At 39.7% G+C, this 144,179-nt stretch overlaps 2 protein-coding genes across 2 annotated transcripts; both read left to right on the top strand.

The window, feature by feature from the left end:
• Window positions 1–21,086: 21,086 nt before the first annotated feature.
• On the top strand, window positions 21,087–26,303 carry LOC100498287 (protein kinase C theta type). Its single transcript, XM_018097334.2, has 8 exons — window positions 21,087–21,266; window positions 21,538–21,705; window positions 21,810–21,901; window positions 22,353–22,415; window positions 22,631–22,769; window positions 24,230–24,421; window positions 24,946–25,074; window positions 25,851–26,303. The coding sequence occupies exons 1-8, from the start codon at window positions 21,141–21,143 to the stop codon at window positions 25,962–25,964; spliced, it is 1,023 nt and encodes a 340-aa protein (XP_017952823.2). The 5' UTR covers window positions 21,087–21,140; the 3' UTR covers window positions 25,965–26,303.
• Window positions 26,304–50,993: 24,690 nt separating this feature from the next.
• On the top strand, window positions 50,994–58,315 carry wi2-2373i1.2 (forkhead box L1-like). Its single transcript, XM_002931971.4, has 3 exons — window positions 50,994–51,146; window positions 53,632–53,800; window positions 56,572–58,315. Exons 1-3 carry the CDS (start codon window positions 51,040–51,042, stop codon window positions 57,034–57,036), a joined length of 741 nt encoding a protein of 246 aa, XP_002932017.1. The 5' UTR covers window positions 50,994–51,039; the 3' UTR covers window positions 57,037–58,315.
• Window positions 58,316–144,179: the final 85,864 nt, after the last annotated feature.

Below are 144,179 nucleotides of genomic sequence, written 5' to 3' on the forward strand. Positions count from 1 at the left end.
TTTTTTTTTTTTTTTTTTTTTTTTTAAAGCTGTGAATGCTGCATGACCGTTGGCTGAAATAAATAACCTTTTATACAGGCATTTCACAGACTTGACAGGAAGTGACACTGAATATGGAAAGCTGCAGACAGATTGGGCACAATTTATAGGAAACTTTCATTTAAAATGAAATGTATTAAGGGTGATTTAAATTTAGGGGGTTTGGTGTCATTCATGCTCACTATGCGATGTTGCTTCATATTATCATCAAGAATTTGGAAGTATTTACCAATGATGATGTTATAAAGTCCATATTTATTGTGTGGATATTGATAATTAGGCATGAGAGAATTTTTTTCTACCCGATACAAATTCATTATGAAATTTATGTTTTCATGAGTGGTAAAAATTTTTGAAAATCTGCACGACAACTTCACTGTGTATTTTGTTTTGATGAGGAAAAAAAAAAGTGAAAAAATGCCTATTGACTGCAATATATTTGGTGCAAAAAAATACATGAGAAAAAATTCCCATTGACTTCAATGTATTAGACGCCAGAAAAAAACACCATTTGATGAAATTTAGGCAAACATTTTTTGTCAAAGCAAAACAGGGCGGTTTTGCTTATCTCTACTCATATGACAAGATAAGACAGTACAGTATTTGTTACACATATAGGATCTTTTATTTAGAAACCCCTAAGCCACCAGCCAAATGGACTGTGTGTGTGGGGCCATGACCAAGCCTGGATTTGTGGGAAGGCCACAAAGGCATGGGCCTAGGGTGGCAAAGTTTTAGGGGTGGCATGTCACAGGATGGGGAGCAAATGAACACAGTTGTGAGGGGTGGAGATAGGGAGCGCTATCATGGTGGAGCGTGATAGGGAGCGCTACCTTTACTGACTGGCCAAGGCTGTTTGACCAGGAGTTTGCTAGGATAATAGTCAGTGTCAGACTGAGATGGGAGGGGCCCACCAGAGAACCCTGGACTACGGGCCCACTCTTAAACTTTTAACTCCTCCTCTCCTCCTTCAAACTCTTTATTATACTAGTCTCTTTACTCTACATACTATACTCTATTCTTCCATCTATAAAGCTTCCTTGTACCCCTACAGAAATAGGGAATAACCATAATATATGCTAAATAGATAGAAGCAAGAGGGCCCACTGACACCTGGGCCCACCGGGAGGTTTCCTGGTATCCTGGTGGGCCAGTACAAAACTGATAATAGTAGTATGGACCATGTTGACTGTCTGCATTTTTAATAATTTACCTATTGGTCCTTTCCCACCAGCATGTTATCCAAACCTCAACTTTAAAACATTACTCACCAAGGTGAAGGCTGCAGTTGAAATTAATGATGCTGAAATACTCCAGCCTGAGCCAATAAAACACCAAGAGCACTTGCCTGTGCCTACAGTCAATTGCAGCTTTATACTGGTGAGGGTATGGGGCACTTATGCATAGTTTTCAAATGGTGTTGATAAGTTTTTATACTAACTTCCATAAGAACTCAATGTTATCCATGTTAATCAACTGTGCAACTCAGTTCCATTAGCCCTGCAACTGGACAAGGGTATAAATAAGAATCCTAATTGGTCAATACATTTGTATATTTGTATTAATCCTAAGCCTAAACGTTCCAGAAAAATGGTTAACTGTAGGGGTTTATAGAACATTTAGTGGGTCCTATTGGTTGTACTACAATGGGCTATATAATCAGTACCTAGCAGTGAGACTTCTATGCTTTGGCTATGCTATGATTGTCATTTAGCACTTTGAAGATGCTCAAAACAGTGGGCATTATGAATATTAAAATAATACAAATCATTCTATTTTTTTCTTAAATATTTAAACATTAAAAACACAAAAACATCCACGAAAACTGCTGAAACTGTAAAAAGATGTTTTCTGTAAATGATACAACACTTTACAAATTCATATAGAAATCTGAGGTTGAAAAACTATACTTTATATAACCAAGCTGTGGCCATTTTGACAGTTCCGTTTGTTACAAGTCTCCCTAGACAATGGCTCAAGCCCAAAGCCACCGATTTCTCTTTCAGCTCCGACATATTTATTTCCAAATTGTTACAAACCTCACAACGCGTGACACTTTGGAAAATTATATCCTACTGCTCCGTTATTTTTAAGGCCCCTTGGAAACTATATATTAATGCACGCTGTGGCTGAAAGCTTGGTTAAATATGTAACTGGATACCATTCTTAAAAATACATTTTAGCTTTCCCTACTTAAAGTATTTATTGACAATGTGCATTGGTTTCTTTATACTATATAACTCAAGTTTGTCAAGATTGATATCTGTCATTGGAAATACAATGTAAGTAATAAAAACCAGACAAAGTCAACGGAACAAAAAATATATAAATACATGTTTGCATTGTCTCTCTGATTTCTGATGTTACAAGCAAATATGCACTCAAACTATATCTCTTATTATAATATATTTTCAGATCATCAGCAACCCAGCCCACTAATCTACTTCTCTTGGAACAGAATATAGATGGGTATTAGCATAATCTCTTTCTCTACATGCAAACACTGATGTAGGTTTGCACCCATCAGAATAGACTCCAACTGCAGAGGAACCTGAATAAGAAGGAGCCTTGACTGGGTAAGGAAGGAACAGGTTGGGAATAGGTTTCTGGTAGGTCAATGGGGCTGGTGTGACTTAGAGGTGAAAGGGGTGCAGCAAGGTATGAGGAGTTGGGGCAGAAGAAGGGTGGGGTCAGGGGAAGTGAAAACGTTAAGTAGGGTTCCCGCACAGCAGTAGCACCCTCATATCCACTGGGTAGGACAACAGGGAGTAAAATTCCCACTCACACTTTCTAATTTTCTAGGATCCCAGATCCAGAGCTTGGAAGTAAGAATGCTTGCCAGGGGGTTGGGGATACATCCACTAGTTTAAAAAAGCTCAAGAGTGCTGATGGTTCAGTGGTCTCCCCAGATATGGGGATGCCAGGAGATGGGCACTTTATGGTGTCCTGCTTTTACTTGCCCACCTAAAGTGGTTGCAGAAGGTGTCTGGCATGGAAGGTTATCCCAACTTGGTTGGTTGGCAAGCATTTCAGTATTTTGGTACTGTTTTATAACATTAGTAATATATTTAGTAACAATAAAGTTGTGGCCCTTAACATACCATTCTGGTGGGCTGTCTTGTTAATGTTTTATGGGGAAAAGAGTTGGTCTTGGAGAAGTTCTGCTGACGTTTTATCAAACCTACACATTGATGATGACATCCATAACACCCTTGTGTCTACATGCACTCATTTATTGTAATTCCATGCTACAGTTCCACATGTCCTTGAGTGCATGCTTCTCTGGGGACCCCACAATTACCAATGGCCCTGACCGATACAGGGGTCCCTGTGAGTGCTGCATCAACAGACATTTAATGGGGCATCACTTGCCCTGCAACTAAAATACTATGTAAGTGTAGGTCTGTGTGCTGCCAGCACAATGCTTCATCCCTATCAGGGGTAAAATGTGCAAATTTAGCCAGTTTGTATAATGTTAAAGATCTTTGAGTATCAGGTGCAGTTAGGCTGGAATTCTGGGCAGAATGCAGTATGGGTGAAAAAAAACCATGGCAATTTCTGAGCTTTGCACTCTTTTAGTAATTCATATAAACTACTACTACTGTCTTTTCTTAAGTCACATTATAAACTTTTGCATTATTATAATTGTGTATACTTTATGTTAAAAAGTACAATGGTTGATTCATTTAGTTCAATGTTGTTTACCGTTTTCATAAATAAACATATCAAGGCTTTATATCTTGAAAGTTATGATGATACTTGAAACTGCTGCCATTTTCTCCGGTATTGGTAAGCAGCTCCCATTTATAAGTCTCGCTGTATAAGTCCTTATTATAAATGGGTCCACAGGCGAGTGTGGAGGAAAATGAGGCTTCTCATAAAAGCAAAAGAATAAAAGATGCAAATGAAAGTGTCTTTAGCTCGGCAAAGACCTGCCAGCCTTGTATTGTGCATTTGCGTGCGTATGTGTCCATCAATAATGCAAGAAGGAAATAGTTACTTTACTGTGAAATATTCCCCATAAATAATGCATGTTCATGTCTTTAAATGTTGTAGTCTAATGTTTGATGGTTTATAAGTAGGTAATCTAACACATACACGCAGGAAAAGAAAAAGAAAATTGTATTCATAGTGCTAATCCTTAGACACCAAACCACAAATATTCATTTGTATCAGTAGACATCTAATAAATTATAAAGAACATAAATTAAAAAAAAAAAATGTAATGGATTGGTTGTGACTTTGCTCTGTGCTTTTGTTGGGATTTATGAAGACCTGTGGAGGATTGCTGGATGAAAGGCCACACTGGTGTTAGTGAAGGGTGGGCAGGGGGATGAACATAGGTAAGGAGCATCAGAGAATTGTCTATATGGCCTTCCCTAAGGTAAGGACAGGGCTAGTAGCACCTTCTGATGCTCAATGCAGAGTGCAGTGCTAAGGGGGGGGCAAATATTCCTTGAATGAGCACTAAGGACCACACTCCTGGCCCCACAGTTCTCTTGCTTCTCCTTCCTACGTCGACATAACCTTCATGAAGAGCAACTACACTTTCTCTAAAGGTTCCGTTGCACAAAGAAAACAAGAAGTTGTTTCAAAACAAAATTAAACAAAATCCATTCCATGGATATAAAATATACTGTAAGCAACAAAACCTGTAACAAATACAAACAAGGATTTACCTGAAGTTCCTCCTGTTTGGCTTTTGTTTCTGAGCAACACTAATCCTCCACCAATCAATAAAGGCGAGAGCTGAAAAGGGTCCTTCAGACCTATCCATCTATGTCCCCGGCCAAATAATTTGTAATGATATGAGGAAGGCAGGATCGAAGGCCGGGTAATGCTATCCAAACTTCTTTCTGGAAATCCACAAAATAGTAATTTGATTCACTCTGATTTATTAGCTACCCACCATCCTTCAGGACGTGCATTCATCTAATCTTTTATTGGTAAGACATTATGCAAAGCTGTTATTTCGTAATCCAGTGGAGACCTTCCAGCAGACAGGATTTTGTCAATGCTAATATGACATTTAGCGAGCGTCTTTTTTTTCTACACTATATTTATGTTACTCGTGAAAGAACTCTATAGGTTAAATGCATATTGTTTTTATGGCTCTGATTTACGAGCAGCGTACATAGCACCGTGACATTTCTAAATGATCCAAATGGAGTCTTGTAAGAATAATCTCCAGAAGAGAGGAGGCTTTATTTAAAGTGCATAAGCTTGTGTGCAGGAGATTTCCCTTTCTTCTTTCCCCGTACCTTCTTCCCAGCAGTCTAAAGGAGAACTTAGAGAATAAATTTATTGCTTGCAAATATCATTTCTCATAGTGCATAGTTCCACATATTGAAACAAATTAAAAGAAAGTGGTTTTCCGTTAAAGGCAACCACTATTTTGTTCAGGTTGTTTTACAGTAAAATTGTTTTGGAATATAATAAAAGGGGGTGGAATGTTTATACTTGTTACAACTGAGAATATTTGATTGCTACAGGTTTGCTCAAAGGGCCAATGTAATCAGAGTTTCAAAATCTACACCAGGTCTAGTATCCCTTAGCAACCAATCTGCAAGCAGCCTGCACTGGTCACAAAACAAAGAAAGAAATTGTCAGTGCTCAGTCTAAAGCTGGACATACAAGCTAAGATCCGCTCGCTTGGCAAGGTCGCCAAATGAGCGGATCCTCTCCCGATATCCTCTAATTCGGTCTTTTGGCCATGGGGCTAAACGATCGAATTAGAACGACAGGTATAGGCAGAGTCAGTTCGGGGGCCACATCAACGAACCAATGTAGTCCCCTGTCCGATTAAATTTTTAAATCTGGCCGATCAAAATCTGCCTGATTTCAGGCCAAATGTCGTCTGGGCAAGCCCACCATTAGTGCACATACATGGGCCAATAAGCTGCCGAATCGGTCTAAGGGACCAATATCGGCAGCTAGAATCGGCCCGTGTATAGCCACCTTAAGCCACGCTGTAGTGTTGACCAGCTGCTAGAAGCACCCATATGCCAGCGCTCAACTAACCCACATTATGATGGTGACCAGCTGGTAGAAGCACCCATTTGCCAGCACACAGTCTAGCCCACACTGTGACACTGAACAGCCCTGGAAGCCCCATTATGTCAGTGCCCAGTATAACCCACACTGTGGTGCTGACATATACCAGCTCTCAGTCCAACTCATGCTACGGCAAGTCACTATACACACCAACATGCCAGCACTTAATAAAGCCTTTAGAAATGTCACAAAAACAAATAGGTTTAAGTACCACATTTACTGACCACCTGTTAAAAAGCAGAGACCTTATTGGCTCCTGAAGGATACTATACCTGGTTCAAAGTTTGTAACTTTTATAATGTTACCTCCATGGTACAATTCTTTACACAAAAGAATAAAGGCACCAGCAATAAGTGCTTGTAGCTCATAGGGGAAAGTGCTGAAAATCCACTCAAAAAGAAAAGAACACTGGGCGCCAGAGACCATACTACTACTGAAAAATATATTATAAGATAAGCCAAGAATGCTTTTACCAATGGCATCAAAGTCCTAATGCAAAGCTCAAGATGGCAGTAGTCAGGAATAAAGTAAAGTAAAAACATATCTGCATTGGAAAATAGAAATAAGAAAGATCTGTATTTCCCGTATCACACACATTATTGCTCTGTTTATAAGAAGGCTGACCTAGTTTGTCAGGGGCTGCAGTATTTTAATCCCCCCTTGCTTGGGTTAGAACATGCAGCCGAGTGTATTTATTTCTTTTTATGAGTTACCTCTAGCGTGACCAAGTGCTGATGCCTTTGGCTTTATTATTCATTAAAGTTTAGTTAAAGGGGAACTCCACCCAAACACAAGCCTTTTGAAAAGTAAATTTTAAGCAACTTCGCAATATAAATCAATCAAAAAATATGCAGCCTTTTCATGATTTTAATGTAATAATATGGTTTGGAACAGTTACCTAAGCCCCGCCCCCTATTCTCCTGCTGACTACTTTAAAGGGACAGTAACACCAAAAAATGAAAGTGTATAAAAGTAATTACTATATAATGTAATGCTGCCCTGTACTGGTACAACTGGTGTGTTTTCCTTAGAAAGACTACTATAGTTTATATAAATAAAGCTTCTGTGTAGCCATGGGGGCAGCCATTTACAGGAGAAAAGGCACAGGTTACTTAGCAGATAACAGATAAAACCCCATTATATTCTACAAAGCTTATCTGTTATCTGCTATGTAACCTGTGCCTTTTCTCCTTTTTCCCACCTTCAATGGCTGCCCCCGTGTTGACATAGCAGCTCATTTATATAAACTATAGTAGCGTTTCTGTTGCAAACTTACCTGTTTTACCAGCACAGGGCAATTGTACATTACATTTTAATTACTTTAAAACACTTTCATTTTTTGGTGTTACTGTTCCTTTAAGACTTAAATAAAAAGTAACAGTACTTGACTGAGATTTAAATAAAAAGTAAAAGTAGTGGACTGCCCTCAGCTTGCCTTTAGCCTACCTCCTCCAAATCCCACAATCCCCTGCACACGCAATGTCAATAAGGAAAGTAACGTCATGGTGCAATGCATTGTGGGTTATGTAGTCCCTACATGCTGTCTGTAAGCTGTGGAAAAGTTGTTACAATTTGTAACATCAGTGTTTTAGTCCCACCTCCCCAGCATTTTAAATGATGCAGAAAGAGAACTGTTTCACAGTTGGATTTCAGCCTATAAAAATGGTATTTATTTATATTTTTGAAGGAACAGATTACAGTGATAGGTATATTAGGGGTTTCTGTGTTGTGTGGGGCTTTTTAAAAAGTTTTGGTTTGGACGCCAGAGTTCCCCGATCCCCAGCAAGTAATGCAAAAAAAAGCTTTTAATTGGGGTTCTGCTTCATATATAATAATTGTCTTGACTGGGATGCACAGGATTTGTATAACACATATCTGGCAAATCAATAGGCCTGCTGTCACTTGAGACCCAGAAAAACAGTAGCATTCTGCTAGCTCAGTTGTATATGGGTGCACTTTAATAAAATGTCTACAAAAAACACCCCCATATATCTTTAAATCTTTTTTTGAACTGTTTGGAAGTATTTTAGGGGTGAACGTTTGTTTCTCCCTTTGACAATAATTCCTTGTACTGGCAAAAGAAAGTGCTGTATAAAGATAGGACTAATAGAAACTCAAAACCAGTAATTAGTGCTTGTGTATAGCAATGTATTATTATACAAATCAGCTCGCCCGGAGAGTTCCTCTCACACCAGCAGAATATCTCAGACTGTGGAGACTTATTCCCTCCCTATCAAACTTGTCCCCTCGATGTAACGTTTGGCCAATAAAGACACAATGACACCATAATTTCTTTTTTGGTGGGTGGAGTTCGGCCACAGCTTTATTAAAGAAATCCCAAACATCAGAAAAAATTAGTCCTTGCCATGTATTTAAAACTTTACCAAACATCGCAACAACATTTTTTTTATAACTGTTATATATAACGAATGCCGGCCACTGCAAACGCAATGGGCATGTAAAAACCATCAAACACCACCAGAGATTAAATGGCCAAGGACTATCCCCCGCCATTTGCTGTGACGAACCAAATCTGTAAAGTATATATGTCTTTTGGAAAAATTATTTTTTTTTTGCATAAAGAGAACCTGCAAAGGAAACAAACATGCAAATTAGGCAAACTTACTGTCTATAGTAAATTTCTAATTGCTCTTAAACAGGGAGGGGGGGAGGGAGATGCTGCTGCCGTGCCTGCTAGTGAGACGCTGCTGAGAGAGCTGACAGGCAAGGGGAGGGGGTGAGTGCAATTACTTTTCTTCCCGCCCAGAGGCTAAGATAAATTAACTCCTTGTGTGCCGGAGGGAATTGGGCACCTATTGGCTCCCCACTCCCTCGGCGCTTTCTTTAGGTATTTCAGCGCCCTTTAGAATGGCCTGCACCAAGAAAATCTGTGAGCCTGCACCATGAATAGACAAACACAATAAACCAGACAAATGAATTACAGTGATATTATACACTACAGGTATGGGACCTGTTGTCCAGAATGTTTGAGACCTGGAGTTTTCTGGATAAGAGGTATTTTTGAAATTGAAATCTCCATACCTTAAGTCTGCCGAAAAATCAAGTACAAAGTAATAATTTATTAGTAATAGTAATAATAATTAATATTGTTTTACTATTACAAAGAAAAAGGAAATTATTTTTAAAATTAGAATAATTTTTTAATTGAGTCTATGGGAGATGGGTTTCCCGTAATTCAAAACTTTCTGGATAATAGGTTTCCGGATAATGCATCCCATACCTATATTAGCTTTAGTAATGGAATAACAGTATACTATAGAATAAAATACTGTTTGGGTTCTGTAGGTTCTCCATTGCATACAGTGTTGGACTGGGGTAGCCAGGGCCCATTCAAGCTGCCACCTTGGGGGCCCCACACCCCAGGCGCTAACCCCCCAACCTACACGCGCACCTCTTCCACCCTCTATGCGCATGTTGCGTTGTGTTCTTTTACTTACATCACGTTGTTAGGGGGTGAGGGTGTTGGGCCCTCTGGGTTTATTACCTGGTGTCCCACCATCCCAGTTTAATCCAATGTGGGGTTGCTGTGGGTGCTCCCATTACCTCCCAAGCTCCAACAACACAGAGGCAAGTTAAGTGGTTCCAGATAAAATTGACCATAGTGGGAAATGTGATAGGGACCTTAGATTGTAAGCTTCGCTGGGGCAGGGACTGATGTGTAATCCATAATGCGTACATTTGATAAAGGGCACAAAAGAGGACCGAAACATGTTGTGTATAGCATAAAAATCAAAGCACTTTTTTTGCAGCAATTTCGCATTTTGTCTCGTGTTCCCCCCATATATATTTTTCGATTAATCCATAATGTGTAACAAATGTTAAAGGATATGATAATCAAAGTGGGTCCCCCCCCTTGTTAAAGACACAAAAAATGGCTTGATCAGTGGATACTTCCTATCCTATTTCACTAGTAATTCATCCTTTGCAAGAAAATGTATGTTCAAAAATAATGATAATAAAGTTGTTAAGCCACCACAACCACTTTATAGCAAATAACATCCCCTATGTAAAGATTTGTCACTCTGCATTTAATGAAGCATTGCTACATAGACCCCAATATGACTTTACTATGGGTTTTCTGCAGGTAACCACTCCTTGGAATATGGTAACATCCTGCTTCAACTATTACTCTAACCCAGTAATCCCCAACCACTGGCTCGGGGGCAACATGTTGCTCACTAGCCCTTTTGATGTTGCTCCCAGAGGCCTCAAAGTAGGTGCCCATTTTTACATCTCTGGCTTGGAGGCAAATTTTGGAAACACAGAGACATAGTTTTACTCCAAGCAGAGACTCCTGCAGGCCAGCAGTCACATGGGGCTACCAAATAGCCAATCACAGCCCTTATTTGGCATCTTCAAGGAACCCTTTTCATGCTTGTGTGGCTCACCAACACTTTTTACATTTGAGTGTGACTCACAAGTAAACAAGGTTGGGGGTTCCTGCTCTACCCTTACAAAGCCTAAACTCTATTTTACTTTCCCGGCTTTGTTTGCCTTTCCCAGGTAGGTCTACTTAGATAAACTGAAAGGTTGTGGTTTACTTGGCAGGGACAGAACCCTATACATGGCATAACAGTAGGAGGACTTAAAGCTGAGAGCAAACAGTGCAGCCACAGCAGCTCCGTCTCATCACACAACTTATGTGAAGAAATGGTGATGCAAATTTAAAGTCAGTCAACAGAGTGGAAGTGCTGTATATAGATAGGGCTGATAGGTGCTCTATGAAAATCAAAACCAGTTAATGGTGCTCATGCATAGCAATGAATATTATGCATCTCACTTTGCAGATTAACACCATCCCCATATGAAGAAGAAGTGTGTAGCGTGACTTTCATTACTCGGCTCTTTTAATTAAGTTTTCAGAGACCAATCACACGACCTGAGCAGCTTGCACGATCACACTTAGCTTGTATTATCTTATTAACAAGAAAATATATATTTAATTAAAACCTGCATTATATATCTGCTGTCTCACTTTCATTTCTGGCAGATATTATGCTCTGTTCCTGCTCACTTCTTTCTCTCTAGATAACTCTTTGCACAAATCTCCTTATTGGTTCTTTTGTTATATCAAGGATCAAATTATAAGGGCCCTCCTTTTTAAATCTCTACAAATTTACATTCATCTTATATTCCTGCCTCACCCTTTTCCCTAACAATCAGTTGCTCTTTACTGCTGAATGGGTTATCTACTTCCTTAGCTAGATTATACAGTTTAATTAAAGTACATTGTTCATCTTATTTTTATTTATGCAGTTGACCTATGGTTATGCCAAATATATTCATGAAATTATAGAGCTTTCTTCCTTCCCTTTCAGTCCTCCCTTCCTCCCCTTCCCCTTCAGCCCTCTCTTCCTTCCCTTCCCCTCCAGTCCTCCCTCCCTTCCAGTCTTCCCTTCCTTCCCATCCCCTCTAGTCCTCTCTGCCTACCCTTCCCCTCCAGTCCTTCCTTCACTTCCCTTGCAGTCCTCCCTGCCTTCCATTCCAGTCCTCCCTTCCTTCCCTTCTTGTCCTCCCTTCCTTCCCCTTCCCTCCAGTCCTCCCTACCTTCCCTTCCCCTTCAGCCCTCCCTTCCTTCCTTCCTTCCTTCCTTCCCTTCCCCTTCAGCCCTCCCTTCCTTCCTTCCTTCCTTCCCTTCCCCTTTCAGCACTCCCTTCCTTCCCTTCCCTTCTAGTCCTCCCTGCCTTCCCTTCCCCTCCAGCCCTCCCTTCCTTCCCTTCCCCTCTAGTCCTCCCTGCCTTCCCTTCCCCTTCAGCCCTCCCTTCCTTCCCTTCCCCTCCAGTCCTCCCTTCCTTCCCTTCCCCTTCAGCCCTCCCTTCCTTCCCTTCCCCTCCAGTCCTCCCTTCCTTCCCTTCCCCTTCAGCCCTCCCTTCCTTCCCTTCCCCTCTAGTCCTCCCTGCCTTCCCTTCCCCTTCAGCCCTCCCTTCCTTGCCTTCCCCTCCAGTCCTCCCTTCCTTCCCTTGCAGTCCTCCCTGCCATCCTTCCTCTCCCTCTTTCCTTCCCTCCCTCTTTCCCTCACAGTCATTCCTTCCCACAAGGCATTTTGACTGCCGCTGCCTTCCAGCAGAAATATGCATAATTAAAGAAAATCTAATTCTAAGCAACTTTCCAATATACATTCATTAAAAGAATGTCAATGGTTTTAGAGTTATTTGGAAATGTAATTGAAATTGAATGCTGCCTGTCATTTTCTCTTTCTCATCTGCTGCTGCTAAATCTTCAGACAATGTAACAGGAGGCAGCTGGTTAACAGACCTGTGGAGAAGAATTCAAGGCATTGTGCTATGTTGTTTCAACAGTCAGTACCAGCAGTGCAGACAAGGGACAAACAAACACTGTTTGAATCAGAAAAGGCAGAAGTGGAATATGCCACAAGCAGGTGTCATTTGCCCACAATGATAAAAGAGGCTGTGTAAGTTTTATTGGCAGTGACATAGATCCAGCACTGCTGGCAGTCAGAGGGTTAATAGGTAAAGTTGCACAATTACACTTTTTACTGTTCCTACATCAATTTAATCCTGAAAAATATTTGCAAAAAGCAATGAAAGACTAAGTGGCCCATAACCATGCAAGAGGCATACTCTCTTTATAGCTTTTGCATTAAAAATGATTTCATTAATTTATATTGGGTATTTAACAAATTAAAATGAACAAATTTGAAAATCAAGTTAATTGCTGGGAAGCTTAAAGCACCGCGAATGTCTGTGCTGTGTGTTCATGTATCTGTGTATATGGCCGGCATATTCTTTCACTCCAAAAGGAAAAGTTTAAAGACACTGCCACATGTGTTTCCTGTTTGGTGATACAATCACAAGGGAACTGTATTATGTTAAAGGTCAGTAACAGCCAGGGGGCAATTTTGAGCATTTAGCCTCCCTGCCCACAAAGCTATAAAAAGTTAGGGTGAAAATACACTTGGGATTAATCCTGTGCCATTGTCCCGAAGGCTGAAATGTAAATAAAGCCTTTTCGCTCACTCACTATAGTGTTTTTATTCGTCAGATAGTTGAATCAAACATCTGGTTGCTATGGGTTACTAGACCTAGGCCTAGCTGAAGTGCATTCAAGGAATGCCCCCACATTCTGTATACCCCCCTTACCATCGGGTTGCTATGGGTTACTAGACCTCGAACAAGAGTACCTGTTGTTACAATATCTCATTAGAGCAGAGGTATTCATACTTTTTAGGTTTAGACACTTTTCCTGCTCAAATATTTTTTTTGACCTTCAATATTACAGATGGGATGGGATCTGTTACAAGAAACCAGTTCCAGAAAGCTCCAAATTACAGGATTGTCATATCTCATTTTAATTAAATAGTTCACATTTTTTATAAACAATTTCCTTTTCCTCTGTAAAGATAAAACAGTACCTTGTACTTGATTCCAACTTATATATAATTAATCCTTATTGGAGGCAAAACAGTCCAATTGGGTTTAATGATTAAATGCTTTTTAGTAGATTTTAGGTATGGAGATCCAAATGATAGAAAGACTCTTTATTCGGAAATCCTCAGGTCCCAAACATACTGGATAACATGTCCCATACCTCTACATCATATGTGTCAAGCTGGCGGCCCACGGGCAAAATCCGGACCGGCATTTAATTGTATTCGGCCCGCGGGGTTGGCGCACGCATTCGCCGTTGCCATCACGGACAGAGAGAGCTGGCGGGAGAAACCGGCGCGGCACGGAGTTCTGGCGCTTGCTTGATATTTTGGCTGACACAGGTACATGGGGGAAATATGGTGGCTCCTGGCACAGGTACATGGGGGCAATATGATGGCTGCTGGAACAGGTACATGGGGCCATATGATGGCTGCTGGCACAGGTACATGGGGGTAATATGATGGCACTTGGCACAGGTACATGGGGCCATATGATGGCTGCTGGCACAGGTACATTGGGGTAATATGGTGGCTGCTGGCACAGGTACATGGGGCCATATGGTGGCTGCTGACACAGGTACATGGGGCCATATGATGGCTGCTGGCACAGGTACATTGGGGTAATATGGTGGCTGCTGGCACAGGTACATGGGGCCATATGGTGGCTGCTGACACAGGTACATGGGGCCATATGGTGGCTGCTGACACAGGTACATGGGGGCAATATGATGGCACTTGGCACAGGTACATGGGGACATATGATGGCTGCTGGCACAGGTACATGGGGGCAATATGATGGCACTTGGCACAGGTACATGGGGCCATATGATGGCTGCTGGCACAGGTACATGGGGGCAATATGATGGCTGCTGGCACAGGCACATGGGGCAATAATATGGCTGCTGGCACAGGTACATGGGGCAATATGATGGCACTTGGCACAGGTACATGGGGCCATATGATGGCTGCTGGCACAGGTACATGGGGGCAATATGATGGCTGCTGGCACAGGCACATGGGGCAATAATATGGCTGCTGACACAGGTACATGGGGGCAATATGATGGCACTTGGCACAGGTACATGGGGACATATGATGGCTGCTGGCACAGGTACATGGGGGCAATATGATGGCACTTGGCACAGGTACATGGGGCCATATGATGGCTGCTGGCACAGGTACATGGGGGCAATATGATGGCACTTGGCACAGGTACATGGGGCCATATGATGGCTGCTGGCACAGGCACATGGGACAATAATATGGCTGCTGGCACAGGTACATGGGGCAATAATATGGCTGCTGGCACAGGTACATGGGGCAATAACATGGCTGCTGGCACAGGTACATGGGGCAATAACATGGCTGCTGGCACAGGTACATGGGGAAATATTATGGCTGCTGGCACAGGTAAATGTTTGGCCCGCAACCTAAAGTGTGTTTTGAATTTTGGCCTCCTGTGCAATTGAGTTTGACACCCCTGATGTAGAGGAACATACAGACAAAAGTGTATGATACTCATTTATCAACAGTGGGTAAATATGCACATGGCCTGTAACCCATTGCAACCTATCAGTGATTGGCTTCTTTTTGGCCAGCTGAATGTAGAACATTAAATGCAACAATATGATTGGTTGCCACAGGTTACTGTCCACGGGCAAATTTGCTTAGTGTTGACCCCAACTGAGCTGTAAGTGTCCAGGTCGTGCCAATGCACCCCCAGGGCTGAGCAATAAGCAGAGGGGCTTGGGAGTAGGAGAGCAGACTTTTTGTGCAAAACTACATATGTCAAATTAAGATTTCAGTAAGCACGAAATTACAAATATATGAATTTAGAAGTGAATTCATTAGAAAATGAAAATGTCCTTCATGTAAATTCACGGGTTGTTGTGTATCGCTGTGTTCTTGGGCCTTTGTCACAAAAGGAGAGATATGTGCACAGCAGCAGAACCAGGGCACCACTGATCTTTCTACATCTTACTCTTTATTCCTCTGGGAAATACTGGTTAGATAGCAGCACGGCACTTAGTTAGAAAGGGCTGGTGAATCCCTCCCAAAAGAAGCGACAGCCTGGGGAAATTTATAAGGGATTATCTAACATATAGGCACCCACCTATGAATTAGACTCTCCTTGTTCTTTAAACATGTATACAGGTAGTTCACCTTTATGCTAACTTTTTAATGGCCAATTCAATTTATGACCATTCATAAATTGTTACTTTTTATTAACTTTCTATTCAGACTTCTCTGATTCATTTTCCAGACTCTCTTTCACACCACTGCCTAGTTGCTAGGGTAATTTGGACCCTAGCAACCAGATAGCAGCCTAATTTCCAAACTGGAGAGCTGCTGAACAAAAAGCTAAACAATTTAAAATCCACAAATACTAAAAAAATAAAGACCAATTGCAGCCTCTCTTGGAATATCACTTTCTACATCATACTAAAGGGTAATTTTAATGTAAAGAAAAACTTAAATATTTAGATTAAATGTGTATGATACAGAGATTGTTTTTTGCAGGTTCTACACTGCAGAGATGGTGGTTGCCCTACAGTTTCTGCACTCCAATGGCATCATCCATCGGTCAGTACAATCTCAGTTCTCTCCTCTAGAATCTTATACCAAAAATATCTATTTTAGTTGTCTTTTAGGGCTCTGGCACACCGGAGATTAGTCGCCCGTGAGCTTTCACCTCTTTCCTGCCAGCTGAAAAAAACAAAAGTTAGCTCATAATATACCAGGTGTGCCATGAGCGTGAATACCTTTATAGCACTACATACACTCCTCTGAGAAGTTTGTGTCAGTGTAATATAGGGAGCAGAAATTGCACAGTGTGTAAGATAACAGTAAGGTGAGGTAAGGTGCAGATCTAGAGGGTGCAAAAGAGTCACTTTTTAATAAAGTTTTGTCTTTGATGAAGAACTTAGAGCTCCAAAATCCATAGGGTTCTGAAATATTGGTCCATTATTTGAGTATTTTTTTTGCCAACAAAGTCAGTAAATGTTTGGGTGGGTTGCACAGTTGGCAGAGGCTCCTGAGGGTTGTGGGGGCCACAGCTGGGGCCCATGGTGTGGTGTCAGGGCCTCTAGGCAGCAGCCTGCACCTCCCAGTCCAACCCTGTGAGTGGGTGAGTTTATACTTGCCGAAGGAACAATTCCACATGCACAAGCCAGAAAAAAAAATATTTAACCCTTTAGTTGCAATAGAATACAGTCTGTCTGGGCCAGTGGCTCAAATTAATTTATAATATCCCCCAATACAAATTCTACCTGTTTTGGATAAGTACAGTACAGGATAAGGACATAATGTTTACAAGTACATTAGAGGGGATTATAGAGAGCTGGGGGTTCATATAGAAAAAAAACAAAGAACAAGGTCACCCCTTAGAGAACTGAATTTTCATTTGAAGCAGCATAGGTGGTTGGGGAATGCCCTGTCGGGTGATGCTGTAATGGCAGATTCTGTTAATGCCTATAAGAGGGGCCTGGATGATTTCTTGAACAAGCATAGTATCCAAGGCTATTGTATTCGCAGGAACTACAGTTAATTTTATACATGTATGTTTATATATACAGTATATTAGTGCATGTGTATTGGTAGCTATATCTGTATGTGTGTGTGTGTATATATATATATATATACTGGGGATAATTTGCAGGGGTTAAATGTGATGCAATTGACCTATCATGTTTTTTTAATCTAAATGTAATATTAAAGGAAAGTAATTGGATTAATCCAGTTCTGAAAACACTTTTGCAGATCCTTTGTCTGTGTTGTGGGTTTGTGAGTAATGAAGACAGAGTTGGTGGTATAGGTATGGGACCTGTTATCCAGAATGTTCAAGACCTGGGGTTTTCTGGATAAGGGGTCTTTCTGTAATTTGGATCTCCATTCCTTAATTCTTAAGTCTGCTAAAAAATAATTTAAACAGTAAATAAACCCAATAGGATTGTTTTGCCTCCAATAAGGATTACCTTAATTGGGATCAAGTACAAGGTACTGTTTTATTACTACAGAGAAAAGGCAATTATATCCTTAAAATGGAGTCTATGGGAGATGGTCTTTCCATAATTTGGAACTTTCTGAATAATGGGTTTCTTGAAAGCGTTTGCCATCTCATACAGTTGCTTTGGGCAGAGTAATGGAATAATGTTTTCTAGCGCTCTGTTCTGTACTTGCGCATTCTCAGGCTGAGCCAGTGCAAATCTAATGCTGGGGCTTCAAGACTTTTACTTTGCAAGTGGCATATGGGTGGGGAAATTGCTTCTTGCCACATTAGATATTAATGCAAAAGGCCCTTTACCACCACTGCAACACTATAAGGGCCTCTCCTTTTCCTACCCGGCCAAAGACTATTAAATATAAAAAGATTAAGTGAAAACTGGCAGCCAGTACTGCTGTGCAATTAAAAATCTTCGGCATCAGTCAATAATTTCAAAAGGGGGAAGGTGCAAAGATTTAACATTCCATGTTTTTTAGCACAATTCCTGTGCTTGTAATTAGCAGCACCTTATTAAATAATTTTATTTATGTTGTTATAACTGATGCTACAATTATCTTTTTGGATGCTCTCTATAGGTAAGTGGGTTAGATCCGAGGCCCCCATACACCAAAGGTCTCCAAACTGCAGGACAGGCCCTCTTAGAGGCAAAACTTAGGGTCAGTTAGGGTGAGAATTTGAGCTGAATGATTATTTAACATCATAAATACTGTTATGTCTATAGCAGGGTGACTTTTACATATTTTAAGGTATTTGTCAACTTCGTTTGAGCTTGGGCAGGTCTCACTGGGAGCTTAAACCAAATGATTTCTGGACAAGCAGAGACATACAAAAAGAGTGCAAAAATGCCCCTCATACAGAGGGAATGTGGGCACCTCCTGGGTAACACAGTTCTACGCTTTACAGATTGCACTGGCCAAAGCCCCAGTGGGCCCTGCACCCTCGGTCTGACCCTGGTCCTAATGGCTGATATTCATGTATGTCTCTTGTTGCTAGAAGGAGGACAATTTGGCGCCTTAAATTTAATTAACTGCACAAAATTTTTAGGGCCCCAAGGTAAAGGTTAAGTCAATGGCACTGGTAGTCTGTAAATTATGAGCAAATACTGCCGATTTTATGATCTATTCTACACAGTTTAGGCCTGGGGAACCCTGGGCCTCCTGAAGAACATGATCTGAAGGGCCCTTGCTGACCGCCAATATCACCCCCCACACACACACACACACACATGGGGCAACCTATTTGAATGAAGCTGATCATCTATGTGTGTCAAGTGTATCTCTTTGTCAGCTGGTTATCAACATACATACACACATTTTCCTATAAATAGTTGATAAAATATACATATTTATTATTATATAGGGTACATCTTGTAATTCTGAAGGTCAAGTTCACCTTGAAATGTATTATTGGCAAGTATTTAAAAAAGCGCCAACACATTCCACAGCACTGGACAATAATTGGGTGTATATATTAAACATACAAGAATACATGCGGCAAAATTGGAAAACTGGGCAGCAAACTGGGAAATGAGGTTCAATGTTCAAGTGCAAGGTTATGCATTTTGGTAGAAATAATATAAACACAAACTATTTACTGAATGGTAGTGTGTTGGGGGTATCCTTAATGGAGAAGGATCTAGGGGTTTTTGTAGATAACAAGTTGTCTAATTCCAGGCAGTGTCATTCTGTGGCTACTAAAGCAAATAAAGTGCTGTCTTGTATAAAAAAGGGCATTGACTCAAGGTATGAGAACGTAATTTTGCCCCTTTATAGGTCCCTGGTAAGGCCTCACCTTGAGTATGCAGTGCAGTTTTGGGCTCCAGTCCTTAAGAAGGATATTAATGAGCTGGAGAGAGTGCAGAGACGTGCAACTAAACTGGTTAAGGGGATGGAAGATTTAAACTATGAGGTGAGACTGTCAGGGCTGGGGTTGTTTTCTCTGGAAAAGAGGCGCTTGTGAGGGGACATGATTACTCTGTACAAGTACATTAGAGGGGATTATAGGCAGTTGGGGGATGTTCTTTTTTCCCATAAAAACAATCAACGCACCAGAGGTCACCCCTTTAGATTAAGGGAACGGAGCTTCCATTTGAAGCAGCGTAGGTGGTTTTTCATGGTGAGGGCAGTGAGGTTGGGGAATGTCCTTCCTAGAGATGTGGTAATGGCAGATTCTGTTAATGCCTTTAAGAGGGGCCTGTATGAGTTCTTGAACAATCAGAATATCCAAGGCTATTGTGATACTAAAATCTATAGTTAGTATTAGTGGTTGTATTTATAGTTTATGTATGTGAGTGTATAGATTGGTAGGTGTGCTGGGTTTACTTGGATGGGTTGAACTTGATGGACACTGGTCTTTTTTCAACCCTATGTAACTATGTAAAGGAACAACCAATACAAGAGGTAAAGAGGACCCTGCCCAAAAGAGCTTAGTTATGCTTTATTATCTATGAATGTTATAGAAAGCAATCTGTCAGTTTCTTACAATTATGTGCCTCTATCTGCCCTGAGATTTAACTATTCCTCTGATTTCTGCTGTCAGTGATTATAAGCCTAGATTGTTGCTAATGGTACATGCTTCTGCTGCTGGTTGCATGTCTCACTGCTGGTAGTCACATGCTCCTCCGTGGGTATCTGTTGGTCGTAACCCGACACCCCTGCCTTAACTGTTGCCTACATGCTCAGCCCAACTGCCATTTGGTGATAGTGAAGAGGAGATAGAGAGTGCCAGAGTGTTCAACGCTTGATACGAAAAAAGAAGACAAAAGAAGACATTTGGATACAATAAAAGGAGAAGAAGGAAGGTGAAGATGGAGGTGAGAAGAAAGAAGAGGAAAAAAAGGAGCCAGACTCCAGAAGAAAAGGAACCTCTACAGGATAAAGGCTGCATGGAGAAGAAGGCTAGGAATCAAGATGGGGAAGTCTTTCCAACTGACAAGCCCAACATAAAAGAGAAGACCAGCCTTGATGAAAATGTGAAGATGAGTCCGTGTGGGGAGAAGCCCCCTGAAGATGGGACCAATAAAAGGAAAAGGTCTAAAAAACCAACAGAGAAGAAAAAAGACAGCCAAGAAGAACGAAAAAGCCTCTCAGGTGAGACCAGCAAACCTGAGAGCAAGAAGAGGAAGAAGGATAAAGAAGAAAAAAATGAAAAGAAAACCAGCTCAGAAGATCTTCAAAGCAGCAGTTATGGAAGGAGTAAGGAGCAGGAAGACAACAAGGAGAAGAAAAGACCAAGGAGCCCAGATCTGTTAGAAGGCAAGGGGAATATGTTATTCATTTTCTCTTATACATTTAACTGCCAAAAATGGTCAGATGCTTGTTCTGTTGGAGGGGGAGACAAAAAATCCATCCCTCTGCTTTGTGAAATTCTTCTATAGATTTATAAGTTTCAAAGTTTGCCCAAGAGCAGTTACCCATAGAAATCAATCAGCATGTATATTTTGTATAACCCTAAATACCTTGTAGGAAGGTCCCAGTTCTGTGTTGTCACTCACTCAATATTCTGCTTGGATAAAGATTCTTACTCTGAATGTGGGTGCTTGCCTTAGCTAAGACTAAAGGTCATTGGGGTACATAAATGGAAATATTTATGGAAATGTGCTATGTATAACATATTTTGATATGAGCTTTTGACTGAATGTGTTTGATCCCACAAGATGAAAGTGCAAAGAAGAAATCCCGTGTGGAAGGGAGAAGGCCACCCCCCCTGGACATACGGAGTTACAAATTCCATCGAAAGCTGGGAGAAGGCAGCGGTGGAAAGGTGAGTGAGGGGCCTCCCAATATGGAAATCTCTTCTGTAATCTGGTATTAAACTGTGCAGAAATACGAGGGAAATCAAGCACTTGGCAATGTCATTAAATATTCCTATTGGGCAAGTCTAAGAATATTAACTTAAAGTTGATATAATTAATTATTTCAGGTCATTGTCTCCAAATGACCTTTCCTTAAGCAACTAACATGGCTCCTTCTGGGCACTATTCTTAAAGCCATTCAAGACACTGTGATATTTAACCTCTTTTGTCTGTTCCTAGGTGATGTTGGCATCATTTGCACCAAAGAAACAACTTGTGGCAATTAAGATAGTGCCGAAGAAACCAAACAGGTGCAACTATCCGTGGATCAGTATGGAGGCCTGGCTCTCGAAGATCGCCAGAGAATGCCCCTTTCTGTGCCACTCACATGCCACATTCCAGTCCAAGGTAGGGAACACTGTTTGTATTGCCACATAATCTGTTTTATTAATTCTCTTTGCTTTGTTGGTCAGTTCTGGCTTATGCCTTTGCCATTTGCTCATTTGTTTTAGGCCCAAGCCTTCTTTGTGCTGGAGTATGCCGGTGGGGGGACGCTGTACAGGATGATTTCCCGTAAAAAAAATTTACCAACGAAGAGCATCCAGTAAGTGATAAGATTCTTCTTGTAGAGGAACATACAGACAAAAGTGTATGATACTCATTTATCAACAGTGGGTAAATATGCACATGGCCTGTGTGCATGCTAACTTTTGAATGGCCAATTCAATTTATGAATAGCCATTCATAAATTGTTACTTTTTATTAATTAACTTTCTATTCAGACTTCTCTGATTCATTTTCCAGACTCTTTCACACCACTGCCTAGTTGCTAGGGTAATTTGGATCCTAGCAACCAGATAGCGGCCTAATTTCCAAACTGGAGAGCTGCTGAACAAAAAGCTAAACAATTTAAAATCTACAAATACTAAAAAAATAAAGACCAATTGCAGACTCTCTTGGAATATCACTTTCTACATCATACTAAAGGTTAATTTTAATGTGAAGACTTAAATATTTAGATTAAATGTGTATGATACAGAGATTGTTTTTTGCAGGTTCTACACTGCAGAGATGGTGGTTGCCCTACAGTTTCTGCACTCCAATGGCATCATCCATCGGTCAGTACAATCTCAGTTCTCTCCTCTAGAATATTATGTATTTGTTCTTTTCTTTTTAATACTTAGCTTCATTGTTTCTAGGTTATCTTATACCAAAAATATCTATTTTAGTTGTCTTTTAATTCACTTCTTCCAACACCCCTGACCATCATTCTCAGAACTTTACTCAGTTACAGTATATTGTACATTCATTGTCCCCCATGCGTATGTTGCAGTGATCTCAAGCCTGACAACATCTTGGTGGATAACGACGGACACATAAAGATCTGCGACTTCGGCATCGCTGCTGCAGGAATGTTCGCCGGATGGAAGATCAGGGGATTGGCAGGAACACCTGGATACCGTGCCCCAGAGGTCAGAAACTTTTTTTTATAACAAAATGTATACACAGTGGCATTAATATCTCTTTCCACCATATATAATTAAAGGCACTAAGTGCTTTAATACAGGTGACCAGTAAATTATACCTTTAGACTGGTTGCTATGGGTTACTGCTCCTGGGCAAAATTAGTACCTTTTACAACATAATCCCCTTGACAACTTTGCTCTGTCCTTTAGGCCATTTTACTATAAATTTTAACCCTACAATAGAACATTTTGATAATATAAACAAGAAAGGGAAAAAATGCCCCAATCAGTCAGAATATACAAAGGGGTCCAAACATTCGCCTTTTATATATTCCCTAGGTCAGTGCTGTCCAACTGGCGGCCCGCGACCCCCCTCTGTGTGGCCCCCCACCTGTCTGGCTGCTTTGATGGCTTACTCTTGTGTAAGCTTTAAATGGTATCAGTACTGTGATTAACTGCCCCCTCTGCATGGTTCTCACCTCAGATTCAGGCTGTAATCAGGCTGTATTGTTTAAATATGTAATCCCCTGTGTTGTTCACACCTTTTAATCTCTGTATTGTTCAACCCCTGCAGTGTTCACACCTCAGGCTCAGGCTGTAATCACCCACATTGTTCCCCTGTTCACACCTCAGGAGCAGTAGAAACCCACAAATAATCCCTGCACACTACAAAAAGAACAATATACTGAGGTGGTACTTCAATTAAAGTTTTTTAATATATAGTTATTGTGCAGACTGTTGGAGCAGTGCCAGCATTGTGTCACAGTAGGCTGCCTGTGTGTGCCATACACACAGGCATCATAGGGCAAGCAGAGTATGGCACACACAGGCAGGGTAGGGAAGGCAGAGTATGGCACACACAGGCAGAGTATGGCACACACAGGCCAAGTATGGCACAAACCAGTCAAAAATGGCAAACACAGTGAAAGTATGGCACACGCAGGCAGGGTAGGGAAGGCAGAGTATGGCACACACAGGCAGGGTAGGGCAGGCAGAGTATGGCACACACAGGCCAAGTATGGCACAAACCAGCCAAGTATGGCACACAGGCAGGGTAGGGAAGGCAGAGTATGGCACACACAGGCAGGGTAGGACAGGCAGAGTATGGCACACACAGGCAGGGTAGGGCAGGCAGAGTATGGCAGGTTTTTGCTGTACTACAACCATTAATATGGGTATGGTCATGTGATAACATGGGTGTGGTTTCAAGTGGGTGCAGTTTCAAAAAGGGGAGTGGTCAAAACTGGCTTCCATTATCGGCCCTCCACCACGTAGGTCGGAAAAATTCCGGCCCTCGGTACAACAGAAGTTGGACAGCACTGCCCTAGGTTATTGGCCCTCATTTAGAAAAGTGTGTTTTTCCCCTTTTACGTTAGATTTAAGACCCAATTACAAATGCAATTTCACTGTATTTAATGTAACTGTGTTTCTATTACCCTGAAATAATTAGTTCTTTTTTTCTAAAGATGTTGTCATTGGAGGCGTACGACGCTGGAGCGGACTGGTGGTCCCTTGGTGTCATCATGTACGAAATGGCCACTGGAAGGAAGCCATTTGCCCCGTCACTTGATCCTGCTAAGGAGTTTTTGGATATGAAACTGACAAAGGTTGATTATCCAAGTCACATGAGCCAGGAAATGCTGGACCTTCTGCCAAAGGTCAGTAGGAACAACTACACACTGGGAAGTGAATTCATTGACCAGTTGCACTGCTTGCTATTTTTGCACATTTAATATCTGGGGTCAGGTACATTGGGGCAGTATTTCTTTCAAGCAGAATGAATATATTCCATGGCCTCCCCTCCTCTACTGAGTTATATTTGGTTTCACTCCATACCACATGGCACTTATTCCATGTGCATTTATATATATTTATTGCATTTATTCATTATAACACTTGTCCTCCCTGTGTGTAATTCTGTATATTGTAAGATTGTACAGCGCTGCGTACCCTTGTGGCGCTTTATAAATGAAGTTATACATACATACATACATACATAACGATGTACACAGTGCTCTTATTTCAATTTAGAGGGATAAATGTAGATACATTTTGTGGCCACTAAAATTTCTGGAAGAGCTGGAGTTCAACCACAGCCCTTGCATTGAACAGCCCTCTATGGTTGAATGGTGCCTGACTAAACATCTATTTTATTCAGATAAATGTTCATGTTTTTTTTAAGCTTCTGGAGATGGACAATAACAACCGTTTAGGAGTAAATGGGAACATCAGGGAACACCAATTCTTTGCCGGAATCAACTGGAGTGAGCTTGAAAAGAGAACAACTCAGACACCTTTCAAGCCCAAAATTGTAAGTATATGGCTACCGCAAGTTACCAATCCTTTGATGTTGCTCACAGTGTCCTCACAGTAGGTGCCCATTTTTAAATCTTTGGCTTGGAGACAGGTTTTACTCCAAGTGGAGCCTCCTTGAGGCCAGCAGTCCACATGGGGCTACCAAATAGCCAATCACATCCCTTATTTTGCATCCTCAATTAACTTTTCATTAATGTATGGTTCACTAACACTTTTTAGATCTGAGTGTGACTCACAAGTAAAAATGGTGGGGGATCCCTGGCTTAACTTTTGCCATATCTCTACAACATCTACATGTAAGCGTATTGCACCACTGACAGCAGGGAAGGCTAAGTTTCTATTTGGGGAGGCCAATAGGCTGTTTGCTTTATTGGAGCTTTTTGTAGAATTTCATAGGCGGCAGTTGTTTTTTTGCAGAGTCTGAGCCTCCATATACCTTTTAATGTCATTTTTTTCTTCTGTGCATTCAACTCATGCTATTTGAAGGACATAAATATTTTAACCTTCTAAACATTTTCAGGGATATTCCCTTAATTGACAATAAGCAGGTTGGCAATTGATAGCTGAATAGAGAAATTTATTATGTCCCTATTCCATGAATTTTACCATGAAATAAGGAACCTTCTTAAACATACTGTGCAGAATTTTAAAGTCATACATACAAAACATACACATCACACAAAAATATGTGCCCATATTGTAGCATATGTCATGTTCATGCTTAAAAATTAAATACTATAATGCAACTAAGTGTTTGCATTCTTTGTATAGCAACCAGCAGATAAATTAAAAGAAATTAAACCAGGATTCTGTGCTGAGACCTCCGAGGAAAATAAGCTAGAAGACTTTACCTATGTGGATTACAACTGGAATTGGCAGGAGTAAAGCATTTTCTGTGCTCATGGGGACTAACATCAAACTCCCTGTGCAACAAGTGATCGGGGCAACATACCAACAAACCAAATTCCATCTATGGCATCAGATCTGCCATCAACTGCAAGTGTTTGCCTGTATAGCCAACTACATCAGCCCCACATGGGATCCTAGACAGAAAGAAGAGGCAACTTGAAGAAGAAGACGTCGTGGGAGGCCAGAAGAGCTGCGAGCTGGATTTTTAATGAATTTTCCCACAGACCCTTGGATAAGGGTAAACATCTCTACCGAACATACAGTGCACTTATGGTAAGGCAGTGCACTGTTAATTAACATCGTTCAGTATATTTCAATTTCTATTTATATAACGTAAGGTAAATAAGCTTTCTTTCTTTTCTATCTTCTCTCCTTTCCTATTCTGCTACCATTTTCTTCTTCCATGTATTTCTTCGTATTGTAAGTCAATAGATAGCATAAGTTTAATGTTAGGATTATTTCTTATCTTCTCTTCTTCTCTTTTTTTCTCTAACCCTTTTCACTTTTAATATAAGTTAAGCAAAAAAAAAAAAAAAAAAAAAAAACATAGATAGGATAAGTTATATAGGAATAGGAATGTTGGACTTTTTTTCTTTCTCATATTTTATGCTCTCCTGTCTTTTCCATCTGTAGTTTGGGTGAATTTGGGATAGGGGTACTATAAAGTTTATAGGAATAGAATGTATGAATGGAAGTGAATGTGCGTGAATGCAGATAGGGATCCCCACTGCACCAATTTAGAAGGTGAACATAGTTGACCTTTTGATTGGCTGCAAGTTAAATTTAGATTACTATTAAAATGTAGAAACATCTATATGAGGCAGTCTGTACCTTGTGCCTCTTTAACCCAGTAGGAGGGAGAAATAATGCAGCAGATGTAGCTGCAGCTGTAGGCCCCTTTTTTTCAAAAAATAAAAATAAGCCCATCAGAGGTATGAATGTGATTGGTGTAGAGTTTAGGGATACTTAGGGTTTAGGATCAAAGGAATCTGAACAGACTAGGCAGAGCTGTATGTCCCTAAATGCTGCCTAGCCTCCGCTCCCTCCTTCCCCTCCCGGCCATGATCCATATATTAGGCAAGATAAATAGGCCACACTGTTGATCCAGGGATTTGTCCGATTGCCATTTTGGAGTCAGGAAGGAATTTTTGCCCCATCTGAAGCCAACTGGAGATGGCTTCCGATGGGGTTTTTTGCCTTCCTCTGGATTATCTAGATGTTAGGTAAATTTAAACTGATGGACACGCTCACCCTCAATTACTATGTTACAGTGTCCTTAATCCAATCATAGGGCCCCATCCACGTGTCTCATTTTAACTCCTTACTAGGTAAGGAACTAGGGAGGGGGGTGGTAATTATATAGATAGTAAGTGGGGAGTGGAATCCCAGTCCCAACTACAATGACCATGGGATTTGCCACAGAAATGAGTAGAGAAGATAAGTGAATGAATCAGTGAGAGAATGTGGATGTAAAGAGTGTGTGTATTATTGTAGGGATCCAAATGGGGAACGTCTGTTCCTGACACCTCCCAGTCTGAACTGAGGAGGAAGGGTTTCATGATGGCTTATATTAGCCAGAGCCTGGGTAGATAGGGAACTATTGCAGCAAATGATAGGGTGAGCCATTTGCTGCAATAGGTGTGTGAATGGACATGACTAGGGGCATGACCCATTGTTCCCTCCTTCTTCCCACTGTACCAAATAACCACGCGTGACATCACCTTCCATTGGATGATATGGCCACAGCTTTTATTTGTACATCGGTCATGTAGCTAAACTTTATTGTTTACATAGCAGAGAAAATTGTGGTTAGTAACATTGTACAACTTTGTAACGATTGACAATAACAATTGACAACAATTTGTAACAATCTGTATCCCTTGGTAAGGCCCTCTGCCAGTCTGCCCTTCCAGATGCCAGCAATGCTCACTAGCCGCTTGCCCCTAGCTCAGTGAGCATGCATAGCGTTGTAATATCTACACCATAGTTGCTAAACCAAAAAACAATCCACAAGGGACCAAGCCCTGGGGAAATTAAGTGAACGTAATTCAACCTCACCGTGGGTACCCACCTTAGGGGTTGCCCCAACGGTCCAGTATTGTCCAAACCAACATGCCCGGCAGACTGGCAAGGGACCCGCCAGAGCTGTGACTAGTATGCTGCCCTGAGTAGCCCATCTGGTCTACCTACTCGGCTCCATTCAAGTGTTCTCCTCGACCCTATTCCCGCCTTTTCGCTTACCTAATTCCCTTTCCCTCTAGCTTTTGCCATGGGGAGGGTGGGTGGGGATTATTGCCGCTACTGCCTCCTTCGCCTGCTGTCTTCCCGCGCGACTGCCTGCGCCTGCGTCTGCACCCCCCCTTTTAACCCTTTGCTGACCCAGTCTAGCTGACCAATCGCCGCTCACGTAGCCTGCCCCGTCATGTGGGCCCTCCCCCCTACGCTGCGCCCGGTGTCCGTGCCCTTCTGTAACATGGCTGAAGCCTTGACGTGGCGTTACTGCTCACATGTATACCATGTGCCAATTCAACCAACTAGGAAAGCTGGAATAGAATATATCACAAGGAGAAAACAAAAATTCAAAATTGATACGTTATGGAAATATAAAAAAACAGATTTATTGCTTGTACACCGGAGCCATTATCTAAAAAGGCCCCTAGTTCAGTGTAAAAATAAACCTAGATAGAAATATAGGCTGCATAGGCGGCAGCCTGCACCTCCCAGTCCAACCCTGTGAGTGGGTGAGTTTAAACTTGCCGAAGGACCAATTCCACATGCCAAGCCAGAGAAAAGTACTACACAATGTTTTACTAGCTTTAACCTCTTTCGTGCCAGCTGAAAAAAACAAAAGTTAGCTCATAATATACCAGGTGTGCCATGAGCGTGAATACCTTTATAGCACTACATCCATCCATCCAGAAGTTTGTGTCAGTGTAATATAGGAAGCAGAAATTGCACAGTGTGTAAGACATATGTATCAAGCTGGCGGCGGTTGGCGCACGCAATCGCCATCACGGACAGAGAGAGCTGGCAGGAGAAACCGGCGTGGCGCGGAGTTCTGGCGCTTGCTTGATATTTTGGCTGACACAGGTACATGTAGGAAATACGGTGGCTGCTGGCATAGGTACATGGAGGAAATATGGTGGCTGCTGGCACAGGTACATGGAGGAAATATGGTGGCTGCTGGCACAGGTACATGGAGGAAATATGGTGGCTGCTGGCACAGGTACATGGAGGAAATATGGTGGCTGCTGGCACAGTTACATGGGGGTAATATGGTGGCTGCTGGCACAGGTACATGAGGGAAATATGATGGCTGCTGGCACAGGTGCATGGGGGTAATATGATGGCTGCTGGCACAGGTGCATGGGGGTAATATGATGGCTGCTGGCACAGGTGCATGGGGGTAATATGGTGGCTGCTGGCACAGGTGCATGGGGGTAATATGATGGCTGCTGGCACAGGTGCATGGGGGTAATATGATGGCTGCTGGCACAGTTACATGGGGGTAATATGGTGGCTGCTGGCACAGGTACATGGGGCAATTATATGGCTGCTGGCACAGGTAAATGTTCGGCCCGAGACCTAAAGTGTGTTTTGAATTTTGGTTCCCTGTGCAATTGAGTTTGACACCCCTGCCATAAATGAAAGACTTGCTGGGGTGGGGGAAAAGGCATTAGTGGGGCTCCCGTCTGCTGGCATGATCATCCATAATTGACTAGTACATCTCTCCAAAAAAAGAGATGAATATTTGAAGCTGCGATTATGTTCTGCCACTCGATTTTAAAACAATTGTTAGCTCACAATGAATGATTTATTGGCGCATTTAAAGAAAGAAGATTCATTTCGGATGGCAGACAGGGAAAAAAAATCATCAGGATAATCTGACTCTATTACATAACTGGAAAACAGAAGGCCGGGAAACCGCAGTCTGCAAGACAATCCAGCCACAATATAATAAAGCCTTCTGCCCACATCCATGGGAGAAAATAGCATAAGGAGGGCGATGCGCTTCTTTCATCTGCTGTAAATCTTTCCGGCTACATGGTATATGTGCATGGACATAAGGTGGATTTATTCACACGCGGCGATTATTTCATGTTTATTGATGCATTACTGCTAATTATGAGCCAGAAACCTTAATTCCCCTCGCTGTTCAAAAACCATATTTCTCAGCCAGGCAGCAATATACGAATATTACATCTGAGAAGGGAACCATGATCCAATTGCTCCATCTAGCGGAAGCAATGAGAATTACAAGTTCAAGCCCATTAAGTTGAGCTATTTTAGTGCCTATGGGATAGAAGCAAGTGCTAGTCACCAACGGTGCACAATTTCACCCTTTGTTTGCCATACAGTCCCTACAGTGTGCCTGTGCTGGGAAACATGATATATAATACTCTCCCCATAAATAGCAAGATGCAATCGAATTGAAACTTATAGCAAAGTGGAAATTGTGCTAGAAGCTCCCTCTCTAGTCTCACTAATTACCATATGTAATAAGGCACTAAGTTTGCCCAGGAGCAGTAACCCTTAGCAACCAATAAGATGTTTGCTTTTAAACATGTGACCAATAAATGCTACCTGCTGATTGGTTGCTATGGGCTGCTGCTCCTGGGCAAACTAGTGCATAACCTATTACAGCCCATGGTTTGACTTGTGATTGAGTAAAAAGGGGTAATTTACAAAGAACCTGGACAGAAATGGAAGAGAAAAAATGTTTGCCTCTTAGTGCTTATTCAGAGATTACTTCAGCTCAGGGTCTGGATAAACTCTTCACTTCACACCGGATAAAAAAATCCAACATTTTGTTAACTTGCATGTCTGAATGACGGGTAGGAGGCGCGAAGTGCAAAAAATGTCGGATTGTGCTTTTTAGAGTAGAAAGCAAACAGTGACCCATGTTGGGTTGCCACCTGTCAAAACCTCCTTCTCAGTTTTGCAAATTAGGAAAACCGGGCAGGACTCGCTAAGATTGACACGGCCCACGGCATAGCCCCGCCAGTAACGTGAATTCCCCACCTCTTCCCTGCCCTGTGACATCACTGCCGCCCCCAGCTGGGCAAAAAAAACAAGCAGAGGAGGCAACTCTAGACCCATGGTCTGTGTGCAACACTACCTGTGTTTGACAGCACTGCTTAAAGAGGGGATGGTAGGTGGGTAGCTTTGGGTGTCGCCATGATTGTTTCCTGTATGCCCTTTAAGTATTTTTAGTATGTACTGTAATAGAGTGGCCTACAACTTTTCAATTGGTCTTCATTTTACATGTTTTACAGTTTTTTTTAATTATTTGATTTTCTCTTCTGACTCCCTTCAGCTTTCAAATGGAAGTCACTGACCCCGGCAGCCAAAAATCTATTGCTTTGTGCAGCTGCAATTTTATTGTTATTGTTACTTTTAATTACTTACCTTTCTATTCCGGTCCTCTCCTATTCGTATTCCTGTCTTTCATCTAAACCTCTTCTGACACTCCAAACTGCAGAGCTATTGAACAAAAAGCTAAATAAGTAAACCACAAATAATGACAAATAATAAATAACCACAAATCAATCACTCTATCTGTCCAACTATTTATCTATTGTCTATCTATTTATCCATCTATGTATCTACTATCTATCTATAATCTATCCATCTATTTATCTATTTATCTACTATCTATCTATCTATGATATTTACGAGATAAGAACATTATACTGCATTTTTGTTATTGATTTTCAGGAACACAGGAAGATTTCAATGTGAGTTTAGAGCTTAATACATAAAAACACACCCACGTTTTATTCATTCCTATGGGATTTTTAGAAGGGTAGTTATCAAATGGTGAGTTCTAACTTTCACTCATAAATACGCTTCTAAAAATCCCATAACAATGAATAGAACGTGGGTTAGTTTTTGTGCATTAAGCTCTAAACTCACATTGCTGCTCCCATGTAGTTTGTTTTTTGGTGCTGAACACTGAGACTATGACGAGGTCTCTTTCCCAAAGCTGTTAAGGATCTGACAGGCAATGATATTATTTTCTAAGAAGGAAAACTTTTCATGTGTCAGAAAATGTCAAAATGTTTTCTTTTCAATTGTGTTAGAGAAACTTATCTCTAGTTCAGCATTAGGGCTCCATGGAATGATGGGTAGGCCAAGTTGAGAGTTCTATTAGAATAACAGACCCTACCATTTTGCAACTATGAGCTTTATACACTTGTCATATGTTTCTCCCCCATCTCAAGCACTGCCCAAGACACCACAACAACAGACACACAACAGTATTGAACTGGCTGAATCTGCATGTTGAAGGCTTGCTCTCCCAGGGGTCACCATCGTGGCCTGAATCACAGGGAGACATGATGTACTAAACAGTCGGTTCATGTATAAAGATATATTTATGCAATTTGCTGTTAAACATGTCTGCTAGATAAAAGTTTCACTTATTTCTCTTCATCACAAACTTACTAACCTGTAATATAAGGAAAAAGCACATAGATATCAAGCAGTTGTTAGGTTACCATGACTATTGCATGGCCAGGTTTAAAGTTTTTAAAATAAACTTAAAATCAGGCAAATTTTCCTTAAACTTATTTAAATGGCCAGGTTTCATTTTGACACCTTTACGTCAAGTCTGCGCCCAGTAGGAGGTAGAACAGCCTGTGTTTGGTGGGTTAGAGGGGAGTTCTGTATTTATAAATGAATAATGTATTTACAAATCAATAAACCCCCGCAATGAATACTTACCCAACACATAGGGGCCCATTCACTAAAGTCCAAATTTTTTGGGCTTAAAATCACGATATGGAAAAAATTCGGAGTAACCGCAATAATTTCTGATGTTCTAAAATGTCATGAAAATGCTTTTATTGGTCGTACAAAAATATCGTACAGGTATGGGATCCCTTATCCAGAATTTTCGGATCTGAACGTTCGTAGACAGCACAAAATCCTTTCTGGCTTTGAAACTTTCAATGAATAATTTTGGAAGCCTTCCATAGGACTCAATGGCACTCGACAGATCCAACCTGGCGAAAATATAATCACGATACCGAAGCCTGAATGAATTCCGAAATGTTCGTAGTCTTTGCGAAAAGTACGACTTTTTCGTGGAAGTTAACGAAAACAACGAAAAAGTCATGGAATTTTAACAAAATTATTGTGGACATTATGAAATGTTCTAGAAGTTAGAAAAAATACGAATTTATCTAAAAAAAACTTAAGTAAATGGGCCCCATAGTTTATGTCATATTAAGTGGCCTATTAATGAATCTTACTAAACTAATATATATATATATGTATATCTCAATCAGTAAATATTGCCCTTTTACATCTTCTACCTTTAGCCACCATTTAGTGATGGGCTGTGTGCAGATTTATTTTCCAAACCAGCCAAAGTCAGTTCAAAAACCAGCCCAAAACTAGCCAAAAGCCACTTTGAAAGTAGCCGAAAAATAACCCAATATGCGCAATGAAACAAATGTCTAAAAAATAAAAGTATATATGGTAAAACATGCCTTTGTAAAGCGTATAATCACTACCCGTGCCCTGTGCCCCCTCTCCAGTTAATGGGATGGCTGATGTTTCCCTGCCCTCTGTGCCCACTCCATGCAGGTTGTAGTAGTTTTGCAGCTTCAGGTTCAGCAAAGAGGTATAGAAAAGGGAGCTTCTGCCTATTGTTGCATGCTGGGTATTGTAGTTTTAGATTAATCTTAGCTGTAGGCTAATTGTAAGATGCAAACTACATTACCCAGCATGCACTAGGATAGGCATGTCAGAGGAATAAAACTTTAAATAAAGCTCCAAAATCTAGCCCAAATTTGTACCTTGGTGGTTTGTACTTAGTAGACCAATTTGGCGGAAAACCCACCAACCTGGCAACCCTGGCCGTGTGCTCCCTCAGAGATCACCTGACAGGAAATAATGCAGCTCTAGCTGTAACAGGAAGAAGTGTGGAAGCAAAAGACAGAACTCAATTGGCTGATCGGGCCTAGCATGTATGTGTGCCTTAGTTTGTTTGGGTGCACTGTGAATCCTATGATGCCAGGGGGCAGCTCTTATTAATTAATTTTTTTTAATTAGGACTACTTAATAGCAGTATATTGTTATATATACTGCCACATATGAGCTGTTTTATGCAATATATTTTTATAGACACCTACATTGTTCAGGGGGAATAGTTTAAATATTACTGTCCCCCCTTTCACCCTGTTTACAGCACTTGCCCAAAATTATGGACCTCGCAGCCAGGACTCAAGTGGACACCTCCCACCCATTTGCTTTAAGGCAAATCTATGTGCTTAGGATTAATCCCATTGTGTTAGAATGTATTTGATAGAATCGACTGATCAAACCTTTTCTAGGTTTTTCTTTAGGTAATTCTTTAACTCTTTCAACTGAGGCTTGGAAAGTTAAAAATCTAACCATATGGACACATGCTAACAAATAGGGGTAATCATAAGGACGATGTGGCAGGAATTTATCAGTGTCTTTTTAATCAAATACGGCCACAAAATTGAAATAAGGAGTGGGTAGTAAGGAACAGAAATAGGAAAGAGAGGAAGGGTCGGTTTACTTTAATCAGTCATTTAGGGCAAGGTTGGGGACCAGGGTCAGACTGGGGGGTGCAGGGCTCATCAGGGCTTCTGCTTTAGGGGCTCCTACACCCCCCAATGATGGCCCCCTGCCATCTTCACCCTCCCCCCCCCCCCCAGTGGCCCCCAACACCCATCCAGAGACTGGCGGATCAGTGAAGCGCCTTGCGGGCATTGGGCCCACTGGGTTTTTTTCCCTGTGCCCTGGCGGCCCAGTCCAACACTGGTAGGGACGTTTCATTAACCAAAGGAACCCAGAAATTAAGTTTAAAAAAGCAAAGGAAGAAAAAACATCAAATACATCCTGTATATGTAAACACCCAGGACTAGAATGTAGGGGGGGGGACTGTCAGGTATTTCAACTGATACAGCAGAAGGTTGTGCAAGTTTTACCATCTTGACTGAATTGACCCCCACCCCCAGCTTGAATCAATTACATTTGTTGCTTTATCCTTGTGATATCTCTGCTGTAAAGAAACAGCTAATGTTAGATATTAAACACCGGAGAGGGTAGAAAATGAACTACAACACTTTAATTACTGGGACTGACCCAGTACAGAACCTGAAAGATTTATTCTTATGGTGTTATTTATGGGGGTTTTTTTAAGCAAGTTGATGCAAAGTGGCCATGGTAAAGGCAAAGTCTGACAGAGTATTTCCACAGCAGAGATAAAACCTTTACTGACACTCAGCTTCATAGGTTTTTGCAAGGCAAGGAAGGATAGGAAACACTTATATGCAGCTACTGGCCGCTGTTCCTCCTTTTCTTCCCTCTACATTTCTGCTAAATGCAAATCAGTCTATATACAGAGTTAATGAACTTGGGGGGTGAAGGAGGGTGTATCAAGTTTATTTCTTATACTAATAGTCGTCTTATTCCATGTGGTATCGGCCACCCACCTGCTGAAAATTGCTGCTACAGTAAATTAATCCCGGGACAAACACAAAAAGGCAGATCTAGCAGTGACCTAGCAGCAATAAGTATTGTAGATTTAGTAGGTAGACATGACTGCCAAAAACTATTCCGATATTCTAATAAATAGCTTTGTTGTTCAGTTAAAGGGGCCACACTGGCCAATATGTCACCATGAAGTAAGTTTAGGATAAATCCCACTCTTGTAATATCAGGGTAACGATGCTTGTAATTTAAAAATAAAAGGGGAACTCCGAGCTAAAATTTTGAAAGAGCCCTACTCAACACAGAAACCCCTAATATTCCCATCACTGTAATCTGTTCCTTTAAAAAGTATGAATAGTGAGCACCATTTTTATATGCCAAAATCCAGCTGTAAAACAGATCTTCTCTTTCTGCATCATTTGAAATCCTGGCAGGAGATAAGGGTCTAAAACACTGATGTTACAAATTTTAACAACTTCTCCACAGCTTACAGACAGCATGCAGGAACTTCATAATCCACAATGCATTGCACTGTGATGTTTTTTTCCTTATTGACACCACATGTGTAGGGAATTGTGGGATTGGGAGGATGCAGGCTGAAGGCAGTCGACTACTGTTATTTTATTTGAGACTCAAAAATCATGAAAAGGCTGCTTATTTTTTAATTGATATATATTGTACAGTTGAAATTATGTTTAGTTTTCAAGAAACTTTTGTTTGAGTGGACTTCTTTTAGCAACAAACCTATGAAATTTAACCCTGCTTCCCCTAAATGTATCTGGGAGGCATTTTATGCCCCCTAGGGGAAGCCTGTGAAACTAATGGATCCTGAGAAATTAACTGAGTTAGTCCTGCTGCAGTCTCATCACTCCTATAGGGATCCATTGAGCAAAATAGAATTCCTGTAATTGGATATTTAGGGTATATTTTATACAACCTCTGTGGTTAGATGCCAGTAATTAACTATAGTGAGAACCTTCTGAGAGCTAATTATTAAACTAAGCAGAGGGCAGGGTTGAATGATATTAAGAGGGATTCCAGGCATGCTGCCCAGACTTACACGGTGTATCAAGCTTAGCAGCTAGCGGCAGCTAGAAAGACCACTGCATCTGGGTAAGCTGCCCAAACTAGAACACAATGTATTGAGTGGCTGCAGAAGGGAAACACAAAGCCACTACAAAATACTGCCTGTTAGAATATTAGCAGTCAATGGGCCAGGTCAAACACAGGAGATACAAGCACAGTATCATGTTTGAGATAGATAAGGCTTGGTACAACTGAGTCAGAATATGGGCCATGTATATCATACCTCTCAACTGTCCCAATTTTCGCGGGACAGACCCTCTTTTAACAGGTCAACCTGCAGTCCCGTATTCTTACTGAAATGTCCCTCATTTCCCTTTGATCCCATGCACTGAATGCTAAAAAAGATGCTAAAAAGTAGCTTTTGGCAGAGAGCCCAGAAAGTTAAACAAGTTTCACCTGCATTTAGATACAGATGTTTCTCAAACTTAAATAAGTGGGTTTTTGGCAGATAGCCCAGAAAGTTAACAAGCCACACCTAGTTACAATTGTAACAAATAAGCTAAACAGGTCTCTTGGGGGAACTGAGACTCACAGCTTAAAGCGCCATTTCACCTTTTTAGCAAAACTATAATAACACATACAACAACCCCAAAACCCATGGAAAAGTGTTCAAACATTACATAACCTGCCAAATCTAGTAAAATGGGAGTGGTATTTAAGGGGCCCACTAACGCAGTACCAAGGATTTAACAAGCGCAAAGTCAGACGCAGATTCAGAAACTAACTGGACTTCAGAACACCATGTCTCACTCTAAAGGAGCACCCTAACACTACAAGAGAACCCATTTGCTCAGGCAATATGCCTATGGGGGGGAAGGAAATTTAAAAAGCCTTCTGTAGCAGCTGATTGGATGAGGCAAAAATACCATTAACCCTTATCCTGGCTGGGCAGATTCCCTTACATGTTGCTAACACTGACTGACAATGCACTGGGCCAAGCCAGCTAGGCACCCTAGGCAATGTGGCCAGCACACGTGCGCCCATAATGAAAATGGGGGAAGGAGGCTCGTACTGAAGATGGGGGAGGGAGGTAATAGGAGGAGGTGATGGAGTAAAATGCACACAGTGGGGAGACATGTGGGAAGTGGGGGGACATGCATGCATGCGCCTAGACTAGGGGGCACATTTACTAATGCACGAACTCGCCGAATGCGTTTTTTCCCTAATGATCGGTATTTTGCGATTTTTCGGAAAATTGTCGCGACTTTTTCGTAGCCGTTACAAATGTTTCGCAAAATGTCGCAACTTTTTGTAGCGCTACGACTTGCGCGAAAAGTCGCTACTTTTTCGCAGCTTTCGCGCCGAGTACGAAAGTTTCGGATTCATTCAAGCTTCAGTATGGTGACTTTTCTTGGGCCAGGTTGGAGCTGCAGAGTGCCATTGAGTCCTATGGGAGGCTTCCAAAATCATGCTAAGTCTGAAAGTTGCGCCCGCCGCTTACAAGCGCTCAATACGAAAAAGTCGCGACAAGATTCGAGCAAATCGTAACGGCTATGAAAAAGTCGCGACTTTTCGCGCAAGTCGTAATGGTTACGAAAAAGTTGCGACAATTTACGAAAAGTCGTGACGGCGATGAAAAAATCTCAAAAAATATGAAAAAGTCGCAAAATGTTTGTTTTCCAATCGGAATTTTTCCAATTCGGATTCGTGGGTTAGTAAATCAGCCCCTAGAGGTAGGAGAAAAATGTACATGACTGGCTCCCACCCCCCAACCGAAAATATGCTGCATTGTAGGGGAAACAACATGGTGACTGCGCTTTGCACAATGCATCAAAGTAAGTGAATGTGGCCTTATGTCTCTACTCAATGCTGGTACCTTGGTTAGTTAGATCTCACTGGCCTATAGCAATGCCTATATCAATTGTGATGGCTTTCTGTCCCAACCCTGGGCAAGCTTGGTGTTAGTATGAGCTGTTTGTTGGTCAGTAGTTTGCTCAATCCATTAATCCAACCTGTCATGTTTTTTATTTTGCCCATGTTGAAATTTTGTCTTTTTAATATTTAATGCAGCCAACCTTTGAAGGTAAACCTTTAAGCATTGTTGTAGGAGAAATGATATCAACAGGCTAAAAACACAAGACGGACTTTCTACAAAAAGGTAAAAGGCATATTAGCCATAAAATGTAATTTATTGTGTCTTCTGCATTTCCAGCAATCCATTTTACACTCACGAGCCAATATCCGCAGTGAGGTTTTGTAGCGCCTGCCTATTTGCTTTTCTATCTATCCTGAGAAAGGCGCTGGGAACTTTCTAAACATCTGCCTCTATTAAAGTGAATGATTAACTATCCAGTCCTCTGGTTTCTATATCAAATGCATAGAACGTCTAATGCCCATTTCCTCGGCAGGCTTGGCTGATGGCAGTTGGCAGGTAATACTTGGCAGTTTGCTCAACGCATAAAACAAAGAGGAGATGGCAGCCAACTGTGAAACATTTACTCACACAAGGACATAAGAACCAGTTTTACCCACCGTGAAGCAGTCACAGAATAACAACTTAGAACTCTTCCAAACATAAAACTCTCTCATTGTGCTACCTACTGTACTTCTCCAAAGCTGCCGACTCCATGAGAAAACCTGTCTACCGGCGCTGTCAGCCATCTTGCTCTTATCTCTGACATCTTACATCTGCCATCTTATCTCTTATCTCTTGTCTCTTATCTTGTTCTTATCTCTGACAGCAGTTATGGAGTGTTTGCCAAGCTAATATACACACCTAATAGATATAAAACACATGTGGGAGGGTGCAAAGTGCAAAAAACAGGAGCAAAAAAAGAAAAAAAAATATACAGTGTATATATATATATATATATATATATATATATATATATATATATATATATATATATATTAAAGGGGTGGTTTACCTTCAGGTTAATGTTTAGCATGTTATTGAATGGTCTATTTTTTGCAACTTTTCAATTCTCCTAATTTTATTTGTTATAGTTTTTTAATTATTTGTCTTTTTCTTCTGACACTTTAAAGCTTTCAAATGGGGGTCAAAAAACTGTGTCTATGGGGCTATTATTTTATTGTTATTGTTACTTTTTATTACTCATCTTAGCCCTTCCTCTATACATATTCCACTCTCTCTTTAAAACCTCTGCCTGGTTGCTAGGTTAAATTGGACCCTAGCAACCAGATAGCTCCCAAAATACCAAATTAGCTCCCAAAATACCAAGATGTTTAGAGCTACTAAACAAAAAGCTAAATAACTCAGCTGCAAATAATAAAAATGAAGACCAATTACAAACTCAGAATAGCACTCTCTACACCCTCTTATACTAAAAGTTATTTCAAAGGTGAATTGCCCCTTTAATAACTAGAGTTTGTTTATCATTCACACATTTAGATTATTTAGAGGCTTTCTAACTTCAAAGATGTAATATTTTGAATACAGGGAAATGTATGTGCTTAACAAAGAGGCAGATTTCCCAATGGATTTTGGGATTTATTGAAGTATATTAAAAAATTTGAATTGATCAAATTCAAAGGGAAAACAAAAATAATTGTTCCTAGCCTTCTATGGGATACAACATCTTCCCATCTTAATGGGAATACATATTTAAGAAGTTTGTGGCCAGCCTGTCAGTTAACAGTGGCTACAAGGCTAAACTGCACATTGTGTCAGCAATATATTCATAAAGCTTTGGGAAATATATACTAAATATACATGTGCAGCATCTATCTGGAAGGCCTCCTTACTAAATCCCTCCCACATTTTCAAACATCCCCCTTAATAGAGACAATAATGAAGTTCAAGATAGGATATAAAAAGGCCACAGCTTTTATATAAGATATGAGATAAATACAAATAAACAGTAAGGTAAAATGTAACATTTTAAAACCAGTAGCATGCACCAATATTACATGTTATAATGCTTGCATCAGGTGGGAAAGTGAGAGTAGGCAAACCGTTTTATGTCTCCCTCCTGGGACGCTTGTTCCAGGAGATTTCCATCCACCTTTGACACCCATGCGCCAAACACTGGGGCCTAGCCCCCAGCCCTTAGAAAGCGTTCCTCCACAAGCTGTGACAACATAACCATTTGCTCAACTCACCCTCCTGCACCCATTTTACTCAAGGGGAAAGTGGGCATTACAATGTTCATTGGCTTCCAGCAGGTAAAGAAGCTTCCTTTTCCTTTTTCCCTACTAATATCTTTCCAAATCCTGACCTCTATTCTTATGCGATTCAATCATCTCCTACCAACCCCAGACCTGTTTCTATGGACACCCACCTTCTGCCTGCCTTTCTTAGAACCGACAAGGCAGGAGCCTTAAAGGTACAGAGCCCTCTTGAAATCTTAATATATCCATAAGGCACTTTAATTCAAGGCAATCTATTTAGGGAGTGATACTTTGCAGTTTCAAACAGAACTCAAAAAATTAAAGACCTAATTTGTCCCTACAGGCAATTGCACTGATGTTAGTAATGTGCCCTTATATATTTACCTAAGGGCACAAACTGCAATTCTGTCTAAAGCACAGGCAGGTTCAAAGGGATTCCATGTGGAAGGAAAGGAAAGGAAGGAAGGGAAAGAAGGAATGGAAAGGAAAGAAGAAGATAAAGGAAGAGGAAAGATTGAGAACTCCAAGGTTCATGCAAACATTTCACATGCCCATAGGTTATCTAGGTCAACTGCATGAATAAAAGAGAAATACTGTTCTTCATGCTTCATCCACACAAAGTTGCCAGCATTAATGTTTTACTCAAAAGATACAAATAGCTGCACAAGAATTCTCATTCTAACTGAGCTGACAGTTAACAAGGCCATTACTGCTTTTCTCCTGTGGAGCTCCCAGTATGGAGGTTGACGTATACCATTGTTTGAGTTTTTGGGCTTTTTTTTATTATCTTCTTTATTTAATCCTAATGTTTTTTCTTTGCTGTTGTGAAAAGCTGATTTTTAAGCAAAGGATGAAAAGATTCGGAAGACAAAGTTACAAAATCTTATTTATGTTGTTTTCAAACAAAAGGTACAAAAGGACACATTGAAAAGGAAGAAACCTACAATTTGTTTATATAAGTAGAATTTCACCAGTATAAACATTGGGTTTGGGTGCCCCAAACCATCAGCCAAGGGGAATAGCACACCATAGTAGTATATGGGCTTGCAGTCAATAAAAAAACCCTCCAACACACAATTAGGTTTATTTAAGTAACATGTTAAAAGGACAGTGTAAGGTTGTAGCCTGGAGATATAAAATCTAAGGGCCTGGCATTCAAAATTCACGATTGTGCAAAACAAATCATGGATAAATGTGACTTTTCCAGTGATATGTTCTTGTCATTTGTGATTCTGAGCATATTTCAAATCTCAAATGGGCAAATCAGAATCATGTTGAGTTGCAGTGAAGTCACAAATCACATGTTTTTTATGATATATCATGAGAAATCAGCACTGGGATAACAATGCGGGGGGAATTCTTATTTTAAATTTGCACTGACTTCTATGGAATCTTGGAAGGTTTAAGGTGGAATTTACGTGGTGGGTTTTTGTTTATATGCATCTCAACAAATTTGTAGTACCCAACACTACATAATCAGGGCAGCTTGGCCAGTGGCCTACATTGTCCCATTTGAGAATTCAAATTTTGGGGGACATGGATAAATAGTGTAGGTAGAATAAGACTAATTCTCTGTACTAATGATACAGAAGGATATTAGGTCACTACAGTAAGTTTTATAGTACTTTTTTACTTTTGTTAAATGCTGCTGTTAAGCTAGGTAAAGATAACAAAGGTAACAAACTGCCTAACTGTAAGGAGATGTAGAAAACTGCCTAAACCACAATGGGCCAGTAGGGAGCAAATGGCCATGGAAAAACTGCCTAACCCACAATGGGGCAAGTAGGGAGCAAATAGCCATAGATAAACAGCCTTACCCACAATGGGGCAAGTAGGGAGCAAATAGTCATAGAAAAATTGCCTAACCCACAATGGGGCAAGTGGGGAACAAATGGGCATGGAAAAGCTGCCTAACCCACAATGGGGCAAGTAGGGAGCAAATAGTCATAGAAAAATTGCCTAACCCACAATGGGGCAAGTGGGGAACAAATGGGCATGGAAAAGCTGCCTAACCCACAATGGGGCAAGTGGGGAACAAATGGGCACGGAAAAGCTGCCTAACCCACAATGGGGCAAGTAGGGAGCAAATAGTCATAGAAAAATTGCCTAACCCACAATGGGGCAAGTGGGGAACAAATGGGCATGGAAAAGCTGCCTAACCCACAATGGGGCAAGTGGGGAACAAATGGGCATGGAAAAGCTGCCTAACCCACAATGGGGCAAGTGGGGAACAAATGGGCATGGAAAAGTTGCCTAACCCACAATGGGGCAAGTGGGGAACAAATGGGCATGGAAAAGCTGCCTAACCCACAATGGGGCAAGTGGGGAACAAATGGGCATGGAAAAGCTGCCTAACCCAAAATGGGGCAAGTGGGGAACAAATGGGCAAGGAAAAGCTGCCTAACCCACAATGGGGCAAGTGGGGAACAAATGGGCATGGAAAAGCTGCCTAACCCACAATGGGGCAAGTAGGGAACAAATTGCCATAGATAGCTATACAGTAGCTTTATATTTTTGTCCTTTAAGGATTCCTTAGGAAAAAAAGTTTGGTAAATTCTGTTTTGGAACATCAGTAATCTCGGTGTATCAGCGCTGAATAGGAAACAGCTGCAGATATTTTCCACATTGCAAGTGTCTCTGATGACAAGTTCAGATGAACCTGTGCTGAAATAAAAGAGCCCTTCCACATCGGAGCTTTCCCTGTTTGAACCGTTTAATCAGTTTCCCCTGGTGATCAAGCTGGGAACTAACGTTAAACACATGTCATTTATAAACAAGACTCTTGTGCAGGGGTTAAATGAGGAAATGAAATTTAAAGGGACCATTAAACAACAATTTTTACTGCACACTAGGACTGAATTTAGTATGACAAGAAGAACTTTTATCCTAATTCAGCTCCTGATCTTCCCATAGACATTGAGTTTTCATGAGAAACTCTGCTGTAAATTGTCTCTTTGCATTAGAAAGCAGTCCAACGCCAAATGCATACCTTTTATACAAATATACTCTTTTTAATAAAATATAAAAACAAATTAAGGTAAACAAGAGAGCTCATCTGTTATCCAGTTCTGACAGCTATCCCAAGAGTCAAGAGGAAAGTTTTCTGATGATGCAGAAGGAATGTCAGAATACTCTTGTATACTCTTTTATAAATAAAATGACATCAGAAGACTTTTATGTTAAAAATGACAATAAAACTGTATTATTTTACCGTTAGAGAATGATAGTCTTGGAAGTTTGTAAGGTGAAAAAAACATGGAACTTTAAGAGCGAGCAGAGTTATTGGGCACCTTTGATGTTGCTCCCATTTTTTAATTTAGTTATGGAACCACAGAGACACAGTTTTACTCCAAGCAGAGCCTCCTGCAGGCCAATAGTCCACATGTTGCTACCAAATAGCCAATCACAGCCCATATTTTGCATCCTTGAGGAACTTTTTTCATGCTTGAGTGGCTCACCAACACTTTTTACATCTGAATGTGGCTAATGAGTAAAAAAAGGTTGGGGATCCCTGCTCTGCAACCTAGAACTGTCTCCTCAGCCACTCATTAAGGTATTTGCGCACACAAGGGGGAGCAGGTAGTGTGGGTGGGAGCTCCTGTGCATGCTTGGCAAAGAATTTTTCCCTGGGGGCCTGACACCCACTTGTTACGCTACTGCATCTATCATTGAACCAAATAAATGTACCAGGGTGCTTTATTGTAGAGCACAGCTCCGCCATGTTTTTTTCTTCCCAGGTGTCTCTTGCACAACCCTGGGTAGGGTGAATTCCCTAATAAAGTACTGGCAAGTTTACTGTACTGTATATGGCCCAACATTAAACAAAATCAGGGAGTGTTGTTTAACAATACTCTTTAATAAAGTCTGGTTTTAAAAGAAGAGGTACACCAGCCTGGTGCAGAATTTATTGGTTTGTTTTGCTGATTTCATTTTTCATGTTTTACACGGATCTAAACACTGTTTCTCACTCATACTTCATGCAGACGTTGGTGGACTTCACATTCAAGCAGACTGTACTATATTAAAGCATGCTGGCAGCCAAAGTCCAGCAACATCAGGGTTGTGTTCTCAAAGTAATAGCTAAATAGCATCTTTCCCCAGCTCTCCAGACTTAATGGCTGCATTAATATGCACAAAGGGCCTCAAAGAGGATCCCACCTAATGTGTGTAAATCTGGCTCCAAGTTTTTGGTCAGTAGAGTTCTAAGGCAGAATGACAAACCTGAAATCCCGCTACTGTTATAGACTGAATTGTTATAGAATGGAGCCTGAAGTGGGTGGCCACATCTTTTGGGAGAAATATTCTTATTGTACCATATGAGTTTGTACTATCCTGGTGTCTCGGGATACAATGTAATTGAATATATCATTTTAGAAATCACAATGATACCGTGTGTAACAGATTTAGTAGGTGCATTATGTTCTTTATTTTGCAGACCATAGAAACAGCACACATGTTCAGGATATCCTTATCCTCACAGCAGAAACCTGGAAAGTCAGCAGAATTATCCATCCCACCTGAGCTTCTGGCCGATAGCTTGCTACTGATAACTGTTTGTAAAGGGTTGGGGGCTGGGGTTCAGGACCCCTGGTTTAACTGTGCAGTGGAAAGTGGAAATCAAGTGGAAAAAGCTCGTTAAATGGCTGCCAAAGCTCAGTTCTGTCATGCTTCATGGCTGGGATTTAAGCTATCTTTGTAACAGAGCATTCAGTTATAATGACTACAGCACAATTTGAAATATATTGTGCATATCCTGTAATGCAGGGTTAAAGTAGTTTAGGTTCTCTTGCAATAGAACCTAAAATATATGTGACTGGGTTATAATTGTCTTTTATAAAGTGTCAACATATTACACAGCATTTTACAGAGTTTGATCATCATTCACATCACTTGTTTCCCTAGTGGAGCTTGCTATCTAATGTTTCTATCACATTCAGCCAACACACACACAGCAGAGTCTATTTCAACAGCAAACAATAGAGAAAAGCATACAATTTAACATACCACAATGCAGTGTCTCCCCCCTGTCAGCATAACTCATGCCTCCTGACGCGTTTTGCACCATTGAGCACTTCATTAGAGGAGGTATGTTTATACTAGGTCACATCCCTTTTATACTCATATTATTACCCATACTGGGGTTATATTAACCCTTCCTATTACTTAAATCATAACTTTTAATACACTTTAATACAGATTCATCCATAGACATTTTAGGATTAATAGTTGTATTCAACCATACAGCCAGATCTTAAAATTGTATTCAAAATTTAAAAAGAAAAAAAGGATAGCCAAAGTTTGTTTATATTTAGCAATTTTTAGAGGACGGAAGTAAAGCTATTTTCTTATATTAAAATGTATTCTTACTGTAGAGAAATTTCTGCCATTTCAGCCATGCCACTGATCCCGGCAGCCAAACAGCTATTGCTCTGTGAGGCGATCATTTTATTTCATTTTCTGTTGTTGTTACTATGTATTCTTTACCTTTCTATCTGGGCCTCTTTCCAGTCTCTAATCCACCCCACTGCCTGGTTGCTAGGGTAAGCTTTTCTGCATTTTCTCCCATGTGTACCTTTTCATTTCATACTTTTTAGTAATTGTCAGACATTCGTGGAAATGAGTTTATTGGAATTTTTAACAAGAAAAATGAGAAATGTTTGAGTATTAAGTATTAAGTAAATCTGCCCCTATATTCCAGGCTTTTGCACCAGCCAAAGGCAACCACAACCCTTTAGCAGGGAAGATCTGTGCCCCCAAAGATGACCCAGTAGCCCCCCATCTTCTTTTCTGTGGACTCACTTCACACGCTCTGTGCTGCTGTCACTTACTGAGCTTAGGGGCCGACTCCAAATATACTGTGTATATAATATAGAATAGAAATGTTACAATATAAGGCTGATTAGTAAATAATACAGAATATTAGTGCATGGCAGCTTTGAAACCTGTGCAATTAACGTTGGAAATTATGATCCATCACCACAAACCTTATTTTCTGCTTAGCTTAGCTTTTTAACAGCTGCCCAGAGCACACTGAGCATGTGCAGTGTCACTGACACTTCTATCAGAATCCAAGATGGTGACCCACCCCCCTTCCCCCCCCCCCCCCCCCCCCGTGACAAAATCTGAAGGCCTGGATTATTGCTGCTATTACTTTAGGCTGGTACAATAAGTTCAGTATATAAAATATGGCATTTCTAACCATATTTGTTATTTAATGTATTTTACTACCATGTGGCTTGTTTCTTTGCCTTTAAACAGAATCATCTTAAAATGAGTATGGCTCTTTCCATTCCATTTGTTGGTTGGTTTATGCATATCCACTCTTCGCATGCTATTGACTCTATTACATTCCAGTGGACCACTATGGGGGTTATTTATCAACAATTTGTATATTTTTGCCACAATTAGAGGTTTTTTTGTATGTAAAATCATGAATTCAAAATCATGGTTTAAAAAAAATGCAAATTTTTGACATTTATTAAGCTGAAAAAAACAAAAAACAAAATGTTAATAAGTTAATCAATTCTGTTTCTTTTTTTTTACCCATTAAAAATCATGAAAAAATTATGAATTCAAAGTATTTAAGATTTTTTTACAGGTTTGATTCCATTCTGATTTTTAAAATAAATAAGGTAACATTCACATTTTTATTCCAATTGTGAAGTTATTGGAAGAAAAAAAAAATATGAACATTACATAGACATGAATAGTGATAAATAACCCCCTATGTTTCAGGATACACAGGAATACTGGAGTTTGATTGAGACCCCCCCTGATAAAAAATAGAATTTGTTTCTTTGTGAGTACATTGCAAAAAAACCCACTAGTAATAAATGGAGAATACAGTGGAGAAACTTGATTCGTAACCTCAGTCCAGGTTGCAGGCAATGGCCAATCCAATAACGAATTGGGTGAGATTAGGCCGAATACGTCCTAATAAAATTAGCATTTTTTAATTTTATTTCACTGCTGTTGTGATTTTTTTTTTTTTTTTTTTTTTTTTTATCTTTCTCACCCTTTTCGTTAGTAAAAGCTCCCAAACCTGTATACCTGTATATTCAATATAAATAATATAACCAAATATAGTATTTACAAAAATGAAATTATAAACAATATTTCCAATTTTTTTAATAAACTACAGATAATGGCAATAACGTTATTTACAATGCTGTTTTAAGTTGTAGCTCTTTATTAAAGGGGAATACCTCCCTAAAGCGCTTTTATACACTGAAAGAAAATGTCATTTTAAGCAATATTCCAGTATCCGTGAATTAAGCATTTTCAATTGTCGTAAAGCTATTTGTATCTGTTTCTATGCTCTGCTCTCCTGGCTCTGACTCCTAAAACAATGAACAGAAGCCAGCTGATACAGGGCCGGACTGGGCCACCGGCAAAACACCCGGTGGGCCCTGACAGCCCAGAACCAATGCCTGTTGCTGCTCCTCCGCCCGCAGATGTCCTCCCCTGATGCGTTTAACTTATGCGCGCTCAGAGGAGGACGTTGGGTGATGTGGCTGGGGACAGAGCACGGGGGGGGTGACTCGCCTGGTGGGGGTGCAGGGCTAGCGATGATTGAATATGTCCCAACGAAAAATTTGCAAAACGTGTTTGTCGCACAATTTTTTTTGTCGCCCACGTCTTATTTTGTCGCCCACGACCATTTTGACGTGATCGCTCCTTATTTTGACGCCCTATTTTGTGCCCTATTTTGACATGACCGCGACTGCCTTTTCACTCTCTAAATAGTCCATTTACAGTTACAGACCTGTTATCCAGAATGCTAAAATCTCCAAATAATTTCCACAATTAGGATCTTCATACACTATTCACTAAAACTCATTTTTTTTCCAGATTTATATCTATTTGAAGCCACAAAATAACTCATTTCCATGACTGGCAGTAATTTATTAAAAGATTTATACTAAAAAAGCATGCATGAAAAATGTTGCGAAAAACATTTTTCATATTATGGCACAAAAGCCAGTGTCAAAAACCCCAAAAGATCTGAAACCACAAAGTAAAGAAAGATCTTCCAGTTGTATAGGGGCATCTGCAGGGCCGGAACTAGGGGTAGGCAGAAGAGGCAGCTGCCTAGGGCGCAACGATTGAGGGGCGCCAGGCAGGAACCTCTCCTGCCTACCTCTAGTGCTACTTTGTCATTGCCTCCACCGCTTGTCATTAGTGGCGGAGGCAATGACCGATCTAATGGCACCGCCCCTCCTCCTGTGCTTTGGCGTGCATGCGCCGTTCGGGGGGCGGGGAGGTGGGCGGAGTTGGCCGACCGGGTTGCCTAGGGCGCCCGGTCGGCTTGGCCGATTTGGAATTGTCGCTGTTTTGTCACATAATAAATCTCAGAAAAATTGCTTTTTTTCTGCAACTTTTCCAGGTTTTCTGCGACAAAAAGCCAGACCCTAAAAATTGCAGGTTAGTAAATACCCCCTCACAAGGCCCATTTATCAACATCCTCATTTTTATAGTTTTAGAGATTTTTGAACCATGACTAAACTTATTTCCATGAACGTCAGTCATTTATCAAAAGCTCTGAATTGAAAAACCCAGAACAAAAAGCTGCTGAAAAAAGCAACTTTTTCTTATTGTTGCACAAATGACAGCTTAAAAATACAAGAAAACTTCTAAAACCACAAAGCAAAGAAAGTTCTTCCAGTTTTTAAAGGGACAATGGACTTCTACATGATCTCTACAGGTTTTATCTGGCAGGTTTCTGCTTTCAGATTTGTCAGGGTTTTGTCATATAATAAATCACAAAAAATAACCAATAAGTCTGCTAAAAAATCAGTTAAACATTAAATAAACCCAATAGGGCTGTTCTGCCCCAATAAGGGGTAATTATATCTTAGTTGGGATCAAGTACAGGTACTGTTTTATTATTACAGAGAAAAGGGAATCATTTAACCATTAAATAAACCCAATAGGGCTGTTCTGCCCCCAATAAGGGGTAATTATATCTTAGTTGGGATCAAGTACAGGTAATGTTTTATTATTACAGAGAAAAGGGAATCATTTAACCATGAAATAAACCCAATAGGGCTGTTCTGCCCCCAATAAGGATTAATTACATCTTAATTGGGTCCAATAACCAATAAGTCAGCTAAAAAATCAGTTAAACCTTAAATAAACCCAATAGAACTTTTCTGCCCTCAATAAGGATCAATTTATACAGGTATGGGACCCATTATCCAGAATGCTCGGGACCTGGATAAGGGGTCTTTCCGTAATGCGGATCTCCTACCTTAAGTCTGCTAAAAAAATTATTTTACCATTAATTAAACCCAATAGGATTATTTTGGCTCCAATAAAGATTAATTATATCTTAGTTGGGATCAAGTACAGGTACTGTTTTATTACAAAACTATTGGATTTAAATGGAGTCTATGGGAGATGACCTTCCTGTAATTTAGAACTTTCTGGATAAGGAATTCCATACCTGTATACAAAAACATTCCCATAAGTATTATGTAGAGCAGTACAGCATAGAGGTGATCTTCCTAAATGTATAGCTGTCCAACTTCAAACGATACACAGTAAACCCTCCCCAGCCTCTGTTCTGTCAGGTTTAATAGGGGGCTTGGAGTGGGATACCGGGCACCTATGTTATTTCGAAACATTCCCATAATCTCTATGCTTTACTTGATTCACTATCAAGCAGCTCAGAGGAGAGAACGTCTTTGCATTGCTGCAGATCTAGATGCCAAGTTACTGGGCTATTAGTCTAATTCTTCCTGTAGATCAAAGCCCACACACACAGACAGCTCCATAGCCTCTGGCTATTTTCCTTTAACTTTTCCAGCTTGACAGTAGCCCTTCATATCTTCAGCTGCGCTCCTTTATTAGAAGAACATTTATCTATACATAGATTGCATTACGCCATCACAAAACTCTCTGCACTCTAATTATGCTGTTACCTAAGAAAGATTGCACAGAATTATTGGGGACATAAAAAAGTTGAATCCAATAGTAAAATCATTTTTTGCAGTTATTTGTAGTGATCACTTTGGTTTGCGTTTATTTCCCTTTTCTATTCGGATAGTTAAAATATTCTCCATTCCTCGCCACATATACTGGCTGAGACAGGACCACCCAAGCAGCAAAATCCAAAGCAAATGACTGCGCGCTCCCACAGTTCAAAGGTTCATAATGAAACAACCCAATTTCATCAGCTATTTGCTGCCTTCCTTGTAACCAGATTGGATGCAAACAATATATCCCAACAGACTGGCTGTCTGGGAATTAAGAATTTCAAGAAAACAATCTCAACTCAAGAGAGGGAGGGGATTGCATTTGGGAGACCAGATTAGGAACTGAGAGCACCAGAGCATCTCACTCCTCCCTCTGTAGAGCTGTAAAAAACAGGGACCAAAACACCACAAGGCACAGGCTTTGCAGCTGTACAGCAACCAGCACAATGTTTGATCACACTCAGTATCCCTATAATTGTTTCAATTACGATGGGGATGACTATCCAGCCTGCAGCTCAGATGAGGAAAAGAAATTTAATAGACCAGCCTACAGGTAAGAAATAGCTTCATCTTGGCTCTGCAATGCCCCTTTTGGCACATCCAAGACCATTGACTTAAAAAAGTTACATTCTTTAATCATAGAAGTTTTGCATTTTAGGAAAGGGACATTGGAACGTGCAGATTTTTGTTGATCACAACTTTTTTTTGTACTGGTATGGGACCCATTATCCAGAATGCTCGGGACCTGGATAAGGGGTCTTTCCGTAATGCTAAAAAAATTATTTTACTATTAATTAAACCCAATAGGCTTGTTTTGGCTCCAATAAGGATTAATTATACCTTACTTTGGATCAAGTACAGGTACTGTTTTATTATTACAGAGAAAAGGGAATTATTTAACCATTAAATAAACCCAATAGGGCTGTTCTGCCCCCAATAAGGGGTAATTATATCTTAGTTGGGATCAAGTACAGGTACTGTTTTATTATTACAGAGAAAAAGGAAACCATTTTTAAAAATGTGAATTATTTGATTAAAATGGAGTCAATGGGAAATGACTTTTCCATAATTTGGAACTTTCTGGATAATGGGATTCCGGATTAAAAAAATTTTGACATTGAAAACATCATTCATTCCATCCGTGGATATCCTTTAGGGGAATATTCTGTCATTTTCTGTTCTAAAATAGAGGGTATTCTGCTTTCTATTGATACCTTTGCATAAAACCAAGAGGTTTAATACTTTGAGAATATTTTAGTTTCTGGGGTTTTTTGTTAGTCTTTTCCATCAAAGTGTATTGAATAAAGAATATTCAAACAAAATACATAGATCAATACAAATACCACTGCTGTCATTTGTTAAAGTGATGGCTGTGAAATAAAGTAATCCTGTGGTAGTACCAATGCATTCCTCTATTTATTCTGTAATAATAATAATAAGGCAAATTAATATCAAGTCTAAATTATAATATATATTAAAAATGTCTGCTAAAATGATGCTGCTGATAATAACAATAACCTAAACAATAACTGTATATTGAATAATAATAATCATAGCACATAATTCAAAAAGTACTGTAGGGTAAATTGTATCTGTTATTACTTATTCGTCCAATTTTAAATGAAAAAGTATAAATATAAAACATTTGAAAAAGATATACTGCATGTAGTAATAATAATACTAATAATTATAATAATTATATTGAGACAAATAACATAATACTAAACATATAATTTTTACAGTATTTTTTTTTCATATATTTTATATTTAGATATTTTCATTTAAAATTGGTTGAATAAGTAATAACAACAGATAAGATTCATTTTTCAAAGAACTTTATTTTCTAAACTACATACCTGTAGATACATATTTACAGGTATGGGACCCATTATCCAGAATGCCCGGGACCTGGGGTTTTCCAGATAAGGGGTCTTTCTGTAATTTGGATCTCCTACCTTAAGTCTGCTAATAAAATTATTTAAACAGTAATTAAACCAAACAGGATTGTTTGGCAATCTACAAGCTACTGTTTTATTATTAGAGATTAAAATAAAATCCGTTTTAAAAATGTGAATTATTTGATTACAATGTCTATGAGAGATGGCCTTTCCGTAATTCGGAACTTTCTAGATAAGGGATCCGATATCTGTTTGCTTTCTATAGTACTGAACAAGTAAAAAATAATCAAAATGAAAAGAGGTACCATTATGACATCTAAGTGACAGATTAATCAAAATGTGAGATTAGAGCTCACCACAGAAAAACTCACCTTCTATTCATTCCTACAGGATTTTGGGAACCCTATTTATCGAATGGTGAACTTTAACTTTCACCCATTGATAAATACACTTCTAAAAATCCCATAGGAATGAATAGAAAGTGAGTTTTTCTGTGATGAGCTCTAATCTCACACCAAAGTGGTAACAAGAACAAAAGTGAATATATTTTTATTCTGATGCAAAGTGACTGCTCCATCTAAATTCATGAAAAAAACAATGAGGAAAATTGTTTCAGGATATGAATTCTGCACAATTAAACAAATTTATAAAAGTTTTAAAGTTTGTACATACCCCCCCTTGTTCCTTACTTTTTTTATTATGTAATTACTGTTTAATTCGTTAACATATGTGTAAATATATTTGCTATGAACTCTATCGTATGCAGGTAGTTCAGTTCAAAATGGTGCTGCAGAATAAATTCATTTGTTTTCACCTTTTCATTAAATATCAATATCCAATCTTGTTTCCGAAGTAGAAAGTCTCTTTCCAAAGAGAAGATGGTAGAAATAGTTCTCTCTATAGTAAATATTCTGACATTTGACCATTGTAAATTCCCAAATATAAGCATATTATTTTTTTATACTGTGTTATTCCATTACATATTACCAAATCCCTATCAATGGTCTCTACAGAACATAGGTTGTGTTGATAGCAGTGTATTTAATGTATTATTGTAATACATAATATAATTATTATAGAGCATACTATTTCTTTTGAATGGTCATATGATGCAACATCTTCCATATTTGACTTTTCCAGTTACATTGCTTTGATTGCAATGGCCATCCAACAAAGTCCTGACAGCAAAGTGACCCTGTCTGGGATATACGACTTTATCATGAAGAAGTTCCCTTACTACAGATCAAATCAAAGAGCCTGGCAAAACTCCATTAGGCACAATTTGTCTCTCAACAGTTGCTTCGTGAAGGTGAGGTATCATAATTCTTACAAATTAACGAAGGGATGTGTTTGGCAAAGCTGTGAAAACAAAACGTGTTTCTATAGAGAAAAAGCAGATCTATCAAGGATCAAATAGGGAGTTTTGAAGGTTTTCCACAGATCCTCAGTCATTTGATTTGTGTTGCATCTTTTTAATTTAATTTGACAGCCAGTTTGAGTTGATCAAAAACATTGTTTATAATTGTCCATAGCCTTCAGGGATTTAGTATCTCGGACCATCTCAAACATTACTATGGGCAGTGGTTAATTTTTTATGGACAATGTTTCATTTTTTGGTTGATTGTTTACTATTTGATCGATATAAATATAGGTTAATATTGATTGATATGAACTGCAGATGGTTTCTTACTGATCACTCTGAATTAGACTGGTTCAGAATGATGAGTTCTGAATCTAATTCAGTCAAATACTTTGATAAATCCCATTGTTGTGGATCAAATGTAATCAATTGATTAATTGGGATCTTTAGTGCGTATATCATTTTAATGGTGTAGCTATTACCAGCTCCACCATCCACCCCAATGAAAAACCCTTAAGGAACATTAGCATTTCAGATGGATTTTTCATTATTTTATAACCATGCATGGATATTAATTGCACATCATTCAGCTTCCAATATAGTCCTGGAATCCATAAACCTCCCTTTGTATTTTAAAGACCCATAGAGGTGTACAATTTGCCATATATTGCTGAGGCAACTTTAAGTAGTTCTTATAACCACTGTAGATTGTAGGAATCATTAGTGAATCTGCTCTGAGTCTGCTTCAGTGCAAGAATTACATTTGACATACATTTTGTCTGTATATTGTCTTAGGGTGAAGACACACGGAGCTACTAGTAATAGCTACATGTTACAGCTACTAAACGCTAGAAAATCCCCTGCCATAGACAATACTGAGAATTACCTCTGCTAAAATACATATAGAGACAATTATCAGTAAATGATCAGCATTGTCTGTTTTAGTAGCAACGACAAGTAGCTGCTACTAGTAGCTCTGTAACACCCTTAAAGGTGTAGCCGTTTCCAACTCCCCCATCCACCCCAATGGAAAACCTTAAGGAACATGATCATTTCAGATGAAATTTCAATATAACCGTGCATGTATATTAATTGCACATCAATATACCTCCAATATAGTCCTGGAACCCTTCCTTTGTATTTTGAGGTCCCTACAACTTGACAATTTTGGGCTTATTGATTTTGTGAATTTTAGAGTTTCTCACAATTTTAAAAAAAACTTGGATGTTTCTTTAGTAAAAAATATGAGTATGAAAAACTCGATCGAATAGAATTGTTTAAAAAAAACTTCAAATTTGAACGTTTACAAGCTCAAAAAAACTCAAAAATTGAAAAATATTGGTTTGAATTTGTCCTAGGGCCACTCCTATTGGCTATTAACTCCTATTGACATTAACTCGCAAGCTTTTACATGCCAGAGTTTTACATTGGAGTTTCTCAAGTTTTATGCACTAAATAGGCTTAGGATTGACACTTAGGGGCACATTTACTAAGACACGAATCAGAACCGAATTGGAAAAATTCCGATTTGAAAACAAACATTTTGCGACTTTTTCGTATTTTTTGCGATTTTTTCGGCGTCTTTACGACTTTTTGGAAATTGTCGCGACTTTTTCGTTACCAATACGATTTGCGCGAAAAAACTCGAGTTTTTCGTAGCCATTCCGAAAGTTGTGCAAAATCTGGCGATTTTTTCGTAGCGTTAAAACTTGCGCGAAAAGTTGCGCTTTTTCGTAGCGTTAAAACTTAAAAGGTGCGACGTTTCGCGCAAGTTTTAACGCTACGAAAAAATCGCAACTTTTTGCACAAGTTTTAACGCTACGAAAAATCGCCAGACAATTTTCCGAAAAAAAACGCAAAATACCGATCATTACGAAAAAAACGCAATCGGACGCATTCGGCCCGTTCGTGGGTTAGTAAATGTGCCCCTTAGTCTGCCATATGCATACAGCACACATGTCATAAAACATACATAATTATGTTTCAGACGGGGTGGAATGTTCTTAATTATTTTGTATAACACAAAGAAAAAAGTCTGTAATCAGGGGGGCTTATTATCACCCCCCCCCCCTAATCAGTAGAGACTACAAATTAATGAATAAGTTGATTGCTGAAGTATAAACGCTCATAGAAGGTTTATTTTGTTTCACTGCCATAAAAAAGTCCTCACTGAGATTTATTTATAGGGAGACTTGAAATGTAAATACATAGAGGGTGCATTTTTCAATTTGGTGTGAAAGGAAAAAGTGTTAGCGCCAGTTATGTTTCAATTGTCATCAAATTCCTAGTGAAAAAGGTTATGTTGGGATGGCATTTTGTTCTGCAACATTGTTGATACAAGAGTTATGTGATATCTTTATCAGGGCGTTACATTCATTTTATTGTATTGTTTATCTTTGGATAACAGTTTTATTGTAAACCCTCAACACTGTGAACAGTTGCCTTTATCAGAGGGCCCCATTATCCCTACATTATGAAGCCAGTTCAATCCCAGGGCAGACCTTGTCAGTAAAAAAGTTACTTTATTAATAATGTTTTGAGTGTCCCTTCTTCAGGCTGCAATTTGACTTGTCTTCCATAGCCCTTAGTGACATAGACATTAGTTATTGTAAATGCACTAGACATATATGCATTATATTGGTGTTATATATTCTTGCACAAAAACAGATATGATCTATGTTATAAATGTGACTATTTTAGGTTATTTCATGTGCCTACAGGTTCCAAGGACGGAAGGCAATGAGAAGGGTAAAGGAAACTACTGGTCTTTTGCATCAGGGTGTGAATCAATGCTTGACCTTTTTGAAAATGGCAATTATAAAAGAAGACGGAGAAGGAGGAACATGAAGAAATGCCAAAAAGATAGGAAACAAAATCAGGCACAAGCACTTCATCCTGGGGAATTTTCAACCTCCAGCTCTACCGCACATGTTATATATGGTAATGAAAAGAGAACTGAATCAACATCCAGACAAATGGAAACAGACAGTTTATATCCAATCTCCAACAGACAGAGCCAAACCAGCTCCAGCCTTGGAAAATCAGATGAAATCAAATTTAGCATTGATTATATTTTGTCAGCTCCAGACCCTCTGCCCGTTCTCCGATCTCAGCATAATGTTCTTGATAACAAGTATCATATGGTTGAAACACAGCAGCTAAACCTCCAGTTCTGGAGCCTATGACCCGTTCAATCCTCATACAGAACTGACCTGATGCGCTGAAGTTGCAATGGACTCTATTTAAACTTGTAGATTAATATATCAAGCGCAGAGGCTTTGAACTTCCCAGACTGTATCAGTTTACTAAAAGATCATAAACATTGAGATGTACATTAAGGATGTAAGAAAAGAGACACTGAAACTATCATAGAAATGCTGTACAAACTCTCCAGACCAGGACTTATTGTGAAATCAGTTTCTATTGCACCGCTCATTGATTTTACAGTTGAATTCTATCGTGTAAGACCAAGTAAGAATACTGCAATGTGACAAAAGCTGCCCAGGAAATATCATAACAATACTGTATCTAGTAATAGCACAATGTGCTGCTTGATTAACCTATCATTAGAGGGAGGGGATATTGTAAACTAATTTCCAGTTTCTTTAAGCACTATAATTAATGTCAATTAATTTTAGTCATTTAACCCTGTTGTTTCTACATGGATAGAATCCTTGGAATCTAAAGAACCTTGGTTTAACTTTTGTTGAACCTGTACAAACTATTAATTATTCTAGCATCCCAGCATGCATAGAGCACATGTTATGGCTGCTGTCAGTCCCACCAGTAGTCACTGAGCAAAATCATTATATATATAACATTTGCCTGTCTGACTATAGCTCGCCATGCAGGGCATGAAAGGGGGCATCAGCCCCTTTAGACCAAGACAGCAGTTAATCTCTCCCTGCAAAGGCCGTCCACAAAAATTCGGCAGATATATATTGAAGGGGATTAAAATTGGATTCTCTTCTGACGGCCTGCATTAACCTCCATTATGGCCAAACAATTGGATCAGCCCATTATGGTCCAGTACACAACGAAAGGATCTATAGTTATGTGGCCACCTTAACTGGTTCCACACTTACAGTAAATGGTTAAAGTATCTCATCCCTGTCCATTCTTTAAATAAGTACTTTTACATTAAATGGTTAAAGTATCTCATCCCCATCCATTCTTTAAATAAGTTCTTCTTTACGTCTTTGTTGGGACCGAATATTATTTGCCATTCTATTTAGGATAGGTCAACAAGATCCCTTTTAATACACGGAAATATCAGCCAGCAATAAACAGTAATTAAAAATGAGATACGCAATTCTAAATGAAATGTAGGTTTCCTCACTTAATCTGTCGAAAGAATAAACCCTGCATTAAAAGGAGACAATAATAAAGCTGTGATGATTAAAGCTTATCCTTATATTATAGATATTTATTTTGTGCTCCCTCAGAAGCAAAGAAAAAGGGAAGGTAAAGGCAATATTTAGTGTAGCTGTTATAGTTTGGTACTGATATACAGTAATTAAGTTAAGACTCTGTTAATAAATAAATAATATATTTTTATAGCTTATTTAAAAAAAAAAATATGATTGAATAGCTGCATATTGTTTCTTTGAAGCCCTATGAGTTTCCTTTTGAACACGAGACTGTCAGTAACACAGATGTACAGACACATCATTATTCGTATTATCTGTCTCGCTCTGCATGTCTTACTACTGGATTATAAAGATTCTCAGAATTAGAAATGCAAAGCCTGCTGCATGTATAAAATGACTGCATTGTGTGTATTAGTTCAGAATAGGAGTTGTAAAAGAGTAAATATAACATTCAGACACTGGAAGCCTGGTCAGTTGACCTGTGCTGTGGACAGAGGAGAAGGGACCGAATGCGCTATTTTTTACCTTTTCCTGAAAAACAAAACAGAAACATGGAAACAGGGCGACAGAAGGAAGGCCAACTGGCCATTTAATATGCTGCATTACATATCTGTGCAAAAGGCAATGAATACTTGTTCTGGCTGAGTAACAGAGTGGTGTAGCATACGGTGCTTTGGATCAGATCAAACTAGAAGAAGGATTTCTCAGTGACGCTACAGCACCTTTTATTGGGCAAAATAAATGTTCATTCATGTAGGATTTTCTTATTTAAGGATATCTTTTTTCTATAGGCACTTTTTTCTATACAACTGGGGGTCATTTATCAACACTGGACAAATTAGCCCATGGGCAGTAACTCATGGCATCCAATGAAATTGTAAGAAATAGGTACTGGCACACAAGGTGATGCAAGCAGGGGACAAGCCCCTCGTGTTTATTCCATCAACCACACAACATACTGCTTTGTCAGGTGATGAAGGGGTATGCCCCTGAAACATTGTGTGGTTGACTGAATAAACATGAGGGGCTTGTCCCCCACTTACATTACCTTGTGTGGCAGTACCTATTTCTTTCTATTGTGTTGGGGGAGTGCTGTCTCCCCAGGGACTGTGCACCAGGTGGAATCACTATAAGAGAGGACCAGGAGTGCACGTGCACATTTCTACTCGACTCCAATGAAATTGTTACATTCATTGTTCTACATGCAGCTGGATAAAAAAGCCAATCACACATGGGTTGCTATGGGAGTGCAAGTACAACTACTATACACACTATGCATTTCCTGGCAACCCACTACCAAACAACAGATCACATTGTCGAGACTCGGCCAATCCTAATGATTGGCAGACAAGACATTAGCTCTTTACATTGTAAAAACAAAAATCACTTTATTGTCTCACTGCCCACCAAATGCTCACAGTGGATATGACCTAAGTTTCAGTTTAATTTGCTTCTATGACCAAACCCAGTCCTACTGGGAACAGCTGAATATATATACTGTAGCTTGACTTAGAGCACCAACTGAGTTTCAAGGGGTTTATCAACTGATCATTTCAGTGTTCACATAACATTATGATTCTTATTCTTCACCCTTCTATGTAAGTGTTACTGCAATACTCACACAACACTGCAACACAACATAGTTGTTAAGTAGGGAATTGTGGGGGCTCATCACTAGAAGCACCTTCTTGTCATAAACTTGAAATTTTCCTTGAATAACACAACTCGCATAGAGCACCCTGTGCACCACAGCACGGCACATCACTGTATTGATTTTAATGGATATAGGGGTAGATGATGTGTAGATATAGCTGGATCTATCTATATACACTTTAGTTTCTATGGCCCATTTCTGATTTTTTTTGTCCCCAGATATGCATGGGTAGTAAAAGAAAAGTCACACAGAGAATAAAACATTTGAAAAATTAAGAATGAAAATGAATTTTTGCTGTCTAGATTGTTTGCACAAAGGAAAAATGTTTCCGTAGTCAGTTTTTAACATAGGTACCCTATGTCTGACTGCTATTAACTGTCAGTTTGTTGTATATTTTATTGTTTTGTTAGACACTCCCTCTCAGTAAAAGGGTACTTCAAAATTAAATGATAAACAATAATATTCTGAGAAAATTGTCAATTGGTTTTCAAGATGAAGAGGAGAGAAGGAAGAGTAATAAGGAGTAACAATAACCATACACATGTAGCCTCACAGAGCAATAGGTGTTTGGCTCCCGGGGTCAGTAACTGCCATTTAAAACTGAAAAGAGGTATAAAGAGAAGGAAAATAATGATGACTGATGAAGACCATGTGGAAAATTTGCTGAGAATAGGACATTCTTTATCATATTTTGTACTCAAAGTTATGTTTCAAAGTTGTCTGGGCTCAGTTATTAATGTGACACTTTGAGTAATGCCAGTTCTTGGCTATTTTCAACCATGTGGCCAGACATTGTGACCAATAAAACCATTGAGCAAACTATACACAACACAATGTACCTACTGATTTTGTCATTTGGATAGATGAAAGAAGATAAATAGGATAGGTGATAGATAGATAGATAGATAGATAGATAAATAGATAGATAGATAGATAGATAAATAGATAGATAGATAGATAAATAGATAGATAGATGATACATATATAGATGATAGGGAGAGAGAGAGAGAGAGAGAGAGAGTGAAAGAGAGAAAAAGAGATGATACATAGATAGATAGATAGATAGATAGATAGATAGATAGATAGATGATAGATAGATAGATGCTGAATATATAGAAGGATAGATGATAGAGAGAGAGTGAAAGAGAGAAAAAGAGATGATAGATAGATGATAGATAGACAGATAGATGATAGATAGATAGATAGATTGATAGATAAATTGATAGATAGATAGATCAATGCTAAATATATAGAAGGATAGATGATAGAGAGAGAGATGCTAAATAGATTGAAGTATAGATGATAGATAGGTAGATAGATAGATAGATAGATAGATAGATAGATAGATAGATAGATAGATAGATAGATGATAGAGAGATAGATGATAAATAGATTGAAGCATAGATGATAGGTAGATAGATGATAGATAGATAGATAGATAGATATATAGATGATAGATAGATATTGCCCTCATACTGACCTCCAACCCTGCTGAAGGGGTGTCCTTCATTTATAAGAGTGCCCCAACAGTTAAGAATGGGACTTGCACCTAATAGCCCCATTAATTGAAAGTAGCAATTTGGTTGACATCTTTTCATTCAACCCTAAACTCCATGTTCTTTAAGTGACCCTTTGCACATTGTTGCTGAAGACACTAGCGTTCAGACCATTCCCCAACCTCTGCTATTCAGCTTAAAGGGGTATTACTTTTTAAAACAAACTGGGAAAATATCAATAAAGGTTTCTTGCACATTACTGGCTCGATGCATGGATTTTGGAACACACAATCCAACATTGGTTGGTTGGTTGGTACCAATATTGGTAAACTAGTAACAAAAATTGGTTGGTACCAAGATTGGTAATATCAGATACCATTACTCAGTAGGGATCAATGGGTTGCTGCCACTGGACCATTGTGACACATGATAGCTGTGGTATTTTGTAACTCTCTTGTGAGCTTGGCCATGAAATGTTCCACACTACATTGGGGCTGCAATTTCATAATATTCTGTTGTGTGCCTAAGGCCAAAGCAAGACCAATGAATGCTAGAATTACATTGACTTAGTTCCAATAAGCATAACATTCATTATTTGTGAAAAGTTATAAAAGATAATGGATAAGAAAACCAAGTTTAAAAGAAGAAAATGTGTTTTTATTAAAGTTACCATAATGAAATACACACGTGTTCATATATGCACTGGCATTTGGTCTGTGAATGGAGAGCTGACATTTGCCATAGGAAAGCATATCAATCATGGGTCCCTCAGTGTGTCATGCTGTTCTGCATACCGGTGACTCCGCACAACTTCCCGGCACTTTGAGTGACTGGCATTTAATATTGTAAAACATCATTTCAGGTGCAGGCTTCGTGACCTTATTTAAATGCCGTCGCCAGAATAAGTCGTTCCCATTGCAATTATAATTTAATTTTGTATGCCTTTCTTGTAAATGTTCTGATCGATCACTGATATTAACATTAATATCATATTACCCCTGAGCAAACGTCAGCGGCTCCATGGATACGGATCAGCAGCTTTCCATTAGCAAACTTGGGGGAAGTACCATATGCTACATGGAGTCAATTTAACATAAATTATCACATGTAAACGTTCAAGGTTATTTTTGCAAAGCAGAGCTGTGCTTCCATACAGAATGGAGAGGGTTTTGTCTGGGCAGCTCTGGTGCTATTATGTTTAATACAGTACTGCATGAAAGGATTTCGTATAGCAGGTTGGGAGAAAATTAAGTGATGATGCCTAAGGCATTTAGATGTAGGGTCTTGGATTTTTAAAAATGGTACCCACAAAGTTCCCTGTGTCCCACCAGAGAGAGCTATTCTCTCAATTGGTGGTCATTTGTTATTTGCGCTTCTTTTTTAAAAAAATTATTTGGCTTTTTGTTCAGCAGCTGCCTAGGTTGGAATATCAACAGCTATCTGGTTGCTAGGGCCTAATCTAACCTAGCCACCAGGCAGTGGTTTGAGAGGGAGACAGGATATGAATAGAAGAGGGCCTAAATAGAAAGATAAGTGATACAAAACAATAACACAGAGAAATAGATTTTTAGCTTCTGGGGTGCCCCCCGCCCCATTTGAAAACTGGAAAGGTCAGAAGAGGTATTTTTACCAAAATATAAAAAATGTGGACAAATTGAAAATTTGCCAAGATAGGACATTTTATAACATACTAAAAGTTAACCTAAAGGTGAACCACTCCACTAAAAAATGGAAAACCCCTAATTTTGTAGGCAATTATGAATAATATATAGTGCTGGTTTCACTTTGGGCTAAACTTAATACTGTCTGCAAAAATGGCCCCTTTATTGGAGCTCCCTATAGATCCTCTCAGGTCTCTGTCAGTGTTTCAAATGAAGGGTGGGCGTGTCCTAATGGTCTCTGCCGGAAGCACAGTAGGAGGGGAGTAGCCAATCACATCCCTACAGTCATACAAACAAAGACAGGCTTCAGTTCCCTATCAGGTCAGCCTAGCTGCTGATCCCATCCTACAGTGCTGAGTGCCGCTGGCCCCCTGCACATCCAGACATTTAGCCAGCAAAAAATGGAACAGATGGGCGGGACTAGTGGGGTTTTGGGGGAATTTCTCAATAAATCAGTCTGAAACACAGCTGAAACACATCTGTGGATGGATGCATACTGCATCCAAAATTGCATTTTTTGCAGTCATAAATTGATTATACAGGCCCTCCTTTTATTGTCAATTAAGGTTATTTGATACCCAAGGAATCATAGCTTTCATCAAAATGCTGAGGGCATTTTTTAATTATTTAAACTTGTTTTCACACTTTTAAGTTACAAGCCCCCTTTTATTGTCCACCATATTTTCAGACCCTTCCTTTCTTTATAACATTTCTGGAATACCGGTATATGAAAACTGTGCTGTACATATTATCTACAGTAGGTATATTTTCAGAAATGTCTAGGACTGTAAATTTGTTTTTTTCCCTCAGAATGACCCCCATCCACCTCTCTAGGGTCAGGGCAACTTTTGCTCTAGACCAGTGGTTCCTAAGGTTTGGGTCTGGTCCCCCTAGGGAGACCAGAACATTAGCTGGGGGACACAGACTTAAGGGCAGTAAGGAGAAAATTAGATCACAATAGATAGAATGTCTCTTTTCCCCTGAAGACTTGGGCCAAGAGTTACTGGTGCTCAAGGCAAGTACCTTTTGCCCCTTCCCCTACTCGCTACTCCTATTACTTGCCCACCTACCACCAGGAGCTCATAACAACAGTCTTCCCTTGGATTCATAACCCAACACCCCCCTGATCCCCCCAGTTTCGCCAACTCACTCACCTGCAAGCCACTCCTGCTCCCTATTTCAAGAACTTAGGGTAAGCCCAGGCAGAATGTATGGAGTGTAGAGTGTATTATGCAGTCATTGTTTATTGGAGAGTAATTGTGCCCCCACTAATATGTGCCATAAATTCTCCTACCTTACCTTAGTTCAGACCCTGTTCTCCTGTATATTCTACTGGAAACCCAGGTTTAATATCAATTAGTGAAAGAATTAGAGAAGAACACTTATATGCTGACTGCATTGCTGATGAAGCAATGTTTCCATATGGCTGTTTATGAGCGAAGAGGAAGTCAGCCAAACATTCTCTATCCCAAGTCCTGAGAAAGTAAAGAAACAATATATACAAGTTTGTGCATCAATGCTTTCACCTTTAGCCCAACAAAAAAACCAGGAACCACAGGAAATTAACAACTTGTCTATAAAAAGTCTAAGATGAAGTAAGTCGTGTACTACATCCCCCCACCTGGTGTCTCATAAAAAGGTGCATCATCCTGTACGTTTGTGGGCATGCCAGCAAGGGTTCATAAAATATAGATTGTGCAGGGAATGTCTGTTCTTATAGAGACATGCAGCAATATTACTCATGCTCATGTGGCTGCTTTTACATAATAAATTGCGCCCGAGAACATGTCATCACAGCAGTAACCTGCCTAGGGAGATTTACCATGATTCGAGGTTCATGCATATGCACTTTCTACCTCTTTAATTGTAGCCTAGATCAGCAAGAGGCTCAGAGTGAAACCATGCAATGTCAGCTTAAATGGGTTAAAGACAAAAAAAGGTGCAAAAAATGAGATCATGAAAACTTACTCAGGGTGCTTTTCTAGGCACTTTAAATTAAATTTGTATTATTAGTGGTTGCTAAGATATTAGTATTTTTAGACTTCTAAAGCCAGGCTTTTGGCTCAACCCAGCAACCCAAGGGTTAGTTAAATCCAGTGTACAGACAGGGCATTTACAGGGTCATTGAAATTCTGCCTCTATAAAAAGCTACTGAGCTGAAGCCTGCCTAGCACTATTAAACTGTGCAAAATGATGTTAATATCTCAGAAACCACTTAAAGTAAAAAAATAAATGTAAATGGCAAAAGAGCTCTGAATACGTTTACACTGATTCATTTTTGGGGGTTTATGGATCCCCTTTAAAGGAGAAGAAACCTTCAACACATACACATTCAAAAGCAGCACCGTCCATAAGTTTAAGCTTATTGTCTTTACTTGAATACTTGCATCCTGTTCCAGGCTTAGACTTCATCTAGGTCCAGGGAAAAGATGACTCCAATATTATTATAATGACAAATACATACATATATATATATATATATATATATATATATATATATATATATATATATATATATATATATATATATATATATATATATAGTAAATTAAGAAAGGGGTCCTCTGTTTCTTGCTACAAGCAAGGCAGTGGTCCACCCCCATAGATGAGTTAGGCAAATATCAAAGAACAGAAATCCTCATAACAGAAAGGTTTTAATTAATTCAATAATAATAAATGATGACCAACTGCAACAGATCATATTAGAACAAGGACTGTACAGAATATATGTATTGTGCTACCAAATGCATGGAGGCAGCCGCAGGTCACTCAAAACGCATGACGCAGACCTACAGCAGTTCTTTACACATGGAAGGCAGTATTGCACATACTATCCTAATAATAAATGAGTCCATAAACTCGAGAGAGAGATCTTGGCCAATGATTGAGCAGATTCAGGAACAAACAGGGAAAGAGAGGGCACTCATTGCATTGCTAAGTGTAACTGACTATGTGTAAGTGAAATTGGAAGCAGCAAGCCACATACAGTAGGTTGGTTGTGTCCATTAATGCCTTTCGTTTACTTGAAAACTAAAGGCATTAAGGTTCACCCAAGTGCATTTATGTCCTGTGCCCAAGCTGCTATGGTCAGGTTTAAGGTGACTCTGATATGAAAATTAAAAGAGTCATTTATTCTAAAACTGACAAAATAGAGATTGGGAATTGATGCAATTCATTACCCTGTGTTGTTCAAATCCCCATAGGGCTGATTTATGCCCATAAGTGCAGTCAGTTGCTCATAAAACCCCTTTCACTGAAGGTACTTGTATCAAAATGTACTCCTTGCACTTCCATATAGTTCCGCTCGTGACGCTCAGCCCTTCCTGCTAAGGACGCAGGGGATTCCTGGAGCTACCGCCACCTCCTCACCAAGCGGCACTTGCAGGATTCCCTTTGCACCTAGCGTCAATAGGCACAGCACGCTTGCACCTGAAGAATCCATCTCAGATGCACTCCGAACACTGAAAATAACACCAGGTGGACTTTCACCCATTTGTGTCCAATTTGTGATGAAATGCACGCGCAGTGTGAATCACATGCAACTGCACTAGGGGCGCCACAGTTGCACCAGGGGCATCCCCCTTTTTGACAGCAATGATTCTGGAATTCTGGGAAAAAACATGGTGATTATGGTCAAAATTGTACTTTGCTCAATGTGCTTGCAGATGTAAAATAATACTGCAGTTATGAAACCTGTTATCCAGAATGCTCGGGACCTGGGGTTTTCCGGATAAGGGATCTTTCTGTTATTTGGATCTCCATAACTTAAGTCTGCTAAAAATCATTTAAACATTAAATAAGCCCAATAGGCTTGTTTTGCCCCCAATAAGGATTAATTATATCATAGTTGGGATCAAGTACAAGGTACTGTTTTATTATTACAGAGAAAAAGGAAATCATTTTTAAAAATTAGAATTATTTGCTTATAATGGAGTCTGTGGGAGATGGCCCTTCCGTAATTCAGAACTTTCTGGATAACGGGTTTCTGGATAAGGGAACATACCTGTACTATTATTAATGCTATTTATATAGCGCTATTATTTCACGCAATAATGGGATACAAATAGAAGACCAAACGGTTAACATACAGACCATACATTTGTTCTAAACTGATTCAGAGTTACAACTGGATATTGTAAGGGCCGAGGGAGGGAGGGACCTGCTCCCAAGAGCTTACATTCTAAGAGGGAAAGGAAGTGAAATGTAAGGTGATGGTTGCCTGTATGGTTCCTATTGGTTAATTTAGTGATGATAAGTGCAGAGTAAGAGATGAATACCAGTAGTTAGTGATTGTGAGCAGCAGTTTGACATGAATTGTGGCCCATGGTACGCACATTAGGAGAAGCAGAACCCTTGGCCAGCCTTTGTTTACTGCTGGTCGAATAGGAAGCCTCGTGTTTCATTGCCTTGGAGATTCTAGGTTTTCGAAATTTTTCCAAATTGTAATCTACAGGCAGAGGGAAATGGTATGTATGAAAATTAAGATGGAAACTGTTTCATTACCTTTCCTTCTCGTTTAAAATCGAGTGTTTTCCTACAGGTCTGTTTCAATATATGACGTTTCCTTTTTTTTTTTCTTTTGGACAAAATCGAATAGATTTTAAAAACTTAAGCTTCAGCTATTAAAAAATGTTTTCTCCACTTCCCACGTTTTTTTCATTTGCCAAAAAGTTGTCATTGCCAGTTCTGAAAACCATTCTATCCCATAGGCCAAAATCCTATCAGCTGGCCGACATAAAAAAGTTAGGAAAGCTTTTTCAAGCTGCAAGAAAAATGAGAATGCATAAATAAGGGAAAGAATTGTAAAATATGGGAAATCTAATATTTTTTTCTTAATATGAGTGAAAGATGGCAAGCAGTTGGCAGTGCCCTCCGACACATGTATAAATGCAAATATGGAGAGAAATAGTGCCAGCTATAAAACCTGCTTTGATGTTTTACTGTTTAAGAAAAGCTCATGAAAAACGACTTTGCTTTCTGAATAAATACTTTTTATGTTCCCGTGTTAAACAAACCTGCTTTGTTTATTTTCCGAAAGGCACCAGGCTGCAAGATCAGGCTTCTATAAATCCTCCCGAGGGCTTTGCTTCCCCAGCGTTTCCGTTCTACAGCACTGCCTCCGTGCAAAGAGGCAACCAAACATCATAATACCCTTAATGTAATACATCAGTTTGAGTTCCTATAATGAGAACTGTAGGGCTGCCGTCACTGCAGCCTTTGCTCTGTAATAGTCTGATTTTTCACACCAGTGATTAGAACGCACTTGACATTTAGAATGTTTAATAATGAAACTTTTGTTTGTTTTTATGAACTTTCCTTAATGTTATTAAAAGACACTTATAAGGGGTCATTCAGAAAGCCCCTGGGTGCAAGTGCAAGAGCTTTTTGCAGGGCTCTGTGCCCATTTCTCCCTTTACCACCTTCCTTACGGCTCAGATGCGGCACGTGCCTCCTGCTGCTCTGTACCTTGCACAAGGACAGGGCCGGGTAAGGGATGGGCAGGGAAACACCTAAGTGCCACCCCTGTCTGCCCCATTTGAATTGACCCTAGCACAGACTGCACTAGATTCAACAAGCAGTCCACAGTAATGATGTACCCATGGAACCTGCGGTTCGGGTGAGTTTGGGCCGACCTCAGCACATCACTTGCGGGTCACGGACGGGTTCAGGTTGAGCTTTTCCTCTCGCCTTTCCCACCAACGACCTAACACTGTCAGTTGCCTCTTCCGGCTTGTGTATTTTTTAGGCGTGCCCCTGCCACGCCCTGCCATGCCCTGCCCCTTTTGTGACATCATTTTGGGGTGGGTGCGGGTGTATAAATACAGGGGAAAAGCCAGGTGAGGGTCCAGTTTTTCTTAACCCGCACATCACTAGCCCACAGGTTTGTAGAATAATGGCAGCCTTTTTTGCACTTTGCACCCTGTGTGGAGCATTGTAGAGACTTTATAAGCCTTGTGAAGATAGCAGTTTGATAACATACTGCACACTTAGTATGAGTCCACCACAACCTGGGGGTCATTTATAAACAATAGGCAAATTTTCACCTGGGCAGTAACCCATGGTACCCTCTACGGTTTTATTGTGTCAATGCATGCACTTGCACATAAATTATCAAAGCATGGACGCTCAATAGCATCTGTGCATTCTATATTGTGTGTCCATGTTAGCACATTGCACTAGTAATAAGCGAATCTATCCCGTTTCGCTTCGGCTAAAAATTTGCAAATCTTTTAAAAGATTTGCGAAAAGTCGAAAAAATTTGTGAAACACAGAAATGTTGTGCAGCAAATTTTACCATGCCGATTTATTTTTTTTTGCAAAAAAAACACAGAAATTTGCCACAAATCCATGCAAACCGAAAATTTTTTCTCATCACTACATTGCACTTGTGCTTTCATTTGGGAATGAGCCTTTATCAGAACAGTTAGACTAGGGTTTCTTCTACAGGCTCTTTAAACACTATGGGGCACATTCATCAAAGAACGCATTCTGAATACGATTTGCGAAAATTTCTGATGTGCGTTACTTTTGTGAAAAGTTGTGGCTAACTTGTTCGAAAATATCGTTGTCCGGTCCGAATATTACGCAATGTTCATAGCCAAACGATCGTAAATGGTTGGAAAACCTTTCTGACATTGAACCTTCAGTCCATAGGACTCAATGGCACTCTGCAGCGCCAACCTGGCCCAAGGAAAGTCTCCCATAGGGCTCAATGGCACTCTGCAGCTCCAACCCGGCCCAAGGAAAGTCTCCCATAGGGCTCAATGGCACTCTGCAGCTCCAACCTGGCCCAAGGAAAGTCTCCCATAGGGCTCAATGGCACTCTGCAGCTCCAACCTGGCCCAAGGAAAGCCTCCCATAGGGCTCAATGGCACTCTGCAGCTCCAACCTGGCCCAAGGAAAGTCTCCCATAGGGCTCAATGGCACTCTGCAGCGCCAACCTGGCCCAAGGAAAGTCTCCCATAGGGCTCAATGGCACTCTGCAGCTCCAACCTGGCCCAAGGAAAGTCTCCCATAGGGCTCAATGGCACTCTGCAGCGCCAACCTGGCCCAAGGAAAGTCTCCCATAGGGCTCAATGGCACTCTGCAGCTCCAACCTGGCCCAAGGAAAGTCTCCCATAGGGCTCAATGGCACTCTGCAGCTCCAACCCGGCCCAAGGAAAGTCTCCCATAGGGCTCAATGGCACTCTGCAGCTCCAACCCGGCCAAAGGAAAGTCTCCCATAGGGCTCAATGGCACTCTGCAGCTCCAACCCGGCCCAAGGAAAGTCTCCCATAGGGCTCAATGGCACTCTGCAGCTCCAACCTGGCCCAAGGAAAGTCTCCCATAGGACTCTATGGCATTCTGCAGTGCCAATCTGGCCCAAGGAAAGTCTCCCATAGGGCTCAATGGCACTCTGCAGCGCCAACCCGGCCCAAGGAAAGCCTCCCATAGGGCTCAATGGCACTCTGCAGCTCCAACCTGGCCCAAGGAAAGTCTCCCATAGGACTCTATGGCATTCTGCAGTGCCAACCTGGCCCAAGGAAAGTCTCCCATAGGGCTCAATGGCACTCTGCAGCTCCAACCTGGCCCAAGGAAAGTCTCCCATAGGACTCTATGGCATTCTGCAGTGCCAACCTGGCCCAAGGAAAGTCTCCCATAGGGCTCAATGGCACTCTGCAGCTCCAACCTGGCCCAAGGAAAGCCTCCCATAGGGCTCAATGGCACTCTGCAGTGCCAACCCGGCCCAAGGAAAGTCTCCCATAGGACTCAATGGCACTCTGCAGCGCCAACCTGGCCCAAGGAAAGTCTCCCATAGGACTCAATGGCACTCTGCAGCTCCAACCTGGCCCAAGGAAAGTCTCCCATAGGACTCAATGGCACTCTGCAGCGCCAACCCGGCCCAAGGAAAGCCTCCCATAGGGCTCAATGGCACTCTGCAGCTCCAACCCGGCCCAAGGAAAGTCTCCCATAGGGCTCAATGGCACTCTGCAGCTCCAACCCGGCCCAAGGAAAGTCTCCCATAGGGCTCAATGGCACTCTGCAGCTCCAACCCGGCCCAAGGAAAGTCTCCCATAGGGCTCAATGGCACTCTGCAGCTCCAACCTGGCCCAAGGAAAGTCTCCCATAGGGCTCAATGGCACTCTGCAGCTCCAACCTGGCCCAAGGAAAGTCTCCCATAGGACTCAATGGCACTCTGCAGCTCCAACCTGGCCCAAGGAAAGCCTCCCATAGGGCTCAATGGCACTCTGCAGCTCCAACCCGGCCCAAGGAAAGTCTCCCATAGGGCTCAATGGCACTCTGCAGCTCCAACCTGGCCCAAGGAAAGTCCCAATACCGAAGCTTGAATGAATCCGAAATCACAAAGTACAAAAAAGTCGCACAAATTGTCACAAAGTACAAAAAAAGATGCGCAAATTAACGAAAATACTGCAGAAAATACGCAAAACTTGTAAACGTTACAAAAAATATGATTTTTTTGTATTCAGACAGTCATACTTTGATGAATGTGCCCCTAAAGGTGTAAAGGATGAGGGTAAATATAGAGACAGTAAGATAAACACAAAAAAGTGTACTGAAAGTTGAGGTGATACGGAAGATTTAAATAACTTTCCTTTCTGCAAACATGTTTTTCTTTGAACGTGTTTAATATGATTTGCAAACCTGTAGTTCATCAATGCCTGGCATGAAAAGACTGCAGATATGATTGCTGGACCACAATCAGGTTATCTTTCAATCTATGGAATCAGGTACGCCTGTTTAGCAGAAAAATACATTTATATTTATTTCTGGAAGCTCAGATAGTGTTTGTGCAGCCTTTTTACATAAGCCAAGCTGATGTCCAATGGGGGGGGGGGAGTTATATATTCACTATAAAGGAGAACTAAAGATCAACAGAAGATTAGACTAGAAATGCTACACTTTGAAGGAGACTCAACATATGAGTGTTGTATTTTTTCACAATTTGATTTGATTTTAGCACTAAAGCTCACACAATTCAAGTTATGGTCCAAAAACACTAATGTCTGGTGTTTTTTAAATGTAAAAAACCTGCAAACTCGAATGTAAAACTTTTCCTTCTAAAAGCTTGGGTGTTTCTATAGAAGTCAATGGAAGTTGTCCAAGGAAAGTGAAGCCATATTTTCAATTTGAGATATTTCAGAAGTGTGTAAACTCAAAAATTTGGCACTTGCATCCGGAGCATTCATAAATGACCCCCTGACATCTCTTGTGTTATTGTGATGTCAGCAAAGCCCTAAAAAACAAATACAGGTATGGGATCCCTTATCCGGAAACCCGTTATCCAGAAAGCTCTGAATTACGGAAATCCTGTCTCCCATAGACTCCATTTTAATCAGATAATTCAGAATTTTAAAACTGGTTTCCTTTTTCTCTGTAATAATAAAACAGTCCCTTGTAATTGATCCCAACTAAGATATAATTAATCCTTATTGGATGCAAAACAATATTATTGGGTTTATTCAATGTTTTATTGTTTTTTTTAGCAGACTTAAGGTATGGAGATCCAAATTACGGAAAGACCCCTTATCTGGAATACCCTTGGTCCCGAGCATTCTGGATAACGGGTCCTATAACTGTACTAACCATTTTAATTGTCCTATTCCCAGGCATATTTATAGCATTAAAGCCTTTTCATCTCTGCACTTTCTCTATTTATTGGGAGTTGAAATTTGGAAGCGGTGCAGTTAAATATTCTGCAGCTGGATGCACAGAAATGATATGGGTCCTGTGTGTGTATATAATTTAGTATAAGATTTACCCCCCGTTATACAAGTGGGATCAAAGGCTAGGGCTGGCTTCATCATGCCTGGAGAAAACACAATTAATTTAGCCCGCTGCCCGCAATGAGCTTTCAGGTTACTGAGTTATAAAGAGCCAGCGCAAAACAGTAAATGTTAGACTATTAGATGTAAAGGTTAATACATAAATCAAACAGAAATGTCAAATGCCTTTTAACATTGATGGAGATGTAATTTGGATTGGGTAACACTGTTTTTTTGTTACACAAATTCACAAACCCACTTAAGCCACGCTACGGAAAAGGGCTTTGGGAACACAGAGCACAAATCACATTATTTCCCTGTTCTGTTCTTATATTTGACTTAAGATTGATTGCTTAATCCTGCATATGTCACATTTGTATTATTTCCTTGGCATCCCGGGGAAGGAAGGAGAGATGGTATATGAAAATAAATCAGTGTTTTGGATTAAAGCAACAGTCATTCAGAAGTAATACTGGTATGAACGAACCTGCTAAAATATTTAGTTATATGTGTATAGGAAAACATGGAATATGTATAGGGAAAATATTTATATCTATAGGTGCAACCTGGGGAAGTCAGTAATGCAAGTGAGTAGCACAAGGAGCTCGCACAACTAGTCAAGAACATATACAAACACACAGATTAAGTGAAACCAGAAAGTACTGATTCCATGATTGCTGTCATCTGTGCACTATTATCATCATATCTTATCACCTGAATATCAGAGACACACAAGGTTGTTCAACCTGATGAATAAACAGCCCATTCTGAAGCTAAGTTGGCCATAGGTACATGGTTTAACTAAAGTCTCAGGGATAGTCATAGAAAATTCAGCACCATGGACAGCAGCCTTATATACTGAAATAGCTACAGATTTTAGGATCTGTTATCCACGTGGCCTTTCCATATTTTAGAGCTTTCTTACTAATGGTTTTGCAGGATCCCATACCTGTTGTAGTCGCAGCATAATTAGTAAATCTCTTTGTCAAAGTAAAAATCAATTATAGTTATTATTAAGGGTTTCCAAGGCCCCCCAACCAATACAAAATGGACTACAAAGACCTGAGCTTCTAAGAGATGTGGGCTGGGGGAGACTTCGCCATTTCAACCCCTACCCACCACCATACTTCACAGCAGTGCAACTTCAATGAAAACACACAACATGTCTTGGGTAAACAACCCTTTATCGAGTGAGTTGTGTGTGATAAAGGGTTGTGTACTCAAAAGATGTTGTGTTAAATAAATGCACCTTGCAGTAATATCTGCTTTGGCTTTTCCATTCACACATTGTAGATGTTTTTATTGAAGTTGAATGGGGACGAGAAGAAAGAAAAAACCTTGCTATAAGGTATCTGTGTATGGAAGTTGCCTACTTCAGAGAAGTACATTAGTGAGGTCTGTTTCAGGCTCAGGGTGCCTATGGCTGGCTGAAAGGACACAACGTACCTCCCTCCTGCACTTGCTTGAGCATGGAAACTTCATATTGGTGTTCTGGAATCATCTTTCCTTCACAGAGGCTCTGCAGTACAGAAATAGTTTGTATATTCCCCTATTTTAAAGCAGCTTAGAGATTAATCTATGCGACATATGGATGATCAATTACAGGAAAAAGAAGACTCAAGTTCATAGCTTTAACATATGTAGAGCAACTGGGAAACACTATGTGATCTTATACTGTATTTTAAAAGCTGATCTGGCCCAGGAGACTCCTAGCTACCAGCAATTCTGTCCTCATACATTACTACATATACTATGGGACTGCTCTGAGATTCAAACATTTTGGACTGAAATACTGCAGTAAATTACAGACAGAGATTGACAAAGACCCTGCAGCGGTTCTCCTTCACCACAATGCTCAGTCTGTCCCATCCTATAAGAAATGACTAACCCAATATGCTCTTAATGCTGCCAAACTCCTAATCCCCCGCGAATGGAAATCGACATCATTAGCCACTATCCCTGAATGGATCTCAGAAATGGAGGACATTCGTAAGTTTAAGGAATTGCATACCGACTAATATATAAAGCAAAACAAAATCACTGGGCCACTTGGCGGTCTTGGCTGGCATATTTGGAAATGACAAGAACAGGCTTAACTAATCATGACTTATAGCTACCTAGTAGTGAGAAGACTCTGCCAAACCATGCCTCAATCATAAATGTCAAGGGACATAAGACCAGTATATAATATTATATGTATTGATCTGGTTTTAGCTAAACAAAAGATTCTGACAGCTATGTTTTACTGACCATTTATCTTCTGCCTATATTAGGCATCTCTCCTGCCTCCCCCCTTTATCAAAATATCCAGTCCTTCAATCATAAGCAGTATTGACAACAGACAGGTTGACTTTTCTTTTTTATCTTTTCCATGCACTTTGCATGTGTATATATATATATATACACACACACACACACGTGACCAGTTGAAAGCACTCACGGCTCAATATAATTAAAAAAATCAAAACGAATTTTATTGCTCCACACTCACATCGATGCATTTGGGGGATCGTTGTCAGGTTCCCCTGTGCATCGAAACGCGTCGATGTGAGTGTGGAGCAATAAAATTCGTTTTGATTTTTTTAATTATATTGAGCCGTGAGTGCTTTCAACTGGTCACGTGTGAATAACTTTTTGGTGAGCACCTGGCGTGTTATTCTAGAGTGGTGAGTGCTGTCAAAGGAGCAGATATATATGTATATATAAGTGTACTGAAATTTTACTCCATACTCATGATTAACATGCCACTTTGTTATTATTGGAATACTACTTTCATATTTTTGTCATTTAAAAGCTGGGTTGTTTGTAAAACCCAATAAAAGTTCAAAAATTCAAAAAAAAAAGAAAAAATATTGCACAATTCTTTTACAATAAAGATATCTAGTATCCATTGAATGCCAACATCATTATTAATAACCCAATGCAAACATTCTATTAATTCTATTCATTGGTAGATAAATTGTATAATCATTTGGTTTATTAATTTGTACAAACTAGGGTATAACATCTTGAGAGTTTCTAAAACATCTTCTTTTCCCGCAGAGCCCTGCCCACCATACAGTGCATGTCAGTAGCCCCTGCCAAGGAAGGCTCATTTATCAACACTGGGAAAATTTGCCCATGGGCAGTAACCCATAGCAACAAATAAGTGATTGGCTCTTTTCAGCCAGCTGCAGGTAGAACAATGAATGCAACAATTTGATTGTTGCCATAGGTTACTGCCCATGGGCAAACTACAGTACATATACGGCAGACCCAGTAGTTGCAGGGTCTGCTGTACCGTAGTCCCCTCTTCCAGACCCTAAAGTGGTTATTCATCTTTAAGTTAAATTTTAGTATAATATGATCTAGACAATGATATTCTGGGACAATTTTCAATTGATTTTCCCTTTTTCAGTAATTTAGTTTTTAATTCAGCAGCTCTCCAGTTTGGAATTTTAGCAGCTATCTGGTTGCTATGGTCTTGTTACCTTAGCGTCAAGACAGTGGTTTGGATGAGAGACTGGAATATGAATGGGAGAGGGTCTGCATAAAAACATAAGGAATAGATAATAACAATAATAATAAAATTGTAGCCTCACAGAGGAATAGTTTTTGGCTGTGGGGGTCAGTGACCCCCCATTTGAAAGCTGGAAAGAGGTAGAAGAGGAAGGCAAATAACTCAAAAACTATAAAATATTATTAATAAAGACCAACTAGAAATTTACTAGGAATAGGACATTTTCTAATATATTAAAGTATATAGTGGGGCCCATTTATCAATTTATAATTGGTTACGATTAAAAAAAAATCATACTTTTTCAAAATTTTAGAACTGAGTGTATTTTCTTCAACTTTTTCATAAATTTCCGTGACTTTTTCCTTCTTTGCGACAATGTGTGCTACAGAATCATATTTGTCGGAACGAGTACAAAAGTTTTGGAATTCATTCAAGCTTTGGTATTGTGACTTTCTTTTGGCCAGGTTGGAGCTGCAGAGTGCTCATTTCCCTAACCACTCCTCCCAATTCCAACCCCATGTTGCACCCCCCACCTGCTCCCCCAACCCAAACGCCAGTATATTAGTAAAAAAAATGGTGGCAACCCTAGAAAGATACACTACTTCTCACCTCACTGTGGTGCTGGGATGGGGTGTTGTGGAACTGTAGTGTGGGGAGCTTTAAGAAATGTATCAATTCACTAACTTTAAGGGCTCTGGCACACGGGGAGATTCGTCGCCCGCGACGAATCTCCTTGTTCGCGGGCGACTAATCTCCCTGAAATGCCATCCCACCGGCGAAAATGTAAATCGCCGGTGGGATGGCATACGCGGCGGCGCAATTTCCTCTCAAGGCAACTTCCGTGATTTCACTGAAATCGCGCCGCCGCGTATACCATCCCACCGGCGATTTACATTTTCGCTGGTGGGATGGCATTTCCGGGAGATTAGTCACCCACGAACAAGGAGATTTGTCGCGGGCGACTAATCTCCCCGTGGCCAGAGCCCTAAGGCAAATAATATGCAACTTAAAGCTATGGGAGAATAAACCCAATGGACCAAATGCCTGGATGCATTTCCACCACAAAGCTTATACACAACACTATGTGACGGCGGAAGAACATGTCCTGTTCGGTGTAAGTACAGTAAGTAGCTACTGGCTAGTACTGGATCTCCTATTCATTTACCTGCTTAATAAATGGGCCACTATTCACATCCACAAACACAGTGGGCAACAGCGCCCCCATAGCCTATTTCTAACTGCCTCTGATTTCAGGTAAGACACAGTGCCGGTGACATTGCAGCACACAGGCGTGTATCAGCAGATACCTCTAGGACAGGGATCCCCAACCTTTTTTACCCGTGAGCAACATTCAAATGTAAAAAGAGTTGGGGAGCAACAAAAGCATGAAAAAGGTACCTGGAGGTGCCATATAAGGGCTATGATTGGCTATTTGGTAGCCCCTATGTGGACTGGCAGCATATAGAAGGCTCTGTTTGGCTTTACACTGGGTTTATGCAACCAAAACTTGCCTGCAAGCTAGTATTTAAAAAATGAGCACCTGCTTTGATGCCACTGGGAGCAACGTCCAAGGGGTTGGTGAGCAACATATTGCTCACGAGCTACTGGTTGGGGATCACTGCTCTAGGAGAAAGTTCCATGTTGATAGGACATTTCCCTACTATTTCTGTATCTGTACCCTGAATGGGAAGCCCCCTGAGATGCTAGATTCACGCATACACAATGACACATGACGACACACATAACAAAACATGATTTCACACGTGGTAAAAAATGGTTCACGTGATAACAGATGGTGATTTGCATGCTGAGGCACATACGCATGATGGCACACGTGATAACTCAGGTGATGTACAATGACACATACTCAGTGTCGGACTGGGACCCCAGGGGCCCACCAAAAAACCTTAGACCCTAGGCTCACTCTCCAAACTATTTTTCCTCCTTCCCTCACCCAACCTCTTTATTCTCCTAGTCTCTTTTATTTACATGCTAACATCTATCCTTCCATCTATTCCTCCTCTTTGTTCCCATTCAGAAATAGGGAATAACCATGAAGCAGGCCAAATGGTCAGGAGAAGGAGGGCCCACTGACACCTGGGCCCACCGGGAGTTTTCCTGGTATCCTGGTGGGCCAGTTCGACACTACACATACTGCCACAGATGATGACAAATAACACACAACAAAACATGAGAACAATGACACCTTATCACACGATGAGAAAACGTATAGTGGCACAAATCACAACACACTCATGATAACATGGAAGCAAACCAGCAACACACATGACCACACATGTAGACCATACACATTAGACAAATAACACACATAACAACATGTCCACCCATATCATGACACATGACTATACATAAGAACACACATGATGATACATGATGACATTTATGAGAACACAAATGGGCCCAAACATAATAATACATGACGACACACAACCAAATGCAAACACTGAAAAATGCAGAATGACACACATGACAACAGGCAAGACTCATATAACCACACATATGACCCTGGTGACATGCATAACTAAACATAATGTGGTGAACACAATGACACACACAACAAATCACATAATGACACAAAAAATCATATATGACACATGACTACACACAGGGGCCCCTGCACCCCCAAGGGACCCCCATTGCGATCTCCACACCCCCTGCATGGGACCCCGCCATCTGCCTGACCCCCTCCCCGATCATGCAAAAATTAAATTACCTTCATAGCTTTGTGGGATGGCCATGACACAGTGATTGCCCAGTTGCTGCGTCAGTCTTAGAGAATCCTTCCCAGTTTTCCAATTTGGGTAAAAAAAACGCAGACAATTGCATTCATGTTAGCATGTGCAATATGAACAGTTGCAGTTTTATTAATGGTCCTTGGCCTTTCGATTTCAATTTCAGATCATTCTTCAAAAAGTTTGCTTATTGCAGGACATATTGTGGTATTGGCCTGTCCTCTAGTGGATAAGTTGAATTCAGCAGCATTTTACTCCTTACTCCTTATATTACACTGCTTCTGTCATGTTACCTGCTTGCCCTACCCGCACAATTCTGTTGGGTAATTTACAGAAAAATACGTGCAAGGCAAACAATCTTTCCTTTCATATATTAATACATCCCTCTATACAGATTTTACAACCCCCTAAACATATTTTACAGTTCTTTTTGTGATATATAAGAGCCACAATTCACCTATAAAATAGGTCCTGATAAACTGACACTGATGTCTTCAAGTACATATGATGCTTGTCATTTATTTAAACCTATGTATGTAATGTATTATGAATTATAAAAATAATGTAACCTCCATTTAATCTTAAAATAAAGGAAACATTTTTTTCAATAGAAAAATGAAAAAAAAAAATGTTTAAAAAAGAAAGCAAGCGCAAGCCGCAGTGTTTTTTGTTGCTTGCACCCTGCACCCATAGCGCACTGTGCGCGTCCTCTCCCCAATGCCCCATATGAGCTGTGACGCACATGTGTGGGGGGGGGGGTATGCACGCATGCGTGGTCAAGGTGGGCGGGCGGGCGGCCTTAGGGGGCGGCCTCAGGGCACCCCAATCAGAAATCCGGCCCTGCAAGTGCTTCATAATTATACATTAGGGAGCCTGGTTTTGTGCCACTCAGCCCTTGCATTCAGGGTCATGGTAAATGACCGTTGTGGCCAAACTGCCCTTACTGGGTTAAAAGTCTTGACAGGGGCAGCGTCAATTTGACAGGCCCATGGCTAACCAAAGTAACCAGGGGCAGCAAAAAGCCACTCCTGATAATTTTAAGAGCCACATGGAAATTCGGCTCTGCTAGTGCAGAGCGCGCAATTGCGGAGAGGTGGCATCGGAGGAGCCGTCTCAGGCTCAGGGGCCAAAAACACCCAGCTCCTCCCCCCTTCCTTAAAAATAACAAACCAAACCACATGGAATATCTTGAATGAAAAGGCCGTAGCTTGTTTATTAAACATGTAAATAACAACCAACAGAAACAGTTAAGTGTAGGGCAATGTACAATCACGTTTATATAACCTTTAACTATTAACTCTCATAACATCTGAAGGCTTTACACAATTGTCCCCAAGAGTGAGGGGCCCGCCTGCTGTCCTTCCTAGGCCCGGCTTTCTAACTCACCCCCTGCCATCAGCCCCTTCTATCACTTTGGCCTCTGGCCAAACCCCTGTTATTCCCTTCACTTGATACCACACCCTGCTGTGACACCACTCAAATACCTCCCCCCTCCACTGTTACCCCCCCTTGTTCTAGTGGAGGGTGGATAGGAGCTGTTCAAGGTAAAGCGAGAACACATTCCCTTACACTTCCTTCCCCTTTAAACCCCTTGTGTCTCCTCCTATTACACCAGCAGCCCAGGAAACTACAACACCCATAATCCCTAACAACCTCTTCCTATTCTTCCTCCCTAGCCCTGGCCCTGTCATTCCCAGCTCCTGGCTCACTTTTCATGAGCCTTCTGGACCAAGAAGGAAGCTGAGTTCAAAGAGTCCTATATGTGGTATCCAAAGGGGTTACGTAAGCTCAAGGTCATATTCAGGCAAAAGCTGGGAAAGGCAGCAATCAATCATAGTCAGAATTAAAGCTGGATGTCAGGAACCAGTAGATCAAGTCAAAGCACCAATTTAGGCGCACCCGTGAACTTCATGAAGACAGACCTATATTTGGATATTGAACACAGGTTTTAGCAGCTATTTATTTTTGTGCATTGCCCCACGTGGTGCCCGTGGTCACCACCATTTTGATGTGGTGCCAGACGACAGAAAAGTGCCATCGGGTGCTCCTCACAATGACCCCTTAGGTGCCTTTTTGGAATTCCATGCAGGGTTGGGTGGGTTGGTCAAAGTATCAGAGGGCCCATTTCTTAGTTGGCCCCTTTCTGGGAAGATTTCCATCAACCCTTTATTATTTCCACTATTAGTGAAGGTGCTTTGATCCAGGAAACTATCTGTTTACCACACAAACCAATAAATTATGCAACATTTTTCCTCTGGATATGGGCCCCCACGTATTTTTGGAAGTAGAGTACCACAGAACTACAGCCCTGAGGTTGAGCAAGTAAACTGGGTGCCAGTGGTTCCTAAAGCAACTAATATCTCTTTATTTACAGCATGTAGCACAAATCTCTTAACAGACAGTATACAGCACAAATATTCTGCATTGCTCATGCACACAGAGCCATTGCTTTACCAATCACTAGTAAATTATCAACCAGTGGATTTAGTCAACACAAAAGTGTCCAACCTCAATTATTAGGCCCTTCATGTGGAACCTAGGGAAGCTAAAGTACTGTAGTCCCTAAGTCTGTACAAACCCTACTCTGTGGATGGTACACCCAGGATCAGGCTACTCAGTAGCTACCCCAATCCAAACTCTCACTCTTGGATTGAGCTATTACAGGACCAGCTTCACCCGCTGGGCCTACCTCCAGGATCTAACCTGTACCCACCAAGAAAATGAAATCCCAAGAAAGAAGCAGAGCCCATGTGGCTTCCCCTTTTATAAAATAGAACAGTGACATCTACTGGCCAGTAAATGAGCTGTCAGAACACTACTTTAACCCAGGATGATTAAACAGCTTCCCATCTATAACTTAGGGCCACGCATAGGTGTCCAAAACTCTAGGGGACTGACTGATTAATGGGTAACTACCTTCAGTCCCCTACACCTATATCATTTGGAAGTGTCTCTGTCTAATTGCAATGAGTGTAGCCCATGGAAGTCAGGCTCTCTGTTGGGCCATAGAGGGTCCAGTCCAACACTGATTTTGTGACCTGTATATTAGCAATTGGAGTGTGGTTTCTAACTTTTATATGGCAATGAGACTTATTACAGAAACATTAGCCACCAGAAGGTATTTTCTGAGGTTTTTGGCATTCCCCCTTAAGCACTGGCTATGTAATGTTATGCCCATGGGTGGGTTGGCAGCTCCTTATGTTTTATAATAGGTGGTGTCACAGGAGCAAGGCGTCAGGGCGGTGGTACCAGGGGTGGGGTTATGATATGGCGATTGCCCAATTGTCATGTCAGTCTAATGGAGTCCTGCCCTGTTTTCCTAATTTGGAAAACAGGCAGGCAGTTTTGACAACCTTCCCCAAAAAAACAGGCTGTCCGGGTCGAACCTGGGCAGGTGGCAACCCTAAGCAGAAGCTAGTCGATAAAAGACCAGAAGAACTAAATTCTGTCACAGAAAGGGTTAAACAAATGCTGCTCTCAGTTGCAAATATATAACTTTATTTCCTTTAAAACCACTGACTGTTCCGTTAATGTATAAGGTAGAGCTGCTTAGAATGATATATTTTTTCATTATCGACTGGTATAATGATAATATTTAGTAGGCTTATTATAAAAGCAACAGGCAGAGAATTGGGAACAAACTAACAAGTGTGTCACGGTACTGAGTATAATTGGAGCCTAATAATGTTTAAATGATACCAACTATGGTCTGGCAATTGCATTTATATAGGATGTAGCCTTATTAAGCCAACAAATGTAGATCCTGGTTCATCAAAACCCTGAATAGTCATAAACCCAACACATTACTGGGTCAAATGCGCTGAGTTAACCATAATGCAGTATTCTGAGAGCAGAGCAGTGATTATTATGGGATAATAAAGGCTTTAGAAACAAACAACAGTATCAGAGCCTGTATAAGAACTGGTGGAAATGCTCTTTATATGTTCATTGTTTATTGTTCTATTGCTTATCAACCCATTATCCAGAAATTTTGTACTTTGTACAAATGATTCCCTTTTCTCTGTAATAATAAAACAGTACCTTGTACTTGATCCCAACTAAGATATAATTACCCCTTATGGGGACAGAACAGCCCTATTGGGTTTATTTAATGGTTAAATGATTCCCTTTTCTCTGTAATAATAAAACAGTACCTGTACTTGATCCCAACTCAGATATAATTACCCCTTATTGGGGGCAAAACAGCCCTATTGGGTTTATTTAATGGTTAAATGATTCCCTTTTCTCTGTAATAATAAAACAGTACCTGTACTTGATCCCAACTCAGATATAATTACCCCTTATTGGGGGCAGAACAGTCCTATTGGGTTTATTTAATGGTTAAATGATTCCCTTTTCTCTGTAATAATAAAACAGTACCTGTACTTGATCCCAACTAAGATATAATTACCCCTTATTGGGGGCAGAACAGCCCTATTGGGTTTATTTAATGGTTAAATGATTCCCTTTTCTCTGTAATAATAAAACAGTACCTGTACTTGATCCCAACTAAGATATAATTAATCCTTATTGGAGACAAAACAAGCCTATTGGGTCTATTCAATATTTAAATGATGTTTAGCAGACTTAAGTTATGGAGATCCAAATTACACAAAGATCCCTTATCCGGAAATCCCCAGGTCCCATGCATTCTGGATAACAGGTCCCATACCTGTAATGGAATGAATGGGCTTTTTATAAGGTGATATGCAATAAATAAAATAGAAAAGTATTAAAAGATCAATAATTTCTCAAGATCAGTCATTAGTCATTTATTTATTTACTTTTAGTTTGGTGCCACCCGCATGCCAGTGCCCAGGGTTAGGAGCATGCTCAGATCAGTTGCCAGGGCTCCTCCTGCAAATAAAAGTTAAATAGGTCCATGGTAGAGTTGCCACCTGTCCAGATTTGAGCTAGACAGTCCGGTTCAAAACTGACTACCTGGGTTTAACAAATTGAAAACTCCTACACAACTTTGCCGGCGGGACATGTATGTATACAAAAAAACAACCCCACCCCTGATGTCATAACCCCACCAATACATAATCTGTCACCTCCTACACAATTCATCACACCCACATATCATCTGCCTCGCCTCCTAATGTCATGAGTCTGGACCTGCAAGGACGCTAATGTGGCAACCCTAGTGCATAGAGAGTAGGGTTGTCACCTTTTCCTATTGTTAAAACCAGGCAAAGGGCGGGCTGATGAGGTTGGGGAGGTGGACGCAATGATGTAGGGGTATAGGAGGCAGGTCAGTAACTTAATGGTGCAGGTCTATGATGTCAGTGAGTCACTTATTGCGTGGACTCAATTGGGTTTATTTCTGCTGGGTTTTAGAATGCTGAAATCCATGAAGAAAGTTCTCAGACAGACAAACCCATTCAAAACTGTACAAGTGACAACCCAAAAGGAGAGTACTATTGGCAAAAGCCAAGTCAAGGCCTAGTATAGCCATGACTGTCTGGAATGACACTGAATCTGATGGATATGTAGTATGCTGGACTTCCCCTAGGCAACTGCACTTGAACATGTATAACAGAGACAATAAACTTCACCCTATCACTGTGAACCTTATCAAGAGAATATCGCACAGATCTAAATAGCAGATTATATAGAAAAAATATATCTCCCTTGATAATACTTTCTCTTAGATCTACCATGGAAACTATGCTTCTCTGCTCCTCTGCCTGCTCTTTGTTACATCAGCGGAGCCACAGAACTTATTTCTTCTGGCTTCAAACATTTAAACAGCTCCAAGCAAGAGGACAACGGTGGTGCTGGTGGGGATGATTCTTATTGGAGAACCTGTAATTAAGTTTGGGCTGCTAGTTTGGAGAGCTTGGGTGCACATGGGATTGCTTTATGGAAGGTTTACTCAAGGCAAATTCTCATGAAAAATAATTTGGGAATTAATTTACCCCTTCCCTCCCATTAGATGGCAGTAGCATACAGCAAATACAGGGAGGAGATTTTTCTGGAACCGCCACAAGATTGAACAGTCAGTTACCCTGACAAGACATGAATTCCATGCTCTGCAAATAATATGCAGAAACACTTAACCATAAGGTCAGGGATTTTTTTGCTGATTCTGCTGTTGGATTTGAGTTCATAACATGGCATTAAACAGACTGTAACCCACAGTATAATCCACAATTTTTTCTAATCTTTAGATTTTCTGCTGGGCATACAACCACCTGTCACCATATTATCTGGGAATTATATTACAGGTTTTGGACCATTCTTTTTCGGATATGCCAGGACAGGCCCCATATTCAATGAAAGCTAATACAGGTTTTCTGGGAACGAGCCTGGCCGGTTTTTCAGGCATCCTACACTCAGACGGAGCAGACTATTTTTTTAACACACCATTCATTTTAATGCAGTAATAGATGTGGCTCTTTGAGCCTGGCCTAAAGGTCCCCATACACGGGCCGACTATAGCTGCCGATATCTGTCCCTTGGACCGATTCGGCAGCTAATTGGCCCGTGTATGGGGAGAGCCGAGCGGCCTGGCCGACCGATATCTGGCCTGAAATTGACCAGATCTCGATCGGCCAGGTTAGAAAATCCGGTCGGATCGGGGACCGCATCGGCTCGTTGATGCGGTCCCCGATCCGACTGCCCCATTGCCGCCCACATAATCCGGGCCCTGGGGCCAAACGATCTGATTTTTTTTTTTACCTAAAGGCTCCCCGATATCGCTCACCCGTAGGTGGGGATATCGGGGGAAGATCCGCTCGCTTGGCGACATCGCCAAGCGAGCGGATCTGCTCGTGTATGGCCACCTTAAGTATTTGGGAGAAAAGATATCTGGATGTTATTAATGATGGCGAAGTCACCATGGGAGTTACAGCTGCATAGTGGAAAGGAGCTTTGGTAACAATGTAGGGCAATGTGTTTACTATTGCAGAGCTAAAAACACCTTAGGGTTGATTCACTAAGGTGTGATGACGCTTATCGCATGCTTTTTTGCGTTAAAATTGACGTGGAAAAAAACGCGCGATTCGCTAAAGTATTATCGCATGCGTTAAGTCGCATATCACGTGCGTTAAATAGCGCACAAATGCATGCGTTAATTTTATTGCATTAATTCTCGCGGAGAAATAATACTGACGCATGATTCAGAAACACTTAGACGCGCTAAATATCGCATTTGTCTATGCGAAAATTAACACCTACTTGGGGCAGGCGGTAATTATAGAAAAGTACAGTTAATGTGAGCCCCGGAGCAGCAAGGTCGGAGGAGGGGCTGCATGACCCAGCCCAGCATCACTAGTGTGGGGGTAGGTCAGTTAAGCTAAAAGGGGAGGGAGAAGAAGGTGGGAGGAGAAGGGTATATAGGAGAGGTAGTGAGGGCTGGCTATCCACCATTTTAGGTGATAGCAGCAGAGGAAAGTTCCCCACCCACCCTCCCTTAGTTGGGGTTTGGTTCTATTGGGTTATGCCATTGATTCTAGACGTCACACATGTGGCCTTGGAGGGTCAGGGGTACACGGGTTAGCTAGCTAGTATAAGCGACATGGGGAATAGCAGGAAAGGACGCAAATGAGTAGCGTCATGGTACTTGTCACAGCTTTGGCGGGTCCTTGTCAGTCTGCCGGGGAGGAAAGCTTGTTCTGGTATGCCAGATCAGGTAGAGTGGATGGTTTAACCCCTAAGGTGGGTGACCATTGGCGGATGGAATAAGAAAGGTGCGCTGAAAAGCGCTGGGTGGGTACTGAATGTGGCTAATTGGGAAAGGGGACCAGTTAGGTCACGGAGTGGCGGCGGTTTTCCTCCGAGCTAGGGATTTGGCGGCTGGAGGATAGCACGGCTCAAGGTGGTTGTGGAAGGGCAGACTGGCAAGGGGCACAGGGTCAGTATTTCAGTTCGGTAATGTTTGCACTTGTTACATTGATGTATTGTTATATTTAAACATGCTATGTTTGTATTCAATTTTGCACTGTTTGTATTTATAAATAAAGCTGTGGCCACTATCATTCCAACAAATGATATCGTCACGCAGTTTTTATTGGTTAGTAAGGTGAGCGAGTGTAGGTGGATGCTTGGGTCATGAGCTTTTGGCAACACAATATGGACTTTGCAGTGGGATTTATTCAGTCTGTGTTGGCCCTAGAGTGATGCAGCCTCCAGTTTGCAGGGAAATTGTCATTTTCAAAAAAAAGTAGTTTTACGAACGTAATACTGTGTATGGCGAATATGGGTGTGCGCGATAAGTAGCGCATGTGCGTAAATTAGCACACACGACAAGTAGCGCGCTGCGTTAATTAGCGCACGTTGTGTCAAATACCGCACAAAAATAGTCTTCACGACTTAACGCAAACAGCATCGCATCTAAATTAACACAAATATCCTTTTAGTGAATCGTGTGTTAAGATGCAAAAAATTAGACGCAATAAAATTTTTAATGCATGCTATAAATAGCGCTCGTTTTATCAACCCTCTTAACTGCAATGTCATTTCACTTTCAGTGCATTTTCACAGTTTTGCAAACCGTTAAAAAGTTACCCTGCACTAATCTGATATATCTATCAGTGCCAGGCCAAGCAACCGACATGCCCAAGGCAAGCAGTAGCCAAAAAGCCCAGACACCTTGCTATGCCAGCATCTGATCATCTTTCGGGACTTTCAGGGAACTTCCACCCCTAGTTCTGGAAATAATAATGTAATATACATAATTATATAATCTGGAAATAATATATAATTGCAATGCAGACTGGAGACAGAGCACCTTGTACAGCAAATGGGGTGCTGTACAGTCTGAAATCTGGGTAGCCATTTGTTTGTGCAGCATGGATGAGACAGTACAGAAAGGGATAATAGGGTTGACTGGGGTGGGTGTTTATCATGGTATGGCATGCAGTACAGGGACATTTACTTTTAGTGCTAGTTTGTAGGATGAACTGTCAGTTACAAAATGGCATAACTGGTCAGTTCAGAGCAGGATTTTGTATTTAACCATTTTTACAGACCTAGGGGCATATTTATTATGCTGTGTAAAAAATGGCGAGAAAATTCGGCACACATCGCTAGGCTTCGCCATGTAAAAATGGCGTAAAATCGGCGTAATTGTTTTACGTGTTTTTTCTTCCACCGGAACTTATGGAAAATAGCGGCGTAATATCCGGCGTTCAGATGGCGATCTTTTCCATTTATTTTACACAGCTTTTTACTCCATTTTTTCGGCGAATTAGTTTTACGCAGCATAATAAATACACCCCCAAATGTATGTCTCATATCTCTTGTGCTCATCCACTGGCCTGTTAGCTTGTAAGTCTGAATATCATGCCTTCTACCTGCTGAGTCTGAGTATTTAGCTGTCCTGTAATTCAGCACTGGGGTTCTGAGTTTGATTCCCACCAGAATACATCTACACATTCACAGAACTTTATTGAGCTTTCCCTTGCCAATTGCTCACAATGCCATGTATCAACAAAGAAAGTACTTGCTACAAGTTAAGATGGGAAGCCCCTATGTTTACTGCACCTTCACAAAGTCTGACAAGATGTTGAGGACCACGTAATTAGTAGTAATTAGTTGGTAGAGTACCACTTAAAGGTTTGCTATACAATGAACTTTTCCTGTCCATAGCTAGAAAAGCTCTCCCCAGGTAGCAGTGTAGTGAATATAAATGAGCATTTTAAATCAAGAGTGATAACTCCTGCCCTGTGTCTTGTGAGACAAACATAGGTGGATTCTAATGAAGATTTGGGTAGGATAAGCCTTCCCAAACCTAAATCCAATGTAAACTTTCTGTCAGCTGCCTGTAACATGTAGCATGCTGGGCAAGTTCCTAATAAATAACTTTAATTGTGTGGTTGAAGAAAAAAAACATAAAGTTTTGGTTGATGGGTAAAAGTCAGTGACATTATGCAAGTAATGTTTCCTCTCCAAACCAAAACTGTTTCACTATTGAAGCACACATAATTGGCCTATGCATGGATCTGAAGCCTGCATTAAGGTTCATTTACAAAGCAAGCAAAAAATGCACTAATTGGATAAAAATGTCATGTTTTTTACCCACAATGCAATGCTTTCTCAAAAACTCCTGCATAATTGCTCAGTGGTGTATGCCATAACTCTGTGCTACCATGTTAAGAATGTCTTCATTTCTGGCATGCCAAAGTGCTTGGTACAAGTCAGTTGTGTCCATTCATGCAAAAGCATGACATTAATTAGAGAAGGATTAATAGGTGCATTGGCGCTTGCTGCAAGTTACCAGGAGCATGTATGGGCACTATGGGTGCTATTATGAGAACTCCATTTTGCATCCATTTTAGTGAATGATCTGTAAATGGGCCCTTTTATATAGCCAAATCAATAACTGCTAAATATCATACTGTATGTTGCGTACTCTATGTAAGCTATGTGGCAACCCCCAGTTCCATTATGCTGTTCTTATAAGGGAAACATTCATATGTATTGTTCCTAGAGCTATAGTCACTTTTCTCAGGAGACATAACTCGGCTATTGTACCTAAGTGTATTGAATTAAAATTGCAACATAAAGTTATCAACAATGTGTTTGTGTTTGCTTAGACTAGAGATTATATATATATATATATATATATATATATATACAGTATAGGGTCTCCCTGATGAAAGTTCCAATAAGGATCTGAAACGTTGGAACTGATCCTTTGCTCTTTAATCGTATATGTCCTGTTAGTGCCGTAATCTTGTACATTTATATATATATATATATATATATATATATTTTTTTTTTTTTTTCTTTATAAAGCTATTATTGGTAAGCCGAGTGTGTTTATAGTTTCTGTGTGATTAGACTTAACCTGCTTTAGCCTCCCCAACACACAAATTCTCCCAGTAAATTTGTAGTGCCATATAAATCCCTCCCTTCTCTGCCTTATAAATCCCTATAATGCCTATATGTGCTTATATAATGCCCTATAAATCCCTCCCTTCTCTGCCTTATAAATCCCTCCCTTCTCTCATCCCACCTCTTCTCTGCCAAGCAACCTTTATAACTTGGGCTCCACCTATAACCCTGCCCATTTCCCCACCCAATTCCTGCCACATCCACCCTTCCCCTGTCCAGCCACCCATTTCCCTGCCCTCACATCATAACCCTGCCCAAAAATGACACAACAACCCAACCCCAATCAGATGGCCAGTATTATTGACAGAACCAAACAGACACTTGTATCCTCAGAATATATATAAATATATAATCCCTGCCATAAAATAAGACAGGGATGTAGTTTTTTATGCTAGAGAGAAAATAAAAATAGTCACAGTTAAAATGTCCCTTAGAAAATACAAAAAAAAAGAATGCGGTTAACCCCAAAAAAACATTGTTTTTCAGATAAAGTGTAGGAGAAAGGATAAATTCTGCGAAGGAGTGCTGATAAAAGTAACTATCAAATCAGTACAAAGGCAAATGCTTTAGGCAGATTCTACTGCACTCAATGAAGAAAGCCTGAAATGCTTTTTTAGTTTTAATCAAATTAATTGTTTCATGCTAAGTGTTTAACTTTGCTTTCTGGTAATGCAGTACTTGACCCTGATACATGCAGACTTCTCACTCATACAATGAGCCATGTTATATGTATGTCATTACCGTGCAGTGAGACACGACTTGACTTTGTTGGCAAATCTATTGAGTGTTGTGGGTAATTACTGGTTAATTCTGATTGTTTAGAAGTGTGAGTTATGAAGCCCACCTGACCAAGAAGAGCATTGTCTAGGTGCCTTATTTACGATTAGTGGGGCAGCATACAAAAATTCTCTGCACTGTTCTGGCTATAAGAACTGCCCTACATAATGTTATGTGTATTCACTGCTTATGAACTGCCGATTACATGAATCAAGAACTTGTCGGCTTGCTTATTTTATTCTATTTTTAATTCTCCCACTAGAGCGGATTTCACTGCCAACAGCGCACACTGCAAGCTGATTTTATAGGAGTGGCTATAAAGTATAATTCTGGGATCCCTGCTAAAATTGTAAGGGGTCATTTATTAAGACTGGAGGGAGAATCACAAGAGTGTGCCTTTAGTTCTCATTCAGCCAGAGGATAGCACAGTGTCTGACACAGGACAGAAATGGAGCCACCTATGTGCCTCCCAACGCCCAATACTATTAATACTATACTGTTAATATTCATATTACCAGTTGCAATGGGGGTTATTTTGTATTTGACAGTATTTTAATGGACACCGGCATTTCTGATAAAAACCTTATTGGCCTGATTGTTATTAGCTGCTTCTGTTCTTTCATTCTTACAGGGTAATGTAATAAAATGCATTGTTGCTTGATAAAACCTTTTCTCAATTCTTGACGGCCCAATTGATGCTAAAAAGAATCCCGTCTCCTCGGGGTAAACCTCAGTTGCATAGTAACCTCACCATATAGCACAGTGGTGAATGACGTAGCTGATGTAGGGATGACTGATTGGATAATGTTTTGTGGTTGAATTTGGGATGCAGAAGATCTAGAATGAGCAAAACAGATTTATGGCAGGAGTCAATCCCCTTTAAGTGGGCCACTGGGGAAGGTTTATCGGACAATGCTGCAGCAAGAATCCATCCTTTATGTTGCATGGCATATCCAATGATAATATGGCCTGTAGCCAAGCAGCAGCGTCTTAGTAAAGGTGTCCCTTTATAGGCCAAAACTTATTTTTGCTAGCTGTAACCTCAACCAAGTCCAGCTAATCAGTAAGCATGCCATACTTATGACACTGGGCAGTGTGCTCTGATAAACATTAAAATAAAACCCCACGGGGCAGATTTACCAAAGCACAAATTCGAATCCCGAATGGCAAAAATTCGAAAAAATCGTGACGGCGACGAAATAGTCGCAAAAATACTGATCATCACGAAAAAAACGCATTCGAAGCGTTCGTGCCTTAGTAAATCTCCCCCTATGGGGCAGATTTACCAAAGCACGAATTCGAATCCCAAATGGCAAAAATTCGAATTGGAAACTTGTCCGTATTCTTTGCGACGCCGGCGCGACTTTACTGTATTTTGCGCGACTATTTCGTCACCATCGCGATTTTTCCGTATTGATCGATTGTAAACGGCGAAAAAACCAATCCGATTTTTTCGTGATGGTGGCAAAAAAAATTGCTGAAAATATACGATAAAGTCGCGACGGCGGCGAAAAAGTCGTGGAAAATACAACACAATCGCAACGGCGACAAAACAGTCGCAAAAATACCGATCATTACGAAAAAACGCCCTATGGGGGAGATTTACTAAGGCACGAACGCTTCGAATGCATCCGAATGCATTTTTTTCACAAATCGGATTGGTTTTTCCGTCGTTTACAATCGCTCGTTACGAAAAAATCGCGATGGCGACAAAATAAAATATGATAAAGTCGCAACTGCGATGAAAAAGTCATGAAAAAGTCGCGCAGGCGACGAAAAGCCGGGCGAAATTTTCGTTTCCAGTCCAAATTTTTGCCATTCTGGATTCAAATTCGTGCTTTGGTAAATCAGCCCCTAAGTATAGCTGGCCATACACGTGGTGATCCGACGATGTTTCGTACGACCATCGGTCGCACGAAACATCGTCAGATCCGCCACACACCATTCAGGGCTGAATCGGCAGATAAGGAGGTAGAAACAATAGGATTTCTACCTCCTTCTGCCGATTCAGCTCTGAAGGGAGAATTTTGGTCAGGCGCCTTCTATGGCGCCCGATCAAAATTTTCTAACCTGGCCGATCGACGAGCCGACCGATTTCAGCAGCTTCCTGCGACATCGGTCGGCTCGCTGACATACCATACACGCACCGATTATCGTACGAAACGAGGTTTCGTACGATAATATCGGTGCGTGTATGGCCACCTTATTACATTTTTAAGCTCTGTAAATGAAGGATATTGTATTGTGAACCAGTTTGTTCTGTGATGATGAAATTACGTTTCCCATTCTCTTGGACTATGAATGGAATGATTGCCCAATCGATACAGAGTTTACAAAGCTTAGCGGGTGATCAACATTTGAATTTTGGTCTGTAAACAGTTCAGTAAAACTAATTAGTGTTTGACTTTGTGATAAAGTCTCGGAAGCAAAAGCTTCAGCTCTTTAATGCAGAAGGCCAAGAGAAAAAGGCAAGGTAAAGTTTCTGGGGATTGTTAATGTTTGGGGATGGGAAGAATTATTATAACATTATTACAAGAAAATACTTTTGAAGTGAGCAGCCTGAAGAATAAGTTTGCCGGTACTTGTGGCACCTATGAATTCCTTTCTTTGGGGAGAAAGACGCTCCTGGGAGCCGCAAGTGCTGCAACGGCGGCCCTAATCTCAACAGTCATAAAAGCTACACTCATTGACCTTGATGCAAAGCTGGCCCAGCTCTTTTGGGAAGGCTTGGGGGTATTATTATACAGAATCAAGAAACATCCTCAAACTGCTGCCACAAACTAGGAAACATAGACTTGTCAAGATGTCATTGTAGCCTTAAAGTTTTCTATGACCTTGTTTGCCGCTGATCACCCATTAAAAACCCACTACCGACAGTTCTTGTGTTGACACTTTGGGCTTATTAATCAACAGTAGATTGTAAGCTCTTTTGGGCAGGGCCCTCTTCACCTCTTCTTGTATCAGTTATTGATTGCTTTATATGTTACTCTGTATGTCCAATGTATGTAACCCACTTATTGTACAGCGCTGCGGAATATGTTGGCGCTTTATAAATAAATGTTAATGTAATGTAACAGTGGGCAAATTTGTACCCGGATAGTAACCAATAGCAACCAGTCATTAGATTTTTTAAGTCAGCTGCAGCTAGAACAATGAAATCAACAGTTCTATTGGTTGCCGTGGGTTACTGCCCAGCATCAATTTTGCCCAGTGTTAAAAAATGACCCCCACTACTGTTTCCAGAGACAGTTTTGACCTCAGTGAGTAGTCCATCCATAGGCACATTTGGCTGCATGTTCTGTTTTGGCCCAAAATGTGAGACTAGAGAATAAGTTCATTGGCTAAAGAATAGTTTCTTTACAAAAAGGGCTGGGTATTGTATCCTAATATCCTTGCAGATAACCATGTAATTCACGTCATCTTATAAAATGATTTTCCAAACATGTATGATGCACAATATTGCACTAGTTTGGACCGACCCGTTTCTAAAAAGTTGCTCAAAAAACTGGGGGGGGGAAGGGGGGCACACATCCTAAATAAAATTTAAAAAAAAAATTAGAAAACTGAGCTATATTATTGACCAGAAGTAAGCTATTTAAGGGGATTATAGTATTCACTAGAGTCTAGAGCCTATTAAGAATGGAAAAATCTACTTACCAGTTTTTAGGTGGCTTTGCTGCAGATTGCCATAGAAAATGTAACCTTATGTAAAAGAACCCTATGCCTGATGTAAGTAATATCTTTGCACTTTGGTAATGGAAATTTCCAGTGGAATTAGTGGGTTATGCTTGCTCTGCATTGGCATTATATTTTTGGAAAAATGTCAGATTAAATGCACTTAAAGGCTTGATAACAAAGAATCTATATTTGTTCACTGATTTTGCAGGGTTGTTTGCGCGGAATTTAAGTGAGAGCAGATTCTCTTTATAAATAGCCAAAGCAGACAAAATAACAAACAGCTGCAGTATATTCTGAGGAAAATCTTTAATTCTTTGTGAACTCAAGGCTAATGTCACACGTAGCGTATTCTCGGCAAGATGAAAAACGCTTGTTGAGAATACGCCCCTACACTTGAAAAAAAAAGACTTGTTCCTGCAGCAGGAAGCATTGAATATGCTCGGGTCCACGCACATGTAACCGGCAGGGTCAGAATGGGCAAAAAAAATAAATCCCGGTGGGCCCTGGCTCTAGTGGGCCCCCGGCAGCCCAGACCCAACCCTTTCCGGTGCTCCCCCTGCTGATCATGCCCTGACGCATTAAATTTACGCACTCGGGGGAGGACGTCGGGTGGGGGCCCTGTGAGGGGGGTTAGGGGGCTCCTGCGGGGGTCTGGCTGGAACCTGCAGGGCCCCTTTGGCAGGAGCCCCCGTGGGCCCTTCACCCCCCCAGCCCAACCCTGCTAACCGGTATCTGCTGAAAATGCAAAGTCTCATGTTTTTTGGCAGATATTGGCTTCTTGTGCCTGTACCCTAGCGTATCCAGTGCTTCCAGGTGTACAAGTATGAGGATCTTTAAGCGTATTCCTGGCAAGCAGGCTTGCTGTTTTGCTGTTTGCTTTTTGGTTTAAACAACAGATTTTGGTTAGGTCTATCAAGAAAGCGAAAAAGAGGAGTACAGGGATGGGATCCCTTATCTGGAAACCTGTTATCCAGAAAGTTCCAAATTACGGAAAGGCCATCTCCTATTGACTCCATTATAAGCAAATAATTCTAATTTTTAAAAATGATTTCCTTTTCTCTGTAATAATAAAACAGTACCTGTACTTGATCCCAACTAAGATATAATTACCCCTTATTGGGGCAGAACAGCCCTATTGGGTTTATTTAATGATTAAATGATTCCCTTTTCTCTGTAATAATAAAACAGTACCTGTACTTGATCCCAACTAAGATATAATTACCCCTTATTGGGGGCAGAACAGCCCTATTGGGTTTATTTAATGGTTAAATGATTCCCTTTTCTCTGTAATAATAAAACAGTACCTGTACTTGATCCCAACTAAGATATAATTACCCCTTACTGGGGGCAGAACAGCCCTATTGGGTTTATTTAATGGTTAAATGATTCCCTTTTCTCTGTAATAATAAAACAGTACCTGTACTTGATCCCAACTAAGATATAATTACCCCTTATTGGGGGCAGAACAGCCCTATTGGGTTTATTTAATGGTTAAATGATTCCCTTTTCTCTGTAATAATAAAACAGTACCTGTACTTGATCCCAACTAAGATATAATTACCCCTTATTGGGGGCAGAACAGCCCTATTGGGTTTATTTCATGTTTAAATTCTTTTTAGCAGAGAGATCCAAATTACAGAAAGATCCCTTATCCCGAAAACCCCAGGTCCCTAGCATTCTGGATAACGGGTCCCATACCTGTACTTGTATTACTTTAAAATCTTATTGTAATCTTATTGTATTTAATAGAAGAAGACATAATCCTGCTACAGTCAGATTACGCCACCAAAATAGGGCTGGAATAACAACACTTAGCATTAACCAACATAATACTGTAAAGACCGATAGGGTTAGCAGTCCCTATGAATGGAAATCCACCGATTTCCTAGTTACTATATAGAAGCCTTTGTATCTTAGTTATATTATTTACATATCTACAGTATGTTATTGGCCAATTGTTGGGCTACAGATCCTTAGTGATGAGCGAATCTGTCCCGTCACATTTCGCGTATTGTCCTGTCATTTCACTAATTTTTCGCAAAATGAAACTGTGAAAAATCCACGAAATACTTTTGCCACAAGACTTTTTGTCCAAATTTTTCCGCTGCAAATTTTCGCAGAAGTTTTGTGAAACAATCCGCAACACATGGCGAAATACGGAGATTTGCTGCAAATCCATGCCTGGTGAAAAAATTTGCTCATCACTACCCATAATGCTTTCAACTGTATCTGAGCAAAGCCACACTGCTATCGAAGGTCTCTGGCTTCTTCATACTTGGCTTTTTTTTTAGTCTGGGTTTCATAAGTTTGGTGAAACCATTCAAAAATGTTATCTCAGCACCTAAATAAAGTAGGACTATATCCACCTGTGTAGTATCACCTGTGTAATGTTATAACATACTGGGTTAGGAAAGCTGTAGTAGCTGTAGTTAGAAGAATAGTCTTGTACATTGTATGTATAATTAAGTTTGGGATGCCTTCTTCAGGAGTTGGGGGCTGCAAGAAATTTAAATTCTCCTTTCGGCAAAAGAGAAACAAAGGAAGCAAAAAATGATGTTGTAAAATACAAGTGGATAAGGAGGTGCTAGAAAATGTTTGTGCTTGGGTTTCATGGATCCTGTGCACTTCCTCACAAAGCTCTAACAGGCCATGCTGAAAGTTTACTTTAATGTCTTATGCTGTTTCTCTGAGGCGTGCTTCTCAGGGGTGAATGCAGTTTAACAAAGTAGCCTACGCTCCATGGCTCTGTTTTTCATCTAGCCTTTGAAGATTGTGTGATTTCCTTCTGAACAGGAGCCAGTTCCACAATATAAGACAGCGAGGTCTTGAGACAAGATGATGGATGGGATGTGGAGCGTGCCTCCGTTTCTTCCTACAGTTTCTTAACTCCACTCTTGCTGTGATAATTAAGGCTCAAGTCACCTAATTTATACCCTTGATCTCGAGGTTCTGAAAAGTATATAGGAAATTGAAAAAAAAAGAAATGAAATGACCAAACAGCATGAAACATGTGTGCCGGTGTTACACAGAGGAATTTGAAGTCCTTTTCTTGCCAAAGATTATATCTTAATGTCAACAAAATGGCAAAATATTAGAGGTTTCTAACTATGGGAAAAAGGTTGCTTCTTTAGCCGAGCAACAGAGCTCTCTTTGTTTTCAGCTTTCAGAACCTCGCAGCTATGATAAAAAGTCATTTTGGGAATAAAATGTTCATTAAAGTCACTTTAACAAATGTAATGAAATATTGCATAGAATTCTTTAATTCTTCTTCTATAATTCAGTAACTGTATTACTAGAGGCTAACAGTCATTTAATTCCCTAAACAAAGAATTGAGCAGTTCATATTGATTTTAGATTATAGATTAAATAAAAGTTGCTCTGATTATTTAGGTTATTGGATTTGTTTGTCGTTCATTCTGTTGTGTGTACCTGTCTATATGCACCATTGCCCAGCTTCCACCATGAATTTGCCTCAGAGAATAAAGCTGGCCATACACGCACCGATAATAATATACGAAACCTTGTTTCGTACGATATTCGGTTCGTGTATGGCAACTCGGCGAGGCAACCGATATCACAGAAGGCTGCTGCGATTCAGCCCTGAATGTCAGTGGAGGGTTGGAACGATCTTTCGTGTGTGGCCAGCTTTAGGCATTAGCTTATGTAACTCCACTGCTGACAACAAATTCATTTATCTTTGTTGATTGTCTCAGCGAATATTTCAGTAGAGACTCCATATTTTAAATACTACCATTCTGGGCACAGAAGGCAGGACTTACAGATAAATCCATGGGATATTATTGGGTATGGAGGACACCTACCCTAGTTATCAGCCAAACAGATGCTCATGAGGAACCTGTTGCTTTTCATCACATTGGTCATTATTTCCAACAGTTTTATAGCAGGTTATCACATTCAATTGTTCCTGGTGATCAGGGGAAAAGCAGGAATTAACCTTTGTTGGATACACTAGTGATAGTAAGATACATGTGATGCTCGGGTTGGTATAATTGTCCTGGATTAGATTGGAACCTGGCCATTGTCCGCATAGAGTTTGCAACGTCTCCTTGTGGTTGAGTTAACTTATTTGGGCCATACATACCATACCATAGTATGCCTCTGCTGTGTGAATGTGACCTTAAGGGCTCTGGCACATGGGGAGATTAGTCGCCCGCGACAAAACTCCCTGTTCGCTGGCGACTAATCTCCCCGAGTTGCCTTCCCCTGCCATCCCACCGGCGACCATGTAAGTCGCCGGTGGGATGGCACACGCGGCGGCGCGATTTCGGCGATTTGCACGTGTTTTGTCGCGGGCGACTAATCTCCCCGTGTGCCAGAGCCCTAAACTGCAAGCTCCCCTGGTTCAGGATGAACAAATTCTGTGCTGCATAATATATTGTGGCTATATCAATAAAGGTTCGGCTTTCTGTATTGGGCTGATGGCTCCTTTCTTAAATGGTTTTAGTGTTTCTAATTGTTCTGCTAACATTTTACTTGATTTTTGTTATCATACAGACTTGTGAATGTAATTTTTCCATGGCATCAGTATATGTCTACATCGTCACTGGATATTATAACAAGACTGCTGGTCCAAATCTGAACCCCCTTTATATTGTCTAGAACCAGCGAAACTTACAATTTTAAGGTCAGTATCTCATTCACACAGCATATGCACACTATGGTCAACCTGTTTAGAGGAGCCCGAGTAAGCCAACTCAAGGATGAGGAGAACTTGCCAACTGTATGCAGATAATGGTCAGGTTGGAATCAAATCACATTATGCAAAAAACTTACTATGTTTCGGAATTAGTTACTAGTAACAACCTTTCATGAATTGCATATTCCCCAGTGGCAATAGTGAAAGCAGCGATAATTTATATAAGTATTATAAGTATTATGTTTAACACGAGCATGCTTACTAGCCCCAGGGCAAAACTGCACCCTTACATGACTGATACTATGCACCCATGTATTATATTTCTCTGATTTAACATGGATATTGATGTTTTTTTTCTTCTCAAGTTTCTTGAAAGGAAACTGCTATGTGGATTCTTGAAGCAACAAAATGATTCTCCATTTGGCATACATGCAGCTCTGATGCAAGAATGACAATGAAGGTATGTAATGAAATGCCAGATTAGTTATTAAGCTATTTTTCCAGAGTAGGATGCCAAGCACAGAACAGGAGATAAAAGGGACATTCAGGTTACAAATCTGTAATCTAAGATGTTCTGTGGTCTAAGGGCTGCAGAGAATATAACTGAAAATTTCCTGATATTGGTATACTGTTACAGAACATATTAGAACCTGTGCTAAAATAGTTGTCCTCGAGTAGTTTTGCAAAGCCTAATGCTTGGGGAAAAAATAAATACAGACAAGGTGGAACTAAAAGATACCTGTTGGGTTCTCATTCACAAGACAGCAAAAGTTCCCTGTTTTCCTATATCCACATATAGCACATACAGCATATACAGGTGAGTGTAAAAGACCAGGTTGTGATTGGGACAGTGCATTTACCCAAAGCAACCATTCAAATCAATGTTTATTATCTTAGACCAGTGCTGTCCAACTTCTGTTGTACCGAGGGCCGGAATTTTTCCGACCTACGTGGTGGAGGGCAGATAATGGAAGCCAGTTTTGACCACTCCCCTTTTTGAAACCGCACCCACTTGAAACCACACCCATGTTATCACATGACCATACCCATATTAATGGTTGTAGTACAGCAAAAACCTGCCATACTCTGCCTGCCCTACCCTGCCTTTGTGTGTGCCATACTCTGCCTTCCCTACCCTGCCTGTGTGTGCCATACTCTGCCTGCCCTAACCTGCCTTTGTGTGTGCCATACTCTGCCTTCCCTATCCTGCCTGTGTGTGCCATACTCTGCCTTCCCTACCCTGCCTGTGTGTGCCATACTCTGCCTGCCCTACCCTGCCTGCGTGCCATACTTTCACTGTGTGTGCCATTCTTGGCTGGTTTGTGCCATACTTGGCCTGTGTGTACCATACTCTGCCTGCCCTACCCTGCCTGTGTGTGCCATACTCTGCCTTCCCTACCCTGCCTGTGTGTGCCATACTCTGCCTTCCCTATCCTGCCTGCGTGTGCCATACTTTCACTGTGTGTGCCATTCTTGGCTGCTTTGTGCCAAACTTGGCCTGTGTGTGCCATACTCTGCCTGCCCTACTGTGCTTGTGTGTGCCATACTCTGCCTTCCCTACCCTGCCTGTATGTGCCATACTCTGCTTGCCCTATGCTGCCTATGTGTATGGCACACACAGGCAGCATACAGTGACACAATGCTGGCACTGCTCCTACAGTCTGCACAATAACTATATATTAAAAAACTTTTTAATTGCAGTACCACCTCAGTATATGTTCTTTTTGTAGTGTGCAGGGATTATTTGTGGGTTTCTACTGCTCCTGAGGTGTGAACAGGGGAACAATGTGGGTGATTACAGCCTGAGCCTGAGGTGTGAACACTGCAGGGGGTGAACAATACAGAGATTAAAAGGTGTGAACAGTACAGGGGATTACATTTTTAAACAATACAGCCTGATTACAGCCTGAATCTGAGGTGAGAACCATGCAGGGGGGCAGTTAATCACAGTACTGATACCATTTAAAGCTTACACAAGAGTAAGCCATCAAAGCAGCCAGACAGGTGGGGGGCCACACAGAGGGGGGTCGCGGGCCGCATGTTTAGACTAATCAAAACAAATTGCTTTGGCGAAATGCATTGGCGCAACGTCTCTCCGTCTCTTTGTCAAATTTGAAAACAAGTGATAAGTGTAAGATGTAAGATACGCTTACACACCTTAAAGCTGGCTATACACGCATCGATAATATCGTACAAAACCCCGTTTCGCACGACATTCGGTGCGTGTATGGCAAGTTGGCGAGGCGACCGATATCGCAGGAAGCTGCTGATATCAGTCAATTCGCCAATCGGGCAGGTTAAAAGATTTTGATCAGGTGCCATAGAAGGCGCCTGAGCAAAATCTGCCTTCAGGGCTGAATCGGCAGAAGGAGGTAGAAATCCTATTGTTTCTACCTCAATATCTGCCGTTTCAGCCCTGAGCGGATTGGAACGATCGAAATTCGCCATGTGTGGCCACCTTAAGATCTGCTCACTTGGCGATGTCGCCATGCGAGCGGGTCTTCTCCCGATATTCCCCACCTACGGGTGGGCAATATCAGGAGAATCCAGGCTAATTTGAACCTCTGGCCCTGGGGCCAAACGATCAAATTATAACAACAGGTATAGGCAAAGTTGGTTCGGCGACCGCATCAACGAGCCAATACGGTCCCCGATCCAACTAGATTTTTAAACCTGTCTGATCTATATCTGGCCGATTTCAGGCCAAAAATCGGTCGGGCAGTTCCGTTGGTAGTGCCCATAGAAAACTGACCCCAGCAAATATCCCCACCTCTGAAAGCTGTCCCTGGCTGTGCCCATGGCAAAAGAACTCCCCCTTCATCCAAATGTTGCTATACCAGGACAGAAGGGAGTAAAGAAAGATCTGTCACCTGGCCACCTTTTCTTTTACCATGTCATACAAACCTGAGCCTTTCCAGGGAAATATATTAAGATTAATATATGTGGCTGTGATGTTGAATGGGTGTCTGGCAGTGGGGGGTGGCATAAAAAAATTTTGCACACCATGCTGTGGGCCACAGCTCCTTCCTGTGCCTGGATTCCACTTTGGAAATCTGGTAGCGTTATTCTTACACCTTGCAGTGCCAATGGGTCAGTTACAGTATGCTTGGTCTGGTGATGTGTTGAAAGAGAAATAAGAGTCTATTTGCAGAACAATACCTACCTACATGTTTCTCTTTATTCCCAAATGTGAACACTATTATTGACTCTCTGTGTTCTAAAATTTCTAACTACCCGTTAAATCTTAAATCAACTGATGATTCCTTTTTTGATGGAATCATCTCGCGGCTTGACCATAATTATCTCCCACCAGCCTTGCTTGAAGCAAATGAGCCCCAGAGTAAATACAATGGTCTAAGTAGGAAAAACATATGGGTTCTAGACATGTGTTGGTATGTTCTCACACTGGTACTCAATAGAGAATTGAACTGGAACAACACTGAAAGATTTAGGCCATCAAAATGCCTTTATTGCACGCTTAAGGCACTACAACAATGTTTTGAGCCAATCTAAGCCCTTTATCAAGCTAACATGAGGTTAGACTGTTACGATTTGGGTTGTACCCTCTGGAAAAGAGGTGCTTGCAGGTGGACATGATTACGCTGTACAAGTACATTAGAGGGGATTATAGACAGATAGCGGGGGATCTTTTTTCCCATAGAAATAATCAATGCACCAGAGGCCCCCCCTTTAGACTTCAGAAACTGAACTTTCAGTTGAGGCAGTGTAGAGAGTTCTTCATGGCAAGGGCAATGAGGTTGGGGAATGCCCTGTCCGGTGATATTGCGATGGGAGATTAATGCCTTTAAGACTGGCTTGGATGATTTAAACATAATATCAAAGGCTATTGTGATACTAAAATTTACAATAGTATATATGTATAGGCATATGTAGTTTATATATGGGAGTGTATAGATGGGCTGTGTATATATGTGCACTGGGGTTTATTTGGAGGGGTTACACTTGATGGTCTTTTTTTAACCAAAAATTAACTATGTAACTATATGGAGTGTTATCCAATAAGATATCTTGTTGGAATCTTCCATGAGCATTGCAAACAAGGATTTCATTGAGAACAGGAAAGATGAGAATAGAATATGAAGTGCTGGGCCCAAAATTACCAAAAGAGGGGGGCCTATCTATCTACCACTGTTAGATCAGCAACCCTTAATAATAGTATGTTTTATTGTCACCCAGAATGTTTTCTCACCCTTCAGTGCTACCAGTGCAGAGGTTCTCATTCTATTTTCTTAATGACATTGCATAATCTGCTGGCCTTTCTAAGGCTGCTTGTGATGATTTAACTGTACAACATCTTAAGACTAAAAACCACGAAAATATATCACAAAATAATTTTTACCAAGTTAACATGTTTGCTTTCTTTTCACAGAAGCACACAGACACAGATCTAGAACAAATCTTAGTTGACGAAGGAAAACTGCATGGAATTTCATGGGTTGTGAATTTCTCTACCTCTAATCTCCAAACATTCATCCATAAGCTAATTTGTAAATAATATTACATAACAAATCCCTTATTTGTTAGGTGCCTTGGAAAACAGAATGATTATGCTGCGTCCAGTCCTGTGTTGATAGAACTAAACTCAGTTAATTCTATTGTGTCCTGCTGACAGATTGTTTTATATAAATATGTGCTGATTCCTGGCTCTGATTAACCTTGCAATGTACTTAACAATCTCTTTTGGTCAATTCATGAGTTCCCTGTGTACATTTTATATACTTTAGTTCCATGGGTAAAGTTACGAAGCACCCCCTACATTAAGCACCCAGAAGGTGAGACCCTAAGACTGGGATAGGCAATGTCAGGTAGCCAGCAATATTCCCCCACCAGTCCAAGGAACATGCTAACCTGAACCAAGCCTCTTATTTTTTTTACAACATACTCTACATCCGTAAAACAAAATAGCTTTTATTGTAGTGCTTTGGTGTTTAGTCATGCCTCAATAACTGCTGTAGCAAGCTAACTGGAATGTACAATGTATTAAACAGTGCTAGAGAAATCCCTGCTGCTTATATTGTGGTGGAAGATTTCTCCCAGGGTTTACAATCTAGTGCTTGTTGTGGCAAAAGTGCTGAAAGACATTCACTTCTAGTGTACAGGGGATTCCTCAAGTACAAGTAGAATTTGCCAAACTCTAAATATTGCTAAAAGCTGCAAGCCTCAGAAAATTTCATGTTCTCCTGTAGTCGCACCAGTATTCGCCCTACTTGGGAGGTCACTTAAGACACAATAGCAATGCAATTATGAATGAAACGTGGCTAGCATTTTTTTTAGCACAATTGCAGTCAATACATTAAAATACATGCAATTGCTCACGCATTTCACGCAAATCTTCAGTGTCGCTCTGTATGAAAAGGACGTCTGTGCCTGGTTCTTTAGGCAAAAGTATGCTGCATCAGTTTACATAGGCTACTGTGGGTTTCTCTGTGTCAGCAAGCTCACTGTGCGTGATTCATTAGAACAGACTGGCGGTTAGCATTGGCGCATAATGCCAAATGTCCACATGCAAGGGGCAGCTTTAGACACAAGTAATGAATGGCACAAATTTGCTAAACTACTACTTCATTTCCAGGTCTAGCTAAGGGCTGAGAATCCTATGCCTATTGGTCTACTAGGTCAGATAGAAACTTAATAAGCCTCACCTTCCAATTTATAGTAACACAAAAGGGTGCATCTAGAGCAAGGGATCCCCAACCTTTCATTCCTATGAGCCACATTCAAATGGAAAAAGTTTTGGAAAGCAACACAAGCATGTAAAAAGTTCCTGGAGGTGCCAATGAGAACTATAATTGGCTATATGATAGCCCCTATGTTGACTGGAAGCCTACAGAAGGCTCTGTTTGGCAATTACACTGGGTTTTTATGGGCATGAGCCACTGGTTGGGGATCACTGATCTAGACAGTGCATCATAATAGAAAGCTTAGCAAACAGATCAAAGATTGATTTAGGTTAAGGTCATGGCTTGGAATTATTTTGTCTGTATTTGGTCTTCTAGGCCAGGTAGGAAATGACTCAGTAAGCTCTATCCTGCCTGTATATAGGGCCTAAATGAGCAGAGAGAGTGGACCATAAAAGAAATCCTAGAAGACAGATCAAAGGTTGTACACTTTACTCTGTTCTCCACTACATTTAATGTTCTTTTAGATATTAAGATCAGTTCTTCAGTCGGGAACACAGGCATATCCACAGATCTTTCTTTTCTTCTTTTTTTCTTATAAATAGGTTCTCTAAATATATAAAACACACAGAACAAACACAAATGTGTAGGGGAAATTCCCTGAGAGATAGCTGTGCATCATCTGGAATTCTGTTGCTTATCGACAATCATAATGCACCAAGGGGAATTTCCATGCCGCTATTGTTGTTTGTACCACTAAGAGTACAAGGCAGGCAAAGGCAGGTCTGGGGGTTGGTGTTCTTGCCTCTACAAACCACTGGTCTCTTTCTCTACCATGCTGAGATTATATAGATGTAATTGCCACAACTCTCGTGTTTTAGATTGCCTTTTGTTAATAACTGGAATAATCCTCAGCGCTAAATGGATTACATGGGAAATGGATAAGCACATCTAAATCTGATTACTTTTCCATAGTCCACACTCCATTTCTAATGATCTGGATTAATGGGTTGTTATGTTTCTCCGGCATGGTTGACCTTTGTGTTTTTTTTCTCTATGGACATGTGTTACTGCTTTCCGGGGGAAAATGTTATCTGGAGTGTGAAATTAACCATTCCTTTGTTATGAAATCATGACTTGGATTAAAAAAAAAAACTGTTAAATTGTTTGAAATCTGAAACATAGTTGAAAATGTTCCAAGCACAACGGTGGCGTGACCCTGGGTTTTAATAATTCTTCTAATATCTCCAGCAAAGTGCAGGGGAAGTAGGAAAATCATGCAGACAGCTGCAGAAGTGAGGAATTCTTTTCCATAACCCAGGAGCCATCAGTGTCTGACAGTCATGCAATATCGTGCATTGCCTAGAATGAACTCTTAATGAATGCCTTTCATGTTCAGCAAGTAAATGATACCTGGCAAACCCCGTTCCAATATGCTTTCAGCGCACACATAAATACTAAGCAGAGGTTAAATAACTAAACGTAATGAATACTTTTTAGGTGTCTCTCCTGAAGCTCTGGTGTTTACATCCCATGATCTCAGAAAGAACACAAATACTAAAAGCAAGGCATGGACTCTTCCAGTCAGAGTTTTAGTATGATGACCATGTGTGTTTTTTAAACCTCAGCTACTGTACTGTGTTATTAGGCAACTATGTAACAGGTGTAAGGAAGCCCAACAAATGTAAGACATTAGAGACGACCACTGTCAGACTGGGGTATCGGTGGCCACTAAAGCTGTGACTTGCTGTGACTACCAACATATGTAATGATACGTAACTTCTGCCTCCTAAATTCATTGTAGGTAGGGGAAAGGGCCTGGGTTGGTGGGGGCCCATCTGGTTTTCTCCGTGTCCTGTAACGATTATCGCATGCTTTTTTGCGTTAAAAAGCATGCGATAATTAAGTCCCGATTCATCAAAGTCAGTTTGCATGCGTTAAGACGCATATCGCATGTGCTCGCATTGCGTTCATTCTCGCATAGAAATAATACTAACGCATAATTCACAAACACATATGAAGCTTTAAGCGCGCTAAATATCGCATTAGTCTATGTGAATATTAACACCTACTTGGGGCAGGCGGTACTTAAACTAAACTAAACTAAATTGTGGTTGGTGAGCTTTTGGCAACACAATATGGACTTTGCAGTTGGGTTTATTCAAGTCTGTGTTGGCCCCAGAGTGATGCAGCCTCCAGTTTGCAGGGAAATGGTCATTTTCAGAAAAGTAATAATTCCGTGCGTAAAATTGTGCGCTAATATAGCAAGCGGTGAAATATATTGCTGGAAATAATGCACGCGACGGGAATTAACACAAGAAAAATGATCATCGCGAGTTAAATAGCGCAAAGAACATCGCGTTTTAATTATGGCGCCTGTCGCAAAAAATAAGAAGCGATAAAATTTTTAACACATGCTATAAATAGCGCTTCATTTTAGTGAATCAACCCCTATGACACTAATGACTCTTCAAACTTTGTGGCTCACCAATTCAGTCCTTTCTGGCTACGAAAATGAGTTTTTTTGCACTGACGCAAAGGCGCATCATTCTGGAAAGTGAGTAAAATTGATACATTTATTAGATAACAAAAAAGAGGTCATTTACATATCAATTTCCCTAAATGCAGGTGGAAAATGAATTAAAACAAATATGCACATATTAATAAAACTGATTAAGGTACTTGCATCCAAACATACCCTTGCACTTCAACATGGTTGGGAACAATGCTTTCTTTCTGCTGAATAGGTGCCTATCTCTGCCTATTAAGGAGGTACTGCCACCCTGTTCCTGATGGTAGCTTCATGATTCCCACAGTTGGTTGCATCAATAAAGGCATCAAACTTGCATCCCATGAATTGGATGCAAACACCATTTTGAAAGCACCCAACCCTAAACTCTGAAAATTAATCTACCCAGACCCCAAAGTGTAAATTATAGCTGGAGGGTTGGTGGGGGAAAGCTTGCCAGTGGGAAGGGGCTGGTATCCCCTGGTGTAATTGTGTTCAGTTCAGCCTATTTGGGTAATGGTCCTGGGAGGTAGTGGTTCAGAGTGAGGCCTACCTCTGCTTTCACTTGCCCACTTTTGTGCAGCTTGTTGGCCAGCATGGTAGGTGGCCAATTCCAGTGGAGTAGGCAAGAATAGCTAGGGTATTGTTTAATTAGATGATTGTATTATTCATTAGTTTGTAAATTTACAATATTGATTACTGTGTTAATAAAGCTGCAGCCTTTTATACGTGTGTGCTTTCTTGAGGCAAAATGGGAGATATGGTTCGACTATAGGGGTTCGGATTACCACGTGCCTTGACGCTGCCCTGATTGTGCCTGATTTGTGTCAAAACATATATGCAATTGCCATTCTGACAAATCAGTGTGTGGCTGCAATTACACTGAAATAATGGGGGAAACGCTTCATTATGGAGCAAAACATATAAAATTGTACTTTGCATACTGCGCTTGTATTTGTACCTGACCCCCAAAATGTAGTTTATTATTGGTAAAAAGAATTCTCCCACAGGTGATACTACACCTGTGGGAGAGCTTTTCACATATTATCCATGCTACACGTGGTGTTGGTTTAAAATATTTTAACACTTTAATAGACGTATTACACTATTGGCATTTTATGCTTTTGTTTTATATGGTCTACACCTACATGCGCTCCTATCGACATACCTGCACAGTTTCTTGAGACCCGTCCAAAGGGGTTATCCTAAGAAGGAGCTGCAACTTTGTATGTATATTTTATAAAGCTGAAGCCTAACTTCTCATCAAGAGCGCTGAGGTCTTGTGAATTTCATTCACCACACAATATTGTTATTTTACATACAGAGATTATTGTGATATTACACTTTAATCAAACAGCAGAAGGGAGGACAAGCCATACTGCTTTTTTTTATGCAACCACGTCTTTTTTACATGACTTCGGCTTCTTAGCCGAGGCAAAAATTCTGTGGGATTTTTGCAAAAAAAATCGCCAGTGGCAAAATATGGAATTTTGCCGCAAATCCATGCCTGGTGAAAAAATTTGTCATCACTAATAGAGAATTTAAATAGGATTGGGAGGATTGCTCACAAGAACATATACTTTGAACCTCAACCTCACACTGAGACAGTTATGGTGACCTGTTAACTATTAACTGGAACTTCCTAATTGTTTTAGGCTGAGAAATTACTCCTAGGGCCAATTTATCCAGAACTCTTTCAATAGTTAGAAAACCATGATGCGGTTACATTTTCAATGGACAATGTGTTAAAAAATACTACATGGTATATCTGTAGGTATAAATCAGGTTCCCGGGCCCCCCTGCAAAAAATCTTTTTCAAGCCCCAGAATAGAGAGTTAAGGCCTATGTCTTGCCCATGAATAAAACAATGCCTGTGCCAGCAGCACCGTATACATGAGGGGCATGCTGGGTATACTCTTAGGTGCTCTGTAGTTTGTGCATTATTTGTATTCTCATGCTTTACTTTCGTCCTACCTGCCTATGTTATGGGTTAGCTATAGAACTCCCTTGAGTCCTACCCCCATATGTAATAAAAGGCATTAAATTTGACCAGTAGCAGTAATCCATAGCAACCAATAAGGTATTTGCTTTTAAACAAGCGACCAGTAATTTCTACTTGCCGATTGGTTGCAATGGGTCACTGCTCCAAATGTAATATTTTTTATTACATAGCACTCTTGCCTTCCATTTTGTGCTTGTATGTTACCCAACCACTTAGATTGTAAGATCTACGGGGCAGGGACCTCCTTCCTACTGTAAATCATACCACATGGCATTTAATCTCTGTGTATTTATACTTATTTATTGTATTTATTATAACACTTGTCCTCCCTGTGTGTAAGTGTGTATTCTGTAAGATTGTACAGCACTGCCGTACCCTTGTGGTGCTTTATGAATAAAGTTATACATACATTATACATACATACATTAGAATTGTAGAATGAAGTGTTATTCCATGTGTTCTTAGAAAATGCTCTACTGGTAGGAAAAAAGACATTATGGGGGGCCTTGTGGTTCAAGGTTCAGCGATTCTGCAGGCGCCATTCTAACTACTTCAGTATTGTTAGTCAGTACTGTATTCTCATGTAACATGCTTAAGCTGACCTTGGTCACTTGAAAGGCTAATAGGGTCAATATCCTGCCAAGTTTGCCATTTTGTTGGTGGTGCCACACAGAGCTTGTGCTGAAGTTAACACTCTGAAAGGGCTTTTCATTGTATTGAGAAAAACTCCTGTCACTGCAGATCTTCTTATCAATGGACTTTTATGTGAAGGCACATTTTTCCCAAACCCAGACAAGTTCAAGCTAAGATCATAAACATTGGACCCATTATTTATGAAAAAAAGAGTTACTATGGGTTTTGGAAGCAGTTAAAAAAGCTCTGAAACATTTCCTTTTACACTCTATTTTCTGCTGTTTGTATTTGAGAGCCTTGATAGGAATCTTGTTGTGCAGAGAGCATTATTATACACTTGTGGATATAGAAAATATAATTAATTATAGAATTGGACTAAGTTTCTTTCTTTATTTCATTTAACTATAGAGCCCTAAATCTTTCTTGGAAAGCAATTTTAGTAGCCCTTGAACCTGTGTGGGTTGTCCAGCCTTCTTGGGTAGGTACCTATTGACACTGAAACCCCTTCATAATCGACATGTTTATATCCTATGACCTGCTGTTGAAACCTCTGAATGTGGTGGTAGCCCCAGGGTTCTCCAGCATCAATGGGCAGTCTTGGGCATGATTCCGCAGAAAAGACAGGATGGACCCAATAGTGCTTAGCACTATAAGGAAGAACAAGGTGCATGTTTGGATGCAAGTACCTTTAATGAATGATGTCACTAAGGGGCATATTTATTATGCTGTGTAAAAAACGGCGAGAAAATTCGCCACACATCACCAGGCTTCGCCGTCTAAAAATGGCGTAAAAACGGCGTAAAATCGGCGTAATTGTTTTACGCTTTTTTCTTCCACCGGAACTTATGGAAAATAACGGCGTAATATCTGGCGTAATATCCGGCGTTCAGATGGCGATCTTTTCCCTTTATTTTACACAGCTTTTTACTCCGTTTTTTCCGCGAATTAGTTTTACACAGCATAATAAATACGCCCCAAAGTCTTAGGTAGATCTCTTTGTGGGTTTTATATTCAATTTTTATTTGCTTATAAACTATACCTCTACAGGCCCACAATGGATAATATAGGTATGGGATCTGCTATCCGGAATGCTCCAAATTACGGAAAGCCCGTCTCCCATAGATTCCATTTTAATCAAGTGGTTCAGAATTTTAAAACTTATTTGCTTTTTCTCTGTAATAATAAAACAGTACCTGTACTTGATCCCAACTAAGATTTAATTAATCCTTATTGGGGGCAGAACAGCCCTATTGGGTTTATTTAATGTTTTATTGATTCTTTAGTAGACTTAAGTTAAGGAGATCCAAACTACAGAAAGACTCCTTATCCGGAATACCCTTGGTCCCGAGCATTCTGGATAATGGGTCCTATACCTGTAGAACTGCCTATTCTATGCAACTTTTCAATTGGTCACTGACCCCGGCAGCCAAAAACCTATTGCTCTGTGAGGCTACAGTTTTATTGTGATTGTTACTTTTTATAACTTTTTTTCCTATTCAGTCCCTCTCCTCTCATTCAAACTGCTCCCTGGTTGCTAAGGTAATTTGGACCCTAGTGACCAGAAAGCTGAAACTCCAAACTTCAAAGCTGCTGAACAAAAAGTGAAACAACTAAAAAACTACAAATAAAAATGAAGACCAATTGCAAATTGTCTCCAAATATTACTGTTTACATCCTAATAAAGTTAATTCAAAGGTGAACAACTCGTTTAAAAGGATGGTTCACCTTTGACTTAACCTTTAGTGTGTTATAAAATAGGCAATTCTATAGTTTTTGAATTATTTGCCTTCTTCTTCCAACACTTTAGTGTTCTTAAATGGGGGACACTGACCCCAGTAGCAAAGAAACTATTGCTCTGTGAAGCTACGATTATTTATGTTTCTATTCAGTCCCCAATTCATAATCTAGTATCTCATCCAAACCACTCCCTGGTTGCTAAGGTAACTTGGACCCTAGCAACCAAATAGCTGCTGAAACTCCAAATTGGAGAGCTCATTTGAGATTACAAAGAGACCCTATCATTCCAAATAATAGATAGTAATAGATAATTTTGTGGAATACATTAAGCATATGCAGACTGTGTGCCACTTAGATACACGAGCCCGTTTGCAGCGAATGCAGTAAAGCACTGAATTTATGCTCACATATCCTTAAATATGATCAGCTGGGGTAATACTGAGTAGCAAGGCCAAGTAATGCGCTATAACCAACGGATAGCAGCAGCTTTAATCACATGTTTCAGGCAGCCGCGCCCCTAGGCGTATAAATTCAAATTCCATTTTGCAGAAGTAAAAAGGAGCCTGGGAATAATTACTATGGGTTGGCGCTTGTGAAGTAACTGAGTATTTCTAGGAAATGATTAGAATGTTCACCTTTTAGTATAATATAGAGAGTGCTATCCTGAGGCAATTTGCAATTAGTCTTCATTTTTTATTATTTGTGGTTTTTGAGTTATTTAGCTATTTCTTCTTCCCATTTGGAACCTGGTTGCTAGGGTCCAAATTACCTTGTAACCAGGGAGTGGTTTAAATGAGAGACTGATATATGAATAGCAGAGAACCAGAATAGAGTATAAAATAAGTAATACAAAGTAAGAATAAGAATAAAACTGTAAAACTGTGATAAAACTGGGGAAAAGGGGAAAGGAACTACAACTCTCACACTTATTACTAAAAGAAGCTCCTACTATGATCCTACAACCAAAAAGGGTATATAGAACAAACTATAAATTAAGAGAGGAAGAGATAAGCCTTTTTAGTTGCCTCAACAAGTAGCAACTAGGCAACCACTTCTCTCAATGCAACAACCAGCTATTTCCAGCTTTGAAAAATTCAGTATCTATTTAAATCTCGGTGGTTATATAAGTGTAAATAGAATAAAAACATTTTTTTCATAAAGTGCCCAATATAGTTGTAGTTCCCTTCCCCCTTTCCCCAGTTTCATCTAATTAGGCAGTTTAACTGAATATATCTCACCTCTGCCACTGTGATAGGGATCTTCCAACCAACCTCCTTGGTAGTAGCAACAAAAGCTTATTAGTGGTAATTCTAATTCTAAATGTTGGCCCTAGAAATATGTTGCTCGTGCACCTCTTGTGGCACCAATTGCCGGGGGGATATCTTTAAGTATGTATGCACAATAACACTGACTGGCAATACAGTGGATACAGTGTCAAAGAATATAACCACAGTCAAATGTTATATATGCATTTACAGACATGAACATCAGTGTTACTGACTCAGCCCACCTCAAAATAATGTTTTTTAAATAAACAACATTTTGCCTGCGTTAAAGGGATACTGACATGATTGTTATTGTACACTTCTTATTTCTAAATTACACTGTTTACATAGCAAATATTCATTCTACCATTTAAAATTTTATTCTTAAACCAACAATTTCAATAGCGGATTCTGCTGGAGAAGCTCTATTAACTGATGCATTTTGTAAAAAGCATATTCATCCATAACAGTATTGCTTTAATTGCATTTTATTTGACACTGTAACATGGCCCATTATAATGTTTATCTCCAGTACCACAGTGCTTGGTCATGTGACATGATACAGACATTGTGACATCACATTATGACATCACAATGCCCAAGAAGGGTTACACACATCACAGGCACAGTGTGATCAGTCTTCATTCAGACTTGGTGACTGGCAGAGGTGAGTACAAGTTGTGGGATGTTTATTTTTAATTTGTTAGAAAGTATCTTCCTATATAAATAAGCAAACCTATGTATACTTACCTAAATTATATAACATAGAATATTCTAAAAAAAAAAAATGTGTATAAACAGTATACAAATAGATATATATAAATAATAACAAAAGCACTTTCAATGTGAAAGTCTGTATTAACACATATCAGAATTAGTCGCTGCAGCTAAAATTACTTGATGGTTCCCAAACCTGCCATTGTTGTAGAGTCTTGTTTTAATATACTTCAATACAGCAATCCATATACATTTTATATTTGTATCCATGGCAGTTGTTCAGTTGTTCGATACATTTCACTTGCGTATTAGCTACACTAGAGGTATTTATATATATATATATATATATATATATATATATATGTGCCTATTATATATGCAATTGTATGTAATTCAGTTAAACATCATAAAGAGTCTTATAATTGCTACAATGTCAAAACTGAAATTCCAGTTTTAGATTTTAATACTGTAACATTTATATGACTCGTTATGATGTTTATCTCCAGTACCACAATGCTTGGTCATGTGACATGATACAGACATTATGACATCACAATGCCCAAGAAGGGTTACACACATCACAGGCACAGTGGGATCAGTCTATACTCAGACTCAGTGACTGGCAGAGGTGAGTACAAGTTGTCGTCCAAGATATTCATTTTTAATTATTAGACACTTTGTTTTATATATAAATTTAGCAAATATGTATACACTAACAGAGATTAATAAAGCTTTAGAATTTTTTTTTTAAGAACTGATTGTTCTCTTTATGGCTCTTTAGCCAAAATGTCATTTATACATAAATAATGCAAACCTACTATACAATATTATATTTAATTAAACAAATAAACATATAAAATGTGTGTTTATACTTACCCACATATACAAAAAATTATAACTGAATTTGTATCTAATAGAGTTAATGATCATATAGAGTTGTATAAATATTACAATGATATAAATATTACAATGAAATCTGCTTAAAAAGTTGAACTTCATATTTAGATTGTTACTAGTGATGAGCGAATCTGTCCCGTTTTGCGAATTTCCAAAACGGCGAAAAATTTGCAAAACATGTTTGTTGCGCAATATTTTTGTCATCTTTTTTTGTTGTCCGTGCCCATTTTAATGCGACCATGCCCTTTTTGACACAACCGCGCCCTTTTTTGGCGCGACCATGCCTATTTAAAGAAGACCACATATATTTTAATGCAACCGCAACTTTTTTGACGCGTGACAAATTTTTCAGCGGTGAATTTTCTCTGAAGTTTCGCAAATCAATTCGCCAATGGTGAAATGCAGAATTCGCTGCGGATCTATGCCTGGCAAAAATTTCGCTCATCACTAATTGTTACCTTATCATTTTTAACTCCAATACCTAAATGTTTTTATGTATCTTTTAACTAACTTTTTTTCCCCTTTAGACTGTGGTTATACCATGGCCTCTGCTAAGCGCTTTGGCCTGTTTCAGACAACTTTTAAAACCTTTAACCAAACTGTTTAATATCAAAAAATCATCAAAAAATAACAATGCAAGTTCCCCTGTGGGAAATGCAGAAAACAAAGATAAAGCTAGATTTTTTCAAAGCTTCATTTTTTTAAGAAACCAAATGTAAAGACAAACACAATAGAAGAAGAACCAGAAACCTGCACTGATATAGAAGTTGCTAAACACTGCCGTAAGCTCCTACACAACAGAGGAAGTGAGAATTGAGCTCCCCGTCCCCTGCAAAGCAGAGCAAGAAAGAAGCTCAGACTTCAGTGCCTGCGCAGATGAGGAACAGGTATGTGAGCTCCCACCCTCTGCTTAATAGAGGAAAGCACCAAAGAGGCAAGCAATTGTGGAATCTGTAGAAACCACAGAATGTGAAGATGAAAAGGAACAGAGTCTCTCAACAAAAGCCCTAGAGGAAGAGAGACCTGAGACATGCAATGAAATCAAGATGATTCCACCACTTGCAAAAAGGAGGAACAGAAACCTGAACCTGATTCCCCTCTTTGGCAAAATAGTGGAACATCAAAGCAAAAAGCAGAAAAGACGAAAGGTGGCAAAGAAAGGAAAGAAAAATAACAAACAGCACCATCAAGGTTGAATTAGAAGAAAAACCCTCCACTATCTGCCAAAGGAGGGAAATGCAAACAGATGGCCAGAAAAGAGAGAAAAGCTAAGAAACGCCTTATCAAGGCAGAAATAGAGAAAAAACCAGAATGGGACTCTGTGGGCTTATACAGACCCTGTATGCCTGCCAAATGAGCCATCCACTTACAAAATGGAGGAAATAAAAACTGAACCGGATTTCACTCCTTGGATGAATAAGGAGCATGTCACACCCTTCTTCCATGAGAGAAGGGACAAAAAGGAGGAAGGAAAGGAAGAAAGTACAACAGACAGACTATCAAGGCCGATGAAGAACAGAGAGAAAAGATAGCTTGCTAAAATCAGCACCAGATTCTATGCGGATGAAGAGAAAGATTTACAAAATAAACAGTGTTATATAATTTCAGTAGTGTAAGTAAAGTTTATTTTGCTCAGCTAACATGATAAAAAGCCCCCTTTAAAGCAGGAGTATATATAACTAGTATATATGTTATTTAGTACCCCCAATAGCCAAACCTACCCAGTGGGGAACTAACTTAAGACCTCAGTGAAGGCCTAATGATCAAACTCAAGCTTTGAAAAATATGGGATTTCACATATTTAATTCCTTGAGAATTTTAGGTCTTAGTTTCCTTCTGTAATGTCTACAAATGCCAGTTATATACGAGGTAAAGTCCATTTATCAAACAGAAATGTGATTCAAACAACTAAACTCATTTCCACTAAAACCATGAGTGTTTAGTCATTTATTAAAAGATCTGAATTTAAAAGCATAAACAAAATTAAAATATGAAAGGAAAACCGAAAGAACACAAAAAAACACACATTTTGGGGCACATTTACTAAGCCACGAACGTCCGAAAAGCGCCCGAATGCGTTTTTTTCGTAATGATCGGTATTTGCGACTTTTTCGCTAATTGTCGCAAATTTTTCAAGCGCTCAATACGAAAAAGTCACGACAATTCGCGAAAGTCGCGACAATTCACAAAAGACATAATGGCTATGCAAAAGTCGCGACAATTCACGAAAGTCATAATGGCTATGAAAAGTCGCGACAATTCACGAAAGTCATAATGGCTATGAAAAAGTCGCAACAATTCGCGCAAGTCGTAACGGCTACGAAAAAGTTGCGACGGTGACGAAAAAATCGCAAAAGATACGAAAAAGTCGCAAAATGTTCGTTTCCAATCTGATATTTTCCCATTCAGGATTCGGATTTGTGGATTAGTAAATCAGCCCCTTTGTGTGGTTTTTATGTTTTCCATGAATTTTCATGGTTTTATGCTTAATAAATCACTTTCAAAATATTTCAAATGAACAATTTGAGTTTTTGCACAAAACACAAATCATAAAAAAAATAAATGTTAGTAAGTCCCTCTTAGAGTGTCAGCCCCAATTACAAGGTTGCATCTGGATCTTTCTCATTAGGGAAACTATAAGCTGGATTGATAGACTACCCATTTTAAACACAGAATGAAGCTACAATTGTATTGTTATAGCTACGTTTTATTATTTATGTTTCTATTCAGTCCCCAAAATATTCATAATCTAGTATCCCTCCCTGGTTGCTAAGGTAACTTGGACCCTAGCAACCAAATAGCTGCTGAAACTCCAAATTGGAGAGCTCATTTGAGATTACAAAGAGACCCTATCATTCCAAATAATAGATAATAATAGATAATTTTGTAGAATACATTAAGCATATGCAGACTGTGTGCCACTTAGTTACACGAGCCCATTTCCAGCGAATGCAGTAAAGCACTGAATTTATGCTCACTTATCCTTAAATATGATCAGCTGGGGTAATACTGAGTAGCAAGGCCAAGTAATGCGCTATAACCAACGGATAGCAGCAGCTTTAATCACATGTTTCAGGCAGCCGCACCCCTAGGCCTGTCCCCTGAGGGAAGGCCCTTTATCTACTGGAACTTGGGGGGGGGTTAAATGGGAATGACTGTAAATCAATTGCGCAGCGAGGAACTGACGCACTTTATGAACGTATAACGTATAAATTCAAATTCCATTTTGCAGAAGTGAAAAGGAGCCTGGGAATAATTACTATGGGTTGGCGCTTGTGAAGTAACTGAGTATTTCTAGGAAATGATTAGGATGTTCACCTTTTAGTATAATATAGAGAGTGCTACCAACAAGGGTATATAGAACAAACTATAAATTAAGAGAGGAAGAGATACGTCTAATTTTCATAACCAACAAAAAAGGCTTAACAACTTTCCCTTGTCCTCTGTAGTTGCCTCAACAAGTAGCAACTAGGCAACCACTTATCTCAATGCAACAACCTGCTATTTCCAGCTTTGAAAAATTCAGTATCTATTTAAATCTGGGTGGTTATATAAGTGTAAAGGAATCAATGGAATAAAAACATTTTTTTCATAAAGTGCCCAATATAAACTTCATCACTGCAAATGCATAGATAAATCAAATAAGGCTAAAAGACCAATTGATGATAAAGTGTATATTTGCCTACTCAGTAGTTATATTTGCCTATTCAGCACTTATATTTGCCTACTTGTGTCTGTCAGTTACTCTCCCATATAGATTGTAAGCTCTACAGGGCAGGGACCTCCATCCTCTTGTGTCTTTGACTCTTAACTTATTGCAACTATATCTTTTATTTATTTGTATTTATTGTTATACTTTGTATTAAACCCCTGTTTGTTTTTTCATAAAGTGCCCAATCATAATTGTAGTTCCCAGTTAGTTCCCTTCCCCTTTCCCCAGTTTCATCTAATTAGGCAGTTTAACTGAATATATCTCACCTCTGCCACTGTGATAGGGATCTTCCAACCAACCTCCTTAGGTAGTAGCAACAAAAGCTTATTAGTGGTAATTCTAATTCTAAATGTTGGCCCTAGAAATATGTTGCTCGTGCACCTCTTGTGGCACCAATTGCCGGGGGATATCTTTAAGTATGTATGCACAATAACACTGACTGGCAATACAGTGGATACAGTGTCAAAGAATATAACCACAGTCAAATGTTATATATGCATTTACAGACATGAACATCAGTGTTACTGACTCAGCCCACCTCAAAATAATGTTTTTTAAATAAACAACATTTTGCCTGCGTTAAAGGGATACTGACATGATTGTTATTGTACACTTCTTATTTCTAAATTACACTGTTTACATAGCAAATATTCATTCTACCATTTAAAATTTTATTCTTAACCAACAATTTCAATAGCGGATTCTGCTGGAGAAGCTCTATTAACTGATGCATTTTGTAAAAAGCATATTCATCCATAACAGTATTGCTTTAATTGCATTTTATTTGACACTGTAACATGGCCCATTATAATGTTTATCTCCAGTACCACAGTGCTTGGTCATGTGACATGATACAGACATTGTGACATCACATTATGACATCACAATGCCCAAGAAGGGTTACACACATCACAGGCACAGTGTGATCAGTCTTCATTCAGACTTGGTGACTGGCAGAGGTGAGTACAAGTTGTGGGATGTTTATTTTTAATTTGTTAGAAAGTATCTTCCTATATAAATAAGCAAACCTATGTATACTTACCTAAATTATATAACATAGAATATTCTAAAAAAAAAAATGTGTATAAACAGTATACAAATAGATATATATAAATAATAACAAAAGCACTTTCAATGTGAAAGTCTGTATTAACACATATCAGAATTAGTCGCTGCAGCTAAAATTACTTGATGGTTCCCAAACCTGCCATTGTTGTAGAGTCTTGTTTTAATATACTTCAATACAGCAATCCATATACATTTTATATTTGTATCCATGGCAGTTGTTCAGTTGTTCGATACATTTCACTTGCGTATTAGCTACACTAGAGGTATTTATATATATATATATATATATATATATATATGTGCCTATTATATATGCAATTGTATGTAATTCAGTTAAACATCATAAAGAGTCTTATAATTGCTACAATGTCAAAACTGAAATTCCAGTTTTAGATTTTAATACTGTAACATTTATATGACTCGTTATGATGTTTATCTCCAGTACCACAATGCTTGGTCATGTGACATGATACAGACATTATGACATCACAATGCCCAAGAAGGGTTACACACATCACAGGCACAGTGGGATCAGTCTATACTCAGACTCAGTGACTGGCAGAGGTGAGTACAAGTTGTCGTCCAAGATATTCATTTTTAATTATTAGACACTTTGTTTTATATATAAATTTAGCAAATATGTATACACTAACAGAGATTAATAAAGCTTTAGAATTTTTTTTTTAAGAACTGATTGTTCTCTTTATGGCTCTTTAGCCAAAATGTCATTTATACATAAATAATGCAAACCTACTATACAATATTATATTTAATTAAACAAATAAACATATAAAATGTGTGTTTATACTTACCCACATATACAAAAAATTATAACTGAATTTGTATCTAATAGAGTTAATGATCATATAGAGTTGTATAAATATTACAATGATATAAATATTACAATGAAATCTGCTTAAAAAGTTGAACTTCATATTTAGATTGTTACTAGTGATGAGCGAATCTGTCCCGTTTTGCGAATTTCCAAAACGGCGAAAAATTTGCAAAACATGTTTGTTGCGCAATATTTTTGTCATCTTTTTTTGTTGTCCGTGCCCATTTTAATGCGACCATGCCCTTTTTGACACAACCGCGCCCTTTTTTGGCGCGACCATGCCTATTTAAAGAAGACCACATATATTTTAATGCAACCGCAACTTTTTTGACGCGTGACAAATTTTTCAGCGGTGAATTTTCTCTGAAGTTTCGCAAATCAATTCGCCAATGGTGAAATGCAGAAATTCGCTGCGGATCTATGCCTGGCAAAAAATTTCGCTCATCACTAATTGTTACCTTATCATTTTTAACTCCAATACCTAAATGTTTTTATGTATCTTTTAACTAACTTTTTTTTCCCCTTTAGACTGTGGTTATACCATGGCCTCTGCTAAGCGCTTTGGCTGTTTCAGACAACTTTTAAAACCTTTAACCAAACTGTTTAATATCAAAAAATCATCAAAAAATAACAATGCAAGTTCCCCTGTGGGAAATGCAGAAAACAAAGATAAAGCTAGATTTTTTTCAAAGCTTCATTTTTTTAAGAAACCAAATGTAAAGACAAACACAATAGAAGAAGAACCAGAAACCTGCACTGATATAGAAGTGCTAAACACTGCCGTAAGCTCCTACACAACAGAGGAAGTGAGAATTGAGCTCCCCGTCCCCTGCAAAGCAGAGCAAGAAAGAAGCTCAGACTTCAGTGCCTGCGCAGATGAGGAACAGGTATGTGAGCTCCCCACCCTCTGCTTAATAGAGGAAAGCACCAAAGAGGCAGCAATTGTGGAATCTGTAGAAACCACAGAATGTGAAGATGAAAAGGAACAGAGTCTCTCAACCAAAAGCCTAGAGGAAGAGAGACCTGAGACATGCAATGAAAATCAAGATGATTCCACCACTTGCAAAAAGGAGGAACAGAAACCTGAACCTGATTCCCCTCTTTGCAAAATAGTGGAACATCAAAGCAAAAAGCAGAAAAAGACCAGAAAGGTGGCAAAGAAAGGAAAGAAAAATAACAAACAGACCATCAAGGTTGAATTAGAAGAAAAACCCTCCACTATCTGCCCAAAGGAGGGAAATAGCAAACAGATGGCCAGAAAAGAGAGAAAAGCTAAGAAACGCCTTATCAAGGCAGAAATAGAGAAAAAACCAGAATGGGACTCTGTGGGCTTATACAGACCCCTGTATGCCTGCACAAATGAGCCATCCACTTACAAAATGGAGGAAATAAAAACTGAACCGGATTTCACTCCTTGGATGAATAAGGAGCATGAAATCACACCCTTCTTCCATGAGAGAAGGGACAAAAAGGAGGCAAGGAAAGGAAGAAAGTACAACAGACAGACTATCAAGGCCGAGGAAAAGAATAAGAGAGAAAAGATAGCGGATGAATACAAATCACGCACAAGATTCTATGCGGATGAAGAGAACGAATTCTCTGATGATTCTTGCGAGTACATTGGAGTTCCAGGCCAGCCCTTCCCTGACGGGACTGATGCCTGGATCCCTGAACTGAACCTGACACAAGAGCATAAAATGGCCCTGCGAGGCAGGGAATGTCTGGACGACAGAATCATTGATGCAGCTCAGTCCTTGCTGAAAATCCAGTTTGAGACAGAGGGGCTTCAAAGCTGCCTCCTTTCCCAAATTGGATTTCATGCAGTTAAAGGACCATCAGTACAGATACATTATGACAGTGTAGCGAGACATTGGTTGACAAGCTGCTTTAAAATGGATCATGTGGAGATTGCAGACAGTGCTGTGACTAAACAGCACTGTACCTCACTGAGGAAACAAATAAATGAATGCTATAGTGAACTAGTGAATGATCCTGAAGGAACTATGGAAATACTGGATGTTGATGAACAGGAAAACACTCATGACTGTGGGGTTTATGCTATTGCTAATGCATTTGAATTCCTGTCCGGTGGAACCCCCATCTGCAAATACGAGAGTAAGAAAATGAGAAGACATCTCATTGGTTGCTTTGAGAGAAGGAAGTTTACTGAATTTCCTAAAAAAGTAGATGCCTGTGTGGTTGAATCGGAACCCACACTAAACTTTACATGGCTGGATAGAAAATAAGCTGCAACATAATGAGAATCAGCTTCTGAATCTAATCTGCCAAAAGATAAAGATACTGTAAGTTACTTCTACTAAGTCAAAAAATGAAGTCAGTATCATGGGAAAGGCCAGCCAAACGTTATATTCTCTCAGCAAACGTTAATCCTGTAATACTGAAGAGACCGGAGAAGTGTTGGAACCCACACTAAACATTACATGGCTGGATAGAAAATAAGCTGCAACATAATGAACAGCTTCTGAATCTAATCTGCCGAAAGATAAAGATACTGTAAGTTACTTCTACTAAGTCAAAAAATGAAGGCAATATCATGGGAAAGGCCAGCCAAACGTTATATTCTCTCAGCAAACGTTAATCCTGTAATACTGAAGAGACCGGAGAAGAGGATGACGAAACCCGGTCTGTAGTTGGGAATCTGATCAGCTATTATCCTGGCTTTTGCTTCAAAAAGCTAAGCTGATCAGAAAACCCTGCACTACACTGATGAGCCCCAAGAAGGGCGAAACCGGTTTGTAGTTGGGAATTCTTCAAAAACCCAGTGGGGGAGCTTTAGCCTTTAGACACATGTAAATGGGATGTTTTTAGGAACCTTAAGGAATTTGTTCCCAGAATCCCTATTTGATTATAATAAAATAAAAAAACACACTCAAATACAAGAGCATTGTAGAAATGATACCTATATTTGCTAACAATAAAAATACATTCCAAGCTTCCGGGGCGCCCCCAGCAGAAATCAGGCACTGACTACAGTTTTTGTTTTGTGGCTAAAAATTTGATGCAATTCTAGGAAATACTTTCAGTGTTAAGAAACACTGACTGAAAGCTTGCTTTTGAAACTATGAGCAGGCCAAAAGAATCATGTAAAAAAGGGTCTAGAACCCTTCATCTAATATAACTCTGTCACAAGATGGAGTTGAAGATGATGCAATTGAAGATACGTAACCTCTACTGGTTCCATACAAGGCAAAGGCATGAGAAAAGCCAATGAATATATGTTTATGATATATATGATGTTTATGTTAGCAATGGGCATACCGAAGAAGGAAAATGGCTAGCACTTTATGGAGGAATGAACTGAACTTCATGGACATCAGTAGAGGGATCTGTAAAAAAGTTATTATAATCTTAACACTAAAAATAAACAGTTTTTAATTAAAAAGACATTAGAAAACGTTATTCTCATTCATTATACTTACATAATAGTAGGTCATAGTTTAAATCAAGAGTGTACCATACAGGTTGCACTTGCACCTACTGATTCTGCCTTTGCCCTTTGTGGCTTTGCTATGGATTTACCTTTTACAACTATAAACACAGGGCTGCTGATGTGATTAAGGGGGGACCATGACACACACCTTACATAATGGAGGTGCAAAGTTTTGCCCCTGACAGCAGTAGGCCTAAAAGATTTGGGGAAAGGTATATTATTGCGCAAAGGCACAGTGTGTTGCTATTGTTTTTTGCACTTTGCTGTATTTATGAGGGGCAGGCTGTGGGAAGCACTTAGGCAACCCCTCTTCCACCCCCTAACTGTCCCCCTAGCGTGCATGTCATTTAGAAACTCAATCCAGGAAGTTGTGGCAGATGCAGGCAGATGGAGCCCTGTACTTACCACCTGCATCATGACTCTTATGCCTCTTAGTGCTCTTACCCTTTTATCTGGGTCAAACGACCCTTATATTGTTGCTCTGAACATACTAAATAATTTTGTACAGGGTTGGACTGGCCCACCGAGGCATTGACAGAAAACTTGGTGGTCCCTGGTCCTGTTGGGCCCCACCATATCAGACACATGGACAGGCAGTACATTGGTGGAGTAAGAGAAGGGGTGGGATTGTCTTGGGGGATAATTAGTGGCAGTAATCATCGGTGTTGGGGGCAGTGGCAATCATCCTGGGAGGGCAATGGGCATTGCGCAGAGCCACTAAGGTGGCTAGGGTTGTGGGCCCTTAACTCAGGTTTTCCAGTGGGCATAGCCAAATTTGACACTTCATTTGTTACTGTATTTACATAGGTGCCAATAATACATGTCTTGTAGATGAAAATCTATCTCCAAAGTTTCTATTTCAGCATATGGTATAATTGGATTGGGTGGCAAGCTATGCTCTGTGCTGCCTGGGCAGGTGTATGGGGTCTCTGCAGGCTGGATGAGTTGAGAATGTTGAATTATATTGGAACTGGCTAATACAGCAGGAATTCAGCAAATGAACGAAGCTGTCAGACTTCCGTAGGCATGACTTGCGCCTCTGCCCATTTACAAAGGTTACCTTGGTGGCAATAGCCTTCCATTCCCTGAGCATTTACCTTCATTAATTCCTCCAAATAAAACACTATCTCCAGACAATATATGTAGTGAAATAGAGCCAAATCTGCAGTTTATCTCCAATGCTACTAACAAAACTATAACTAGAATCTGCTCATATTAACCAATTTCCATGGATTCAGGCAAGGTAGCATAAATGGTCTGGTATAATTGCTTTCAGAGATGGAGGTGTCCACCTTGTTGTATTACCCAATGTTGTTGAATTATAGTGAATACATTTCTCAAATACAATTTAATATGAACACTGTGTAGGGATACTTCTAAAATCAGCCCCAGGCTATTTGTGGAGCATAAACAAGATTTACAAAATAAACAGTGTTATATAATTTCAGTAGTGTAAGTAAAGTTTATTTTGCTCAGCTAACATGATAAAAAGGCCCCCTTTAAGCAGGAGTATATATAACTAGTATATATGTTATTTAGTACCCCCAATAGCCAAACCTACCCAGTGGGGAACTAACTTAAGACCTCAGTGAAGGCCTAATGATCAAACTCAAGCTTTGAAAAATATGGGATTTCACATATTTAATTCCTTGAGAATTTTAGGTCTTAGTTTCCTTCTGTAATGTCTACAAATGCCAGTTATATACGAGGTAAAGTCCATTTATCAAACAGAAATGTGATTCAAACAACTAAACTCATTTCCACTAAAACCATGAGTGTTTAGTCATTTATTAAAAGATCTGAATTTAAAAGCATAAACAAAATTAAAATATGAAAGGAAAACCGAAAGAACACAAAAAACACACATTTTGGGGCACATTTACTAAGCCACGAACGTCCGAAAAGCGCCCGAATGCGTTTTTTTCGTAATGATCGGTATTTTGCGACTTTTTCGCTAATTGTCGCAAATTTTTCAAGCGCTCAATACGAAAAAGTCACGACAATTCGCGAAAGTCGCGACAATTCACAAAAGACATAATGGCTATGCAAAAGTCGCGACAATTCACGAAAGTCATAATGGCTATGAAAAGTCGCGACAATTCACGAAAGTCATAATGGCTATGAAAAAGTCGCAACAATTCGCGCAAGTCGTAACGGCTACGAAAAAGTTGCGACGGTGACGAAAAAATCGCAAAAGATACGAAAAAGTCGCAAAATCTTCGTTTCCAATCTGATATTTTCCCATTCAGGATTCGGATTTGTGGATTAGTAAATCAGCCCCTTTGTGTGGTTTTTATGTTTTCCCATGAATTTTCATGGTTTTATGCTTAATAAATCACTTTCAAAATATTTCAAATGAACAATTTGAGTTTTTGCACAAAACACAAATCATAAAAAAATAAATGTTAGTAAGTCCCTCTTAGAGTGTCAGCCCCAATTACAAGGTTGCATCTGGATCTTTCTCATTAGGGAAACTATAAGCTGGATTGATAGACTACCCATTTTAAACACAGAATGAAGCTACAATTGTATTGTTATAGCTACGTTTTATTATTTATGTTTCTATTCAGTCCCCAAAATATTCATAATCTAGTATCCCTCCCTGGTTGCTAAGGTAACTTGGACCCTAGCAACCAAATAGCTGCTGAAACTCCAAATTGGAGAGCTCATTTGAGATTACAAAGAGACCCTATCATTCCAAATAATAGATAATAATAGATAATTTTGTAGAATACATTAAGCATATGCAGACTGTGTGCCACTTAGTTACACGAGCCCATTTCCAGCGAATGCAGTAAAGCACTGAATTTATGCTCACTTATCCTTAAATATGATCAGCTGGGGTAATACCGAGTAGCAAGGCCAAGTAATGCGCTATAACCAACGGATAGCAGCAGCTTTAATCACATGTTTCAGGCAGCCGCACCCCTAGGCCTGTCCCCTGAGGGAAGGGCCCTTTATCTACTGGAACTTGGGGGGGGGTTAAATGGGAATGACTGTAAATCAATTGCGCAGCGAGGAACTGACGCACTTTATGAACGTATAACGTATAAATTCAAATTCCATTTTGCAGAAGTGAAAAGGAGCCTGGGAATAATTACTATGGGTTGGCGCTTGTGAAGTAACTGAGTATTTCTAGGAAATGATTAGGATGTTCACCTTTTAGTATAATATAGAGAGTGCTACCAACAAGGGTATATAGAACAAACTATAAATTAAGAGAGGAAGAGATACGTCTAATTTTCATAACCAACAAAAAAGGCTTAACAACTTTCCCTTGTCCTCTGTAGTTGCCTCAACAAGTAGCAACTAGGCAACCACTTATCTCAATGCAACAACCTGCTATTTCCAGCTTTGAAAAATTCAGTATCTATTTAAATCTGGGTGGTTATATAAGTGTAAAGGAATCAATGGAATAAAAACATTTTTTTCATAAAGTGCCCAATATAAACTTCATCACTGCAAATGCATAGATAAATCAAATAAGGGGCTAAAAGACCAATTGATGATAAAGTGTATATTTGCCTACTCAGTAGTTATATTTGCCTATTCAGCACTTATATTTGCCTACTTGTGTCTGTCAGTTACTCTCCCATATAGATTGTAAGCTCTACAGGGCAGGGACCTCCATCCTCTTGTGTCTTTGACTCTTAACTTATTGCAACTATATCTTTTATTTATTTGTATTTATTGTTATACTTTGTATTAAACCCCTGTTTGTATTAATGTATTCTACTGTACAGCGCTGCGTACATAAGTAGCGCTTTATAAATAAAGATATACAAACATAAAGTGACTAGTGCTTGCTTAAAAATGTATACCCTTGTTGGTTGTAGGATCATAGTAGGAGCTTCTTTTAGTAATAAGTGTGAGAGTTGTAGTTCCCTTCCCCCTTTCCCCAGTTTCATCTAATTGGGCAGTTTAACTGAATATATCTCACCTCTGCCACTGTGATAGGGATCTTCCAACCAACCTCCTTGGTAGTAGCAACAAAAGCTTATTAGTGGTAATTCTAATTCTAAATGTTGGCCCTAGAAATATGTTGCTCGTGCACCTCTTGTGGCACCAATTGCCGGGGGGATATCTTTAAGTATGTATGCACAATAACACTGACTGGCGATACAGTGTCAAAGAATATAACCACAGTCAAATGTTATATATGCATTTACAGACATGAACATCAGTGTTACTGACTCAGCCCACCTCAAAATAATGTTTTTTAAATAAACAACATTTTGCCTGCGTTAAAGGGATACTGACATGATTGTTATTGTACACTTTTTATTTCTAAATTACACTGTTTACATAACAAATATTCATTCTACCATTTAAAATTTTATTCTTGAACCAACAATTTCAATGCTGGATTCTGCTGGAAAAGCTCTATTAACTGATGCATTTTGTAAAAAGCATATTCGTCCATAACAGTATTGCTTTAATTGCATTTTATTTGACACTGTAACATGGCCCATTATAATGTTTATCTCCAGTACCACAGTGCTTGGTCATGTGACATGATACAGACATTGTGACATCACATTATGACATCACAATGCCCAAGAAGGGTTACACACATCACAGGCACAGTGTGATCAGTCTTCATTCAGACTCAGTGACTGGCAGAGGTGAGTACAAGCTGTGGGATGTTTATTTTTAATTTGTTAGAAAGTATCTTCCTATATAAATAAGCAAACCTATGTATACTTACCTAAATTATATAACAAAATGTGTATAAACAGTATACAAATATATATATATAAACCTCAATCAAGAAATAATAACAAAAGCGCTTTCAATGTGAAAGTCTGTATTAACACATATCAGAATTAGTCGCTGCAGCTAAAATTACTTGATGGTTCCCAAACCTGCCATTGTTGTAGAGTCTTGTTTTAATATACTTCAATACAGCAATCCATATACATTTTATATTTGTATCCATGGCAGTTGTTCAGTTGTTCAATACATTTCACTTGAGTATTAGCTACACTAGAGGTATTTATATATATATATATATATATATGTGCCTATTATATATGCAATTGTATGTAATTCAGTTAAACATCATAAAGAGTCTTATAATTGCTACAATGTCAAAACTGAAATTCCAGTTTTAGATTTTAATACTGTAACATTTATATGACTCGTTAGGATGTTTATCTCTAGTTCCACAATACTTGGTCATGTGACATGATACAGACATTATGACATCACAATGCCCAAGAAGGGTTACACACATCACAGGCACAGTGGGATCAGTCTATACTCAGACTCAGTGACTGGCAGAGGTGAGTACAAGTTGTCGTCCAAGATATTCATTTTTAATTATTAGACACTTTGTTTTATATATAAATTTAGCAAATATCTATACACTTACAGAGATTAATAAAGCTTTAGAATTTTTTTTTTAAGAACTGATTGTTCTCTTTATGGCTCTTTAGCCAAAATGTCATTTATACATAAATAATGCAAACCTACTATACAATATTATATTTAATTAAACAAATAAACATATAAAATGTGTGTTTATACTTACCCACATATACAAAAAATTATAACTGAATTTGTATCTAATAGAGTTAATGATCATATAGAGTTGTATAAATATTACAATGATATAAATATTACAATGAAATCTGCTTAAAAAGCTGAACTTCATATTCAGATTGTTACTAGTGATGAGCGAATCTGTCCCGTTTTGCAAATTTGCAAAACGGCGAAAAATTTGCAAAACATGTTTGTTGCACAATATTTTTGTCGTCCGCGCCCATTTTGATGCGACCATGCCCTTTTTTGACACAACCGCGCCCCTTTTTGACATGGCCGTGGCCGTTTTTGCCGCGACCGCGTCTTTTTTGACGCGACCATGCCTATTTTGACGAGACCACGTCTATTTTAATGCAACCGCGACTTTTTTGATGCGTGACAAATTTTTCGGTGGTGAATTTCCTCTGAAGTTTCGCAAATCAATTCGCCAATGGCGAAATGCAGAAATTCGCTGCGGATCTATGCCTGGCAGAAAAATTCGCTCATCACTAATTGTTACCTTATAATTTTTAACTCCAATACCTAAATGTTTTTATGTATCTTTTAACTAACTTTTTGTAATCTATCTTTTCCCCTTTAGACTGTGGTTATACCATGGCCTCTGCTAAGCGCTTTGGCTGTTTCAGACAACTTTTAAAACCTTTAACCAAACTTTTTAATATCAAAAAATCATCAAAAAATAACAATGCAAGTTCCCCTGTGGGAAATGCAGAAAACAAAGATAAAGCTAGATTTTTTTCAAAGCTTCATTTTTTTAAGAAACCAAATGTAAAGACAAACACAATAGAAGAAGAACCAGAAACCTGCACTGATATAGAAGTGCTAAACACTGCCGTAAGCTCCTACACAACAGAGGAAGTGAGAATTGAGCTCCCCGTCCCCTGCAAAGCAGAGCAAGAAAGAAGCTCAGACTTCAGTGCCTGCGCAGATGAGGAACAGGTATGTGAGCTCCCCACCCTCTGCTTAATAGAGGAAAGCACCAAAGAGGCAGCAATTGTGGAATCTGTAGAAACCACAGAATGTGAAGATGAAAAGGAACAGAATCTCTCAACCAAAAGCCTAGAGGAAGAGAGACCTGAGACATGCAATGAAAATCAAGATGATTCCACCACTTGCAAAAAGGAGGAACAGAAACCTGAACCTGATTCCCCTCTTTGCAAAATAGAGGAACATCAAAGCAAAAAGCAGAAAAAGACCAGAAAGGTGGCAAAGAAAGGAAAGAAAAATAACAAACAGACCATCAAGGTGGAATTAGAAGAAAAACCCTCCACTATCTGCCCAAAGGAGGGAAATAGCAAACAGATGGCCAGAAAAGAGAGAAAAGCTAAGAAACGCCTTATCAAGGCAGAAATAGAGAAACAACCAGAATGGGACTCTGTGGGCTTATACAGACCCCTGTATGCCTGCACAAATGAGCCATCCACTTACAAAAGGAAGGAAATTAAAACTGAACCGGATTTCACTCCTTGGATGAATAAGGAGCATGAAATCACACCCTTCTTCCATGAAAGAAGGGACAAAAAGGAGGCAAGGAAAGGAAGAAAGTACAACAGACAGACTATCAAGGCCGAGGAAAAGAATAAGAGAGAAAAGATAGCGGATGAATACAAATCACACACAAGATTCTATGCGGATGAAGAGAACGAATTCTCTGATGATTCTTGCGAGTACATTGGAGTTCCAGGCCAAACCTTCCCTGACGGGACTGATGCCTGGATCCCTGAACTGAACCTGACACAAGAGCATAAAATGGCCCTGCGAGGCAGGGAATGTCTGGACGACAGAATCATTGATGCAGCTCAGTCCTTGCTGAAAATCCAGTTTGAGACAGAGGGGCTTCAAAGCTGCCTCCTTTCCCAAATTGGATTTCATGCAGTTAAAGGACCATCAGTACAGATACATTATGACAGTGTAGCGAGACATTGGTTGACAAGCTGCTTTAAAATGGATCATGTGGAGATTGCAGACAGTGCTGTGACTAAACAGCACTGTACCTCACTGAGGAAACAAATAAATGAATGCTATAGTGAACTAGTGAATGATCCTGAAGGAACTATGGAAATACTGGATGTTGATGAACAGGAAAACACTCATGACTGTGGGGTTTATGCTATTGCTAATGCATTTGAATTCCTGTCCGGTGGAACCCCCATCTGCAAATACGAGAGTAAGAAAATGAGAAGACATCTCATTGGTTGCTTTGAGAGAAGGAAGTTTACTGAATTTCCTAAAAAAGTAGATGCCTGTGTGGTTGAATCGGAACCCACACTAAACATTACATGGCTGGATAGAAAATAAGCTGCAACATAATGAGAATCAGCTTCTGAATCTAATCTGCCAAAAGATAAAGATACTGTAAGTTACTTCTACTAAGTCAAAAAATGAAGTCAGTATCATGGGAAAGGCCAGCCAAACGTTATATTCTCTCAGCAAACGTTAATCCTGTAATACTGAAGAGACCGGAGAAGTGTTGGAACCCACACTAAACATTACATGGCTGGATAGAAAATAAGCTGCAACATAATGAACAGCTTCTGAATCTAATCTGCCGAAAGATAAAGATACTGTAAGTTACTTCTACTAAGTCAAAAAATGAAGGCAATATCATGGGAAAGGCCAGCCAAACGTTATATTCTCTCAGCAAACGTTAATCCTGTAATACTGAAGAGACCGGAGAAGAGGATGACGAAACCCGGTCTGTAGTTGGGAATCTGATCAGCTATTATCCTGACTTTTGCTTCAAAAAGCTAAACTGATCAGAAAACCCTGCACTACACTGATGAGCCCCAAGAAGGGCGAAACCGGTCTGTAGTTGGGAATTCTTCAAAAACCCAGTGGGGGAGCTTTAGCCTTTAGGATAAACACATGTAAATGGGATGTTTTTAGGAACCTTAAGGAATTTGTTCCCAGAATCCCTTTGGTCTATTTGATTATAATAAAATAAAAAAACACACTCAAATACAAGAGCATTGTAGAAATGATACCTATATTTGCTAACAATAAAAATACATTCCAAGCTTTCGGGGCGCCCCCAGCAGAAATCAGGCACTGACTACAGTTTTTGTTTTGTGGCTAAAAATTTGATGCAATTCTAGGAAACACTGACTGAAAGCTTGCTTTTGAAACTATGAGCAGGCCAAAAGAATCATGTAAAAAAGGGTCTAGAACCCTTGATCTAATATAACTCTGTCACAAGATGGAGTTGAAGATGATGCAATTGAAGATACGTAACCTCTACTGGTTCCATACAAGGCAAAGGCATGAGAAAAGCCAATGAATATATGTTTATGATATATATGATGTTTATGTTAGCAATGGGCATACTGAAGAAGGAAAATGGCTAGCAATTTATGGAGGAATGAACTGAACTTCATGGACATCAGTAGAGGGATCAGTAAAAAAGTTATTATAATCTTAACACTAAAAATAAACAGTTTTTAATTAAAAAGACATTAGAAAACATTATTCTCATTCATTATACTTACATAATAGTAGGTCATAGTTTAAATCAAGAGTGTACCATACAGGTTGCACTTGCACCGACTGATTCTGCCTTTGCCCTTTGTGGCTTTGCTATGGATTTACCTTTTACAACTATAAACACAGGGCTGCTGATGTGATTAAGGGGGGACCATGACACACACCTTACATAATGGAGGTGCAAAGTTTTGCCCCTGACAGCAGTAGGCCTAAAAGATTTGGGGAAAGGTATATTATTGCGCAAAGGCACAGTGTGTTGCTATTGTTTTTTGCACTTTGCTGTATTTATGAGGGGCAGGCTGTGGGAAGCACTTAGGCAACCCCTCTTCCACCCCCTAACTGTCCCCCTAGCGTGCATGTCATTTAGAAACTCAATCCAGGAAGTTGTGGCAGATGCAGGCAGATGGAGCCCTGTACTTACCACCTGCATCATGACTCTTATGCCTCTTAGTGCTCTTACCCTTTTATCTGGGTCAAACGACCCTTATATTGTTGCTCTGAACATACTAAATAATTTTGTACAGGGTTGGACTGGCCCACCGAGGCATTGACAGAAAACTTGGTGGTCCCTGGTCCTGTTGGGCCCCACCATATCAGACACATGGACAGGCAGTACATTGGTGGAGTAAGAGAAGGGGTGGGATTGTCTTGGGGGATAATTAGTGGCAGTAATCATCGGTGTTGGGGGCAGTGGCAATCATCCTGGGAGGGCAATGGGCATTGCGCAGAGCCACTAAGGTGGCTAGGGTTGTGGGCCCTTAACTCAGGTTTTCCAGTGGGCATACCCAAATTTGACACTTCATTTGTTACTGTATTTACATAGGTGCCAATAATACATGTCTTGTAGATGAAAATCTATCTCCAAAGTTTCTATTTCAGCATATGGTATAATTGGATTGGGTGGCAAGCTATGCTCTGTGCTGCGTTTATCAAATACGTTTATCAAATACAATTTAATATGAACACTGTGTAGGGATACTTCTAAAATCAGCCCCAGGCTATTTGTGGAGCATAAACAAGATTTACAAAATAAACAGTGTTATATAATTTCGGTAGTGTAAGTAAAGTTTATTTTGCTCAGCTAACATGATAAAAAGGCCCCCTTTAAGCAGGAGTATATATAACTAGTATATATGTTATTTAGTACCCCCAATAGCCAAACCTACCCAGTGGGGAACTAACTTAAGACCTCAGTGAAGGCCTAATGATCAAACTCAAGCTTTGAAAAATATGGGATTTCACATATTTAATTCCTTGAGAATTTTAGGTCTTAGTTTCCTTCTGTAATGTCTACAAATGCCAGTTATATACGAGGTAAAGTCCATTTATCAAACAGAAATGTGATTCATTTTTTAAACAACAACTAAACTCATTTCCACTAAAACCATGAGTGTTTAGTCATTTATTAAAAGATCTGAATTTAAAAGCATAAACAAAATTAAAATATGAAAGGAAAACCGAAAGAACACAAAAAACACACATTTTGGGGCACATTTACTAAGCCACGAACGTCCGAAAAGCGCCCGAATGCGTTTTTTTCGTAATGATCGGTATTTTGCGACTTTTTCGCAAATTTTTCAAGCGTTCAATACGAAAAAGTCACGACAATTCGCGAAAGTCGTAATTACTATGCAAAAGTCGCGACAATTCACAAAAGACATAATGGCTATGCAAAAGTCGCGACAATTCACGAAAGTCATAATGGCTATGAAAAGTCGCGACAATTCACGAAAGTCATAATGGCTATGAAAAAGTCGCAACAATTCGCGCAAGTCGTAACGGCTACGAAAAAGTTGCGATGGTGACGAAAAAATCGCAAAAGATACGAAAAAGTCGCAAAATGTTCGTTTCCAATCTGATATTTTCCCATTCAGGATTCGGATTTGTGGATTAGTAAATCAGCCCCTTTGTGTGGTTTTTATGTTTTCCCATGAATTTTCATGGTTTTATGCTTAATAAATCACTTTCAAAATATTTCAAATGAACAATTTGAGTTTTTGCACAAAACACAAATCATAAAAAAATAAATGTTAGTAAGTCCCTCTTAGAGTGTCAGCCCCAATTACAAGGTTGCATCTGGATCTTTCTCATTAGGGAAACTATAAGCTGGATTGATAGACTACCCATTTTAAACACAGAATGAAGCTACAATTGTATTGTTATAGCTACGTTTTATTATTTATGTTTCTATTCAGTCCCCAAAATATTCATAATCTAGTATCCCTCCCTGGTTGCTAAGGTAACTTGGACCCTAGCAACCAAATAGCTGCTGAAACTCCAAATTGGAGAGCTCATTTGAGATTACAAAGAGACCCTATCATTCCAAATAATAGATAATAATAGATAATTTTGTAGAATACATTAAGCATATGCAGACTGTGTGCCACTTAGTTACACGAGCCCATTTCCAGCGAATGCAGTAAAGCACTGAATTTATGCTCACTTATCCTTAAATATGATCAGCTGGGGTAATACTGAGTAGCAAGGCCAAGTAATGCGCTATAACCAACGGATAGCAGCAGCTTTAATCACATGTTTCAGGCAGCCGCGCCCCTAGGCCTGTCCCCTGAGGGAAGGGCCCTTTATCTACTGGAACTGGGGGGGGGGGGTTAAATGGGAATGACTGTAAATCAATTGCGCAGCGAGGAACTGACGCACTTTATGAACGTATAACGTATAAATTCAAATTCCATTTTGCAGAAGTGAAAAGGAGCCTGGGAATAATTACTATGGGTTGGCGCTTGTGAAGTAACTGAGTATTTCTAGGAAATGATTAGGATGTTCACCTTTTAGTATAATATAGAGAGTGCTACCAACAAGGATATATAGAACAAACTATAAATTAAGAGAGGAAGAGATACGTCTAATTTTCATAACCAACAAAAAAGGCTTAACAACTTTCCCTTGTCCTCTGTAGTTGCCTCAACAAGTAGCAACTAGGCAACCACTTCTCTCAATGCAACAACCTGCTATTTCCAGCTTTGAAAAATTCAGTATCTATTTAAATCTGGGTGGTTATATAAGTGTAAAGGAATCAATGGAATAAAAACATTTTTTTCATAAAGTGCCCAATATAAACTTCATCACTGCAAATGCATAGATAAATCAAATAAGGGGCTAAAAGACCAATTGATGATAAAGTGTATATTTGCCTACTCAGTAGTTATATTTGCCTATTCAGCACTTATATTTGCCTACTTATGTCTGTCAGTTACCCTCCCATATAGATTGTAAGCTCTACAGGGCAGGGACCTCCATCCTCTTGTGTCTTTGACTCTTAACTTATTGCAACTATATCTTTTATTTATTTGTATTTATTGTTATACTTTGTATTAAACCCCTGTTTGTATTAATGTATTCTACTGTACAGCGCTGCGTACATAAGTAGCGCTTTATAAATAAAGATATACAAACATAAAGTGACTAGTGCTTGCTTAAAAATGTATACCCTTGTTGGTTGTAGGATCATAGTAGGAGCTTCTTTTAGTAATAAGTGTGAGAGTTGTAGTTCCCTTCCCCCTTTCCCCAGTTTCATCTAATTGGGCAGTTTAACTGAATATATCTCACCTCTGCCACTGTGATAGGGATCTTCCAACCAACCTCCTTTGTAGTAGCAACAAAAGCTTATTAGTGGTAATTCTAATTCTAAATGTTGGCCCTAGAAATATGTTGCTCGTGCACCTCTTGTGGCACCAATTGCCGGGGGGATATCTTTAAGTATGTATGCACAATAACACTGACTGGCGATACAGTGTAAAAGAATATAACCACAGTCAAATGATTAAATATACATTTACAGACATGAACATCAGTGTTACTGACTCAGACCACCTCAAAATAATGTTTTTTAAATAAACAACATTTTGCCTGCGTTAAAGGGATACTGACATGATTGTTATTGTACACTTTTTATTTCTAAATTACACTGTTTACATAACAAATATTCATTCTACCATTTAAAATGTTATTCTTGAACCAACAATTTCAATGCTGGATTCTGCTGGAAAAGCTCTATTAACTGATGCATTTTGTAAAAAGCATATTCGTCCATAACAGTATTGCTTTAATTGCATTTTATTTGACACTGTAACATGGCCCATTATAATGTTTATCTCCAGTACCATAGTGCTTGGTCATGTGACATGATACAGACATTGTGACATCACATTATGACATCACAATGCCCAAGAAGGGTTACACACATCACAGGCACAGTGTGATCAGTCTTCATTCAGACTCAGTGACTGGCAGAGGTGAGTACAAGCTGTGGGATGTTTATTTTTAATTTGTTAGAAAGTATCTTCCTATATAAATAAGCAAACCTATGTATACTTACCTAAATTATATAACAAAGAATATTCTAAAAAAAAAATGTGTATAAACAGTATACAAATATATATATATAAACCTCAATCAAGAAATAATAACAAAAGCGCTTTCAATGTGAAAGTCTGTATTAACACATATCAGAATTAGTCGCTGCAGCTAAAATTACTTGATGGTTCCCAAACCTGCCATTGTTGTAGAGTCTTGTTTTAATATACTTCAATACAGCAATCCATATACATTTTATATTTGTATCCATGGCAGTTGTTCAGTTGTTCAATACATTTCACTTGAGTAGAGGTATTTATATATATATATATATATATATATATATATATATGTGCCTATTATATATGCAATTGTATGTAATTCAGTTAAACATCATAAAGAGTCTTATAATTGCTACAATGTCAAAACTGAAATTCCAGTTTTAGATTTTAATACTGTAACATTTATATGACTCGTTATGATGTTTATCTCTAGTTCCACAATACTTGGTCATGTGACATGATACAGACATTATGACATCACAATGCCCAAGAAGGGTTACACACATCACAGGCACAGTGGGATCAGTCTATACTCAGACTCAGTGACTGGCAGAGGTGAGTACAAGTTGTCGTCCAAGATATTCATTTTTGTATCTAATAGAGTTAATGATCATATAGAGTTGTATAAATATTACAATGATATAAATATTACAATGAAATCTGCTTAAAAAGCTGAACTTCATATTCAGATTGTTACTAGTGATGAGCGAATCTGTCCCGTTTTGCAAATTTGCAAAACGGCGAAAAATTTGCAAAACATGTTTGTTGCACAATATTTTTGTCGTCCGCGCCCATTTTGATGCGACCATGCCCTTTTTTGACACAACCGCGCCCTTTTTTGACATGGCCGTGGCCGTTTTTGCCGCGACCGCGTCTTTTTTGACGCGACCATGCCTATTTTGACGAGACCACGTCTATTTTAATGCAACCGCAACTTTTTTGATGCGTGACAAATTTTTCGGTGGTGAATTTCCTCTGAAGTTTCGCAAATCAATTCGCCAATGGCGAAATGCAGAAATTCGCTGCGGATCTATGCCTGGCAGAAAAATTCGCTCATCACTAATTGTTACCTTATAATTTTTAACTCCAATACCTAAATGTTTTTATGTATCTTTTAACTAACTTTTTGTAATCTATCTTTTCCCCTTTAGACTGTGGTTATACCATGGCCTCTGCTAAGCGCTTTGGCTGTTTCAGACAACTTTTAAAACCTTTAACCAAACTTTTTAATATCAAAAAATCATCAAAAAATAACAATGCAAGTTCCCCTGTGGGAAATGCAGAAAACAAAGATAAAGCTAGATTTTTTTCAAAGCTTCATTTTTTTAAGAAACCAAATGTAAAGACAAACACAATAGAAGAAGAACCAGAAACCTGCACTGATATAGAAGTGCTAAACACTGCCGTAAGCTCCTACACAACAGAGGAAGTGAGAATTGAGCTCCCCGTCCCCTGCAAAGCAGAGCAAGAAAGAAGCTCAGACTTCAGTGCCTGCGCAGATGAGGAACAGGTATGTGAGCTCCCCACCCTCTGCTTAATAGAGGAAAGCACCAAAGAGGCAGCAATTGTGGAATCTGTAGAAACCACAGAATGTGAAGATGAAAAGGAACAGAATCTCTCAACCAAAAGCCTAGAGGAAGAGAGACCTGAGACATGCAATGAAAATCAAGATGATTCCACCACTTGCAAAAAGGAGGAACAGAAACCTGAACCTGATTCCCCTCTTTGCAAAATAGAGGAACATCAAAGCAAAAAGCAGAAAAAGACCAGAAAGGTGGCAAAGAAAGGAAAGAAAAATAACAAACAGACCATCAAGGTGGAATTAGAAGAAAAACCCTCCACTATCTGCCCAAAGGAGGGAAATAGCAAACAGATGGCCAGAAAAGAGAGAAAAGCTAAGAAACGCCTTATCAAGGCAGAAATAGAGAAACAACCAGAATGGGACTCTGTGGGCTTATACAGACCCCTGTATGCCTGCACAAATGAGCCATCCACTTACAAAAGGAAGGAAATTAAAACTGAACCGGATTTCACTCCTTGGATGAATAAGGAGCATGAAATCACACCCTTCTTCCATGAAAGAAGGGACAAAAAGGAGGCAAGGAAAGGAAGAAAGTACAACAGACAGACTATCAAGGCCGAGGAAAAGAATAAGAGAGAAAAGATAGCGGATGAATACAAATCACACACAAGATTCTATGCGGATGAAGAGAACGAATTCTCTGATGATTCTTGCGAGTACATTGGAGTTCCAGGCCAAACCTTCCCTGACGGGACTGATGCCTGGATCCCTGAACTGAACCTGACACAAGAGCATAAAATGGCCCTGCGAGGCAGGGAATGTCTGGACGACAGAATCATTGATGCAGCTCAGTCCTTGCTGAAAATCCAGTTTGAGACAGAGGGGCTTCAAAGCTGCCTCCTTTCCCAAATTGGATTTCATGCAGTTAAAGGACCATCAGTACAGATACATTATGACAGTGTAGCGAGACATTGGTTGACAAGCTGCTTTAAAATGGATCATGTGGAGATTGCAGACAGTGCTGTGACTAAACAGCACTGTACCTCACTGAGGAAACAAATAAATGAATGCTATAGTGAACTAGTGAATGATCCTGAAGGAACTATGGAAATACTGAATGTTGATGAACAGGAAAACACTCATGACTGTGGGGTTTATGCTATTGCTAATGCATTTGAATTCCTGTCCGGTGGAACCCCCATCTGCAAATACGAGAGTAAGAAAATGAGAAGACATCTCATTGGTTGCTTTGAGAGAAGGAAGTTTACTGAATTTCCTAAAAAAGTAGATGCCTGTGTGGTTGAATCGGAACCCACACTAAACATTACATGGCTGGATAGAAAATAAGCTGCAACATAATGAGAATCAGCTTCTGAATCTAATCTGCCAAAAGATAAAGATACTGTAAGTTACTTCTACTAAGTCAAAAAATGAAGTCAGTATCATGGGAAAGGCCAGCCAAACGTTATATTCTCTCAGCAAACGTTAATCCTGTAATACTGAAGAGACCGGAGAAGTGTTGGAACCCACACTAAACATTACATGGCTGGATAGAAAATAAGCTGCAACATAATGAACAGCTTCTGAATCTAATCTGCCGAAAGATAAAGATACTGTAAGTTACTTCTACTAAGTCAAAAAATGAAGGCAATATCATGGGAAAGGCCAGCCAAACGTTATATTCTCTCAGCAAACGTTAATCCTGTAATACTGAAGAGACCGGAGAAGAGGATGACGAAACCCGGTCTGTAGTTGGGAATCTGATCAGCTATTATCCTGGCTTTTGCTTCAAAAAGCTAAACTGATCAGAAAACCCTGCACTACACTGATGAGCCCCAAGAAGGGCGAAACCGGTCTGTAGTTGGGAATTCTTCAAAAACCCAGTGGGGGAGCTTTAGCCTTTAGGATAAACACATGTAAATGGGATGTTTTTAGGAACCTTAAGGAATTTGTTCCCAGAATCCCTTTGGTCTATTTGATTATAATAAAATAAAAAAACACACTCAAATACAAGAGCATTGTAGAAATGATACCTATATTTGCTAACAATAAAAATACATTCCAAGCTTTCGGGGCGCCCCCAGCAGAAATCAGGCACTGACTACAGTTTTTGTTTTGTGGCTAAAAATTTGATGCAATTCTAGGAAACACTGACTGAAAGCTTGCTTTTGAAACTATGAGCAGGCCAAAAGAATCATGTAAAAAAGGGTCTAGAACCCTTGATCTAATATAACTCTGTCACAAGATGGAGTTGAAGATGATGCAATTGAAGATACGTAACCTCTACTGGTTCCATACAAGGCAAAGGCATGAGAAAAGCCAATGAATATATGTTTATGATATATATGATGTTTATGTTAGCAATGGGCATACTGAAGAAGGAAAATGGCTAGCAATTTATGGAGGAATGAACTGAACTTCATGGACATCAGTAGAGGGATCAGTAAAAAAGTTATTATAATCTTAACACTAAAAATAAACAGTTTTTAATTAAAAAGACATTAGAAAACATTATTCTCATTCATTATACTTACATAATAGTAGGTCATAGTTTAAATCAAGAGTGTACCATACAGGTTGCACTTGCACCGACTGATTCTGCCTTTGCCCTTTGTGGCTTTGCTATGGATTTACCTTTTACAACTATAAACACAGGGCTGCTGATGTGATTAAGGGGGGACCATGACACACACCTTACATAATGGAGGTGCAAAGTTTTGCCCCTGACAGCAGTAGGCCTAAAAGATTTGGGGAAAGGTATATTATTGCGCAAAGGCACAGTGTGTTGCTATTGTTTTTTGCACTTTGCTGTATTTATGAGGGGCAGGCTGTGGGAAGCACTTAGGCAACCCCTCTTCCACCCCCTAACTGTCCCCCTAGCGTGCATGTCATTTAGAAACTCAATCCAGGAAGTTGTGGCAGATGCAGGCAGATGGAGCCCTGTACTTACCACCTGCATCATGACTCTTATGCCTCTTAGTGCTCTTACCCTTTTATCTGGGTCAAACGACCCTTATATTGTTGCTCTGAACATACTAAATAATTTTGTACAGGGTTGGACTGGCCCACCGAGGCATTGACAGAAAACTTGGTGGTCCCTGGTCCTGTTGGGCCCCACCATATCAGACACATGGACAGGCAGTACATTGGTGGAGTAAGAGAAGGGGTGGGATTGTCTTGGGGGATAATTAGTGGCAGTAATCATCGGTGTTGGGGGCAGTGGCAATCATCCTGGGAGGGCAATGGGCATTGCGCAGAGCCACTAAGGTGGCTAGGGTTGTGGGCCCTTAACTCAGGTTTTCCAGTGGGCATACCCAAATTTGACACTTCATTTGTTACTGTATTTACATAGGTGCCAATAATACATGTCTTGTAGATGAAAATCTATCTCCAAAGTTTCTATTTCAGCATATGGTATAATTGGATTGGGTGGCAAGCTATGCTCTGTGCTGCGTTTATCAAATACGTTTATCAAATACAATTTAATATGAACACTGTGTAGGGATACTTCTAAAATCAGCCCCAGGCTATTTGTGGAGCATAAACAAGATTTACAAAATAAACAGTGTTATATAATTTCGGTAGTGTAAGTAAAGTTTATTTTGCTCAGCTAACATGATAAAAAGGCCCCCTTTAAGCAGGAGTATATATAACTAGTATATATGTTATTTAGTACCCCCAATAGCCAAACCTACCCAGTGGGGAACTAACTTAAGACCTCAGTGAAGGCCTAATGATCAAACTCAAGCTTTGAAAAATATGGGATTTCACATATTTAATTCCTTGAGAATTTTAGGTCTTAGTTTCCTTCTGTAATGTCTACAAATGCCAGTTATATACGAGGTAAAGTCCATTTATCAAACAGAAATGTGATTCATTTTTTAAACAACAACTAAACTCATTTCCACTAAAACCATGAGTGTTTAGTCATTTATTAAAAGATCTGAATTTAAAAGCATAAACAAAATTAAAATATGAAAGGAAAACCGAAAGAACACAAAAAACACACATTTTGGGGCACATTTACTAAGCCACGAACGTCCGAAAAGCGCCCGAATGCGTTTTTTTCGTAATGATCGGTATTTTGCGACTTTTTCGCAAATTTTTCAAGCGTTCAATACGAAAAAGTCACGACAATTCGCGAAAGTCGTAATTACTATGCAAAAGTCGCGACAATTCACAAAAGACATAATGGCTATGCAAAAGTCGCGACAATTCACGAAAGTCATAATGGCTATGAAAAGTCGCGACAATTCACGAAAGTCATAATGGCTATGAAAAAGTCGCAACAATTCGCGCAAGTCGTAACGGCTACGAAAAAGTTGCGATGGTGACGAAAAAATCGCAAAAGATACGAAAAAGTCGCAAAATGTTCGTTTCCAATCTGATATTTTCCCATTCAGGATTCGGATTTGTGGATTAGTAAATCAGCCCCTTTGTGTGGTTTTTATGTTTTCCCATGAATTTTCATGGTTTTATGCTTAATAAATCACTTTCAAAATATTTCAAATGAACAATTTGAGTTTTTGCACAAAACACAAATCATAAAAAAATAAATGTTAGTAAGTCCCTCTTAGAGTGTCAGCCCCAATTACAAGGTTGCATCTGGATCTTTCTCATTAGGGAAACTATAAGCTGGATTGATAGACTACCCATTTTAAACACAGAATGAAGCTACAATTGTATTGTTATAGCTACGTTTTATTATTTATGTTTCTATTCAGTCCCCAAAATATTCATAATCTAGTATCCCTCCCTGGTTGCTAAGGTAACTTGGACCCTAGCAACCAAATAGCTGCTGAAACTCCAAATTGGAGAGCTCATTTGAGATTACAAAGAGACCCTATCATTCCAAATAATAGATAATAATAGATAATTTTGTAGAATACATTAAGCATATGCAGACTGTGTGCCACTTAGTTACACGAGCCCATTTCCAGCGAATGCAGTAAAGCACTGAATTTATGCTCACTTATCCTTAAATATGATCAGCTGGGGTAATACTGAGTAGCAAGGCCAAGTAATGTGCTATAACCAACGGATAGCAGCAGCTTTAATCACATGTTTCAGGCAGCCGCGCCCCTAGGCCTGTCCCCTGAGGGAAGGGCCCTTTATCTACTGGAACTGGGGGGGGGGGGGTTAAATGGGAATGACTGTAAATCAATTGCGCAGCGAGGAACTGACGCACTTTATGAACGTATAACGTATAAATTCAAATTCCATTTTGCAGAAGTGAAAAGGAGCCTGGGAATAATTACTATGGGTTGGCGCTTGTGAAGTAACTGAGTATTTCTAGGAAATGATTAGGATGTTCACCTTTTAGTATAATATAGAGAGTGCTACCAACAAGGATATATAGAACAAACTATAAATTAAGAGAGGAAGAGATACGTCTAATTTTCATAACCAACAAAAAAGGCTTAACAACTTTCCCTTGTCCTCTGTAGTTGCCTCAACAAGTAGCAACTAGGCAACCACTTCTCTCAATGCAACAACCTGCTATTTCCAGCTTTGAAAAATTCAGTATCTATTTAAATCTGGGTGGTTATATAAGTGTAAAGGAATCAATGGAATAAAAACATTTTTTTCATAAAGTGCCCAATATAAACTTCATCACTGCAAATGCATAGATAAATCAAATAAGGGGCTAAAAGACCAATTGATGATAAAGTGTATATTTGCCTACTCAGTAGTTATATTTGCCTATTCAGCACTTATATTTGCCTACTTGTGTCTGTCAGTTACCCTCCCATATAGATTGTAAGCTCTACAGGGCAGGGACCTCCATCC

Source organism: Xenopus tropicalis, chromosome 9 (assembly GCF_000004195.4).
Source record: "Xenopus tropicalis strain Nigerian chromosome 9, UCB_Xtro_10.0, whole genome shotgun sequence".
Taxonomy (NCBI): domain Eukaryota; kingdom Metazoa; phylum Chordata; class Amphibia; order Anura; family Pipidae; genus Xenopus; species Xenopus tropicalis.

Bases quoted from the DNA above. Each gene is read 5' to 3' on its own strand.
- LOC100498287 (XM_018097334.2), top strand. From the start codon at position 21,141: ATGTGTTTGATCCCACAAGATGAAAGTGCAAAGAAGAAATCCCGTGTG. The intron at 22,416-22,630 runs GTCAGTACAATC...CGTATGTTGCAG, and splicing joins TCCAATGGCATCATCCATCG to TGATCTCAAGCCTGACAACA. The intron at 24,422-24,945 runs GTCAGTAGGAAC...GTTTTTTTTAAG, and splicing joins TGCTGGACCTTCTGCCAAAG to CTTCTGGAGATGGACAATAA.
- wi2-2373i1.2 (XM_002931971.4), top strand. From the start codon at position 51,040: ATGTTTGATCACACTCAGTATCCCTATAATTGTTTCAATTACGATGGG. The intron at 51,147-53,631 runs GTAAGAAATAGC...TGACTTTTCCAG, and splicing joins TTTAATAGACCAGCCTACAG to TTACATTGCTTTGATTGCAA. The intron at 53,801-56,571 runs GTGAGGTATCAT...ATGTGCCTACAG, and splicing joins TCAACAGTTGCTTCGTGAAG to GTTCCAAGGACGGAAGGCAA.